Source organism: Euleptes europaea, chromosome 4 (genome assembly GCF_029931775.1).
Source record: "Euleptes europaea isolate rEulEur1 chromosome 4, rEulEur1.hap1, whole genome shotgun sequence".
NCBI lineage: Eukaryota > Metazoa > Chordata > Lepidosauria > Squamata > Sphaerodactylidae > Euleptes > Euleptes europaea.
Window position 1 is genome coordinate 69,853,122 of NC_079315.1, and position 131,807 is coordinate 69,984,928.

At 41.9% G+C, this 131,807-nt stretch overlaps 2 protein-coding genes across 3 annotated transcripts; both read right to left on the reverse strand.

Moving 5' to 3' along the window:
• Positions 1-28,649: 28,649 nt before the first annotated feature.
• Positions 28,650-96,760, reverse strand: COMMD10 (COMM domain containing 10). The gene is made up of 7 exons (XM_056848556.1): positions 96,702-96,760; positions 95,819-95,909; positions 91,338-91,448; positions 88,840-88,995; positions 78,233-78,343; positions 29,550-29,609; positions 28,650-28,871 (listed from the first exon to the last, which is right to left on the reverse strand). Exons 1-7 carry the CDS (start codon positions 96,734-96,736, stop codon positions 28,833-28,835), a joined length of 603 nt encoding a protein of 200 aa, XP_056704534.1. The 5' UTR covers positions 96,737-96,760; the 3' UTR covers positions 28,650-28,832.
• An 8,463-nt stretch (positions 96,761-105,223) lies between these two features.
• ARL14EPL (ADP ribosylation factor like GTPase 14 effector protein like) lies at positions 105,224-113,954 on the reverse strand. Of its 2 annotated transcripts, XM_056848912.1 has the most exons (4): positions 113,898-113,954; positions 109,167-109,211; positions 106,547-106,689; positions 105,224-105,431 (listed from the first exon to the last, which is right to left on the reverse strand). In XM_056848912.1, the coding sequence occupies exons 1-4, from the start codon at positions 113,952-113,954 to the stop codon at positions 105,224-105,226; spliced, it is 453 nt and encodes a 150-aa protein (XP_056704890.1). The 2 variants fall into 2 exon arrangements, with proteins under 2 accessions (XP_056704890.1, XP_056704889.1); XM_056848911.1 differs by lacking the exon at positions 109,167-109,211.
• Positions 113,955-131,807: the final 17,853 nt, after the last annotated feature.

The following is a 131,807-nucleotide window of genomic DNA, read 5'->3' on the forward strand; positions in this document are numbered from 1 at the left end:
CAGAAATAGCACCCAGGATAAGATGTGTGATATATCAGTTGGGCCTGGGACACGTGCTCTGGAAAATAGCTGGGATGAATAGTTACTTATCAAAAGTCAGTGGCTTCAATACAGTGAATTCAATAATTATCTACTTGCTATTTTTCTACTGATTGTTGCCAAGAGCTCCGTTCATAAATAGCATTAGATATTCATAGTAGAGGCCTCTTGAATGGTGTACAAGCCTAATGTATTTTCAAGAGTAAAGAGTAAATCCACTTTTTCCCCTTGAGGAGAAAATGTTCAGTAACATCCTCTGGGTGGATATCCCAAAAGTTTATGCTTTCCTTTTTATTTTTTAAGGAGGTATCTCTATGCCTCTTATGAACTGAAAACATTATGGACTGTTCCTTGGGAATTTGTGGACTCTTCATTATGTTCATATACATGTAATAAGGATAAGAATCTTTCTTTAAAGGGAAGTACATATTTCTGCTCTAACTATCTCTCTCAGTGAGAATAGTGCCGTAATTTAAATACATGAAAGGGTTTGTAACATGCCATGTGAATATGGCTCAGGGTAAAAAAAAATTCTACTTCAGAGATGAACTAAGAAGACCCCAAATATAGGGTATGTACAGATATACATGTTTTGAGTGGCGAGTTCACTGTGAAAATGTAATCAGATTTTGAATTAGATCTGCAACCTTCTCCTCTAGATTGTTCAGGGAAAACCTATTGCTGTTTGAAGTAAAAGAGACTGTTCACAGTGCTGACTGGTTTGTTCTTATGGCAATCAGGAAGATCCCCCTCCCCATTTCATCAGAGGTTCTTTGAAGATTCCATAAACTAATTGAGCTTTAATATATTTGTTTAAAAAAAGTTTGACCAGAGAAATATGCAAAGCAATAAAATAAGTGGACAGCCTGCCTGAAGCATGGTATAGAGAGGAAAAGAGGTAGAGGCAACCAGCATTTTACTCAGTGCTGTGCATGTGTTGTATGAACAGTGAAAGTATGGGAAAGGAATACTGTTCCCCCGACAGCAGAACCGCTTGCATCCAGTTCTGTTTGCAGGCACATCTGTATGCAACATGGTCTTAACTTTGGGGTAATTCTTGTGATGCAAGTTGCGCATAGCTGGCTCCTTTGTGGACTCAGAAAGCCAACAGCAATGGAATCCAAAAGCAAGCACCTCGGGATATATAACATTATAGCAGTATTCAAGTTTCCGTCTACCAGCGAAATCCATATGCTGTGTACTTTGTGAATAACAAGGAAGCAGAAAAATTCATCAGAGGACTTGGCAAACGGGCACCTGAATTTGCAACTTTTACAATGCCTGAAGTCAGTCACGGAACATCACACAACAGGACTCACTAACTGAACTGAGATGTCTTTAAAATCTTATGAACATTTTAAGTAACAATGTAGAAGTTTCTTCTGAATCTTCAGAATTATGTGCACATGAGCAAGAGATTTTTTTTAAGCCTCTAGCAGAAGTTCAGAGAGGAGCCTTAGGCTCTGGGTAAAGGACACATATTGTGGCCTTCAAGGGCCCCCAGGCTCAGTCCTCAGCATCTCCAGTTAAGGAGTCTCAGATTGGATGCGTTTTGGAGAATAATCTTTCACTGCCTGAGACCTAGGGTTGCCAAGTCCCTCTTTGTCACCGGCAGGAGATTTTTGGGGTGGAGCCTGAGGAGGGCAGGGTTTGGGGAGAGGAGGGACTTCAGTGCCAAAGTGGCCATTTTCTCCAGGTGAACTGATCTCTGTCGGCTGGAGATCAGTTGTAATAGCATGAGATCTCCAGCTAGTACCTGGCGGTTGGCAACCCTACTGAGACCCTAGAGAGGCACTGCCAGCCAGAGTCGATAGACTAAGGGTCTGACTCAGTGTAAGGCAGCTTCATATGTTCATATATATGCTGAAATAAAAACAAATGGCACTTTAAAGTAAATGAACAGTGAGAGAAGGGTTGTGGGTACTGCATGTAAAGTTGCCAGCCTCCAGGTGGTGGCTGGAGATCTCCTGCTATTAGAACTGATCTCCAGGCAACAGAGATCAGTTCACCTGGAGAAAATGGCAGCTTTGGCCATTGGACTCTATGGAATTGAAGTCCCTCCCCTCCCCAACCCCCCCTTCTCAGGCTCCACCCCAAAAACCTCCCACCAGTGGAGAAGGACCTGGGAACCCTAACTGCTTTCCCCGTAGCCCAGTTAACCTAGAACTCTCACCAAATCTGTTACCCCTTTTCCCCTCACATATGAATTTATGTTGTGTGTGAAGCAGGTTTCTGCTTCAGTCTTTTGTCTCCTCTGAGGATTCCTCTTTCAGGCTGACAGTAGACAGGGAGAGGGAAAGAGCTGAGGGAAGTTCTTGCTCTCACTTCCTGATTCAATTAAAGTCCCCCGGCATACTGCACAAAAGCTAATGCAATGTCAGAAGCTAACGGTGATTAAGAATGACACATATTGCAGCTACATCACTAAGGCATAAGTACATGTGCGGCAAAGGTGAATTAATAAAATTCTAACAATGATTCCAAAAATAAACCTTTATCCTTTACAGATGCAGCATCACTTAGGAAGGAGAGCAGACACTCAGTTAGGATCTCACTTCTACAACAGGTAGTCCCCACACACAGCAAAAGAGGTGGAAGAACCCTGAGGTGGGAACAGTTCCTCCCTCCCACTGCAGACCCCTCATTCCTCCCTCCTACTCCCAGGGATTCTCTCGCCCCTACAGCTGCATTTTGTTCTTTAGTGAGAAAGGAAGGGATGGGAAGGGAAGGGAAGGGAATTGCATTCTGCTACCAGAACTTTACTGCAGAATCCAAGTCAGTATTTTCTTAGATATTTATTTTATTCTATTTTAATTTTTTTTTGGGGGGGGGGGGACTTCTATCCCACTCCCTATCCCAGCCGGGGCCAGGCTCAGAGCGGCTAACATCCATTAAAAACATCTTACAATAAACATAACGTATACAAAATAGTTTCAGTTCCCATTAAAATCAATTACCTTGCAAATACTGATGAAAGCAACTTTGTGGCTGTGACTTTTCCATCTTAAATATTGTCACTGATCCTGCTTTCTGTTTCACTTAGACTCGTGGTTATCAAACTTTAGTAACCCACGGAGCCCCATGCTGCTTACCAATCTTCTATGGCCCCTAAGTTCTCTTTAAAAAGGCACATACCTATTTATAGGATATAAAGCAAACTGCATGTGCCCTTGTAGGGTTCTAGTTTCTCATGTCATCCAAGCAATACAATTAGAACATTACAAGGTACCCTTTAAAAGCAAGCTTGAGAGAAAATTGTTTTTATTGTATTGTCTGTACATAGCCCACAATGTCAGCTCTCAGGAGGACAGCTGATTCTATAGTGCCACAACTCAAAACATGTTGACCCAAGTTCTAATGAATCTCACCAGCTGATTGGAAAGAACTTTGAATCAGAGACAGCAAAACCAAAAAAAAAAAAAAAAAAAAACCCAACAACTACAACCTTTCCTTATTAATAACTTTTGGCCAGATGCCAGCTAAACAGGGGTGGAAAGGAGCTTGGAAAAGAAATTCAGAGCCACTTGGGGAAAAAAGACCAGCATCACATAAAACCTGAACTTCCAGAATTAAATTGAAAACCTTCATTGGCTATTATTGTTTATGGATGTAGAGCAATCTCATTCAGTGCATAATTATTATTTTTTGGTAAATAAAGTGGAAACCAGTTTTCTACCAGCAGTAACTATGGTCGAAAATGCATGGCCGTTCTGTCCTGCACTTCTCCCACAAATGAAGCAAATCTCCCCTGTCGACACGCATGGCCGTCTCCCGCCAGTGTGTTCAACCCACCAACTACGGGAATTTCCCCTGGTTTTCCCATTCCGGGTATGTCCCGATTTTAACTGCTGCTGCACAGCAACCGAGAGAGCTTGCTGATGTGTGCAAGCTTCCAGGTTGACTCTCTCCCGGCCCTGATAGCAGCAGCAGTGACGGCACCTTTCCGCCCTCCGGACCCAGCGCCCTCTCTCCCCACTGCTCCCGTGCCTCAACCGTCAGAAGCAGATCCTCCACCTGGCTACGGCTTCCCCTCGCCTCAGGGGACAGCAGAATGCCGGCAGGTCCTTCAACCAGTTGCCGTCGCCTCGACCGAAGGATGGCAGAGGCAAGGGGAAGCCAGCACCAGGTCAAGGCAGTGGTGACTGGTTGAAGGACCTGCCACCGCTCCTCCATCCCGAGTGGAGGTGAGAGGAAGTTGCGGCCGGGTGGAGGCTCCTCTGACGGTCAAGGCGTGGGAGCGGGGAAGAGAGAAGGTTCATGCAAGGAAAGTCCTTTGAAGCTACCCTGAAAATTTGAGAATTCTACCTCCAAAAATGCCTTCCCTGGAGCTCATCAAAAAATTCCCATAGAGAAAAGCCTGGGGAAAGCCGAAGCCAAAAAAAGCTGAATACCTATTCAGCTGATTTGGAGATTGGCTATCCAGCTTCAGCTTTATTCCTAGTTTTAATATTCGGGTTAAATTAAACCCGAAAGGGACTGAAAAGGCCTTTTTTGGGGTTTATTTTCAGTTCAGGTTATCGATACGCACAACCCTACCTCTGACCTGTCACTCCCAAATGCTGTCACTCCTGAGATTTCCCTGAGCACGTGCATTCCTGAGCCTGCGCGTTCTTTTGTATTCCACTGTTGCTTCTGTGTTGTCTCATTATTTCTACTGCACTTTTGGCCCCAAAGCTGCTTTTCAGTTTCATTTGGAAAATCCCACTTTGTAACACACAGTGGAAATATTGCGTTATCCTGTGCTCTGCTGCTCCTTAGATGAAACAGATGGAATCAAATTCAATATTTTTTTCTCAGTTCCTTTGTTACAAATAACATTAGACATTTATGAAGCTGTGTCTATTTAAAAGTTTTTTTTTTAAGTTTCAATTTAAATAAGAAAAATGTCACCCAGGATAGCTTAATCTTGTTTGAAAAAACTGCAGTAAAGTCTCCAAATATCTTCAAAAGGTTTATTACATCTTACCTTTCTGAATATATATATAAACCTCTCAAATTAATTCACCAGCACAAGGAGGAAAGTGGAGGCATATCAACAGAATCACTTCCAACACTGCTCACCAACTGAGTCTGTGGGATGAATTTGCTCTTTGGATAATTATTAGTAATTAGCCATGGGATGCTGAGATTGACAATCTAATGGTGCACAGGGACAGTTCTGACATTAACAACAGCACCTTTAAAGGCATTCCACGTTTTTTCTATATTTAGCATGAAACTCTGCAATAGGGATAAAAGGTTTAAAATTTTAAAATGTTTCTGACATTTTAACCATACTTAAATGGGAAGTGTTTTTGACATTGACTGAGTCGAGAAATGATTTATCAGAGGCATTTGTTAAGATTAACTAGTAACCCAGTGCAAGACCACAGTCTGTAGCCTCCAGTCAAATACAGCATTTGTCAGTGACGGAGATGAATGGATCTTGGAACAGCACCTTTCTTGGCATTAAATGTTCCATACAGTTCAGCAAAGTGCTCAATAAATGGAACAAAAGTCAAATACATCCGACCCTTTCTTTAGTCAAGCATGGTTGCTGCAAGCCGGTGATTCCATAAAGAGCTTTACGAAAGATTTATGGCATGTTGTTTATGCAAAGGGAGAACTAAGACTTTCATATTTAAAGATAAAGTTATTATTAAAAGGCAGTACCATGTAAAAGAGAGATCACCTCCAACCATAAGTAGAATAAGCAAAATGGAGTCATTTCTGCCACTTACTAATATTTCTACTGTAAGACCATAAAAACCATCTTGGATCCTTGCTTTCACCTTTTCTACTGTGGAGATGGTCCCCTGCTGCAGAATATATTCCATTGGTGCTAGTGCCTTCCACTCATACAAGCAAGCATCCTTGAAAAGTGCCTCATATCTGAAGGAAGTTCTGTGTAGCACAGGACTGTTTTGCAAAAGAGAAAGAGGGGCACAAAGATAGGCAGTGTCCACACGCTCAGTTTATTCAGGACAGAGGTTCATAACTCTGTACATGAAAAGCTGCTGTGGTAAGTAGTGAAATATGTACACCATTACTTGCATGAGTAAATAGGATCTGCATTGTGCATTCAATTAAGTACTAGGAGAACAGGATCAAGTAGGACTGAGCAGCATCCACCCATCATTTCATATTGTGCTATTGTTACACTGTTCACAACTAGATTATTAGGGTTGCCAACCTCCAGATACTAGCTAAAGATCTCCTGCTATTACAACTGCTCTCCAGTCGATAGAGATCAGTTCACCTGGAGAAAATGGCTGCTTTGGCAATTGGACTCTATGGCTTTGAAGACCCTCCCATCTCCAAACCCCACCCTCCTCAGGCTCCGTCCCAAAAAAACCTCCTGCCAGTAGCGAAGAGGGACCTGGCAACCCTATAGATTATTCTGTGTGGACAAGTCAATTCAGTTATGAAAGTTTGCTATTGTTCAACAATACCACAATATCCAGTGATGTGTGGATGCAGCCAAATACATGTCCTTACAGTTTTCTAAATTGAATCTAATTTGATTTGCAGGGGGGGGAACCAAAAATCAAATTATTGGCATAAATTTAAGGAATAAAGAAGTATGAATGAGACCAAGAGAGATCTTTTTTGTACAAGAAACCCATCAGCTTTTCCCCTTCTTAATGTTTTGCTTTATTTGGATCGCTGAGTAATGGAAGGGATTATAATTGCAATAAGGAATACACTTTCAGTTCCAAGGCACAAGACCAAAGCAGGCAGATTAATTGGTATTCCGCTCTCATGGTGCAGTTTATAAAACATAGATGAATTTGAAAAATAAGCCATTCCTTCAAAGCTTTACCCAGAGATACAATAACGGGGCTCGATTAAAGGACACGGGACTATTAGTCATAGTCTGAGGTCTTGATTAGTGCAATCCTATGTAGAGTAATTCCAGTTTAAACCCAACAATTTTAGTAGACTGAGAGTGGAGGAACTCTGCACATGATTTCACTGTAAATTATGTTATTTTCTGTAGTCAATTCCAGTGATAAAAAGTCTGTCAATTCCACAAAACTGCTCACACAAATGGGTAATTCATGCAAGCTGTGTAATATCTAAGCAGCCAGCTCATGTGAGCTCATCCTTTCCCTTTCATGAATTGAAGATTGGCAAATTGAGATTTTCCAGCTCATGGAAGGGGATTGGCAATCTTGCATGAACTGATTGCTCACCCATTAAACTGCTAATGCAAGAAGTCTGCTTGAGCAAGTTACTGTTGGCAGAAGTTGTGCCACTTTTGTACTGCTGCAACCAACTCATATTTTCATCCCACCCTTACACCAAGGAAATCAGGAAGTATACATAGTTTCCCCTTCCCTCTGGTTGTCCTCAAAACCGGCACTTAAAGTAGGAGAAAAGGAAGCAAAAAATACAGCTTTGTTTCAAATTTGGCTAGGCGCAATTTAGCCTTTGGTCCAGCCACTGTCTTAGATCTATAATGGCAGCATAACCTTTAGCTAACAAGGTTGAATGAGATATTCACACTCCAAAATTGTTACGTTCAATTCCCAAATCAGAACTGAGAATAGACTTCCTAGAAATGAAGTCGAAAACATTCATGAAAGTGGGCCAGTATTGGACATCTCATAACTTTTTAAAAGGTTTGCAGATGTTTTTTTATCATGTAATCATGTACAAGCTTACACACTTCAGGGGCAGAGCAAGCTGAGAAGAGCCCACATCTAGCCATGCAGTGCAAGCGAAAGCAAGGCTCAGGGTCCAAACTGTGTGACTGGTGCACCCAGTGTTCTTCAAGGCTCAGCGGGGATTTGAACGCAGATTCCTCGGTCCTGTTTTGATATCCAAACTACTACACTATGATGAAGCACGCATACGCAAATGTTCTTGACAGGGTGCATACAGTGGCTCTCATTTCCGTATAGTCTACTTTGTCTATCTCTTGACATTTTCTGCAGTGCATCTATCTTAAGGCTCGTCAAATAGTCAGTTCTGAAATGCCCCCATGTAGGCAAAAACCATTGGACTGACATGCAGGAATTCCAAGGCAGTCCAAAGGTTCTTTGAATGCATTTGCACAGCAGCAAAGGCTTCACTGGGAAAGGTGTTTATGCAATAGCTTCATGTGTTGATGCACCCCATTAGCATGCTGCTGGGAAGCTACCACCTTATGTGGATTTGTGACATCACACTAGAAGACTGGGTCTGGCTCATGGCACAGATCTTACACACGGCCTTTAGTAGTGCAGAAGGAGCCCTTTCCTTTTGCTTGAACATACTGGAAAAGTTTCCAAGGATTATGCCACAGCTACTTTGCTCTGACCTGGATTGCCCAGGCTAGCACTATCTCATCAGATCTCAGAAGCTAAGCAGGGTCAGCCATGGCTAGTATTTGGAAGAGAGACCTCCAAGGAAAACCAGAGTTGTGACGCAGAGGCAGGCAATGGCAAACCACCTCTGAACGTCTCATGCCTTAAAAACCCTATGGGGTTGCCATAAGTCAGCTGTGACTTGACGGCACTTATGGGGTTGCCATAAGTCAGCTGTGACTTGACGGCACTTTCCACCACCACCACCACCCCTTTGTACTTAGAAAGGGTCAATCCAGTCGAAAAAAGATTATACAATTGTGATAAGCCTAACTGACATTTCGGGCCCCTTCCCTTTCTGCTTTTGAGTATTTCATTAGAAATAACTCTCTTACTTAGCTATTTCCATTTTCTTTGTGTCCATCTGTCATTTGCAAGAACATTTTATTTACTCATCAATTACATTTGAGACTATCCTTGACATAATTCTATCTTCTTATGTAAGGAAGGCAGAGTCTTCAAGAAGACACAAAGCAGCACAGTTAAGAAGAGCCATTTGGATCTATTTTGATCAACCCAATTCCCTCAGTGTTGGTCACAATGTAAGGCTGCATAGGGGTAATCAATTTGGTAAGCTACAAACCAACAATGCTTTCGAAGGGCCTCTTCTCATGGCATATGATAACCAGTCAAGAACCACCCGACCTAAGTAGTATAGAAAACTCACCTGACCAATTCAGAACAAATAAAAATATCAGGACAATGACGTCATTTGGAAGAGAATAGGATAGCTTCAGATACAGCTGCACTGTTTTGCTTCCTGTTATTGGCAGGGGTCATGTGCCTTGAACCGCTAGGTAACAAGAAATTTAACAAGTGAAGGCATTTCAGGCATGGAGAAGAAGTACTAGAAGAGCATTACATATTGAATTTATGTCCCAGTTTTCAAAGACCACATGATCAGCACTGGGGAAGGAAGATGGCAATGTAGTATTTACAGAGCTACGCTGAGTTTAAAAATTAGGTAACATGGAACTCTATAGCACAGGTCCCATTGTGGTGCCCACTGCCCACTGCCGCTTTTCCTCGTGCATACAAAGTGTTTTTAGAACGTCGGCAGGGCCGGATGGAACTTTTGCTGTGTAGGGCCATTGGAGATCTGATGGGCTGGGCAGAGTTTTAAAAAGATGCTTTAGCAACAGCTGCCACCACAGCACAAGGATCTGCACTGTATTACTGTGTGTGTGTGTGCAAGATTTATTTTTTATTTTTTATTTTATTTATTTATTTTTTAAAATATGTTCATTTTAAATGGCATTCTATTAAACAGCGCTTCTGCCTGAAATGCTAAAGAGTTACTTAGAGCGATGCATAGCCTCACTCTTTAACATCTTGTGCTTGGCTCTGCCTCCTATGCCAGCCATTTCATGGTTGGCCCCACTACCTGCGGCAGCCATTTTGTGGTTGTGCCCATCATCCTGTGTCAGAATTCCAAAGGTGACCACAAGCCTGAAATGTTTTGGGACCACTGCTCTACAGACTATACACCTTGGTTTTATACTGGTCGCATGTTCTCCGTATACAAAAGTTGTAGGTGATATTCCACAGTTCTTCTCTGCTCTGTTTACTTTACAAGCCCTAACTTATTTTATATTCCCAGAGCATCTGAGAGAAAATAGTAAACCTGTTTGTGATGCAGAGAACACAGTTCTTACAACATTCTCATAAAAATATTGTCGAAGGCTTTCATGGTCAGAGTACATTGGTTCTTGTAGGTAATCCGGGCTGTGTGACCGTGAAAAAACCAAGACCACGGTCACACAGCCCGGATAACCTACAAGAACCAATTCTCATAAAAAGACAATCCAAACTGAAGTATGTTTGTTTTATAGCAAGGATCTGAACCCAAATCTCACAGATCCAGGGCTGCATTCCAGACCATACTGGCTTTTTTGTGATATTTTATATACAGCTAGGTATAACAAAGATTGGAAACATTATAGAACTTTAAAAGTATAAACACCATAAGCCAATGTTTAATGAAGCCAATGCATTGTATTTATAGACCTTGGAAAATAAGAATTAGTTCCTCATCTAATTATAAAGATGGGTATTTTGGTAGTAGTGGCCAGCTCTATAGCAACCACATTAATTATAGCTAATGGAGGCATGCTGAGGCAAGCCATGTTTCCCTTGTTCCACAGTATAACACTCAGTTTCCCTCAAACTTCAAGCTAATGTGATCTTCGCTAACAGCTGGTTCCTTAAAAACACAGGGTGTTTATTTTGCTAGATTTTACTCTACTGATCTCCGATTTTGCCTTCTCTAACGTAAGTTGGTACCAGTACTTGGACAGCTATTTCTCCTCTTCCCTCAGAACTCTCTGCGTGGGTTCTTTTTGCAAGTTAATTGCTCTTGCTAAGCAAGAATTGCAATTAATTTTAAAGCAGGAAATACGGGGAGACAAAGGCCACTAGTGTGGACATTTCTGAGGATTCCCAGCATGGAAACAACAATTTTGTCACGTTCTCTTTGAAGTCCAGTTCTCAACATGTTTAATTTAAAACGAATCTCTCTCCTGCTGTGTGGATAGGCAGATTTAAATCTGGAATGAAGAGATGTCACACTGCTCTGTGGTAATAATTGGCAAATTTACCTCAGTTTCTGTTTCTGGACAAAGAACTAGGCATTTAGGGATGTTAATCCAATGAATTGTTATTAAGACATGGCGATTTATTTTTGTTTCCTTTTAAACAGTTATATCTGAAGATAGACATATGTACATAAGAGATGAAAGGAAATATTGTGCCTGCTGTTTGTGCTGCTGACACAGTTCTCAAGAAAAAAAATGCATCTCGTGGTACACAGAGGTATTTTCATCCACATATGTGCTATATTTAGTCATTCTGCTTTAGCGATACAGAAAAGAACAACCGACATTGCCCAAGAGAAGGATAATCAGCAGCAGCAAAAATGAAAGCAGCAATTTTTGAGAATTTGAGAAACGGAGAGGGAAAGTGTCAACCCAGTGTGTTGCAGCAGTGAAAAAGGCAAACTCTATGTTAGGGGTTATTAGGAAAGGGATTGAAAATAAAACGGCCAATATTATCATGCCCCTGTATTATGATGCCCCTTGTTTAGATCAATGGTGCAGCCTCATTTGGAATTCTGGGTACACTTCTGGTCACCATATCTCAAAAAGAACATCACAGAGCTGGAAAAAGTACAGAAGAGGGCCACCAAGATGATTAGGGGGTTTGAACACCTTCCCTCTGAGGACATTCTGAAGTAACTGGGACTTTTAAGAGGTGACTAAAGGGGGACAGGATAGCAGTTTATAAAATTATGCATGGAGAGAAATGGTTGCCAGGTCCCTCTTTGCCACCGGGGGAGGGGGAGATTTTTTGGGGGGAGCCTGAGGAGGGCAGGGTTTGAGGAGAGACTTCAATGCCATAGAGTCCAATTGCCAAAGCAGCCATTTTCTCAGGTGAATTGATCTCTATCGGCTGGAGATCAGTAGTAATAGCAGGAGATCCCCAGCTAGTACCTGGAGGTTGGCAACACTATGGAGTTGACAAAAAGAACTTTTTCTCCCTCTACCACAATACTCAAGGGCGTCCAATGAAGCTGATGAGCAGTAGCTTCAGGATGGACAAAAAGAAATACTTCTTTACACAGCAAGTGATTAAAATGTAGAATTTGCTGCCAGAGAATATAGTGATGGTCACAGGCATAGACAGCTTTAAAAGGGGATTAGACAGCTTTGTGGATATAGGTCTATCAGTGGTTACTAGTCATGGCGAATAAAGGGAACATTCATGTACAGAGGCAGTCAACATCTGAATTCCAGTGCCAGGAAACAACACCAGGGGAAGGCCCTGGCCTCTATGCCCTGTTGTTGGAACTCCAGATAACTGGTTGGTCACTGAGTGAGACAGGATGTTGGAACTAGATGGACCACTGGTCTGATCCAGCAGGACTCTTTTTATGTTCTTAACACTGCAAGTTAACAAAGTTGTTTGATTCAGAGTTAGCCATGTAAGGTATTTTGCATTCTTTCTAACGTAGGGGTCACATTATCCTGCAACCCTGCATGGCCTTGGCCTCTCTTATTTGCGGGAACACCTCTCTCCCTATGCTCTGCCATGACAACTTCGCTCATGTCAGCAGCAGATTTAGCAGGTGCCAACCTGCAAATGGGCAAAATCAACAACTGCCCATACATGTGTTTTCTCCATTGTGGTTCTCCCGTCCGAAGGGGATCAGGAAAGCTCACACTCTCCTGGCTTTCCACAAACTATGCAAAACTGGACTATTCAAGAGGGTTTTTCTGCACAGGTAATAAGGTTGCACTGTACAAAATGGTTTTACAAACTTGCTTGGATAAATGATTAAGGGCTGTGTACAGCTGTGTATAGCTTACTGTAAGTAGGATCCTATTGTGTAATTTTTGTACCGCTTAATGTGTCATGTGAATACTTATGCTATGCTTCAGTCTTTCACTGAAGTGTGGGTCCCTGACTTCACTGACAGTTGTGGAGCCTGAGGGCCCCTCAGGTCCCCGACAGTGCTATATAAATTCTAAGAATTATGTTGTTCTATTTTGCTTACTGGATTGCAGCTATAGTTTATGGGTTAGATCTAGCACAGTGTTTCTGCAGATGCAACTGTTGCAGCTCCCTCAGCAGCCTGAAACGCCTCCTTAAATGCTGTTCTTAAGGGTTCCCTCTACCCCAGGAGCAGGATTTCAGGGGCTATTTCAGGCTGCCATGGTAAGGGGGAGCTGTATCTGTGGAAACACTGGACCGGATCCCACCCAATAACTACTTCAAACTGTACATCTAACTTTTCATTGTTAGTAGAGATACAAATCTATATATTAATATTTCCAGGTGAAGCATACCAGGATTTAGAGCCCAGAGCTCAGAACTATCTTCTGGCAGACTGAATACTATCCCAGGAAGTAATAGAACCGCCTGTTATTTTTCAACACCATCTCTTTTCAGCAGGTAAAATTTTCTGACACGTCAATGCTGGAGTCCTAATTAGTGGTAACTTATTGTCGCCCTGACATGTCAAGTGGAGAACAAAAAGGTAACAGGTTCCAAGCAGGTGAAGTATATAAATATTGTTTTCTTTAATTTGTGAACAGTGATTCCTGCACCCAAAACTTGTTATGAGAAGTCAGACAATAGGGCTTCAAAAGAAAAAACCACACTCTTAGCTAGGCATCCTTGAGCACCCTCTAGTTTGGCTCCCGTTCCGTTTGCTAAGTAAGGACAGGAACCTGACATTTTTGTCAAATGTTCAGCTGTTTTTCAAATACAGTACAATCAGCACTGTGTCACACATGCGTGTCTTCACACAGCCCAGTGAGTTCCGGTTTTCCACTCCCTCACAGGCCTGTTGTTACTGCACATTACTTTCTACCCAACTGAATAAATAAAGAGTGAGCAAATCAGTCAGCCAGTGATTATAAATATTTTTTAAATGAAGGTTTACCATTTGGTGTTCATTTAAGCCTATTATTTGAGGTTATTTCATGCATGCGTGGTTATCCACAGCCTCGTGGGAGGTCTAGTTCCCCTCACATATCATTAAATTACCTGACCATCCATGACCCTGGGGGACAATTAATTTCACCTACAATGCAGATGCAAAGCAAAGCTTCTGCAAGGCAAGTTACTGTGCAGTCATTAAGCTGTTTGATAGCTGTTGAGTTGGACAGAAGTGATCCAGAAAAATCTGAGGCTCAGCTAGTAAGCGATCATGGCCATAGAACATTGTGGCACCTGCTCACTGCAAAGCCCACAGCATCCCTACACTAATCATTGTCAGCAAGGATTTGTGTTTCTCAAATAAAGCTACTAAGCCAAAGCAATCTGTTTTTAATAATCAAAAGGAGAGACTATTTGTGATGTGGGGGCGGGGCTGCTGTATGGAGGGAAATGTCTAGCCAATGCATGCTTATTTTGGGATGTACCTGGAGAGTTATCTCAATTGTAGCCTACAGCAGTAGTAGCCTATTGACTTTTATGTTCCATCCTATTCTAAGGATTTGAGGTAGGCACTTTGAGAAAGTGAAATATTTTAGAAATTAAAACATGTTATCGTACCAAATGAAATGGTCACCCGTTTAAAAACACATGGGGTTGAATCCTAAGGTGCTCTTGCAAGAGCAGAAGTCACTTCCACTCCTTCAAGAGGGAGTTTGCAATGTCAGTGGATTTTCCATTCAAGCCGCAGCTCTCACAATGCATACCAGTCTGTTCTTAAGAGCCCTTCTGACCCTCAGAAGCACTTGGAGGGGGAGACTTAGAAGCCTGGAGAAGGTGAGAAAGCTCCGTTCCAGACAGTTTTGCTTGTGCTTCTTTGGAGCCAACCCAGTGGTGGCATAAAGAGATCCCACGGGTGGTTACTGCTAAAGCACTCAGTGCACAGCATGCTTGCTACAACAGAACACCAATAAAATTACTACTGAATTTCAGAAATAGCCAAGAAACTGCTAATTTGGGGGCCCACCATTAAAGAGGGGCCCTGAAGTGACTTAAGAAGATCCCTGCTGGAGAAGAGCAGTGGTCTATCTAATCCAGAATACTGTTTCATACAGTGTCCTGGAGGGCTGTCTGGTTTACTGGAATATGCTGCAGGTCCAGACACATATAAAGGTTTGGCCCGTGGTGGTGGTGGCAGTAAACAGTCAAGCCTGCCTGCTTAGGTCTGACTGAACCCACCACACCTGCTACATCCATGCAAATCAATGGAGTCTGTGTCTGAAAAGCCTTTTAAAAGACTGCTATTTTCCTTATGCCATTAAAGGTTTTTCAAGTTCAAGTTCAAGACTTCTATTTTAAAAGCCCAGCATTTGACCATGTTTCTTCCCCCATTTCTTCAGCAGGCTGAGTTGAGCCTTGAATGTTTCAGATTACCAAGTGGCTCGTGTTTCTTATCTCAGAAAAACACGTTCTGCAACCATACACCTGCTTATCTCCCTCCTTATAGTCAGGTTTAAATCTGGAGTGTTAAATTTTCCCCATTACAACCATTTCCCAAATTGCCTGCAGAGCTATAGCCAAGTAGTTATTAAAAGTGGGGGTGGGAAGTAGAAGTCCTTTTATTTATTTATTTTTTAAATTGTGCTGTTACTGGGTGGGAAGAAACTAAAGCACACCTTTACTCTGAAAAAACACATGAGTATAGAAACAACTCCTCCTTAAGCAACAGACCTGCTCCATCTGCATTCAGAGCTGCAACCGCTGAGTCAAGGGTTTAAACAGGATTGTACTCCTACTGAAAAAAACAACTAAAGAAATGGCATGGTATTTTATTCCCTGTTGTGATTCACAACAATTATTTAATAGATTACTGAAGTGGGACATATTGGGATTTGAATACAGCACTGCTGCCATAATTTCACCTCCTGAGCTTCGAATGCTAGTGAGCAACATAAGAGCAGACAAAGCAACAGCTTGTCTTTTATACCTGACACATCCATGACACCCACCTGTTTTACAAAGTGAATTTGCCAAAGTGAAATACATTTTGATGGCCAGTACCCACTGCACAATACAGTATAAAATTAACTCCACAATATAACTTGAACACAAGTATGAATGGTTTATGAACATTAGGGCTGGCAGGAAGTTTCATAGAATCATAGAGTTGGAAGGGACCACCAGGGTCATCTAGTCCAACCCCCTGCACAATGCAGGAAACTCACAACTACCTCCGCACACACACACACATACCCAGTGACCAGAAGATGGCCAAGATTCCTTCCTTCTCATCATCTGCCTAAGGTCACAGAATCAGCATTGCTGACAGATGGACTGTTTGATTTAATTTAATTAGTAGATTAGTCAATCAAAGTTAGTCATTGCATTGTTAGTTGTGTATGTGTAAAGTGCTGTCAAGTCTCAGCCCCAGCAAGGGGCTTTCAAGGCAAGTGAGAAGCAGAGATGGTTTGCCATTGCCTTCCTCTGGAATTGTTAATTAATAAGGGCAAATTTTAACTGGCAGATATTCTGAGGTTTTCCAGATCTCAGGATCTAAGGCAGAGAAAAGTTTTTGTCAACACTGCCACCTGAGATTCTTCTGACTGGAGATGGCAGAAATTCTACCTGGGGCTTTCTGCAAACAAAGCATATGCTTTACCACTATGACCCAGTCCTTCCCAGCTGTGCAATCTCAGCATATTTTCCCCAGGGACATCCCCAGGTAAGAGAGGTGTTCTGAGGTTCCATACTTCCCAGACACGCATGTGCCTGATTCAGACTAGAACTATGCCATGCGGCCAGTGGGAGCTTGGACTTTACACACACCCCCATACTTCCAGACCAAAAGAAACATTTAGAGTTGTTTTAAAATCCCTATTTCCTAGAACAGTCATTGAGGCGAACACATAAGCAAAACAAAGAACTTGTGCGATTCTTTTGTCTTGCCCTTAAGGTTCTCAGGCGTGCAGCTTGAGTGGGTATAGGACATTGGGCTGGATCCTAGCAGGAAACAAGGGATATACATTTTGACTGCCAGAAAGGGTATACTGAGGATTGGGGGACACTTATCGATAAAAGCAATACCGGCCAGAGCTCAGTGAGGAGAAATAGCCTCTTCATCTTGTGACGCAAGAAAAGCTGGTAGGATAAAGCCATTGCATCAAAAAAGATAAAAAGGGGCTTTTCCATCACAGCAGGACTGAAGTTTTTTTCCTCTTTGTCCAAGTAGGTTAAGGTAGCATACACAGAATTCCCTTCACCCCACCATTACCCACATATTTAGAGCATACTTTTTTTTTTTAGGTTGGCCATGCTCTGTTGTGTTACTGTAATAGAGAATAAAAAAGGAAGTGTTAAAAGATGACCTAACTATGATGCTTTGCTCTTATTTATTAAAATACAATTTAGTTTGGACTGATATCTTAAATATATATATATTATGTTGAGGTTAACGAAATTAACCAAAGACAGAAATGTCTTTAATTGATTGAGGGATCTTAAGAAAATCAATGTCAAAAAAATAGTTAAATGCCAAGCCAAGGTATGACCAATTTCCTGAGGGCGGCTCTCACTGGCTCCTGTGTTGCTGGAGTACATGTCTGTACTCTGTCGCAAAGGGTTTTTTTAGGACAATTTAAATGATAAATTCAAGGGAAAGCAAAATTGAACACTTCTTACTATTGGTGGCCAACATCAGAGTCTCCTCCCTGTGCAACTACGTGGTACAGAAAACTGGACAGAAGTCAAACAGTTGATTGAACAGCCCAAATAAAATTATCCTTCAGTTTCACTGAAATTCCGAAAGATTTGAAGTATGAATCTGATTTTATCTGCATGAGCCAGTTCATACATAACCATGGGATGTCTGTTATTTATTAAAATATTTATATGACACCCTCTTCAACTGACCGCAGTGGATGAAAGCCTGACTAAGCAGGCTATTTATGCAGAGGGACCCCTGAGCAACGCTCAGGCTCACTGTAACTTTTGCCACAGTGCATCCAATGTAATGAAAATCTGTGCCTGTTTATGTCACTGCATTGTAAATTAAAAAAAAAAACAGGCACAGAGTGAACTACAATTGCAAACCAATCCTGATAATATTAAAACACTACTTACAAATGAACTTGGATTCACAACCAAGTCCAGTTATCCCCCTCCTTCCCGGTATACTCACCAGTGGTTGAATAGCCTCAGGAACCTCCATCCCATTTAATTGTGCAACTTTCATACCTAGGCATTTTTAAAGGTCACGGCCTCCGACTACAGGCTGGCTCATAACTTGAGTATGTATGACAACAGGAAAAAAATATCAGGTCATATTGGGGGAAAAGGTTGTGTTCTTTCACCTGAATTTTCTGTAAGTGCTTCTGAACTGAATTTATTTAAACAAAAGTCTGTTTCTTGAAGTGTGGCCTGTTTTACACTTTATGTATCTGCTCTAACACTTTGAAATTGCGTCCTGCCTTCAGCAGGTTTTACCTGTTTAGACAGAATGTCCATAATTAAGAATTACCATAGCTTCCTCCTGTTTTCACACACCCTGAAATCAGAGGGAAAATGTGGCACAGATTAGAAGGTGGTCACATCCATCAGGATATTGAATCTTCTGACCAAAGCTGCTTTAAAAGGCCTTGTTCATTAAGTCTCATTATCAAATGAAGAAAATGTTTACCCACACGAAGAAAAATGCAGCACAGACACATTGAAGAAAGATTTTTGAAAGTGAATAATTGAATAATAAAATCAAGCAAGCTCTGAACTCCTTTTGCTAAATTTCCATGGAGGTAAACAGTTTTAAAGAACTAATGTAGACTTAAAAATCCCATGGGAAGTCACGCCTTGTTTATAAGGGATAATGAATTCAGTCTTTGGAGACCAGGGAGCCTTCTCCACTTCAGTTCTGTACTGTCAGCTGCATAATCACCTAACAAACTTTGCCTGAAGCCCTGCAATTTCATTTCTTTCCCATTATGAACTGTAAAGGCTGCTAACCTCTTCTGCCAAATACACCCAGGTCAGGAAATGTCAGGTCATACGAACACCATTTCCCACTTGCATCTTTCCTTTAAGTAGTATTGATATTTGATAAAAACGTATCTGAAATAATGCTGATGGATAACACAGGCTTCTCTCCCAGATGTATTTTGCAGACTACTGAAGTGTTAAGGAAAGAAAATGAAACACTTTGTCAATACAAGATGTGCTAAGTAAACCAGCTAGCCAAAGGTGGGGGTGGGAAAGAAGAGCCTTATGCTGAAGCAAACTGACAAGTCTCTTTTAAAGCAGAGACTTCATCAAGTTTTTAAAAAATCGATATCAGGCAGTTTCTTGGGAATATCTCTGGCACCAACCATAGCAAAATGTGCAAAAGCACAGAGGCGCTCTTGGGCAGCTCATAGCACACTATAGCCCTATCTTGTCAGATCTTGGAGGCTAAGCAGGGTTGGTACTTGGATGGGAGACCACCAAGGAAGGCTCTGCAGAGGAAGGCAATGGCAAACCACTTCTGCATCTCACTTTCCTTGAAAGCCCCTTGCTGGGGTCAGTTGCTGGGGATGGCACTTATGTATGTACCAGCCAAATATAAACAAACTTGCCCAAGTTCATTACAGTATCAAGGAGGGGGGTACAATCTGTATGGTCCAATGGTTACAGCATTAGGGATGTACCTGGTTGACTGGAGCTCAAATCTTGGTCAGACACAAATAAACGCACTGCATAGTTCTCAGAGTCCTAGCTAAATCGGGGAAAACTAGATCAGGACAAGGAGAGATTGTGCTGTACTTAAAGGCTGTAAGAAATGCAGTGGGAGTGTACACAAAAATTAATAAATCAGCAGAGACTTTGTTTTCATGATTAAAAGCTGTACTGTGAAGTACTGGATGAAATATCGGAAGCTTAACAGTAAGGGTTATCCAGCAACCCACTTACTGATGCTGAAACTCAAGCTGTGTGCTTAAGCAGCTTGCAAAATTGCCTAGGTATAAATGTAGTGGGAAGTTATATATGATGCAAAAGGTGAAATAAGTAATCTAAGCTTCCCATCCTTGCCTTTCAAACTTATCTCTATCCCTATGAGTGGCAACAGCTCAGATTATCTGATCTACTTTGAACACAAAAAGCCATGTAATACCTTTTAAGACTAACCAAAGCAATTATGACGGATGCTCTTTTTTCCTTTATATAAAGGTCAGAAATATTTGGCACATGAGAGGCTTTTTGAAGTAAAACTGGAAAAGGTTTTATTTGTCTCCTTTCAAGGGAATGCAAAAGTCAGGTTAACAAAGTATCATAAAATGAATGTGGCTTGTAACAGAAAAAAGGGGATGAGGGACTTGTGATGGTTATATACAAGTGATATTTTGTAATTCAAGATGTATCTAAGGTGGTTCACATACAAGTGTGGATACTTCTATTATGCACTGAAATTGATTTCTCTTTGCAGTCACTGCTTTGTTTCATAAACATAAACTTCTCCAAACAGTAGTTCTTGAGTTGGAGGAGTTAGGGACATACACAACTTCCCAGTTTTCTCCTTTAAACTGGCCTGGGATCACTCTTTTCACTAGAGCTATTTCCCGTTAAACACTTAGGGATCACCCTCTCAGTCCTAGAGCTATTTTCCTTTACAACTGGTTGTGAATCCTCCCTGATCCTAAACCAAAGTGTGTTCCTCTCACTACAGAGACGAATCCTCTACAGACAGCTTGCAGCTCATTCAGCTGTCTCCAACCCTGTTCATTTTCTATCTGCCATCCATAAAATTCCATTTGAACTCTAGGTCAATTAAGGGGTCCCATGACCAGGACAACTCCTCAGAATGCAGCTGTTTGTCACAATGGTGTTCAAGATTTAGTGCTACAGAACGTTTGGTCAGACTGGATATCTAAAAGGGTGAGGCAGGTGCCTTTCGCCTGTAACCCACATAGAAGGCCGGGCCACTTTGAATAAATAAAATGGTGCTGGGTAGAGCTGGTATCAGGTTTCTCCTTTGGTTTTATGAGGAAAAGAGTCAATGGCAGCCTCCAATTGAAAATAGAAAAAACAGTGATGTGATGTTATTTTGGTTGGATTTAAAAGGTATTGCATGCCTTTTGTTTTTGGATTTTGCTTGGACAACATGGCTATCTGCTTTGTCTGTTCTGGAAACAACTCAATTTATCTACTAAAGAGTGTGATTCTTCAGCTGGAAGGAAATTACCAAGGGAAAGAATGCTTACAGAACCCAGGTTCTGTAATACTATCCAATTTGGCTTCCCCTGAAACATGAATGCATCATTTAAAAGTAACCCCCAGTATTGTTAACATGACTACCTAACTTTCCTCAGCCTTTTAAGAGATCTGTGTCTTCCTTTTGGTGTTCAGGGAGGTATTTAATCAACTACTTATTATATTTTCAACTGGAAACTGCCTTTGTTTTCTTCCTAGAAGGCCAAAGTTGCAATCCCACCCAGCCCCATTTTATCTCTTCAAGCCTTGCAAAATGCACACAAAAGGCCTTAAGACCCATGGTCTGAAACACCTTTTTTCTTCCCGTCTCTTTTGTTTAACATCCTAGCCTAATGAAGAATTCTGGACAGCATGAAAGCTTTAATATAACCGTATGTTATTTTGACTGGTCTTACTAAAGGTGTTACATGGCTTTGGTTCTGGAATTTTGCTTTAGGCCAATTTGGCTTACTCCAAAAAAAAACTTAAGCCACACATACTCTCAGCCTAACCTACCTCACAGGGTTATTGTGAGGATAAAATAAAGAAGAGGAGAAAGTTGCAATCTGCTCTGGGTCCCCACTGGGGAGAAACATGGGGTATAAATGAAGTAATAATTAAAAGGAATGCAGCCCATGGAACTGTCTTGATATGCTTTTTCATATAGCTGTAATAGGTTGCTTTGACAATGAAATTTTGTAGTACAATTCTTTGTTCTACAAAATTTGAACCATTTTAGGGATAGAGTAGTGTGATGGAGGTTAGGTTCCGCTTCTCCCTAAGAGCAACCAATGGAAGCTGATGGAATGTCAGTGAGAGGGATAGTTGAAAACAGCCATTACTTCAATTGAGAGAGGGTCAGACTAGCCAAGCAAAGCACGGGGCAGAAGAACAGCTTGTACTGAAGAATGTCAGATGCCTAAATAGGGAAATAGTTCAATTGAAAAGAAACTTTGTTCACTCCAATGTTATGTTCAAAACATAAATAAAAGCCAACTCCTTCCTGGTTTAACCCTGTAGGCAGGATGCACATGGTCTCAGGGAAAGATGCACACACACAAGTTGAGATCTTGGCCTATAAATAAATATATATTAGGATATGAGTAAATAGTGGCAGAGTGTGAAAGAAGCAGTGATTGAGCCCCAATCCCCAACAGCTTTGTGCAGTGCGTAAGGGGACTAGGCTACCCTGTCTGAAGGTGTGTCTGTGGGGACCTTGGGTATGAAAGGGTTAGGGCTCTTTACATATTTTAAAAGAGGCAAGATGGGTGGGGAATTTGATCCATCTGTAACCCTGAACCTGTGGGACACCGGTTGTGGGAGGTGGCAGAGACTCCGAATGAGTAAAAAAGAGCATCACGGGTGTGTTACAAACCTTTAAAAAAAAACAAATACAGTTTTCTTTATTTTTCCAGGCATTACTCCTTTTTGCATGTTATCTCCCTTTCTCCTCATCACATTTCTAAATTCCTCCTATCTCTCCCCTATATGACATATGGCAGCAAAATTTAATGGGTCACAACTGTCATTTTAGAAGCTGAGAAGTTCTCCTTTACACTGAGGCTCATTACACAGCTAGCAGATCACAGGCAAGAATTACAAGTGTAGCTTCCTGAAACTTCAAGCCTCAAGGCACCAACTGTCAGTATTTCATAGGTCACAATAACAGTTAACTTCATTTTGATGCTCCCAAAATTTCAAAACTGGAGGCATTCTCCTCTAGTGCTAGCATTAAATTCATTCATTGTTCTTTATCCGCTATTGACAGTGACACGCTTACTGTGCATTTATCTATCATGCCTCTCCTCCAAAGGGCTCTAGATGACATTCATGGAAACTTCCCATTATATCCTTACCACACCCCATGAAGAAAGAAAGATGGAGAGATAAGCAACTTGCTTAAGGCTGCCTAGGGAGGTCCCCAGTGGAGCAGGGATTTGAATCAGCACTTTTTACCAGAGGATAGCAAATCACCAAGTGTACTTGCAGACTTGGACCACTGATGACAGTTCATTTAAAGAAATATATAAAAGGTAAACTTGGACCAGTAAGTGCTACTAATGGCTAAAGTCCAATAAAGGTACACTGAATAGGATCTGAATGCAGTCTCGTCACTTCAGAAAGCTTCTGGTAAAAAGGTGTCTTTCTGGTTAGTGAAATAATCAGAATTTTTAAGCCAAGGAAGCAACCTAAAAAAATTAAGTGAAAGACCAGAGAAAGCAGTTAGGAAGCAACAGCTCTTGTAAGTGATACCAGAGCTGGACTGCCGCCTATTTAAAGGTAAACTATAGGGAAACAATGTGATTGAAATAATGCTTACTTATAACTTCGCCCACCTGGAGGAACAGTTCTCATATTGAATGTGTTTGGCATTTTGTGCATGGTTTGTTAAACAGTGCAATTCAAACCAGGAGAAATAACAAAGAAAATGAGGGTGCGGGAGTACATAGTGGGGTTTTTTTGAGAAAGGCACACAACTTTCCATCAGGTCTAAACCAGAAAAAGACCAGTTGTCTCAATACATGCGCAAAACTTTGAGAAATGGGTAGTATGTTCAACCTTCATTCCCTGTGCCCACTGTTTTATAGATTGAAGGAGACCACATTAATTCCAACCAGAACCTACAAACTTTAGTGTATTTTCCACAAACAAAAACCATGTTTCTTAGATGGTTGATTTCATTAACATTCAGGAATAGAGCCAGCTTTTGTATGCCCAGCAGCACTTTAATAATGATAAAACAGAAGAAATGCTTGACACCTTATGAACGCTGAACACTGGAATAAGTATCACTGATTAATGTCATTTTGGTCCAGTAAGCAATTAATGTGTGCCTCAAGTAGAATAGGCCAACACAACAGAGCTGTGTTCTGCAGTCTCCAGCTACTAGACAACTTCTCAACGCTTGCACTCTAGCTAGGCAGAAAAGAAAGCCTTGTGTTTCAAGCCTTGGTGACCCTTACCTCTCTGAAAGTCAGTCCTTTCAGATTTTAAGTATAATTCTGTTCATAAAGAACACATTTTGCAAGTACAAACAAGCTCCTGTAAGATGATGAATTCTTTCTCCAGTCTCAGTATCTTGATATTAGTATCTTGGCAAACTATTTAGAGGGAATATCAGTTCTGCATGCCTGTGATAACATGGAATTGTCTTCAACTGTATGGTACAAATATTTGGCACCCTTATCATTTTGCACTGAGAAGAATCATATCATTCAGTCAAGGGAATACAGGGTTATATTATCTTGGGTTGATCATGAACTATATACCTCTTAGCAGGAAATTAAAGTCACCGCTATCTTAAGATTTTATACTTGCTGGTACAAAGTGTAAAAGTGCTGTTGATGCCTTTTCAGAGGACGTAACCTGAGCCTTTAACATAAATCACCGAGAAATCTGGAAGTGATTCATTGTTATGTTTCAGCACATGCAGACATTTTGCTTTAGCTCCTTCAGAAATGCCCATATAGCTGTAGGACACAATGTCTGTTCTACTTTTCCCACATTACATTCTAGCCTCTTGTCCATATACAAGCAGCTGATTCATATTTAAGTACTTGAAACTGTAGCCATATTTTTACCATTACATTTGTCTAGACAAGCGTCCTCACATCAGCTCCTAAAAGGGTAAGTTGGTAGGACTGCACCATGTCATCTCTTACAGAAAAAAAGCTGCATATAGAGTAAGAACAAACAAGTAATGGTAAATGTTAGTTGTACACGAGGAGGAGTATCTTTTGCTAGAGAATTCTACTACAGATTTTGCATGAGAGGAAGATATTTTAACTCACCCTTCATATAAAAAGATTACTTGTACATATGAAACAAAGCATGTCAAACCTTAGCCTAATCTTTTCTGACATGTGCAAGATCTCTTCTTACATGAAGGAGATTTATTTAGTTCCTACCCACCCACCCATTCAACCTGAAGTGGTACAGTGTCGCAAACGGTAACTCTCAGAGGAATGTTATGTTGAACAGTCCATCAATAGTTAGAAAGACAGTATCTAAACTAGAATTCTGATCCTGACAAACCGCTGGATGGGAAAGCATCAGCAGATCTTCTGTAAGCTCTACGGAGAAAGACAGGTGGAATTATAGTTGTAAACATGCAGGAAAAATAAGTGAAACTGGGGAAAGGGGCGGGGGAGTGAAGGGAATCAGTCTCGTGATTTTGTCTCCAACGAGCCCAAAGTTGGATTAGTTTTTCAGTTTCCTGGATTTCTTCATACCCATTACAAACCAGAAGAAAAGACACCTAAAAGTCTATTGTTAAATGGATGTGATCATAATCTCCATGGAAAGGCCAGCTTTAGAACCCACATGGACTATGTTTGGGAGTGATAGTTGGTCAGGCAAAAAAGATCAACAGACCTCACCCCACCCAGCTTGTCAAGTTCCCCATTAAAAACAAGAAAAATGAACAGATTAAGATCTTCAACAACATAGCTGAAACCATTTCAGTCTGACAGAGATGCTTTTCACCTCTAAATTCTTCCTGAAATCCATACATCTGCATTTTTATTTTCATAAATCTAAATTACTCCCACACTGCATGGTCTACATGAATAATGATTCCTTTGGTATTTAAGGAACAGGATACAAAGAACAGAATGCCTCAGCAGTAAGCTAACAACATGGCATAGATTCCTTGCCAAGAAACCAAGTACACATTAAATTTCCCAGATTCTTACAAATTTAGAGTAATCTTTTGGCAGTTTATGGCAATGAGTTAGATTAGCAGAATCAATGGTAAAGCAGATTACAGCTATATTCCCTTTAACATGTTTCAGTTAACAATTCTATGTTCACATTTGCAGTCACAACAAACCCAGAGGTTTCTTGCATGTACCTGACTTCCAGTGTGTATACAGACCCTGCACCTGCAAAGATTTCAGCAGAATTCACTATGGCAATGAAGCTGTTCCACATATTCATTTCCCAGTGTCAGGAGGTCTACGGGCTATTCACTATGCTTCAAGAATACCATTTCCACTTAGCATTTTCTGTTTCACAGTGGGAAATGATAAAAGCATAAGTAGATAAGAGGCGCTCTTCTCAATCAGACTAATTGTCCCACTAGTGCAGTATATTTCACACAGTGGCCTCCAGTTGTCGTGGAGGGCCAAGCAGGGCACAGAGGCACTCCCAATGCTGCCTCCTACTCAGATGTTTAACTGCCTCCCTTGTCAGTCACAACTCACTTCTGTCTCTGCCCCTTCTCCTGATATATATAGTGGGAGCTCTGCCCCTCTCCATTAAGCCTGACCATGGCTAGAAACCACTGATGGAGCTTTCTAGCTAATGCCCCATCGAGCCATCTATGCCAGTGACCCATCCGCTGGCAGTGAGTTGTACAATTTATTTACTTGTTGAGTAAAGCAGTACTTCCATCAATTTAATTGAGGGCCCTCAAGTTCTAATATTCCAGAGTAAGGAGAAATACTTCTCCATTCGCTTTCTCCAGCCTTGCAACATTTTATAAACCTCTATTATACCATATTCTTCTAAACTGAAAAGCCCAAGACTCTTTAGCCTTTCTCAGTCTGCCCTTTTCACTGTTGCTGCATACAGAGTCGACATTTTAATCAAGCTATATACTACATTCCCAAGATCTTCCCTTTTTACTCACTTGCTAGTTCAGTCCCTATAAACAGAATCATAGAGTTGGAAGGGCCCACCAGGGTCATCATATGTAGTTGATGACCTACATGTAGTTGATATGTAGTTGAGATTCTACATATTTAGTTAAGATTCTTTACTGAAATGTGCAGCACAGACACTTAGTTACAATGAACTTTTTGCCAGGTTGCTGCCCACTCCTGCCACCAAGAGTCACTCCTGGAGTTCTCCACAATTTGTTTTAGTTTTCACAGTCCTGAGTAATTTGATATAATCTGTAAAGTTGGCTACTATAGTGTTCACCCTCAATTCCAGATTATTTATGGACAAATTAAATATTTCTAAGTCCCCAATACCAATCCTCACAGGATGCCACTGCTCACTCCTCTCTACTGTGAGATTTCCCGGTACTAATACTCTCTGCTTTCTGTTGTCTAAGTGTGTGGCCCTCAGAAGGCAGGGCAACATCACAGGAGGTAAGAGGGACATAATGGGAGCAATGACACAGGTGCAATGCCAGTGTAGTTTATTCAGTTTTGCTGCTTTTTACCCTGAGCTGGGCATGGTTCCAGTAATCCACCCAGCCCCATTTTAGAGTTCTCAAGTTATGCCCCCAACAGGGTCCACAGCAGACCACCCCCTCCTTTCCTTTCCTTCTCTCCCCCACCAAGCTGGCCTTCCTTTCCCTCGCTGCCTCTCCTCTTCCCAATCTGGCAGCCTGTGGTTCTTGTCAGTCACAACTCACTTCTGTCTCTGCCCCTTCTCCTGATATATATAGTGGGAGCTCTGCCCCTCTCCATTAAGCCTGACAATGCTTCTTGCTTCTCAAGTATCCCTCTCCCTCACCAGTTGAGGCTGTGTGGGACCAGAGAGCTGTGAGCATCCGGCTGTGCCCAGAGCCCAGTGGGAGTTGGAGCGAACAAGGAAATCCCTGCCCCTGGTGGCAACAAGACCATTCACAGTGCCACTGCCTGCTTTGCTGGCAGGAGCTGGAGCCCCAGCCCAATGTCTCCACAGGGGTTCCCCTTGTGGGGTTGCATTGCACTGTTCATCTAGGTGTGGGCCTCAGCTGTGGCGGCCTCCTTCCAAGGCTCTTCTCCAAGCAGAGGCACCACCAGGCAAGTAGGGATGCTTGGTTCCAGATGTCACAGCCCGGCCACCAATTGCGCTGTCCCACATGGAATAACCTGTGTGCCTCACTAACATTAACTGCTAAAGTGCTGATATGTTGGCCAGACCATATGATTGAACACATTGCTTGTAATCTTTTTGAACTGTCCCTATATTTTCTTGACCCTATGTGAAGCCAGGTGTCCTCTAATGCTCTTTTGCAATTACTGAGATGTCTGAAATGGCTACAGACTTTGCTGTTCTTTGTAGTCTGAAAGCCTAGAAAAAAATGGGGAGGGGCAGTGGCTCAGTGGTAGAGCATCTGCTTGGCATGCAGAAGGTCCTGGGTTCAATCCCCGTCATCTCCAGTTAAAGGGACTAGGCAAGTAGGTAATGTGAAAGACCTCTGCCTCAGATCCTGGAGAGCCTCTGCGCGTCGGAATAGACAATACTGACTTTGATGGACGCCCCCAAAATCTCCCGCCGGTGGCGAAGAGGGACCTGGCAACCCTACACAGCATGTGTACAGCTTCATGTGTTCAAATGGAAGGTATTGGTTTTAGAAATAAAATTTAAATACTCAGAACAAAATTATCTTTATTTTTTTCACCAGTAAGATATAGTTATCGTAGACAAAGTTTTTCATTAACAAATGCCTTATTGGTTGCCAATTAATACATTTTTCTATTCTTAACACGTTCTATTCTTAACACGTTGATGTTCATTTCGTTCCTCAACATTCTGTAAATTGCTCTCTTCCATGCAATTCCCCACAAAATAAAGCAGCATACATGCATTTCAAAACTGGAAAACAACCCAGTGTCTGCCTTCCCTGCAATGGCTTCAATTATATACACACACAGTAAAACTGTTTTTGAACACTGCAGGGCTAAGAAGGTGAAGCAGTGAATTGGAACATCAGTTCTCGTAAAATTTCCTTTAGCTAATATTACTGGTCAGAGAAGAGATAAGCCATTTACCAAAAGCAATCACCTGAGTACATCCAGCACGCAGTTGGACTATCATTAACAGAAAATACTGAAATGGCAGGAATATGATAAAGAAGTTAATCTTCAAACAGCATCATGTAAGGGAATCCAGCTGTGCTTGTATAGTTTCCAACTACAACAAAAGAAATTATGCAAGATATTCAGAAACATGTACACAGAATAGGAACAATAATCACCAAGATGATGCATAATAAATCTATCCACAGAGCAACAACAGTGCAGTCCTGTGAACACTTTCTTGGGAAGTAAGTCCCACTGAACAGATCTGCTAAGGACTGCTCTATACAAAAATCCCGTCCTTCTGAATGTGTTTTTCCATTAAATTCATCAGAGTCAAATTTTAAAGAAACTGTTCTCTGCAGACTTTAAGATATGTATATAGCTGATCGGCTGCAATTTCCCAGTATATAATACCAAGGTAAAAAAATATTTATTCTGACTAGGTGAGCTCCCTGTTTGCATAAACATGATTTATTTAAAATATTTCTAAAACACATTTCTGCCTTACAATCACTGTCCTTTGGTTTCTTTTGCTATTTAAGAAAAAGTACATTAAGCATTGCCTTTTCAAAATCATTTTAAGAGCAAAACTAAAACCTGTATCTAGTTAGTACTTTATAGGAGACATAATTCAGAAAGGCAGTGCTTTAGGGGATGAAACTATTACATGTTTACAAGGAAAGTTCACAGCAAGAACGACTAGCACCAAAGGATTTGTAATAAAGACTTAATAAAGACAAAAGAAAGGTTATCAAAATGTTAGAAAGTCTGTAAAAATACCAATACAGACCTTTTTATAGAACTCAAACAATTCTTGATGATTGAATTCCACAAACACTTTCTCCATATTCTGTGAAAGAAAAAAAACCAATAAGTTAGATTACGTTATGTAAGGTTATTTGCAATTTCTCTTCATATGTCAAGACTGTTATTGGTACAACACCCTTTAAAGTTTTGATTTTAGTTGTATGAACATACAACAGCAGTAAGATCCCCATGAACTGCTCTAGAACACATTGTCCATGGTACGTTGTCATCTGGAAGTTATTCTCCAAGTTATAAGAACACAGATGCTAGAAAGAAAATGATTTCATTGTCTTTTTTCAAAGGCACATATAAAACACAAGATTATATTTCAACTTTCCTCAGCAGTCCTTTAGAGAACTAGTAAATACCATTTAATGAGACACTGGAGGCATTGTATGTGACTGAATTTCACATAGCCATTAAAGTTGTACACCGGTACAGAACTAATACCTCATATTAATCTAACAGTCAAGGGCTTACTATGTTGAGTTTGCTACAGTCATTTACACAAGCATTCAGCCAATGTTAACAATTAACACAACACCTTCAAAGCAGTGCTTAAACAATTTAAAAAAATAACAATTAAGGCACAGGAGGTAAAACAGATGGCAGGTAATAGACTTCTATGTGAATAAACTTATGTTCTGCCATGCACTATTGTATATATTTTCCATATTTATACCCTACCTGTCTTCAAAATACCTGAAGTCCCTCATGGACTCCTTGCCTAACCAGCAGACCTCCTAACCCCTCTCTCACCAAAATGCAACAACCCCCATCTTTGTCAAATTTGGTTGGATTACTCATCAGAAGTTCCTTAGATTGGGATTTATTCCAAAGGGCCATGATTCAATCCCTGAACTTTACATATTTTGTATAAAAAGATAACCTCCCAGCTCTGGTAACTTGGGCCATCGATCACATTAAGAGTGGGAAGGCATTAAGTGTCATATTTACAAATTAAATAAACTTGTGTGTTTGTTAACCTTGGCCCCTGTGTTCTTATCCACCCATATAGTCTATGGCAAACTCTATAGGATCCAGGGGGAAAGGGTCCTGACTGGTGTCTGCTATGTTCTCTGTTTTCAGGAATCAGTGATCCTGTGTAGAGATATATAAAAATAAAAAAGCATCCACTTGGTTTCACACTATTAAAGTTAAGGGTAGACCTTTTAATAGACAAGAAGGGTGTGGGTTATGGGGTGGCTGAGAACCTTGCATCCAGCAGGATTCATTTTAGGGTGGCTAAACATAACAAGTGAAAGGCTTGGATTAGGGGTTGGGCCAGTAACTCCAGAAACGTTGACTGCGGTGAATTATGTGGTGGTCATTTAACCAGTGTGCCATCTATGATGGATCGTTTCGAGTTCTGCCTTCCAGGAGCCTCAGCCAATGTCATCAATAGAGGAAGGGCAATCAGAGAAGGCAGTCATCAAGGGGGATACTGCAAGAGCAGATCAGAGAACAAGAAAGAGATTTTATGGGGTAATGAAATGTTCAGGGTAAGTACCTCCGCCCCCACCTCAGGGACCACAAGCCCCGTTAAAGGCACACACCAGTAAGCCTTGACATCAGGGAAGTCATCTGTCAGGTCACAGGAGTCAGCCAGCTTGAAGGAACCCAGCTGTCTCATAGTGGCATGCTCAGCAGCAGATGCCAACCCATCCAAGTCCCTGTCAAAGACAACCCCGGTTGTAGGAGCCAAAGGAGCTCTGGCAAAAGGGCAGGGAGAGAAAGCAGCACGGACCTTCTTAAAGGTGGTTGGGTGGGGCAGCCAAACCTTATGGAGACTCTTGGGGTCGCTATAAATTTTAAGTGGCTCTGAAGAGAGGAAAATCAACCCCACCGAGTTCTTCTCCCGCTCCTAAACATAGCAGTGGTTGACCCGTGGTGGTTATGATATAGCCAGATATTCCTTGAGGGAGGCCAGTGGTGGATTAGGATCCCAGTTATTAGGGGATGGTGGAGGTATGGTGGTGGGAGCAGGTGGATTAAGGGAAGGAGTCGGAGATATGGATATGCTCGGACTCCTTCCAAACTGTGGCCCAACTCGAGAAACGACGGTAGGGGGGCTAGGAATAACCCAATCTCCAACACTGTTGTGCAACGTCAGGTCCATTAGCAATAAGACTGTCACCCTGCAAAGTTATTTTACTGCACAGGGGGTGGACCCATTGTGCGTGACCAAGACCTGGGTGCGAGACTACAGATCATGGTAGTGATGGGCTAGTTTCTGCACACTGTTTGATGTTTCACCTATTACTTTCAAAAGAAAAATGTATGGGGTAGGGTTGTTGTTGTTGTTGTTTTTACAAAATTCTTACCATGATACTTCTGAAACAAATAAAAGTGTAGCTTGCCCCCACTATGGAGTTTAACCTATGAAAACCCATATTCTAATAAATATTTCTGCTGTGAAAGATGAATACTGTTATCCTTTGGGGCTTAATACATCTGAAGTTCATAACCATACAGGAATAAAGAATGCATATGTTTATTTAATTGTTTTATTTACATTATTTATAGTCCGTCTTTCTCACTAGGATTTAAGGTGGATTACACAGAGCGAGTTCATACAGTTAACAGGATGGGACACTCAATAAACAATCAAATAGGATTTGGGTTGTAGAACCAACCAGAAATCCAAAAAAAAAAAAAAAAAAAAAAAAAAACCAAGAACTGAAGCAAAGCATAAGTGTTACCATAATACATTACATTATGCAAGATTACATAGTAGGATCCAACTTACAGCGAACTATATACAGTAAAGTAGACCACAGTTGCCAAATTTGTCCAAGTAACTGTGAAGCATTTTATACAGTGCTACCCTACTGCCTTCATAGAAACACTCACTTGAATAATTCCATTTTGTATAGTTGGTGGAAAGCCAGGAAAGTGGGAGCCTTTCTGACCTCTTCAGGCAGACCATTCTACAAGCCGGGGGCCACAACAGAGAAGGCATGTGTACAGGCAGTTGTTGATTCTGCCCATTTGCAAGCTACTGACTGTAGAAGGCCCTGTTCAGATGAGCGAAGCTGTCATGGTGAAGCATAGAGGGAGACAGACTCGCAGACATGAGGGTCAAAGGCCATGAAGGTCTTTGTATGTGACAGCCAATACTTTAAATTGAGCCCAGTAACTAATGGGCAGCCAGTGGAATGTCTGCTGTATGGCAGTAATATGCATCTTCCATCTAGCTCCTGATAATAGCCAAGATGTGACATTCTGCAACAGTGGGAGTTCCCAAACTGATTTTGAGGAGAGACCAATATACAGTGCATTTCACTAGCCTAGATTCGATGTCACTTCGGCATGGATCCAGGTGGCCAGATCAGCTGTATCAAGGTAAGGGGCCATGTTTCGAGCCAGGCTAAGTTAGTAGAAAGCCTTTTTTGCAACTGCATTAACTTGATTCTCCAGCAATAATGTTGGGTCCAGTGTAACCCTAAGGCTTTTAATGGAGTCAGATGAAGAGTCAATTGAAAGTAAAAGTAGGGAGCATAATGTCCTTCAAGACCTCTGCCTTCCCAACCAGCATTACTTCTGTCTTTCCAGTATTTAGTTTCAATTAGTTCATTTTTAGCCATTTAACCACAGCAGCCAGACAGCCATTTAGGACCTCTACCACGTCACCAGGAGATTTGGATAAGGATACACATAGCTGTGTATCATCTGCATATTGATGAAAGCCAACGCAGAGTGTTAAGCTGCAGTACTGCAGTCAAAAGCACTGCTCATGACCTGAGTTCGATCCCAACGGAAGTCGGTTTCAGGTACCCGGCTCAAGGTTGACTCAGCCTTCCATCCTTCCGAGGTTGGTGAAATGAGTACCCAGCTTGCTGGGGGTAAAGGGAAGACGACTGGGGAAGGCACTGGCAAACCACCCCGCAAACAAAGTCTGCCTTGGAAACGTCAGGATGTGACGTCACCCCATGGGTCAGGAATGACCCGGTGCTTGCACAGGGGACCTTTACCTTTTTAACCCCTAAAACTAAAACTACCTAAGGGCTTTACGTAAAGATTGAAGAGCATGGGGGACAGGACTGCGCCCTGTGGTACACCGCAGGATATACCCCACACTTGTCTCCAATGGCAATTCTTTGGGTCTGGCCCATGAGGAATGATTTGAACCAGTCCAAAGTACAACCCTTGATGCCTACTTCTGCCTCCAGGAATCTCTCTGATTATGATAAGTATAACCTTGTAAATCAACATTTATAATAATAATAATGGGTTGTAAAGTCCATTCAATGGCTAAGCCTAACCAAAAAGATTAAATAAGATGCGCACACACACACACACAGTTCTGCTTCACTGGTTATATCAGGAACAGATACATCTTTGATTCAAGAAAGGAAAGGAAAGCAAGAGGTTACAAGAATCAGATTCTACCACTGGCCCAACTATTTTGGAGAGCTGGGGTCTGGCACACTGAACCCCCAAGATGAGCAAACACACTGTCCAATATACACCATTTAAAGAGGATATTAACAGCCATAAAATCAGTGGGGCCAGAATGTCTACCTCAAAGCTTCCTTCTCTTTTCTGCAGAAAAGCCCTCTTTCTAGCAATTTAGGGAAACTTACAAAGAACCAGTAATTTGTATGAGAGACTCGACTTTACTCTGATGGAAGGAACAAAGCAATTCTGGGAACAGGATAGCGAATAAAAAACAGAAGTACTGGAAAGGCGGCTATTTCTGCCATGATTCCCGCTGATCCTCTCTATAAAAAACATAATATGCTAAAAGGGAAGCAAAAGAGTTTTTAAAGCATTCTGTCAGCTCTTAAATGGAGAGAAAGTCATCAAGTGGCTGGGAAGAAAGAAAAAGAACCCACTTTTGAAATAAAGTCTGAGTGTCTCTGCACCTCAGAGTATCACCTGCAGTTTGAACGAAAGCTAACATTCCATTATGAACAGTAAACAAAAACACATATTAGAAAATATTACTGGAAGTTTACTCTTCACGCTAAATAAATATACTTGTCCAATTTGCTTAACCATCCGTCGAAATTTGGCACTGCTTAGGGCACTGCTCTTAAATTGCCAGAAACCGGGCAGTTTCATTCACACCAAGTTAAAGAAAAGCTTCTGTGTATTTCTGAGGATACCTATTACGAAATTACAAACATGTTAGTGAAAAAACAACACGGAATTATCATGACAAAGTATTGCTGAGCCATTTGATAAATACCTCCTTAATATAAATTCTGCTATTTTAAAGTTTATATATGTAGACAGAACGCGAGAAAGAGTATTTACAGTATTTATTTCTGTCACTTTTGTACAAAGTACAAAGAGAGTTTAATACGGTCCAAGACCAGCATAAAAACATACCAGATATACATACGGTACATAACATAACACATATAAAAGTGCATCAAGTGTGAGTCCCTATAACATCTTACAATCTCTCACTCATAAAAGCCGTTAAGCGCTTAATTAAAAAATATTAGATGTTTGGAATTAGTATAAATATAAAATCTCCATATCCTCTTCTGAGAGCATGTTAGAAAGACTAAAAGCTTTGGATCGCCCTGGGAGGTCTGATAATACAGAAAGAATGGCTTCTCGTATCTTGTTGTAGATTTTGCATTCAAACACAACGTGCTCAAGGGTCTCAGTACTCCCATCAGAGCAGGGACATAATCGTCCTGCATATGGTATCTTTTTGTATCTCCCTTCCAAGACGGCTGAAGGGAGTGCGTTACAATGCATCAGGGTGAAGGCCCTCCTGTAGTCTGGACTATCTAAGTGGGAAAGGTAAGACATCGGGACCACTTTGGTAAGAGTGCTGCGATTGTAGCACATGGTTTTGATTCTACTTAGGTCATGCTGTCTTTCCACGTCCAGAACTCTTTGCACGAGAGAGAGAAAATCTTTTTTGCTTAAAGATCCAGAACCTTGACCACTTTTAATACAGTTATATTTGTTATTTACACAGTCAATGTGACAATTTCTATAGCAGATCATGACCTAGTGAGAGAATATATGGTTTCTATAGACCAGGGGTGTCGGACTCATTTGTTATGAGAGCCGGATATGACATAAATGTCACTTGGTTGGGCCGAGCCATGCCTTGCCAGCCAGGATCACAAGCAGGGTGGTGGCTGCCTCAGCTGGTTCGTGGGCTGGATAAGAGCTCTCAAGAGGCCAAATCCAGCCCGCAGGCTGTATGTTTGATGCCCATATTATAGACCATGGCCTACTTAGTGAATTATTCCAGTTGATGATGATTCAAGAGCTTACATCACCCCTAAGCCTGGTATGCATTTTGCATGCTTCATTTAAATCACTAGTTTACCTTTTGACCTTATTGTGACAATTCCTTCTTCACTCCTCTTTTTAGGGAAATGAATATAGAAAAAAAATGATTGAAAGGTAATCACATTTAGATCAAAAGTTAGAAGAATTCTGCTTCTAAACAAAGATTATTTCAGTGCAGATTTCAGAGCCTAAATGGAAGAGACGGCTAAAACGTATCCTTCATGTGAACTTCTGCATGTTAACAATAATTTCAGTCATTTAAACCTGGCATAACTGTGGCAGATGTCAATTAAAGGGGAAAAAACATTTTCAATGAGAAACACTGATATTGCAACCTCAAGTTAATCCTATCTAAGAAAGCAGATGGAGAGACAGGTTGGCTGGTCTCTTTAAAGTATCCATGGATGACAGTGGCATTATATTGCTCTTAATCCAACAGAAGCAGTAGAAATGTTCAGTGTAGTTTTGCTGCTGGAAACTAACTGAAGGCCTTTGATCGAACAATGCAATGTACATGGATTTTACTCACAGTTAAACAGTTAATTGTATTGAGATTTCACAACTTTCATGCCCAAGCTACAATATAATCCTATAAAAATAAATCCACATAAATTGATAGGTAGTTTTAAGATTCTTTCCTCTATCCACTATTTCAGAACTCTGTCCTAAACATTTGAATTAATTCATCTATATGCAATACAAGCAAAACATGTATGAATGCACACTCTAACAAAATAGCTGGTGGTGCCAAGCTGTATAGTCAGGCAGCCTGCCTCACCCTATCGTATGTATGGTCGTTCAAAACTACTTAAGCTGATCTGTACGTCATGGCAGTCCCCTAGTGATCACCTCAACACAGGGTTGCCAGGTCCCTCTTCTAAACCGGTGGGAGATTTTGGGGGAGGGAGCCTGAAGAGGGCGGTGTTTGGGGAGGGGCTTCAATGCCATAGAGTTCAATTGCCAAAGCGGCCATTTTTCTCCAGGTGATCTGATCTCTATCGGCTGGAGATCAGTTGAATTAGCAGATCTCCTGCTACTACCTGGCAGTTGGCAACCCTACCTCAACAGCTCAAGCAGCGTTTGCTTGTAGTCTATGTTCACATAGAGATGCTGTTTGTGTGAACCAGCTTTTCCACGTGGTCATCATACAAAAAGGCCGCTACAATCCTTTCAATGATACTGACCTGGAGACTGAAATGGAGGCATGCAGTGCAGCAGCAAACTGTTGACTGGCATCAAGGGGGGAAAGAAACTGCCAGGAGAAAAGCCTGTCTAACAAAATGGCTGAAAGGAAGGAAGCCCCTTCCTCCTCCTTGCTCAGCTTCTGTGGTGCTGCTGCAGCAACTGAGGGGGGAGATCTTGGCAGGCAGCCTTTTGTGCTTCGCTACCTAGAGGGTCCTGTTCCTCGGTAATACTGAGCGAGACAGAAAAAGAGCCATAATAGATATGGAAGTCACAAAGGGGCTTTTCTATACAGGATGGCAGTTTTCGTTATCAATTATCTGAGCTCATAAAATTTAGGTTTGGAATAATTAGATTGTTTTCTAATTTGAGAAAGACTCATTTTTACACTGTAGCTTCATAGAATTTTTCCATTAAAAATACTGCCTTGGATCCAGAGGCATGCAAGTGACTGCCCAGAAATTGGCTGCATGTCTTGCACAAGCAGAAATGCAAGTGAGGATACAATAAGTTTGACTTAGCTCAAGTGGCTACCATGATCTTTTTAGTGTCCTTCCACTTACACAAGAGCTCTCTAGCATAAGCAGGTATTTTGCGCTGGATCCAACTCACTAATTTGCATTAGCCCTAGATGAGGACATGAACTAGTACGGGGAGAACGCAAACATTTTGTGGACTTCTTTGCCCTTCATCTGCTAAAGAAATCTCACCAAGGGCAAACTGTGCTCATTGAATAATTATTCTCCTTTTGTGCTGGTTTCATACCTGGCACACATTTCTATTTTTGACATTCGTAAACAGACCACACTGAACAAACCGAGTTACCAACTACCTGTCAATCAGAATAGAGAATTTATTAATGGCAGTATCAAAAAAGTGCTTGTGTGCAAATTTGCCACTACAATTTAAAAACTCACTAGAAAAATAAAGCTTAGCCATAGATATCAAATGCATTTATGTGTTAAATTACTTTGGAAAATCATTAAAGGATGGCATTGCTTTGTAACAGGACTTTTTACTGTTAACCAGAAACCCACTGATTAAAACTGAGAAACAAATTCCTGTTCAATGCCTCTTTCATTAGTCATTCCATGAATTACATCTGACAGATTAAAAATATAATTTTTGTTTTCCTGCCTAACCATGCTATAACTGAAATGGTATACACCTTAATCACATTATATTAGCTAGAGATTTGAAAGGAAGGAAAGAAATGAGAAGGCGAAAAGGGAATTCTCTGCCTTCTTCAGTCAAGATCCCTTTGTCTGGTACAGTAACAGTTTAATCACAGGAATTAATCAGCATACCATTACATTACTGCATACACCCTGGAGTATTGAAGTAATTTAGAGCACAAGAGAGAAAATCAGTCAAAAAAAAGTTTCAACAAATGTACACTTCAACAACCTATTATGCTACTATCACACTGCTATCATTCTAGACTTCAAATTCCAAGCAAAAGTGATTTTCACACTTCAAATTACTGCATCAGCTACTTCGTCAAATGAAAGTCACCAATAAGACTAAAAATAAGCTTAGCTCTCTCTATGCCAGCATCCAGCTTCTACACACCTGGAATGTTTTCAGACCAGGCTACAAACCTGTATGCTTTTATTCCTTCATCTGCCCACTATTCCTCCCTGCTGCTTTTTTGGATGTCAACTGAGACTTGGGTTCCTAGATCCAGGTCTTCTCCTGAATATTTGCCTCAGTGCCTCACCTGCCCCCCCTCGCCTCAATGATAATGAGGCTGATCTGACCTCTGAACCTCTGGAATTAGCTGAGTAACCTTCCCCTTGTATTTATACAGGGGAAGGCTTTCTCTGAATTATAATCGGCTTGGTAATGTTGGAAACCCAACAAAATATAGTGGAATGAACGTCAGCAAAGGCAAATATAAAATTATTCCAAATCCTCCATCAAATATACTGATTTAGTGTTTATTTGTATTGAGTTCTCTCTTTTAACATGGTTTAAATGGTTCTCGTTACTCAGCTTTAGGCAGTGGTTCCCAACCTTTTTTTGACCAGGGACCACTAGGACTTTTTTGTTCGGTGCAGGGACCCCAAGGTTCAAAATAAAAATTCCGAGAATTTGAAAATAAACTTTAATCATAACTGTTAGTTAAACATTAAACTTAGAATAATATTTGAATATATTTTTATAAGAGAACTTTTAATTGAAAATATTAATTTATTACGGGTTTATAACTCTGTTTTGCGGACCTTAATTTAGTTCTCGCGGACCCCTGGGGGTCCACGGACCCCCGGTTGGGAACCAGTGCTTTAAGGTAACTGTTTTCATTGTCACCATCCCCATAGCAAAACAGAGAAAGAGCCATTTCACTAGAATGGGTAACAGTTCTTTTATATTTGAAATTTAGAGGGCAGACAAAGCTGAAGCCTAGCAACAGTCTACTGGTGGGACCGCCAGTGTGGTGGAATGATTCCAGTATGGTGTAATAATTAGAGCGTGAGAAATTCAGGCTCAGATCCTCACTTTGCCATGGAAGCTTGCAGGGTGATCTTGGGCCAGTCACACACTCTCAGCCTAACCCACCTTAAAGGGTGGTTGTGAGGATCAAATGGAGTAGAGAAGAATGTTGTACGCCTGAGTCCTCATTGGGGAGCATAGTGGGATATAAGTGAAGTAAATAAACAGTGCCATGGTGGCTCTCAATCTGCCTCTCAGTGAAGATCTAGAAGACAGACAGCCCAACGTTTCTGTAGGCAGGAAAATGAGAAGAGTAATATGGTCACTGCAGGAATACAGATTAATGCCCTTAACCATTCAGCTGCTCCTCACCTGGGGTAAAGGTAGGGGAGAGGATAGAGGAGTTATGGCATAGTGGCACGTAGGCCATGTTGTACTAAGCATCATAACACATTCAAAAAGTCACATTTATGTTTTTAATCCGTTCATGTATAAAATATTCTGTCAACAACCAAAGCACCATTTTAAAAATATACAAAGAAAGTGCACAGGTTAATGTGGGGGAGGGGAGGTTGTAAGGGTGAAGAAGGCTACTTATACAGTTAGGCAACCAACAAACTACATGGTTAACTCTTTGGAACCAAAGGTGCTTCAGTAATCACACAGGTACTTAACTATGTTTTTTTTTTTAAAGCAACAGTGTGGTGTGCATTATGTTAGGGCCACTCTTTCAATAGTGACCTGCATCTGGTTTAGATGATCTAAAATTTGTGAGCTAACCTAATGTGCAGTTTCTTTACTGGCATATTTCATGCACTCCACTTAATGTCACACATTTAGGTAGCTCAGCAGAAAGAAGTCAAGCAGAAAGAAAAAGAAAATTAAAATCCAGCGTGTCTCAGATTAGTCTCTTCAATAACCATTTTTTGTACGTTTCAGAGAGGAGGCCGTGTTGGCCTGCAACAGAACAGCTGGATTCGAGGCCAGTAGTACCTTAAAGACTAACAGGATTTCGGGGGTATAAACTTTTCGAGAGTCAAAGCTCCCTTCATGAGATACAAGTTGGAAACCCCAAACATCGTGTTGGTCTCCAAGGTGCTACTGGACTCAAATCTAACTTTTGGTAATGAACCCTCCCTTTCCCCTGCCCAAGTATGCAAACAAAATCCTGAAAGCACGTAAGAGCCAGTGACAGGGAAAGATTAGTTTCAGGTGTGCATAGTTCAAAAGACTCACCTACACACATAGATGTGGAATATTTATGTACATGTATACATACCTTTATTGGCATAATTACAATACTTATATTTATGTAAAGGCAACATTGCTTTGCCTACAATCCTAGTCTCTGCAGCATGAGGCTATGACTGCTCCGACATGAACTTTCACTGGATGATGTTGAGCATTTGGACTAATTCTTATTTTCTGATTTATAACTCAGAAAAGGAAAATTAGTTGTAATTCTATGCACCAGAACCTTGTTAACTGCAAACTTCCATTCAACACAGCGCATTGAGGTTCTACTAAAACAACCCATCTCGTATAATTCCACAATAGTGTAAATCTGTGTCAACACGACTCAGCTCCAAACAGTTTGCTACAGCAACGTTCTAAATGTTTCCAATGATTCATACTGATGAGGCTGAATTATGTATATTTTTGTTTTGGAAGAGCACCAGAGCCATCCTTTATTCTGTAGGCCAATTTCTCAAAGCCTGTCGTGCCATTTAAGAGACAGCCCCCGTGAGCATCTACACAAATAACATTGCTAAAGCAAATACTGACACTGTTCCCATAACATCCTTATAATGGATTCTGAAGAATGCATACTTTTATTTTAGTAAAAGACACGCAGCCCCACTCACATTAATTCTAGCACTTAGTGTCAATTTTTTGTGAGCATGTTGGAATAACAGGGTCTTTTAATCAAAAGATATACAACAAAAGTCTGGTAAATATTTTTACAACTGTAATAGTGATGAGTGCGTCATAGAAAAAGAAAAAAACTTTCTTGACGTTGGATTTCTAATAGCTATTACAAAATGCAACTTTCAAAATAAGAATCTGAAGGCTAATTGCCCACTGGACCCCAACAAATAACTGAACGCATGCTTGACAACGTTGTTGATAAGACATGATGGCATAGCTTTTGTAGAAGGCATGCTTAAACTGGTTCTTTCCTGCTCTCCCCATTCCCCCAGGGTTCACCGGAGATCTCTAAAACCTGGATGCTGGAGGTTGCAAGAATTACATGAACCATGCAGCCCAGGGGGACTCCAGTGAGGAAGAACCAGACAAAATCATGTTCCCTATCTCTCTTGTATCAGCGCCAATGCTGGAAATTCCACTGACACAAAAGCAGTTCCAGCCTGGTTCCTCTTCCTCACTGCAGCCCATCAGCTGCGTGGCTTTTTGTCCATGTGAATCGTGTGACCTCCAGCATCAATGTTTTGGAGAATGTGCTGGGGGATGGGTGGAAAGAGCTCTTAGGATTCAATGCATAGGAGCCAAGTCTAATTCTATACACACACACAGAAGCGAAAATTTTAAGTAGACGTAACCTTATTCAATTGAACATAATGCCAAATCAATATGTTTAGAATTGTAGTCTAGATATTTAAGTCACAATAAGTAATCATAAATTCACCATCTATCCAGTTGCAGTTTCAGGGACTGTATTTAGCCAATCAATATGCCCTGATCAATAGCCCAGAAGCAAGGGAAAATATGTGCAAGCAGAGTCAATGCAAATCACACAAAAAAAGTTAGTAGAAAGCTGTATAAAGAAAAACAAGTGTTAATTGTTTAGTGATCCTGAATGCTTGCAGCAGAGGAGAAGGTCTATGGAGGCAAGCGCAAAATCAAAAAATTAGAATCAAAGGGCATAAATCATAGCTGCAGGATGAAAAGCTGAGTTCTGGAAAACAGCAAGTCTGGCTCACGGTCATTGTCAGCAAATAACTGAACATGAAATGTAGGTGGCTGCAGTTAGCTAAGAGAACTAATGGAATCCTTGGAAGTTTTCAGGAGACTAATGAGCAGGTGTGCTATCATTTCTACAAATGGAATCAGAAAGGTCATGACCAGAATGAGGTTTCTGGCTGCTATGTTTGCCCTTCAGAATAAATCACTAAAGTCTGGAAAAGTTTTTCAAAAAACTGGTTCTATATCCAGGGAGTCTGGAACCTTCATCCATTCAGCATATCCGAGACCACGATCTATGCATACCAACACATGAAAAATTCTTTCAACCAGCTCTAAAAAAATGAGTACAGGAAGAAAGAAATGCTCTGACCAGGAAGCAGCTATGCTTGAGCTTTTATAATTAAGCCTCCAGACAGTTCTGTGTGTGCTTGTGGTAGGGTTTACTAAGCCGGGCCCTCCAATTTTGAATTGTGCTTACTAGAGCAGCATTTGAAATGCAGGTACCAAGCAGAATCTGTGAAGAACATCTCTCACATGAACTCAACAAAAAGAAAAGTTATATTCTTCTGCAAAGTCCCATTTTTATGGGATTTGCCATTGTTTCAACACTTATTCTGTCCCCTCTTTTGAGATAGATGAAAAATACACCAAGTTGCTTTAACATAATTTTTAAAAAAATAAAAACCACTTAAGCTAATATTTACTCAAGGGTAGCTTTTCTTTCTTAAAAGGCTTCCGTATAAAACTTTAAAAGAAAACACAAAAGGATCTTGGTGGTGAAAAGTTGCCGACTTATAGCAACCGTGTAGGGTTTTCAAGGCAAGAAATGTTACGATAGGCTAAAACATGAGATTGGATGTTCTTTTCAATACCATCTGTAAATAAGTCTGATGTTATACTGCATAACTATGTTAATAGTAAGGTTTGCTGGACACGTGATACAACCGTTTGGGTGGGATTTTCTTCCCTTGTGTGTCCTAACTACAACACTAAAAATAAAACATTAGGAACTTGTGCTGCTGAAACAGCTGAACAGAAAATAAGTGATAGGTGTCCTCAAGCAAAATACTCACTTCTATATAAGAAGGAGGAGGTTAGTTTTTATATGTTGACTTTCTCTACCACTTAAGGAAGAATCAAACCAGCTTACAATCACCTTCCCTTCCCCTCCCCACAACAGATACCCTGTGAGGTAGGTGAGGCTGAGAGAGCTCTAAGAGAGCTGTGACTAGCCCAAGGTCTCCCACCTGGATTCATGTGTAGGAGTGGGGCAACCAACCCAGTTCACCAGATTAGCATCTGCCACTCATGTGGAGGAGTGGGGAATCAAACCTGGTTCTCCAGATTAGAGTCCATTGCTCCAAACCACCACTCTTAACCACTACCCCACGCTGGCTCTCCCCTCAGTGGACACAGCCCTTTCTTTACCTTTTTAGGAAGAAAACATTCCAACCAGTAACTTGTGCACAATACTTCAAGCTTGGAAAGGCAAATTCAGAATCCAAACGTTATTTCAAAACAAACAAAAGAGTCCTACAATCTCACTGAAAGATATATTTCTTTAAAAGACTTTCAATAAATCCATCTGTCCATTCTAAGAAATTTAATTTCAATTAGCAATTACATTGCATAACAATAAGAGGGCTGACTTAATTTAATACCTTTACTATATTGCTCTTGGCAACACGTAGAGACATTATTTTGTAAATTCTATTAAAATGTGTGATGGCTGGGGATACTTTTAAATTGAATTTTTAATCCTTAACCCTTAAATTTAAGGTATTTCACATCCAATGCACATTCTAAATGAAATGAGATAGTAGCAGACTATGTATATTATTATTAATAATAATGGATCTCTCAGCATGGACTCTTACTGAGGCTTATAAGTAGTCTTTTAATATTAGGTCAAATGCTGAAAAAGCAAGTGTACTGCCAGCCTGAACTCTCTTTGGATGCAAGCCCCTTTCAATGTCCCAAAAGTATTTCAAGTTAACTGTGAAGATACCTTTAGGGGCAAATTAATACCATTATTTTGAACATACATGTGTGTAAGTCCTCTAACATGGGCGGGCACTGAAAAAAACAGATGAAAATACTATATGTGCAAATATAATCACCTGTTCTTAATGTATTGTGAACATTACTAAAAAATATCTATACAGCACACACATTGTTCTGAACTATGTAGGAGACTAGTTTACTGCTGACTAAGTCTATGCTCTTCTATGATGTAGAAAAATCCCCGATTCCACTGACCTTTTTCCTATGGCGTACCAGAAGGACCTCCTACATAAAACAGCCTTCACAAATCTAACATTTTTAGCCTCGTGCATCTTTTGGGCAGGTAAACTTGGACAGGCCCTGACCTGGATGGCCCAGGCTAGCCTGATCTTGTCTGATCTCAGAAGCTAAGCAGGGTCAGTCCTGGTTAGTATTTGGATGGGAGACCACCAAGGAAAACCAGGGTTGCTATGCAGAGGAAGGCACTGGCAAACCACCTCTGTTAGTCTCTTGCCATGAAAACCCCCAAAAGGGGTCGCCATAAGTCGGCTGCGACTTGATGGCACTTCACACACACACACAAACTTGGGCAGAATATTGTGTGCCCTTACCCTCCCAGGTGATAAGCATTGCCAGGATGAGAAAAAAAAAATTGGAAGAAGATTCTGTGAAGGGAATTGCTTACCACTGACTGTATATTTAATAGTCAAAAAGGGCAAGAGTCCAGTAGCACCTTAAAGACTAACAAAAATATTTTCTGGTAGGGTATGAGCTTTCGTGAGCCACAGCTCACTTCTTCAGATACCTCTTCAGAAAGCCCCTACCCTACCAGAAAATATTTTTGTTAGTCTTTAAGGTGCTACTGGACTCTTGCCCTTTTTGACTACTGCAAACAGACTAACACGGCTACCCACTGTGATGTATATTTAATGATTGTTATATGGATGCAGATATCAGTGCACAAAATATATGCGCACTGATTACTATTAAGAGTACACGGATTTATTATTTGGCACTTGACACTTTAAAACACACAGAAACAAGAGTTGTAAATCAAGGCCTAGTTCACTCATTCTCAGCTCCACAAATATCAACTACACCCACTCGGGAAGAAAAGTGCACCCATCTTGTATATGATGCAATGTATGGCAAGGACACACTCCATCTTGCCACCTCAACAGGTAACTGGAAAAAACAATAGGAAGCCAAATATGCTTAGAGGCACATAGCACAGAGATCATGTTACATGGTATATATGGTGAGTGCCTCGTGGCATAAATATCAATTCCAGAACTGAGGGTATGTGAGCCACCCCCACAACATATGAAAGGAATGGGCCTGAAGTTCACATGAGCGTCTGCTACAGTTTAACAAACACATAATGAGCTCTGGCTCCTGTTCTGCTCTCTAAGATGATATCTATGTATATGCAACACAGCAAGGTGGGAATGAGATGGCAGAGTGGACAGTACCCTTTTTGGGGAGGAGGAGGGCAGATATTTTTAATGCTCCCCTACACAAAAATAAAACAGAAATCAAATGGCACTCTAGACAAGAGACTGACAACGTGATTTCTGACTCACGAAAGCTTATGGTGGACTAAATTTTGTTAATCTGTAAACTACCATTGGGCTCCTGTTTTATTTTCCCCTACATGAAAGACTTACTGAAAGCACAAAACTAGCACAGTGGAGTGTGGACAACATTTTCTCCATGAAGTGCCGGTTTTGACATGAAAGATCACTAAAGTAAGCATTCCTTATCTGCAACCTGAAGTGGTTTAGTCCAACTTCATTTCAAGACTCCACCGCTTCATTCTTCTGTATATAGTAAAAAGGCCTTAGAAAGGAACTACAGGAGCAAGATAATAGGAGTATGTGTACATCCCATTTGTTAATCTTTAGAAATGTTCCAGTTTCCCAAGCAATAAATGTTACTGCTTTTTGTTAGAAGCTGCAATAAATCAAGAAAACCCCAGGTTTTAATTTGGACATATCTTGAAAAATTGACAATATTTGGGCTTTCTTGCAGGTTTCAGGGGAAATAACTACGGCCCTTTTCAAGCAGCCTTTATAATCCGTTTAAGTAGCCAGTTGCTAACGAATTTTTTTGTCATTGCAGACTCAACCATTTTGGCTCTCACCTGCTAACGGATTTTTAAAATGTTCTCAGACAAAGCCGCTTGTGTCCTGTTGGCATCCCAGGGCTCAGTCACTCTTTATGAAAACTGCTCTCTCCCATTTTCAGTTCTTCCTTGCACTTCTGAATTGCTGCAGTGTGCTGTTTAAAATGTTTGGGGGTACTTTTTCCTGCCTTTTTTTGTGGTGCATTCTTTTTCAGCTTTTTTAAAAAACATTCTAACATTAGCCATACAGCACCACAGCAATCCAATGCATCCGACTGCAGGTGATATAGCACTGGATACACTGGATTGCTATGGTGCTATAGCGCTATAGCACTAATCTTAAAACATTAAAAATAAAGCCAAAAAAGAATATGCTGGGGGGAGAAGCACAACACTGTTTGAAATGGCCAGAGCACTTTAGAGCAGCTCATAGACGGCTTGAACACATGAAGATGCCTTATACTGAACCAGACCCTTGGTCCATCAAAGTCAGTATTGTCTACTCAGACCAGCAGCGGCTCTCCAGAGTCTCAGGTAGTGGTCTTTCACATCACCTACTTGCCCAGTCCCTTTAAGTGGAGATGCCGGGGAATGAACCTGGGACCTTCTGCATGTCAAGCAGATGCTCTGTCACTGAGCCATGGCCCCTTCCCCCTTGAATGAAACACCCGTTTCTGTATTGCTTTACTCGGAATCAGGGCAACAACGGATAACATCTGCTTTAGAAGGTAATCTTCAAGGGGCCTATGCTTTCATTGTACTAAGGGATAGCCTTAGCACACTCTACTTTTCAAGTCAGTGACAATTACTTTATCCCTTAGCCAAAAATATAAACTTCAGATTTGTATAGGAAACCAAACAGGTTTTAAAACTATCTGGTAAAGTCCAGCTGTGAGCTACAGGGGAAAAAAGTGTCATAATATAAGTTATGGTTCTTTTAAACAGATTACCTGTGGTGAACTCATTTGCATGGGGTCATCTCCTGATGACCACGTGTAGAGAAGTGGCCAAATGCACATTATAATTTAACACCCCAGCAGGGATGAACAATATGCAACATCATACATGCTAAAAATATTCTATTAATTGAAGCTTTCCTCTACTGCACTCTGGCACTGAACAAATATTAATCCAGAGCATACCCGCCACATATTTGGCTAATACGTTGGGGGGGAGGGGGGAGACCTAGCCGAACAGCTTGAATAGGAAGCAAAAGAAAAACGGAACAAAAATAGAGACTTAATAGCACTTTAAAAACATTACAATTCGTGACCCTAAACAGAAAGGCAATGAATGTATATGAGAAGATGAACTAACTAATTATTCCGTTTGGATACAAAAGATCATGACAAAAAGATATATAACTAGAAATTCAGTCTCACAGTGAGTGCACACATTACCTAATAACTCTTAGAAAGGACCCCTGCAGTAGATTCTTTTATTTTCCACAGAGGACTTCATAATTATGAACATACGACCACAATTTAAAACTGCATGAGCTCTTGAATAGATCTCAACCCAGCCAAACAATAATTACCTACTGCTTTGATATTGCGGTTTCTGCTGAAAGGTTTATAAAATATAGTAGATGCAAGAGATGGAATTAATAATCTTTTATGGCAACTTCAACAACAGAACTTTTGTTGAGAGAGCTTGAACACAAACTTAACTAGCCCCTGCATATTGTATTAGCGTACACTTCTGTAAAATCACTACAAAACCAAAACTTAAATGTGACAGGTAATTAAAACATTTTATAGTACATAAAGTGAAGTTCTGCTATACGGTACTCTAAGCTAATAAATACACTTCTTCAAGATACCACAGGAAATCTACCAAAAAAGGGGTAGTAAATAAGAATGTCTAACATAAGGATAGGGGATGTGTATTTATATGTATCAGAGCTGATAAAGGACCCCAAAAATACCTTACAGGTTATCCTGATCTTGAAAAAACTACCCCAAAATCAGTTTTTAAAGGATTACCTGGGAACGCTGAATAGCTGCTGTTAAGAGACTATAAAGTTGCCCTTTTCCTGCCTTTGGAGGTTTCTAAAGCAACAGGAGGGAATGGGGTTTAGGCATTTCTGTTAGGCAAACAGGAGAGCACATTAGTGGGAGCTGTGCTGTTATGTTTGCCCAATCAGAGCAGTTATTTCACATGGTTGTTTGGCTTCAAATGTGAAGTCCAACAACCTTCTCCCCCCCCCCCACATAGCAGGTTTCCCAAGGAACAGGAAGGAGGGGGGAAGGACGTCAGGTAGTGGTGGCAAACAGGATTGCACATTAGGGGGAGCAGTGCTCTTTGCCCAATCATACCAATTGTTTCATGGCTGGTTTTGTTTCAAATTCTTCCATGCATGGGCAAAGAGTATAAAAGCAGGCCCTGCAGGCAGCTAGATTCCATCAGAGAGAGAGGTTTCTGGAGTGTGCTGCACTGCTGTTTGGCTTCACCTTAGGGTTGCTAACCTGCAGGTGATGCTGAGATAAATATGCACAAGTACTAACAAAGTATGGCTGAGTAAACAATAGTACAAGGCTCAAACACTCAAATTGAGTGTTTGAGCCTTGTACTATTGTTTACTCAACCTACAGGTGATGGCTGGAGATCCCCCGCTATTACAACTGATCTCCAGGAGACAGAGGTCAGTACATCTGGATAGAATGGCCGCTTTGGAAGGTGGACTTTATGGCACTGTACCCCCTTGAAGGCCCTCTCCTCCCCAAACCCACCCTCCTCAGCATCCACCCCAAAAATCTCCAGGTATTTCCCTATACAGAGCTGGCAACCCTACTCAGCTGCTGCTCTGAGCCTCTGGAGGTCTGCTGCTGCCTGCAAGTCTGCTGTGACTGGAGCTACATTGGAGTCTGCCTGAAGGAGATCATCAATCATCAACTGGTTGAGCAAATTGGTTCATTTTAAAATTATTTGAAGTTTCTTAGTTATCTGTACATTTGTTTGGTGGTGGGTTGTGGGAGGGGGAAGCCAAAGGGGCCTTAATAAGGCCCAAAGGTCTTTTGTTTCATTCTGTTTGGCTCTTTGTTTTTGATGTCGTGTTGCTTGCGTTGTGGTTGAACTTGGCTTTGCAATTTTGGGGGCTTGCATGGGAGGGCTTCTGCTTGGTTTTTTTTAAGCTATTTTATTTGAGGGGGTTCTTACCATTTGTGTGCTTTGCTGGGATTTTTTCCCTTTTCTTTTTTGGGTCTGTTGGTGAGGGGTGCTTTGTTGCTTAGCTTGCTTCCTCTGGGGTTTTTTCCCTTCTCTCTCCCCTTTAGTGTGACTTTCTGCTGGTTTTAATTGTTGAAATCCTTCTGCTTTTGAGTTGTGTAGCAGATTTTGGATCGGTTTATTGTTGCCTTTGTATCCCCTTTAATTTCTACATGGATGGTTTTGGGGGGGGGTTGTTCTTTGGAAGTTTAGTGTTTCTGCTGTGTTGTTTGTGGTTGGTGGAGTAATGTGTTGTGTTCCTGCTGGTTTCAGTTGAGCCATTTAATTGTTGAAATTCTGGTAAGGTTTTAAACAGAGGCTACTGTTAATAAGGGTGTGTTAGGAACTGGTTAAAAAAGTTCAAATTAAATTTCAGCATAGGGCTTGTGTTCAGTGCTATGTAATTAAGGGGAAGCTAGGTTGTTTGTCAAACAATTAGCATAGATTAACTGTAAAAAAAATCTAGTGTCAACACAATTGAAGCCAGGCGGTTTTAGAAAAATAGTGATTTAGGTTGTCCTATACTTCTATTTTTCAAAAGGGAGCTCCTGAATTCTTGAAAAGGAATTAGGTGCTTATTCCAGAATAGCCAGGAAAAGATTAATACAGTTCTTTTGAACTTTTTAGAAAGTTTTCAAATTCCATCTCGGGGATAGTTTCAATTAAACCTTAGTCAGGTTTTAGAATAGAAAGTTACTAGTTCTTAAAAAAACAGAAACTAAAAAAGGAAACCACTGAGGCAAGGGTTTAGGTGCATTAAAAAGAAAAAACCACTTAGTTTTTTGGGGGTGGGTGCTTAAAAGATGTCAGAGTCCATAAGGTTGTAGTGGAGGTAGCTACGTACCTAACTTCCCTCTAGTAGTTAAGAGTTTGGTCCAGGGACAGAATGAGCGGCAGGAAGGGAATGCAGTGGAGCCCTGAGGGAAAGGCAAAGAAGACTAGAGGGTGAAAGGGAGAGGGAGGGCTGTGGTTCCCCCCCACACACCTGTGTGGAGGCCTGCTCCACAGCTGCCTTCCACCACCCCTACCTCAGGCTGTGGTAGTGCAATGAAGAGACTCTGCAAGGCCCACTTCATTGAGGCTGCTGTTGGAGTGCCACCTGCACAGGTGTCTGGAGGTGCTGGCACTGGGCAGGGGTCTGCTGTTCAGGCTGCCCCTCCTCCAGCTTTTGTTGAGACTGAGAAGCGGAAGGAGGAGCAGTCTGAGCTGTCTTTTGGGACAAGAGTGTTCCAGCTTTGGAGTTTACCCCAGGGACCCAGAGAATGCGGGAGGAGCTAGAGGAGAGACTGGGTGCCCAGCCCCTTCTCCATTTCCTCCAGAGTCCAGCAGGTCTTCTGATGAGGAGAAGAGAAGGAGGTGCACCTCAAGGTGCTGCCATCTCAACCCCTTCTCCTTCAGGCATCTCTTTCTGTCCCCCTAGACACAGTGTTTCTGCCACAAGCTCCTCATAAGAGGCAGCTCTAGGGGGGTGCCTGCAGCTGTTAGTCAGTGTGGGTAACCCCACATCTCTGTAGTCTGGAAGCACTTCTAGTGGACAGGGGATCCCTGGTTTGCACAGTGTCAACTGTGTAGGGCCTGGATCAGTTGAGGTAGAGACCTGGTTCATCTCTCGACTACCAGTCTCAGGAATCATCTGAAGAAGCAACACCAGGCAGTGCTTCTTTGGGGGAAGAAAAAGGCTGGGAAGGTGGCCGTGTGGCTGCCAACCAGCCAAGAGGTGCGTAGACCTGTGACCATCTCTGAACAACCTCTTGTAGGGAAGGAACACATATCTGATGGAGATTCTTGGTGAGGTTAATACTAGGGTGCCTGGGGTGGGAAACAGCAGGCATGGAGGATGGTCACTCGCCATATTGATGAGATGGTCACTCTAGAAGGGCATCCCTTTTCAGTAGACAAGACTTCGGATTCCACAGGCTGCTTCAGGATGCCTGTCCATAGTACATACACCTTGCTCACACCATGCTGAACAGGAACCCGTTGCCCTCATTGTATAGGCCTGCAAGGGAGTATGTGAAGGCACTGTTGTCCCACCCTTGTGGGAGAAGTGTGCACTTCACATCCTACACCTGGACCTGCCCTCAGGACCATCTTGTGTACTTCTCACTGACGATGCACTGACAACATTCTGGTCCCCCCCCCCCCCAATCCCCAGGATCATTCTCCAAGAACAGGTAAGATTAAAGAAACGTATGCTTTAATTAAGTTGATGTACTATAATAACAACAAAAATACAGAAGAACTGGAATCTTGCTGGAATTTAACAATTTCAAGGATGAAAAAACACTCCAATGTGCAAATCGCAGAGAGGTAGTGTAATAATCATGCAGATTTTAGATGGAGTATTGCTTTGTTCACTGTTATGGGTATTTTAGTTATATTAGCAGTACGGTTTTAGCTTCTTTTCAAGAATTTGTATTATGAGTATTTTAGTAATGTTATATTTTCATTTTCTTTTGTTATATTCTCATTTTTTTCTTAATAAAGTCTCTTTAAAAAAAAACCTGACAACATTCTGGTGGGGAAATGAGCATTAGGCAAAGTGAGGGCTGCCAGGCCAGCTACCACCAGGCTGTGCTTCATGCTGAGGTTCTCGACGAGGTGCACCCGGCAGATATTTCTGCTGCCATCGGGAAGCAGTTAGCGGGGTAGATAGGCAGGGATATCTCCACGGGTTCATGGTGACCAATGGCGGAGCAATGCCAGGAGCACTGGCACTGGGCCTCAGGTGCATTTACTGTGTGGCCCACCTCCTCCACCTCGTGGTTAAGGATGCCTTGGGTCTGGGTTCGGCAGAGAGCCCCAGGCTGGACGCTGAGACTCGGGATTTCCAGCATCTCCTCCAGAAATGAGAAGTGACTAGTAATGTGACTAACAATGCAACCCTAAGCAGAGCTATACCCTTCTACATCTGTTCTAAGCAGACTCAGAAGGGTGTAGCTCTGCTTAGGATTGCACCATCAATCCTGCAAAAGAAAGAAAATGGGAGAAGATCGACACATAATTAAAATATCTTAATGCTATAGAATTTGAGGTCAAAACATATAATTTTTTAAGGAGGGGGAAAGAGATTATTCTTTAATTCTGATTGCTAATTAGCCAGTAAATAAATTATCTAGTAAAATAACTTACTTTTGAAAAAAAAAGGACTGTTTCCTTAGCATAATGGGAAAACCACTCTTGGAAGTAACTGCTAGAAAAGATGATTACAGGTAGTATTTTATTTGGATGGAGGAATGCCATATGGAGCCAAATTGGAGGGGAAAATGCAGGCTCAGCTGAGCAAAAAGAAAAAAAGATTTTAGGTTTTCCTGTTTAAACACTTTCCTGTTTAAACACCATCTGTTTTGTTTTTGTTTTTCCTGGGTGTGTGACGCTTTTATACATCATTCATTATATTGATTGTTTCTAAAATGGAAAATAGAGCATTTTAGGACATACATCAAGTTTGCATAGGCATAACCAATGCTTTTAAGAACTGGAAATTCACCAAATCAGAGCTTTTACACTGGGCTTGGACTAGCAATTTTGGTCAGTAATGATTATGGGTGCTGTAGAAATCCACTGAAAGCCACCAAGAAAATGCATTCATCCCCATTGTGTTAATTACCTGGAAAAACTGGCAACATTTTTTGAATCATCTTTGGAAGCTAAACCTTGGGTTTCAACATTTACCTTTACATTAAAAATTCTTTATTCTTCAGAGGGATACTATTTGCGTATACTTCAAAAGATGGCTTTCAGAGTTCATGGCAAAAATTAGTTGATAGATTGCAGAGACTGAATTTCTCCTTTGAGGTTTTAAAGCAAATGGAATATCCCTCTGTATGTAACTTGGGTAGATCTAGGCAGTTGCACCTTGACAAATGGAGCACTGGCTGTAGAGTGCATAGTGTACTATCTGGCCCTCCTCATTCCAAGGTTCCTACCAGCTTATTCTAAATTTTTAACTGCCCCCATATATAGAATACTATTTTCCAAGGCCAGATTAAATTCAACTCCTTTGGGGAGGTTAGCAGGCAGGTTTTCAGGGATTCCCTTTTCTGAACGATTTTGTGATTGTAAATCAGAATTTCGACACTATTTGGCATTTTTAAAATTTATTATAAAAAGTATGATCTTGCAAGAGATAAATGGATCACAGTATACATCCAGAAGTGGGAACTTGCCCTAAAGCAAGAGATAGTTGCAAAGCGATTGGCTGATTCTGATCCAAATGTAACCCTCACCGTGGCAAAAATTTTATCTATGGCCTTTAATGAAACTTCCTTTTAACAGTACACCTTAGATTTTGTATTTCTGTATGTCTGGTTATTTCTGTATTACTGAACTTATTGAATTTGTTTTGCTCATGACCTGTTGGTCCGCGAGCATAAAGAACAGAAATAAAGGAATAAAGGCAACATTTTTTTCTACTGACTACTAGATTACTAAGGAGATGCCACTTCTTTTAACAAGCACAGAACTTTTGTTTCTAAAAGCAAGACGCCCCCCTACTCTTTATTATTAATGCTTCTTTTTATTTTAGAAAGAGCTTTCTGGTGCAATGTCACACCATTACCCTCAGCAGCTCTCCACATTCTCAACAGATTTTTACCAGTGCTGCTCCCAGATGTACTTTCAACAGATACGCTGGGGTCTGAACCCTCAATATTCTATAAGCACAAGTGGGGACCCGCGATACTCACAGGGGGAATCCTTCCACCTCTTAGCCTTCTTCTAATCTCACTGCAGCTCCCAGTCACCCCACACACACACACACACACACCCTGGCCACCATGCAGAGCCTGATGCAGCTTCTTTAACACCCCCCCCCCACATTGCCGTTCACAGCAGCAAGCCCGGCACAGTTCCCAATGTGGCTACTGAGGCTTTCCTCACACCACTGCCTCTCTCAGAGGCATGTCTGACACGGCTCCTAGTGGGCCCTTTGAGGCTCTCCCCCCCATCACTGCTGTTGGGCCCAGCCATGATTCCTCCCACCCCCACCAGGTCCAGCAACAGAAAAGGAGGAGGTAACAGCATTGTCTGCACTTGCTCAAATCATATTTTTGTTTTTGAGAGGGTATTTAACCCCCCATTTTATTTTATTTTCATTTCAGGTTTTTCTGCAAACCTGGAAGAAGAAGAAGAGTTGGTTTTTACATGCCGACTTTCTCTACCACTTAAGGCAGAATCAAACCGGCTTACCATCACCTTCCCTTCCACTCCCCACAACAGACACCCTGTGAAGTAGGTGGGGCTGAGAGAGCTCTAACAGAGCTGTAACTTGCCCAACGTCACCCAGCTGGCTTTGTGTGGAGGAGTGAAGAAACAAATCCAGTTCACCAGATTAGCCTCCGCCACTCATGTGGAGGAGTGGGGAATCAAACCCAGTTCTCCAGATCAGAGCCCACCAAGGGGTCCTCCAAGTTTGCAGAAGTATCTGTTTTCTTCCTGTGTGGCCCGGGTCCACAGATTTAGACATACGCAGGAGGGGGCACTCTTTCACTATTGGAATACCTAAGTGGGGACCCACAAGAAACTTGCAGAGAGGGTGCAGCCCCTCCCCCTGCCTTTGCTTCCTTCCCTCTCCCCCCTCTCAAATAATCTCCCTCTTTTTCCTCCTCCCTGACAATCCCCCCACTCTTTCTCCCCTCTTCTGTGTCAATCTTTCCCCCTCTATTTCTCCTCCCCTTCTCTGTCAATATTCTTCCATCTCTCTCCCCCCCGCCTTACCTTCACCTGTTCTTTAGCTGCAGCACTGGTGGCAGGGCCCCCAGCAGCTGGCAGGGACACTGGGAGTTGCTGCATCAGCTGCACAGCAGAGTAATGTGCACATGAAAAGATAATGTTATTGGTTTGGGGGGGGGGTTAAACCCCACAATATATATATATATTACTTTTAAGATTTTTCTACAAATTTGGGGTGTCCCCCAAGTTAAGAAAAATCTCTTTTCTCTCAGTGTGGGCCCAGTCCACAGATTTTGATATCCGCAGATCCGATCACACTTAAGAAATAGAAGATAATGCATGTACTACGTGTGAGCTGTGGTTCATCTCCTTCAAAGGAGAAACAAAGGGTCTATAACTTTTTCTGCCTTTTAAAATAGAAGCTCTTTTTCTCTGTTTCATGCTTATGACACTAAAGCATTCACTGATTAGTCATAATTTTAGGCAAATGATCAGCATCCACAAAGAAATGCTTTAATTCACAACATTTAAAATCATGGCAAACACTGTCACTTGTGAGCCCAAGGTGAAACAAACTGACATCTAGTTTTGAAATTTAGTTAATTAAAATAATTCCAGATAAAAGTGAAAATACTAGAAAGGTATCACCTGATGAGTTAATAGTACATTGTTAAATCCGAAGTGTGCTAATAATGCAATCTAAATAATTCTGATCCCTAGGATCATTCTCCAAGAACAGATAACATGTCAGAAATAAGTGTTTTAAGCTAATTACCTCATTGCTAAATGATCCAAACTCATCTCATTCTCAGAGGATAGTGCTATGTCATGTAGTTGTGGTATACCTCTGAATATACCTCAGCCGCATGAGGTGGTCGTGATCATTACACTGTTCATTACTCAAAAACCACTAGGCAAGTAGACAGAGGCTAAGGGTCAAATTAGACGTGATGAAAGAATTGTGGCATTTATTCACGCATCTTCCAACTCAAAATTAAAAACACAGCACATGAATGAAGGGAACATAACCCTGCCCCTGCTCCATTTAACCTTACAGCATTTCATCCCTTGAGAAATGTAGCAGAGTTTTACCCCCCCATACACTCAGTTCACTGTTAAAAAACATCTGAACTGAATTAGTTAAAATGTAACCACTACCACCCACCCCATCTTCCTTTTATACATGAACTTGTCCTACCTAGTTCGATCCTAAGTTGTTTGAAGGAGGAATTTTAAGAGAGATGGAATGATGGAGATGCTCTGAAAAGGTGCTCTAGGCATAGAGATTTATATTTTAGCCAAAGATACTCTATTGTATAAAGAAACGCTTTTCCTGTTTTGATGGATTTGTCAATTATGAAACAATTAACCAAGACACAAGGAAGGAAAAAAAGCAACACCCAAGACCTCAGCGGGATAGAGCATTCTTGAACTTTGCTCTGACGTTTCCTGTAACATAACAGACATCCGTACCAACTACTATTTCAGTAACCTTTATAGCAGGGGTGGGGAACCTTCTTTCTGCCAAGGGCCATTTGGATATTTATAACATCATTCGCGGGCCATACAAAATTATCAACTTAAAAATTAGTCTGCTATAATTGGTCAAACATTTAGCCAAAAGGCACGACCGGAGATGGCTCCAAGCGTCTGCCACGTAGAGCGACTCTCTCGCTTTTGAGCTCTGCCATCCCCAGCTGGGCCCAAGAGATTCAGGCAGGGCAGCAAACACAAGACGGAGTGAGCGACAAGCCGCTTGGGGCTTGTAGGCAAAGGAGCCCGGTCCAGTAATGCCCCAATCCGGTACTTTCCCACCCTACACGTCTTTTACAGGATTTAGAGGGGAAAGAACCAGAAGGGAGAGGGGGTACTGACCAAGCCCCAAGCAGGCAGCTGCCCAGATGACCCCCCCCCCCGCGCGGGCAGGCAGGCAGGCATCCAACCGGTGGCACACTTACCCACCAGTTGGGGGGAGCCATCCAGCCACACGCCGGAGTTGCTCCTGCTCTGCATGGTCAGGGCCGGATTCTACAGCCAGCTCCTGCTATCTCCGCCTGCAGGGATGAAATGAGGACACAATGGCTAAGAACTCCGCCCCCCGCGCATTGTGGCCCTGCCCCCTTTAACCCCTCCACTATCACCACTTCCGCCCCCAGCCCTCTTGTAGTACAGAGGGAATATGTTTCTCCATGGCCTGGGTGGGAAAGGGTTAACACAGTTTATTGGGTGGTCCTAGCAGCTCCACAGCTAACAGTTCTTCTGCAAGGGGAAAAAAAGGTTCCTTTTCTCAGCAAAACCAACGCACATCTGCCTTGAATAGAGGCTATTCCTGTCTGCAGGAAGGGGCGGATCGCCAGTCTTAGATCCTTCTGAGCTAGAGATCTGCCAGGACCCACAAAGGGCCAGACCAAATCATTTCGCGGGCCTTATACGGCCCCCAGGCCTGACGTTCCCCACCCCTGGATTAGGAAGACTAAAAAAAAACGTATTCATCTTCATATTGTATTTCTTTTTATGTTCTTCTCATCTATTTCTTTTTAAGAAATCCCATATGACCAACCAAACAAAAATTGTACTTCACACCATATACTTTTTTCTGACACTACACAAAATCTGTCTTCCTGTAAGCCCTAGACTGAGCTAAACATTAAACTAATCCAATATAACAATGTATGAAGATCCTAATATCGTTTTCTTGGACACACAGGAAGGCATTTTCCTAATCTCAAAGTAACTGTCTGAAAAATCTTGCATTTTTCATTTCTATCTCAGAGAACCAGATGTACAACTAATGATACTATTTTGCATTTTACTCAAAAACTCCTATAATGCCCAGTATGGGAGGAAATATTTGTGGACAATTTTCTATTTCCCACAAATCACCACTCCACTCAGTCTTTTTGCAGTTTTAAGTATGAAGAAGAAAATCTACATTGCTTCTGTTTTGAAGTTCAGTACATCATTCTCATGTTGGATAATTACTATATGCTCTTTTATTGACAAAACTAAACCCAGCAGAACTGAAATTTCCAAAAACAATTCTGCATATATGAATTGTGGTATGTATAGCTAGTAACCTCTAGTAAGTTACTTATATAAAATTGATCATTATAACTACCTGCTTCTCAAACTTTCCAATCTGGTTGAGTTTCCAAGAACCGTTGAATAAGACAGAAGCCCTCTTTCTCAGTTCTGGGTGCAGGGCATCTTGACATCTATGGGTGCAGGGCATCTTGACATCTATAGATGTCAAGATGCCCTGCAACCCAGAACAGAAGGAGCCGTCACGGTGAGTACACAAGGCTCCGTTCTCTACTACTTATCATCACTGCTGGATGTTTTGCATAAACAAGTAGGAAACCGATAAAACCTCCTGGATAATTTAATGTAATCATTATTCACTCATTTATCATTACAGCCTGATAAAAAAGAGAGCTCTTTAGTCATGTTACCAATAAAAGCTTTTAGAGTGCCTGACAAATGTATGCGTACGTGCCTCTTTCAAGTGACATTTAACTTAATGTCCTAGTTTGGCCCAAATGAACTGGGGTAGAAAAGTATCTTCAGTTTGATAAGTAATTTCGACCAGACACAATGTCGCATTCTGAACAGTATACAAGCATCAATGTCCCTGGTTAGAAAACGCTGGTTTACTTATTTTAGTTCACAGATAAAATGGTCATGGCATCTCTCCTACGTTAACAAAATGCCTTCATGATCACAGCAACAGTGCCAACATCTCTTCTCCAAACCAAACAATGCTGCTGTGCTAAAACAGAATGTTGGCTTAAGAAATTCCCTTTGATATGCTATATCCTGACATTCTATATACCAATTACATTCAGTAATCTAACTATATCTTCTCAAATTATATATCTGCCGGTAAATTGAACTTAGCGGCAGATAAAAAGCTATTTTATACTGCCTTACAAGATCCATAATACACGGCAAGATTCATCTGAAGGATTTAATGAGTAATTTGGAAAGTATTCAGGTTTTCCTTAATAGCTGGATGGAGGATTTTATACACGAATAGTACTAAAACCAGTCGAGGTATCCAGACGTTAAAGCACAATGAATGTCTGAACCACAGAGACAATGAAAAGTGAAAAATGCTGTCTAAATACAACTACATCCTATCTACAAGTGCTAAACAATACATGGTGTTCAGTTACCTTTCCTTTAAACCACTCACAATACTAGCAATTCCCAAGCTCCCCCCCCCCACCTCAATGCACTTATTCAAAAGAGTATCTGATAACTGAGACTACTCTAAACCCAGTCTAACATAGGAGGTGGACATTCAATGACATCAAATCTCCAGCCATTTTTCCAGGGGAGTAAAAGACATATGTTTCAGTTGTCTACAAATTAATACTTTCAGCACAGGGCTGACATGAATTCCATCCTAGTACCACAGGCGCCTCCCAGCTTTTGAAAGGCATGAAGTTTACAGACACTATTATCCCTAATGTACAGTTACCACATGAAAAAAGCAAAAAGGTTAAGGGGTTCCCCTATTTTGTGAGATACTTGGGAAAGAGACGTAAACATTTATGTTGCGTAGACTTGTCACGCTGCAACCTGAGAGTGCAGATGGGTGGGTGGCGGCACAGCAGGCCTAAGCAGACTCTAGTCCGATGGACTGAGTAAGCTGGAGAGAGAGGAAGACATTTGTTGCCACTGGCTTCAATTTAAAAAAAAAACATGGGGTAGGGGACACAATGAATTATGAATCACCTGTATGAGAGACCTGTAACAAATCCCACTAAGCCTTAATACTGGCAATCTAAAAGTCACAATTCTCCTGCCCAAACCAAAAAAGCTTCAAAGGGACACTCCAGCGTGAAAAAACTGAATAAGAATTTATCGAAAGGCCTGATGCAATCTCTTTCCTAGCCCCCAACAGGGCTGAACAAAGATTTGGAGTTTCTGAATGGTTAGAGGTGTTATCTATGTTTATGCTGTTTTATTGAGTATTGATGGGCTTTAATCAACAATGTTTTTTCCCACCTTCTTATTAAACATATTATAGTGAGTTAGGCCATTAGTCTAACAATGTTAGTGTCATCTCTCACCGACAGCAGCTCTCCAGGATTTTAAGCAGAGGTTGTTCACATTACATACCACCTGATTCATTCAGCTGGGGATTGAAACTGGGACTTTCTGCATGCAAAGCAGATGCTTTATCATTGAACCATGGACTCTCCCCCTGAGCCATGGGCCCTTTTTATTGCTTGTTGATTTTAAGTTGTTAGCCACTTTGCACAGGTCTCTGGAAATAAAGTATATACATTTCCTAAATAAATAAAATCCTAGTAAAACCTGGGATTTCTAAACTACTTAACTGCAATGGCTAAGTTAACCTAGTGAAATGGCTAATTACCGCTAGTATAAATGTTCTCTGCACTTCTGATTACATTTTCATTTTACATCATTATGGCTGCAATCCTAAAGGGGAGTGCGAGACTCCTTAGGAGCCGGCGTGACTCTGTGCCAGCGTAAGTGCCCATTTAATCCGTGATAAGGGGCACTTACGCCAACACAGGTGGCATCCATGCCAGTGCTGGGACGCCATACCGCAGCTCAGGGCTTGGGTGCTGCAAGTACCAACACTGGTGTCCTGGGAAGTGTTCCCAGGGCATTCCTGGGATGGAGCTGCCTTTAGGCAGCTTCCTACGCCCTTTTGCCCCGGGAACGTCCACCTGCCACAGCAGCATAGCTATGACACCTCTTTTGGTGTCATAGCCTTGTTGTTTTCAATGGGGGCATTTTTCTTTTTTTATATTTTAAATTCCTTTTATTTTATTTTTGGCAGCCTCTGCAGAGGCAGGTGGCTGCACTGCTCTCAGCCACTGCTCTCAGCCACTGCCCCCCTTTCAGGAATGGACTGTATATTTTAACCATGTACTTTCTGTATCTCATGGTCCACTGACCCTGCTGTTCCTTTTTTCATAACTTCATATATGAGTGTGAGACTAGTGAAGAGCCACTGCGTGCATCTGACAAAGTGGGCTGTACTTTACACTTATTCAGGAATAAAATCTTAGTCTTTAAGAAGCCATTAGACTCCAATTCATTTTTGCCGCAGGGTAATTATCCAGGAGGTTTTATTGGTTGCCTAGTTGTTTATGTAAAACACCCAGCAATGATGGTAAGTAGTAGAGAGAGGGCGTCTGTCTTATTCAATTGTTCTTGGAAACTCAACTGGATCAGAAATGTTGAGAAGCAGGTAGTTATAATGATCAATTTAATAAAACTGACTTACTAGAGATTACTAGTTACACATACCACAATTCATATTTGCAAAATTATTTTCGGAAATTTCAGTTCTTCTGGGTTTAGTTTTGTCAATAAAAGAGCATATAGTAACTATCACCTTTTAAACCATTCTAGTTTTTCCTTCCTTCTTTAAGGAAATTACTTTGCTAAAACATAAGCCAGTGGCTATATCATAAAACAGATTTGACTCATTCAAAATAAGTGAATTCTAACATGATAAACAGAATTCATAGCTGTAAGCAAAAAATAATAATTCAAGCTAACATTTTACCTCATGGCTTTTGGGAGAGGCCCAAGTGATTTTTATTGCCTATAATAAAAACCAAACAACTGCGAAAGATCCATTGGTGTACTTGGCCTCTCTATTTTTAAATTCTTTGCTTCTTCAAACTCAGTTAATTAAACTAAGGAACTTCTAAAATATACACTATGGGCATATCTGAAGTTAATGATGAGGGACAACAGCGGGAGGCTTATAACGGCCTATGACCTTAACTGATGGCGTTCAGTAATTTTACAATGCAACTTTAGTGTTCACAGATGTGCTGATGGCCACTGCCCTGATCATAAGACACTAACGGCGTTATCCTGAGCAGTTACACTCTTCCAAGCCCACGGACTTCAAAATAAATAAATAAATAAAACAACAAAAACAAAAAAGTCTGAATATGATTCTAATCATAATTTGGTATGCAATTAAGAAGCCAGACAGTGGTCCAATAAATGTTCTATTTTTAAAAACTTAATTAAAAAAACAACCAAGTCTATTAATGGGCACTTTATTAAAAGATGCACCGTAAAAGCCGGGCTTAGACCACACACACACACACACAATATATTAATTTCTTTCAGGTTAGCTTCACTCGAAGCTTTAAAATGTAAAGATAATGAAGTTCCCCCTCTTGTCTGGCAAACCAGCACAGCTATTATGAAAACACAGTTTAACTTCAGGAATAAATGCAAATATAATTTTGTTTCCTAATTTTTAAAGCCTTTTTAGATTATACATTAATAATCGTGATCAAACTGAACTGAAACTTACTTTTATATTTTAAAAAAGGCTCTTAACTGAATACAGGCCCAAAAGAACCCTCACGACATTTCTTACCTGGGTGGTCGTTATGACATCATTTAAATTTTTTACAACAGGACCTGTATTTGATTCGATCAGCAGTGCAGAACAATAAACTCCCCAGGGTTGTTAGACTGGACAATAAAGTGCTCCACAGAGAAAAACTGCCTCAACCCATTACATAATCAGCAATCTTACAAGAATGTATTGCTCTAATAGTATATAGACATTGGGTAGACATAATGTTTCATAAGGTTCTCCTTTATGCACACAATTTATATGTTTTACAAATCTTTCCAACTATTTTTTCTGTAATATCTTTCTGAACACCGATCCTCCATGAGGTCATTGTCACTGACAAACAGCTTTTTGATCATGATCATTCAGGGCAAGGAAGACATCCAAGTTGGTTCCAAGGCTTTCTGAAGACCAAGAGCTCTAACGAGATAAAAAGTGCAGCTGTTGTATTAAACCACAAATGATTGCCCCTGAATCATAACTGGATAACCTTCTAAATTTATTTTGAACCATTTACGTAAGTATTTATCCTTTCTTTCATATCCCACCAGAATGGCTTCATAGAATTTTTATGGCAGTTTACAAGAAATCAAATAGAAAAACAATACAATTAAATTTATATACAGCAATTTAAAAAGAATTAGAACGCTAAACACCACACCATAACCCTATTTTTTTCTGCAGTGATAAACCTCTTATTGGCACACATACTCAAGCCAGGTCCCCAAATACCTACCAACGTAAATAAGTTTTTAAAAGGTGTTTAAAAATCAAGCCAGCCTAACAAATCTTTTCTGGAGAGGGGGTACCATAACACAAGTGTCTTATCCTACCACCCATCCAAACTTCAGACAGGTAAGGAATCTGAGATCTTCTTAATGATATCAAGTGAAAGAACATTCAGAACATCTCCTTTCTAATAAAGTAGTAAGCAGCTGGACCCAACAAGTATGGATCAGGGCATCACACAGTACTCCATGTACAAGTGTACTGTTAAGAAAGCTTGTACATAGTACTGCAACAAAAAAGCTGGTTGTAAGAAGGTTATGTGATGGCTCTATCTACCGGTATTCTCATTTATTGGATTATGCAACATTGCTGAGGTTTACAAAAAGGTCATGAGCACAATGTGGCAGAAATCAACATATCTAGGATGATATCACTATCATATCTTATGTAACTGTGACACATGCTGACAGCCACCTTATTTCAAAGCCATTTCCTAGGAAGTTCCAGATGCTGGTAAGGGATTGTACAGCTTGATTTCTTAACCTGAATTGTTCTTTCTGCAGAAACTTATCAAACAAAGACAACAAAGGCAATGACGAACGATGGATAAAGTAGGGGGGAAACTGAAGAGAAGGAACATTCACATACAAAATATGAACAGCTAGAATGTTTTTGTAGCCTAGAGAAGCTAAGAAAGCAGAGGAACTCTGAACACAAGCCCTGTCCCTTCATCATTCATCCATCACTTCCCACCCAAAGGAGAGGAAAAGGTGCCCTGTCTTCATAAGCAACAACAGTAAATGGGAAAAGAGTTAACATGCTCAAATAACAGGTATAAGCTGTGTCTTTAAAACAAAGCACTTGAGTACAGAAAGAACATCTTGAGATGTATTCCCTGGTGGTGCATTTGGGCTGATTTTAACACATTGTGGAGCTGCAGCTGAAAGGGAGAAAGCCCAGCAAAGAGCAACCAAGGGGAGAACTGTAAGCCTCTACAGCTTGCATTTTGTGCTACTGAATGGTATACTCATACACACTTCTCAAGAGACATTCAGTTATCTTTGAGTACTCCACTGTAAAGCCTCTTATCCAAAACTCATTTTGTCAACTTTTATTGTGAATCTTTAAAGAAAGGCTTTTCATGCAATTTTCCAGGAATTTCCAAATTTAGTTAGTTAAAGCATTTTAAGGATTTCTCAGGTCCTTCATAGTTCTTTTGCAATCTAGCTTGTTTAGGCATATCATTTCCATATTTTTAAAAGCTTATTATCCACGCTGTATTCTTCAGAATACTAAAGCACAACACAATACTGCTATAAAAATGTTTGCTCTGTGGTTTTCTGCAGCACAGTCCCATTAGACCAACAAGCCTCAACCCTCTTCTGCTTCTTCACTTTGAATTCATACAAAGTGTGTATGCGTTTTTTGAAACTGCAGCCATTAACCAAAACATGACTGTCAAAACACACGTCTCAAAGACAAGCAGCCGAATGCAAGATAAAAGGTATTGAATATTACCGTTGCCCTGTTATGCTTCCCCCGCCCTAGAAAATACATCATCCTATGAAAGGATAACAATGAGTGTATTAAACACTTGCAAGTATTTAATATCGCGAGGGGTGGCTACGTTAGCCTGCTGCAGCCAAAATAAGAAGGATTCTCATGGCACCTGAAATACAAATGAATTTATTGTGGAATAAGCTTTCATGAACCAGAGCCCACTTCAATAGATCTGACAAAGCAGGCTCAAGAAAGCTTATGCCACAATAAATGTGTTAAGTCTTATGGAGAAATCAGACTCTTACTTTAAATGTTTAACGTTTACTGTTACGTGACGTCTGCCAATAAAACGGACTTTTTATAACAGGCAGATGCGACAGCACAGATTAACATTTCAGTGTCATCCGACAGTGTGGCAGTCCCTTCACAAATCCAGCATGAGCCATCACTACCACAAGCAGTAGTGTGCCTAAACACACTGCGTACAGAGCTTTGTGTGCGCCATCACCAATCATGTGACCACCTCCACTTGTGATAGCAGCATCTCACCACAAGGATGAGTCACAGCTCCCATGCTGGGAAGTGGTTGCGAGAATGGGATGTTCACAGCAAACCTGAGTAGAGTCACCCAATTTTAGATCACTGCTTGCTGTCACTTTGGGGTCAATTAGCCATAGCTTCTGGTTCTAAAGATGCTGAAATAGTAAAAGGTACACAAAACAGATAATTATGATAAAGCAGTATGATCGTGCCCAGTACATAACCACTTGTGTTTCTCCAACTTTTCCCTCTTTATTGCTTCCTGTGCCAGTGCTTTCCCTTTCTCTCTCCTTCTCCAATATGCCAAACAAAGGACAGCTCTCAGGCTCCAAGAGGAAACTTAGAATTTCACCACATGAGGTATTTTTCCCTCCGCTGCATGTTTCCAGCATATGTTCATGTAACAAAAGTAGCGCTCATTCTCCACAGACAAGATGAAACACAGTACGCGCTTCTTATTACACCAAACTGATATCCATCTTGGAGAAATGTGTGAAGCAGTCCTTACATCAAGGACCTTTAAGTTCCTCCTCTCCAAGTACAGAAAAGCACTCACACCAACAGTAGTAACATGAACCAGAAGGGCTTCAGAGAAGAAAACAAAGAAGTAGGAATGATAGCTTGAACATCTTCGTCTTTTCACTGGCATGCAACGCTATACAGCCAACCTTAATCAAAAACCCCAAATCAGCCTTTCCGATTTGTTAAGACAGGAACTATTTCTACTTAACTGCATAGTTTTAGATTCAGCCATTCGTCTGCATTTCTCTTGCAGATAAGAACTGTGATTCTCCAGAGGCAATTAACTCAAGAAGCCCTGGATTTCAGAACACATGCAGATATGCTGGCCCAAGTCCCAAACACTTTTAATTTGTAAGAAAGTCTCATTGAAGCAGTTACACAGATGTGTGGTTAGAGTTGGAGACAGAATGAAATGGATTACAGAAATCAGAAAGCTGGCAACATTTGATGTATTTGTTTCCAAAACATATTCCGTTATATGAATACATTAAATAAATAATGCTGTACTGGATCAATTTAATCCCCTTTCACTTATAAATGTACCTTGGGAACAAACTTGCTGTTACTCAATACTTGTGAAATGGGAACCCCACGGATCAAAAAATACGAGTGTACAAGAATTTAGCAATTGCAGTCATTTAATCTACTCAAAGTGGTGGTGCAATAACCAACGGTACACTGCAGCAACAATATAATACAGTTTGGATAGTTTCAGTTCATGTACTATTCTATGGGATGTTTAAGAACTAAAACTACCAGTTCACATGTGGCCCAGATGTGAAAGCATCACACATGGCAAGAGCAAGCCTCATCTTCCACCACTCATATAGTATCAATTTCCTTGCTATTAAGTTCTAATCTAAGAGTTCTGTCTGGAGTTTGAAGAATTGTGGTGCTCCTGAGTAGCAGGATGAGAACCAGGGACATGGAGGAAATCAGCTTCAGTTCAACAGATGTGAAGGAACAAGCAGGAAGAAAGACCTATATGGAGTAAAGCAGAGTGAGCAAGAGAGGGAGCTTATGTGCATATTATAAATATGGGAGCGGCTGTGGCTCAGTAGTCTCCAGTTAAGAGTACCAGTAAGTGGTGTAAAAGACCTCTGCCTGAGACTCTGGAGAGCTGCTGCTAGACTAAGTAGACAATGCTGACCTTGACAGCCTGATAGTCTGATTCAGTATAAGGCAGCTTCATGTTGTAGAAGATACTGTCAAAACTGAAATTCGGTTTTGCAGCTTCCAGACAACGTATTTTTAAAAAATTATTTCTGTAACTAGCGGTATATTTTCTCACCTCTCTTCTAATAAAATCCCTCAGCCTTTGAGTAAAGCTTTTGTTTCCTGAGCACTTTTGTTTCATCTCTAGAAATATATTCTATGCCATTAGCACATTTAAACTGAAGTTCTTGGGGGAGCACAATTTACATTGGAGAATGCTACCAACTTCAATAAAAATATCCTTATTCATCCATCAGTCACCCCTTCCAGTTCTGCACTTTGTCCTTTATCTGTTACATATGCAAATTTGCAGTTTGCCCACCCTGAAAGTCCAGAGTAACAGCACAAAGAAAATACACAAAACTAACACAAATAGAAAGAGACAGCTCATAATGTGCTTGATGTTCCATACTAAATTTATTGCTTATTCTGCTTTTCTGTTTGAGGACTCAGTCCAATTAGTACCAGATAATCAGCAAGTAGGAAATGCATTTAATTATCTTTGGGATTAAGAAATAGGTGCCATATTCACAATTCCCTTTACTGCACCCCTTCTTTGCACATCTCTATGCTTATGCATTTAACACTTACCTGCCCTCACAGGATCAGTTGTTCCCCACTGATTCTGACCCCCAAAACTATACCTTCACATCCTATGCCTCTACAAGTTAATTTCCTGCATAACCCTGAATAGGTTTGGAGGGGGGGGGGAACCAGTTTAATCGTTTATTCTACGAAAGGGATAATGAAGCTGAAGCATCTCCTGCCTAAGGAGTTAACCCAGAACTAGGAATCCAGGTTAGAGGGCTGCAAAGGAAAGGCGGTACAGGCTCAATTTGCAGTTGAGAAGGAAAAGGCACAAGGAATGGCACTGAAGCCTTAGGGCTGAGCTACAACTCAGTCGTACAGCAAGTGCTTTGCAAGTGTAACGCTCCAGGTTCAACCCGCAGCAACTCCCAGAGGTTGTGAGGTCGAAGACTTCTGAGCAAGAGTAGAAAGGACTGCTGCCTGAGTTCCTGGAGTGCAGCCAGCAGCCAAGCATACAGTGGTGGGTGTGGAGGGCCAGTGGCATGACTTAACATAAGGAAGCTTCATATACTCTTTCCCACCACTTTTTGCCAGTAGTTCCCTTCCTGTTCATCCTTGCAATGCAACATACTAACATTTGGGGGAAGCTGCTGGAGGGAGAAATTGGAACATTAAGCACCATCTACTGCCTTCCTTGCAAAGTATGTCTTTCCATGGGCACTGCACAGCTGTTCAGCAACAGGTTCCCAGATTCAGGACATTTCGCAACCGTAAAGGGCCCATGTGAGGTAGGCAAGGCTGAGAGAGCATGACTGGCCCAAGGCCACGCAGTTCGCTTCGTTTGTAGGAGTGGGGAAACAAATCCAGTTCACCAGATTAGCCTCCGTCGCTCATGTGAAGGAGTGGAGAAACAAACCCGGTTCTCCAGATCAGAGTCCACCGCTCCAAACCACTGCTCTTAACCACTACACCATGCTTACTAAGACCAGAGAATATAAATAAATTTTGAAGTCACTGGAGTATTGTAAGTCAGCAGCCTTAACACGTACACTGAGCTCACAAACAGTAGGTATGCCGAGAGGATGAGATGCACGACCACACTTTCTATAAAAGCAGCTCTCTTCATGCTTCAGCTGAAAAAAACTTCCCCAGAGAATGATTCATTTCTTTGAACATGGGGGAGCAGAGCAAAGGCAACAGGCCAACTCTCCACTCACCCAAGAGCAGATGTTTGGAAACGTCTCTGCCTCCTCCCCTTATACACTGACCGCTGCAGTGGGGTGGAGCCAGTCTTACTGATTCAAGAGCAGGCAAGTTATTTCCCATCCCGTAAGTATTTTAGATTAGCACCAAATTGCATCTATATTTCTACCTATATTTATAGTACAAGCAATCCTATTTTACAAGGTAAAGGATTAATCTTATGTGGCCTACCAAAAAAACCCTTTAATTTTAAAAATATCAATAGGCATGTGCCAGATCTAGGCTCTGTTTTCATTAAAACTATGCTAAGTTTCCCCTGGAAAAAAAACTCTGGTTCTGCTTGCTTCACCCTCCCGTTCATCAAGAATCCTTCCCAAAGAACAAAGCAGCCACCAATGCACTTCATGTCAGATTTCTTAGAATTAAAGAGATTGACATCTCATCTCAAAGCTCAAAGCTCTTAGTCATGCCACCTCAAAGCTTCAGCTGTTTATGCCATATCTCAAAATGTCAAAATAACTCTTCTGGCAATTAGTATGATTTAAGTTTCTGAGCTACATTTGAACTTCCAAAGTTTTGTTTTTGTTTTGTTTTTTGCCATCCCTTTTTTAGATTGACAGATTGAATGGTACTTAGAAGACCTTGATGAAACATCAGGCCTAATAATTAGCACTGAGAATCATTTCCCTTCAAATTAAACACTAAATTATATAAAGAATTTTTTACTAATCATCCCTACCTAGCAGTACACTGTGACTACATATCTTGATTCACCATTTCTAGTTTTTACATTGCCCCTTTCCATTTATATTACCAACTTTTCCTAAATTCTACAGCTCCTGCTCTCCTCTGTGTATGTGAAACAGGGGTATGAGGAATTCACTAGACATCAACAAATGTTTTCAGCAACATCTACTCCAGTCTGCAATTGTTGTTGTATGACACCTTGATTGCTATTTTAAATAGAGGAGGAGGAGAAGTCTTCTACATAAATAGCAAAAGTAAAGCACCCTTACCAGAAGTACATAAACAAAGAGGGTTATTTTTACAAGAAGAGAATCAAATATTCAGTGCCAACCTTCACGATCTACAATATTAAATCTGACTGATTTAAGAGACTTTTGCCCCACCTTTTCATCACATCCAGACTTCTCGGTGGTTTATAAAATCTGCCAGAAAATACAATGTAGTAACACACACATAAAAGCTGCTGGGTGGCAGATGCCATTTTGAGTGTCCTGTCCTCAGGGTCTTCCTGTCACTGTTACTCTGGCTGTTGGTGTTCTCTTGAACTATGGCAGCCAAATCCTTCCCAAAATAAATTGCTACGCTTCTAGACAGTAGTTAACTATTGTCAGTTTCTCTAGGAATGAGGCTTCGTCTTCAATGCTGCCATAACTCTTCCAACTACTCCCTGCTTGGCAACTGCAGTGGCCAAAGAGACACTGAGTGTAGATGTTGTTCTGTGACCAATCCTTGATTGTCAAGGACGTCTTACTCTGGCTAGTTCCAGGAAATTAGTAATCTTTATTAATGGATCCAAGTCCAGGCACAACAGGGGGAGTGCCTGTATGCTGCCTCTCCTCCTTCTGAAAGTAGTTTTTTAAAAAGTATGTTATGTGTGTGAAAGTGCCATCAAGTTGCAGCCGACTTATGGCAATCCCTTATGGGGTTTTCAAGGCAAGAGACTAACAGAGGTGGTTTGCCAGGGCCTTCCTCTGCATAGCAACCATAAGAACATAAGAAAAGCCATGCTGGATCATACCAAGGTCCATCAAGTCCATCAGTCTGTTCACACAGTGGCCAACCAGGTGCCTCTAGGAAGCCCACAAACAAGACAGCTGCAGCAGCATCGTCCATTGGTGGTCTCCCATCCAAATACTAACCAGGGCTGACCCTGATTAACAAGATCAGCTATACCATGCTGCCTTCCCTCCCAAGTTTGTTACAGGTATCTTTTATACACTTCCTATCAACTACAGGTCATCCACAGAGGACACTTACCTCTTTCTTCTAAGCAAAGGGATTTCTGGCTTACCAATGCATATGCCAATATAACTGTTTCCAACAACAGTCAGCAGTTAGAACTAGCAAGCTGGTCATGAATATAAACACTGATGATCCATTATCCCATGGGTCTAAAAGAAAGACTGTCCCAATGCTCCATAAAAGGTGCCCATGATCAAAGCAGCAACCGAATATATCACATCGTGACTTTAACAATTTGCTAACATTTTTGTCACTGATGGTTTAAGAGTGTGTATAAATATGAAATCTACACAGTCATTCACAGTGAAGGATCCCGTTTTCATACTGAAACATATTTCCAGCATGATAAGAAGCTATCCAGTCCTGAAACTGGGGAACCAACCAGACATACTGTGACTCCAACAAAGGGGGCCAGATAGGGGAAGAAAAACAGCTCAGGTTTCAAGAGAAACAAACCCCACTTTGCTAACCTGTTGCCAATTTCAGAATAATTCCCATTTACTTTCTTCTAAAATTATTTTTATTTTTGCAAATTGCAATAGAGAACATAAGATCTTTGATCCAATTAACTTATGTAATTATGGTAGGGAAGGAAGAGAATATGCTAGTGCATCAGCTTTTTGCCACACTGTGACAGGCTACTTAGGACGCAGAATCCTAATATCAGGCTATGCTAACAGAGGACATTTTGAAAAAGTGTGCTTATACAAAAGTCTTATCTACTCATGCCACTCTGTTCCCTTTTTAACCTACAGAATGTTGTCCTCAACACTTGTTAAGAAAAATTGTAGGTGGTCTACAGTGCATAACGGTTTGGTTGCACCAAGCCAGATTACATAGGAGGTGCCACACTGTAAAATACCATTTTTGTTGCACAATACTGTGGACTGGCTCTTACTGGGGCCCGTCCTTACCCTCCCCGCCCCATGCTTTTTACTTCAAGGTGTGTGGGGGAGAGAAAAATAAAATATTGTTCAAGGCCTGCATGAAAAAGTGCATGTAACAGAAAGGAACATCAGTGAGACACAACTTACACGTTTCTTATTTGGTAAACATTTCTTTACTCAGATTAGAAGAGTAGATTCTAAAATTCCATACTGTATAGAAAAAACAACATTGGCCTCCTGAGATAGATGTGGGACAAGGTTTTTATTTGCTTGACTAAATGAAAATAGCTGGCATTTGCAATGAGGTTGGAAAAATGTACCAAATTAGTCATTAAAAGTGGCATAATTAGGCTATAAGAGCTCTGCAGTTTATTAGAAAAGAACAGAAGGTTCTGATGTTATCCAGAAGCACCCGAGATCTAATACTGTCAAAATGACTGGTTCCAACACTGTCAAAATGACTGGTTCCAACAGCCTCAATCTCCCACCAGAAAACACTTGAGAGAAAAATAAGTGAAAGGGCCCATGAATTCTCTGGAAATCCATAATGCATGAAGGTATGACTTGTCTGCCTTTCATGAAACGAAAGAAGAAAGCAAATTTTTAGCTAAGAAGAGAAAGAGAGCACATATACCGAAGATGGTTGGAATTATTTTTCTTGCTGTGCTCTCTTGGCCTGAGGAAACTGTCATCAAGTATGGGGAAGTTAGCAAGTTCAAAACTCTACAGAAAGGCAAGACAGGATTGTTGAGACAAGTTTGTAAACTGCCTGTACAGTTCTCAGAAGTTTATTAAAATAGAGCTCCAAGTTTTAAAAAGAAGAAAATTGAACACAAGTGATATATTCCTATATAAAACTATACACTGAAAACCTGTCCAATTCAACAACAAAATGATTGAAAAAGAAGCTAAAGAAAGTTCACTATCCCTTTACAAACCATTTCAAAGGCAATTCCGTCAACATTTTAATATCCCTTGGTTAAATTAAATACTGCCAACTTATTTGTTATTTACTTCATTTATACTCACCTTTCTCTCCAAAGGGGGACCAAAGCAATTGCCAGAGGTTGCCTCCAGGGGGTGGGGAGTTCTTGCTCCTGGGAACCCTCTAGCATCTCATTTTTGGAGGTCAGCACTGTAGCCTCAATAGAAGGGAGTTAACTTCACTCTGGGTTCCCTCCTCTCCAGCCCTGAGCCCCTCCAGAACCTGCTAGAGAAGACTCTGGCACTTCCGCTTTGGTAAGAGCTGAAGCCTCCTTTGAAAGGCAAGGCTGCTGCTGTGCAGGCCTAGGAGCCCTCAACTCTACTCACAGGAGGTCTGGGTCTTGCATACTCTGAAGACACAGAGGGGACATGCTACTGGCCCTCAAGCCCTTCCCTCAGTTCCTCCCCCTGTTCCACTGGCAGGTGGGCTACCAGGGCAACATGCTCCTGCTGGGGAGTTGTGCCATGCTCCAGAGCTGCCACTTACTTCGAGGCCAGCATCCAGATACCCCTGGACCTTGGCGCCACCACTAGGCAGGGCTCCCACCGTTGAACGCATTGGCCCCTACACATATCCACTCAGGCTGGTGACTACAGGGGAATGTCCCTCACCCTTGGACAGCAGTTTACATCTTTCTCTTCTCCACTTTCAACTTGCAACAACCCTGTGAAGTAGGTTAGGCCCAGTGTGTGGCTGGCCCAAGGTCATCCCAGCAAGCTTCCATGGCAGAGATCTAGTATGATACTCTAATCACTACACATTACTGTCCTTAATCAGCTCTCATGCTACACTGCGATGTGAGACTCTATACACTTACCACTTCTTTGCTGCTGCAAAACTGTCATTTAGATGAAAGAATTTGTGTTGGCGTCTTTTGCAAGTGAAATGAATGCAACTTGAACAAAGTGATGGATTTAATCTTCTGTCAGGTTTCTCCTCGTACAGTAGTGAGGAGGTAACTTACAGTGGAAGACCAACTGTAGTACATTACTAAATTACAATCTAAATAGGCAACATCCAAGAGATACTGGCTTGGATCCAGTGATCCAGTGATATTTTCCACTGAAGGAAGCCCAACCCCATGCAACTTGTGGAGAATAGGGAACCCTCTGGAACAGCATGAGGAGGATTCAGAGGTCTTCAGCAAAATTGTTCTCCCCACATATTCGCAGAAATTTTCTGCTGGATTCTAATCCAGTCAGTTTTATGTTCTCAAGAATTAAAGAGACATTTTAAATAAAACTGTTAGTGAGACCGACAAAATTATTCAGAGGATGAAGATTTCATTTGGATATGTTTTACATGTAGGGATAAAATACAGCAAGCTTTGGCTGTTCAAAATGCAGGAACTTAGAAACAAGCAGCTGGGGATAACGTCTTTGTGAACCCACCATGTGTGTGTGTGTAAAGTGCCGTCAAGTCGCAGCCGACTTATGGCAACACCTCATGGGGTTTTCAAGGCAAGAGACTAACAGAGATGGTTTGCCAGCACCTTCCTCTGCACAGCAACCCTGGTATTCCTTGGTGGTCCCCCATCCAACCTCTAACCAGGGCTGACCCTGCTTAGTTTCCAAGATCTGACAAGATCAGGCTAGCCTGGGACATCCAGGTCAGGATGAGCCCACCATACCAGAAAGTTACTGAGAAAAGGAAGCAACTCCTTGCATGAACTGCCAGGAATCAAGAGAACAAGGCTTACTTACTGGAAAAAAAATGCAAACCACACCTCAGATTTCAAATCCTTTCATACTGTAATATATGACACTGCAGCCTACATTTAGTAGTCTGTTCCTGTCATCCTACCGTGTGAGCAAAGCACAGCAGCGTATTCTCTTTTCTAGTCAGAAGCTACATTAATATTAGTAGGTATTAAAAATTAAGTGTATGCCTCTCTAATTACTTCATTTGCAAACTGCCACTGTTAACAGTTAAATGTTCCAACAAGAGGTAATACCCAGCCATTCCTAGATAAAGTCAAATAGAATGCTGTTTCAAAGATCCATTTACACAGAAATCCATGTCATTTTAGAGCAAAACAATTTTGCATAAAGCTGGGAAATTGAGAGAGAGAGAGACTCATGCTTAACAGTAATATATTTTACAGCAAAAAAAATTAAAAAGGTAAAAAAAAGAGCTAAAAGAAGATCTAAACATAAGACTTAAAGGTTTCTATCACACAGCCCAAACTTATCTCCAATTTGAAATTCTTCCCACAAATAAAGCACCATCTGCAACCAGAATCCAATCCAATTTACCGTAAAATAAATTATCCCTTGTTGTCAAGGTGATTTCATGGTAGCATCCTGGGGAAAGGCAGATTAAACATAGCCCCAAAGAAATGGGAGGGGTATTTTATAATATTTATTTCTATCAGAACAGATTAGAAATGAATTTGCCAAAATCTCTCTCAATTCATCAGGTCACAATCATTGCTAGCTTCAGACAGCCATGTTTCCTCCAGTTAAAACACTTTAATTTAGAATGCACATATCCCCCACACATGAGGCCAACTGGACATCTAGAATGACAGCTCAACTGTTGTAATACTAGAGCATTAATCTTAACCAGTTACGTAGTTTGTTCAGTGCAATTCATTTGTTTCCTTATATCCCCTTCATTTCAAAGCTATAGATCAATACAGGTCAAGTGTTTCAGTTTTACAACAAGACATATTCTAACTCTTCATTTTCAGAGTAACAGATCAGACAACTGCAATTCATCACGCATATGAAGACTACTGTTTCCATCCTCAACCATTCCATGGCAGCATGGTGTTGTGGTTAAGAGCAGTGGACTCTAATCTGGAGAACCGGATTAGAACCCACTCCTCCACATAAGCAGCGGACGCTAATCTGGTGAACTGGGTTGGTTTCCCCACTCCTACACATGAAGCCAGCTGGGTGACCTTGGGCTAGTCACAGCTCTCTTATAGCTCTCTCAACCCCACCTACCTCACAGGGTGTCTGTTGTGGGGAAGGGAAGGTGATTGTAGGCCGGTTTGATTCTTAAGTGTTAGAGAAAGTCAGCATATAAAAACCAACTCTTCTTCTTCTAGTTCTTCAACAGGAAACAACATTCTTACAATGAGGGCCAAACCAGAGAAAAAGCCAAGAGTCCTGTGAACATATCTCTGAATGGGAAGGGGGTTCATTCCAATTGAGGACATGTTGTGAAGGGGGATTAACCTTTTCCACTCTTACATCATTTCCATGGCCTGAAATGGATGGGGAGGACTGCCTTGTGATGTCCCCCTGACACGTGTGGTAAATTTTGTTTCATGGTACGGGAATCTCATTAAGGAAAAAATGCAGGTTCCTACACTGATGCCTGTTTACTGGCCAGTGAGTAAATTGGCAGCTCCGAGGAACCATGTTCCACAAGCCTAGGAAAGTTAGCAATGGCCCCAAAGACCAATGTGAATAAGTGAGGGAGAATAACTGGGAAGAAGGTGCTTGAATTTTTGATAAATTGACACTTAATGAAACTACACTTTCACTCTGCTTCCATTTTTGAACTTTTCAAATATAGCAGCCAACACCCTCCATGCAAAAGCTACCAAAACGATTGTAATCCCAGATTCTGCATCTCAGCTCTCAGCACTTTGTTCCATGGCTATGATCTAGACGACGATGAAAACACAGAGCAACTGAAGCAATGTGCTTCACAAGGGTTCCCATTGCCAAAGAAACAATCTGCTCTTTAAACTAAACAATGCCTTATCTTTTTTTGTAATAGGAAACATTGTGGCAAACAGAACAGACCAAGCTCCAGGCTGCACACATGGTTCTCCTTCATGATCTTCTTTACTTACATCCTGGAACAAGGTTAAAATGGAAATGTATTCCAGTTTGTATATTTTGACTATTGAGGCTTCTTCTCAGGGGTCCAAGCTAAAGGGTCTCCTAGGTGTAAAATCTGTTGGAGTTCCTTAAATTAGTAAAATAGCTTTCCCATTACAAATACATCTCTCACACTAAAATGTTTTTGCATCAATTCAGAGCACTTAACATTTAACAACCAAGCTCTGGTTTGTGATCAAAAACCAATTAGGAAAGACCTAAATAGACAAAACTATTTCTGCGATTAGAGTCGTTAACAAATACTCAGCATCGGTTTCATTTGTATATTGATTTAAAATCATTAAGTGAGTAGACAGAGTTCTGTTTCACCTACTGTTGTATGCAGAATAGAAAGGTAAACACAGGTTCCCACAACTTGCTTCACAATTGGTTCAACAATGTCATGAGAAAAAAATATTCCATGTGCCGGAGAAATGCAGAATACTTGAAAGAGCTTTACTGCCCCCTGGCGAACCAATGCAAACCCATTCAGGTCAATGTTTAAATATTCAAACACAGAACACTAAAGCCGTATTTCTCAAATTGATGCTTTCCCATATGATGACAAATATAGTCCCACAGCTATAACAGAAGAAGGGAATATAATATGGGGAAGCCAGATAAGAAGAAAAAAAGGGGGGGAAATATCTGGATCACGTTTACATACGCTTCTCAAAAAGAAATAATAAATGAAAGAAAGCATTTAGTTCATAAGGGCATATACTTTTATAAAAAGATCTGTATGACCCAATTTTGTTTTAGTTAAGAGGCAAGCTACTGTTTATACATGTTACTCATTGGTATTTGCATACAACAAAGTTTCCAAAATGAGGACATTAAATGTATTGCCAAAGAAATGACTGCACAATTTTGACCAATTGGTTCACATTTTTAAAACCAGGTGAAAACAATGAATAGTGAGGGATTTTCTGCTTAACTGGAGCCTAATGAGGAGCAAGCAAGACTTAAGTATTTGGGCGAGCATTCAACAGTCAGAGTGGAATGGGTACAGGGTAATTATATAAGGTTTTTTGAACTGTAGATAACTGTCATCTGGACAGGATGGGGTAGAAACTGGACTACCTAAAAACTAAGTTTAATAAGCAGGTTCTTTCATTTATTGTCGATGTTGTGACAACAAAACACAAAAACTAACAGAGACCCAACTGATAAAAATCCAGCTGTGCATATGGCTGCATGCCAACAGTTTGACTGGATTGCTGCTACAATTATGGCCACACCTACAGTTTTTATCAGTGACTATATCACCATAATTAAACAAGCCTCATATTTAACGGTTCTGGATCACCTTCCAAGTTTACATGAGGCAAGCAAAAGCTGAATTAAGTAATTTCAGACAAAAATGAGAAACTGGTTGCCATTTAAGGTCCAACTATAAAATTTCAAGAAATCCATTACTTATGTTGCTATAAACGTATATGCCATTTAATGTATATTTTTGGAACCTGAGAACTAGGCAAGCCTGATGATCTACAGCAAAGAAAATTAAATAAAGGACATGGGGGGGGGAACCTTCTTACCTTTGAATCTTGATTGCTCACTCCAAGTTCCAATACAGCTTGAGGAGACTTCTGTTTTGCTTGGGTAGACTGAGCCATCTGAAGGTTAAGCTGCCATCCAACCGTCTCAAGCTATGATACACAAATGCTTATTACAATAAGACATACCAATAAGACAATGCATTTTTCTGTTACAACCACTGCTTAGTGATTGGGGTCAGCAAAAGGCAGCCTGGTAACTGTAGAGGGAATGGTGGTTTCAACAAAATTTCATCATTCTTCCTACCCTCAACTGCCTGTACTTGAGAGGTTTCTCTGTGAAAATGAGACCTTCTTTAACAAATTGATCTGCTCTCCTGGAATATGTTCAGTCATGCCTAACAGTACCACAAAAATAAATGTATAGTACTTTTACTTGTTAGCTAGTTTAGATTCTGCAAGACTGACAGTGTAAAAGGAAAGACGTGCTCTTCCTTGAACTGACCAAAATTCAAGCTCAAAAGCAAAGTTGCAAACTCTACATGATGAATTCAATAGCAACTTAGAAATTTACAGTGGTACTTTGACAGGCACTTTTGAGGAGGGCATCAAAAAACTACTGTTATAATGTTTGCAGAAAACAGATTCTGCCAGGATTTTTCGCAAATAAGGCTGAACTGGTTGTATTCGCTAATATAGCTTTCCTTTTACTACTGTAAAGTATCGGGTGTTGGTAAGCCATGGGCGCAAAGGATAAAAACAGCAGCCAAACATGAGTGAAACCCTGTTTCCACTAGGATATTAGAAATCATTTAGACAAGAACTGCCAAAGGAACCAAGAGGCACTGTACCAGTGCTGCCCCTCATTCACATAATCTGAGATACCACTGGGAGTGTCATATCTGGGCCCTTTCTGCACATAATGATTTGTATAGTGGTGAACTCACGTAGAACAGTCCTCCCACAGGCTTGCATGAAGTATAGTTAAGTTAAAATGGGCACAAACTCAACTTTTTGCCAGATTCACATGAGTGCCTCCCTCCTTCCTCTTCTCCCTTCATGCACAGAGTACAAGAAAGGAAGACGCCAACTCCAGCATGGGATAACCAGAGTTAGTTTCCCCACTCATGCACTAACTGGGTCTATAAGGCAGAGTTATATTTGAGCTTAGAATCCCAGACAGCAGGGACACAGTAAATCTAGTTAGCCTGTGTTCATACGAGGCAGGTAGCTGGAGTTAGTTAGGATTCCTTTGTTGCGCTGTGTAAGAGCACAGAGGAAGGAGGAACACATTCAAGCTCAGCAACAAGCCATGCGTATTTTAACTTAACCCGCGGTTAAGTCTGCCATCTGAATGCAACTTCCCTGTCTACAAGCCAATCTGGTCCTAACAGCCATACAGCTCACAAATCTATTATTATGCAATATCTGAAAGTTGGTTTATTTATAAACACTTTATTTCATATGTGACATTTATTTGTATGTGTGACTTCCACTGGGAAAATCAAACAGGAACACCATATGGTAAACCCATTTAAACACTATACATCAAGATATTTAAAGCCTCAAGCAAAGGGAAAAATGATTCTCAGAAGTTCGGAGATAGAATGAATAAACATCTATTTTAATGCTGAATAATGAACAATATAGTTTCAGTGAATTCATCTACCAGTCATCCGTTAGGCAAGGAATCCTCTAACATATTGGCATTAGAACCTTTGTTTTAAAAGTATAGCTATCTTCTATAGAGTCAAGGATACTATGAATAGTATGGTCATCTGGGGACAGAAACTCACATGCAGGTAGCAGCATCTAAGTCATTTGCTATCAGGACGTTTGTGAACTCAAGTGGGTTTGTATTTTCAGATACAGAATCACCATTGGGACAGTCATTGTGTAGTAACTGAGTATATACTACATGCTGCAACAGCCTTCTGCTAACGCAGTGCCCTAAGCTTCCAAAAATACCCTTGAAGGCATAGGTAGATCAATGACAACTAGCTTCTCAAACAAGCCTCCACAACCTCTTCCTCTTTACAGGAGACAATTGCTCCAAACCACAAAATCTAAACTCTCCTTACATGGGGTGTAAAGACAGAAGCACCATTCTGTGTTCTTGACCAAAGTTTTATTCTCCATTTTGAATGCGAAGTGTCACCTTCAGTAATTTTCCAGAGGCTCAGTTCACAGAGATCTAACAAGTAACACCTGCAGCTTGTTTGGCCAGTAGATAGCCAGCCAAGGACACCCTGCATTCCAGCTTAATTGGATGGTACAATTCATCTGTGAGAAGGATGGGAGGGGGGATGAGTTCACTCCTTCGCTCCTGAGAAGTGGACTGGTCAGAACCAGTCTGAACCATCTAGAGGTTTCTCCCCGTGTGATACTCTGATTGGGAGAGATGGGTCATCTGACCTGAGTTCAGAAATCCATATGTTAGGCCTTATGGTGAAAAATCTCTCTTTTTTGCTTTGCTTCCTTCTCGTTTCGGAACACCAAATCTTCAGCACTTCAGTGTAATGTGTAGACTCTGCAATGCTTTGTGCCCAGCATGTTATGCTGAGACGTGAACCAGCGAGTTAGAACACCTGCGAAGTAACAGTTAGTAAGTATTTCTGATTAGCTACGAGTTTGGGGGTTACCGCACTTGTATTCCCAGTGATGCATTAAGAGTTTGAAAACGTTCTAAAAAATACTGTTCGCACTTTCTATGTATTCCCAGCGATGTATTAAGAGTTTGAAAACATTATAAAAAATACTGTTCGCACTTTGTTTGGCCCCTTTAGCTGTGAAGACGTCTTCCAACCATTTATAAGCCGTGGTATCCAAAAACCCTTTTAAAACGATGTTTTTTACAACATTTTCAAACTCTTAAAACATCACTGGGAATACAAAGTGCGGTAACCCCCTACGTTATTTTAAGCAGTGTGCCTTTAAACTGTAACCTGTGTTTTAATCAGTATCTTTGCACTTCTCTTAATAAAGCCTTTTCAGCTTTTTAAAAGGCGGTGGCTTGAGTTTACTGGCCTGGGCTGGGTTATTCTACAAACAAGGTCTGAGTCCCGGAGGGGGCTCAGTCTTGACACGTGGCATCGACTTTTCACTTATGCTCAGCTGGCCGTCATTTTGGAAGGTCTTCAGCGACACAGGCTTAGCCAAAGTGGCGTTCCCTTCCCTGCTATATCCAACCCATATAATACCCTTGACGCCACTGCATCAGAGAACATGTGCTGTATCACAGTTTCCTTCTGCACTATGCTTTTTTGTGGGCTGATTATTATACCACATTTGTATTGAGAACAAAAATATGGGATACATTTTCAGTTACTTAACATTACAGAACTTCAAAAGTACTGAAGCCATCACACAAACCATACAGCAGGTCAATAGTGTTTGCAAGCAAAGGAAAAATTAAGCAACTTTCTTTTCAAATATTGAATGGTCTTATTTTTCCAGTGCAATTCAAGTAGATTTCCCCCCATTGCCAGCAGCCAGGAATGCTTTAAGAATTTTTGATTAATGTACCATATGCTGCCAGACTGCCTCAGAACGGCTTACCTATTTATTTTATTGAAAGGAAAATTGAATAGAATAGAGTTCATCCTATTTTGACTGCTTAGGGTCCATGATAGATTACCACAATAAAGTGGGACAGACATAGAGACGTGGGTTATTTAAGACATGCTGAGAAACAAGGACACAAACTGGAACCCACCAAATGAGCAAATGTACTTTCTATGTTTTGCTTTTGCAGGGTAATAAACATGCTTTTAACAGGAACATGTTCTAAGGATCGTTTAACAAAGACAATTTTCATGCCTACTAGGCTTACTGTCAGTACACAATTCAAAATAGTTTTCCAGAAGCAGTAGCTACCCGATCGCATTAAAAGAGCGATCAACTGACTTCAACCTTGCAGAGTCTCCTTTTGTTGACTAGAATCTCATGGCAGACAAAAGGATTTTGAATTTGCAAAATAGTGCACATCCACAACTTCATCAATCAAGGTATAACTTATATGTGTTAGGTAATCCTGAGCACACAATCTTGATTCAGTTCAGTTTATTTACAGTCATTTGACAAGCAGATAAACATTGTTAAAATTGATTAATACAGAGCCAGGATTACAATTTTGACACAATCTTGATTATCATTAGCAGCTTTCTGGGTCCAACCAAAATCCACCTGACCCAACATACTTCAGAAAGCAGCTACGGTAGTAAGTAGGGGATCCACTGAGAACTGGCCAATGGTCCAGCAGTGACCCACAGACCTACTTTCTGTTCGAGCCTGCATTAAAGAGTGGCACTGTTCTATCCAAAGGCACAACATAACCTATTCGTAATCTGAACAAATGATACTTGAAAACCAAGCACCTGAAGAAAAGTTTATAAGGGATGATGAATCCTTTCATATAAACTTGTATACATTCACAAAAATCATTAACTGGAGAGCCAAGGTGAGAGATACCTATCCTTTCCTCTCTTTAAAGACCCATCCTACAATCCATTTTCATTGCTGAAGAACACACAACACTTTGTTCCATTTAGGTGAGAAGAAGAGTTGGTTTTTATACCCTGCTTTTCTCTACCTTAAGAAGTCACAAAGTAACTTACAATCATCTTCCCTTCCTTTCCCCACAACAGTCACCTTGTGAGGTAGGTGGGGTTGAGAGAACTGTGACTGGCCCAAGTCAAGCGGGCTGCATGTAGAGGAGTGGGAATCAAACCCGGTTCTCCAGATTAGAGTCCACTGCTCTTAACCACTACACCACGCTGGATCTCAATGTGCCAGTTCTGGAAAAAGTACTTCAACTTAATAGGATAGTTAATGCTGTGAACAACATGGTTCTGGAACTCAGAAAACAAGAGCAGAGGAAAGGGGAGACAGAGAGGGGATGCTTATAGTTTGCAGAAATCTGTGTAAGAACTGGACCCTACTGAAATCACATTTGAGCCATATTTTATGTCTTAAGCTGCTGGAGCCTGCTGGGGTCAGCTCAACCCTCATGAAGTCTAGGCTGCTGCTGAGAGGACACAATTAGAGAGGTACTCATCACTGAAGGAATCCAGGTTCTCACGCTGTTCTGGAACAGACAGATAACCAGGGAAACACCTAGAACTCTGTGATATTTCAATGTGCTCTCACTTTGTATGGGGACACCCACACTCCATGCAGCAGAACTCTTCCACAAAGCCCAAAAGCTTTCTTCTAAAGTATAAATTTCAACCTAGTTTATATAATGTCTCCAAAACACTGAATGAATGCAGTGAGGGCTTCCATTACTTGCTTGCATTACTGAAGAGTCACATTTTACATTAGTTTCTTATTTGCGCTCTGAGTTAGTGAAATTTAAGCTAAAGAATTGATGCATGAAGGATTAGTGTTCCTACATGGCTTTTTAGCTCAAGAGGAAAGGCATATTATGTTATGCATGTAAGATTAACTTAATGTGATATATAACAGTGTTCTAAAACAGACTAAACAGTAGTAAGATCACGATGGGTAGCCATGTTAGTCCGACTGTGTGTGTGTGTGTGTGTGTGTGTGTGTGCGTGCGTGTGTTAAGTGCCATCAAGTCGCAGCTAACTTATGGTGACCCCTTTTTGGGGTTTTCATGGCAAGAGACTAACAGAGGTAATTTGCCAGTGCCTTCCTCTGCACAGCAACCCTGGTATTCCTTGGTGGTCTCCCATCCAAATACTAATCAAGGCCAACCCTGCTTAGCTTCTGAGATCTGATGAGATCAGGCTAGCCTGGGCCATCCAGGTCAGGGCTAGTCTGACTGTAGCAGTAGAAAAGAGCAAGAGTTCAGTAACACCTTAAAGACTAACAAAATTTCTGGCAGGGTATGAGTTTTTGTCAGTCACAACTCAGGTATTTCATGAGCTTCAGGTATTTGAAGAAGTGAGCTGTGACTCAGGAAAGATCATACTCTGCCAGAAATTTTGTTAGTCTTTAAGGTGCTACTGGGCTCTTGCTCTTTTCTACTAAATAGTAGTAAGATAGGCACCCACCCAAAATCAATCATTTTAGCACTGGGAAACAAGTTGAAAGGGGAAGATATGCACCATCAAAAATTAGACAGAGTGGCTGTTAACTTCCATATTGCTTCTGGTAATGCACAATTTTCAAAGCTCTCTGCTGTCAAATGATTCTCATTCTTAGCAAACAGAGGGGGTTACCGCACTCAGCCTTCTAGGGCATTTTTTAAAGCTTGACAACGTTATACAATACATTGTTTCCGATGTGTTCCCTACCGCACTCAAGGGCAGCTGGCTGGGCTAGGAGGGGGGGAGGGCTTCTCGCCGGACTCGCGGGTCCTGCCAGCGCTCCGAGAGGCGCCCGGGAGAAGGGCAGCTGGCTGGGATCGCGTGGCGGGGAGAGCCGGGAGGGTCATTACACGGGGCACATGGGGAAAATGACGTCACTTAAACGGAGCAAACCAATACACCGCTTGTAAAGGGTTTTTGAATACCACGGCCAAAAGACGTCTTCACAGCTGAAGGGGCCAAAGTAAGTGCAAACACCATTTTTTACAACAATTTCGCACTCTTAATAAATTGGTGGGAACACATTGGAAGTGCAAACAGATTTTTTTACAACTTTTCCAAACTCTTGAAACATCGCTGGGAATACCTAGTGCGGTAACGGCCAGACTCTTTCTACGAGAGATTTAGCTCCACAGAACTTGTCTCACTTAAAAGCTTCTTTTAAAAATACCTTCCAAGGTTATTAGCCTGATTATTACTGAACTGAGCACTAAATGTTTCTGCCAAGACATTCAGCTAATATAACAGCACTTTTTGCATTTATGGGACTTTTTGTATGAGACTCATATTGTGCCACACACACATTTTTGAAAGAATGTAGGGAGGATCTGACCGGACCATAGATCTTCTGTAACAAGATTCTATAGCTAAAGGAAGTAATTATGTTTTGTTTTTTTATATTCCCCAGAAGACCAAGGAGGGGCAGGTTATGATGAAATCCAGAACACTGTTGCACTGACTCAATCTTTTTCCAGCAGCCAGCAGAAGACAGCCAAGCTCCAACAGATTCCAGCCATGCCTGCTTGAGCCAGTGGCTGTGTGCAACTGCGAAATTGTTGTATCCGATGTGAACTGTTGCGCAAAGGCTGCCACAAACGGACATGAGCCCCACTTTAAGTGGCTGTAACAGGTCAGATCATTTACAGCAGTTTCAGGGCTTGTCAATTAGCCCCCCGCTGGCATACCACCCCCCACACCTGACTTTGGTTTCTAGTGCCTGCCTGCTTGTGCAGATGGGGCAGAGTTTGTGGACTTCAGCCTTTGAAGGGTTGGATCCTCAGGTGTCCTTGCACAAGACTGAAGCATTTCCATGAAAACTGGGCACGCACACTCCCTTGCCTTAGTGTATTTCCCATTCAACTTACAGTGTGCCACACTGTCGCTCACAGTGCTCCTAAAGATCTCTCGACCTTCAGGAGCAAATTTTTAGGAGATATATGGGTGTATGCAAGAAGGGAGGCAGATGGGCAAGATCTGTTCTGCAATCGGAGATCAACTCATGGTTGTCTAGATCCAACCCATATCTTCCCAGAATGAAAAATATTTTCAGCCTTTTTTGCAACCACTAATATTCTCCTGCTGACACAGTAGTATCACTAACTACTGAAATGAAAAAGGAGCAGTTACAAAGCTAAGGCATGAGAAATATAAATACCTTATTGATCTGCCTTATAACTAACTATCAATCAGGTCCCATTTGTCTCTAGTGATGTCATCACTAGAGCATAACAAAATAAATTCTAATATCCATTTCCATATTAAATCTTGGCACATCTTTGGAGTTACTTCTCTTAGTTCTGCTGCTTTTGGCATTAGCTGTGTTTCTAATCAAGCTGTTAATATGAACACGCTTGCTTTGAGCTTCTTCCAATTAATTTCAGGCCAACTACCAACACAAAGCCCCCCCCCCCAAAAAAAACCTTGTACGGCACACAGAGATTTTAATTTATATTAACCACTGACACAACAGCCATTTGAAGGTAATAACTAATATGTGCACTCAAGGATGTGAATCTTCCTGGATGCAGCTACAAGCTGAGTTGTGAACAGCAAAAATCACAGGGCATATTCCTTCAGGGACTATCAATCCAGGAAGGCAAATGTCTCTAACACACAGAGGGTATGTTTGAAATTCTGTCCGCCTGCCTCAGAACATCCTTCTTAATCGAACAACAAAAAAGGGGGGAAAACTCAACCAAATATCTAGACAAAGCTTCAAAGGCTGAGGTACAAACTATACAATATAACAAAATAATTACATTTACTGCAAGGTGTACACAGTAAAATTGTTAAAAACACAGGGCCTGTGTTTATTGTAAAATTCAATTAAAAAAAAAACAACCAGGGCCTGGAATACAGGATACATATAAAAAACCAATATAAAATTCTTATGCACAGCTTGCTACACAAACAGTGTAAATGACCAATACTTGACCAGAAGCGTTTCAGCCTGAGTAGGCCTTCCTCAGTGGTCATAAATACATAAAGTTATAAAAAACACATCTGGAAATAAACCTTATAAAATAGTTTTATCTAATATTTTGTGTGGCTTGATGTAAATTCTTAACCCAAATTGTGGGTTTCGCCACATGGACAGTTGCTCACACAATCTGATGCATAATGAACAATGCTTCCGGAGGTGTGTACATGAACCTGTGATGAATGAATTGGAACATAAATATTTTATAAGGTTTATTTCCAGATGTGTTTTTTTATCAGTTTATGTATTTATGACCACTGAGGAAGGCCTACTCAGGCCAAAATGAATCTGGTCAAGCATTGGTCATTTACACTGTTTGTGTAGCAGCTGTGCATAAGAATTCTGTCACTGATTTTTATATGTAGCCTGTATTCCAGGCCCTGTGTTTTTAACAATTTTACTGTGTACACCTTTCAATAAATGTAATTGTTATATCGTATAGTTTGTAGTTCATCCTTTTTAATCAACAGCAAGAACCTTTCCTTTGTTAATTCTTCCCCACGGTACCTTTCCAACCTCCCTCCCTTGGCTACCTTCTTCTCTCCCATAAGTCCCATACTCCAAAATTCAAATACATGATACGTATCCTTCCACCAGCCTCCTCCAACCAACATGGCATTTCAGCCACAGAGTTCACCGCATGTTAAGTAAAGACTGGCTGACACTCCCAAGTAGCCCCTAATGAGTATCTAAAGAGCTGGCGAGCTTCTGGCCCCACACATACGCCGAAGTGCTGTTTTGTGTGAACCAGCCCTTGCAATTAGTGTGATGACAGCTCTGCTTTCTCAAGTGGCCACAATCATATAGTCTCCACGGTTTTGCAGGAGATTTTCTCAGGCCAAACAAGCTCCAAGCAGAGTGTGCGTGTTTGAATATTCTCCGCTGAAGACTCTCAGTACACAAACACAACGACTTGGTCAGGAAGAAGGCCAAGCTAAGTTAGCTCTGGACTTTACATCAGAGGCACCACGTGTCAAGAGAGAAGCCATCTTAAAGGAATTCCCCAATTGGTTCCGTTCTCAGATTCTCTGGAGGTGTTAGCCACCTCCCACACTGGCAGCTACTGGGAATGGACACCTTCTCAGGTCTATTAGCTCACACAGTTCCACTGCGAATCCGGTATGGGAGGGGGAAAGTTCCATGGATACTGCCTAATGATTGGATGAGGAGGTCGGGAGGGTACGGCCAGCGTTTTTCTGTAAGTGTAGTTAGAGAAAAGAACCTTTATCCCTTTACCCTTTCCTTCCTACCCCTCCTTGTTGCCAAGAAGATATTTGTATTATGCGCTGGAAACTGTTTGCCTGAAGAACCAACGGTGCCATTTACGACTCCAGTAAGTAAGATAGTTTATGCGTATTTCTTATTTGCTTTGTTAATGAGCAATAAACCAAACACAGTAAGTAAGATAGCTGGTCAGCTTTGTTATTTTTGTGCACTTAACTGTACTAAACTATAAGCCTTGTTTTAACATCTTTTCCTAAATTTCTTCACTAAGGCCTTCTTTTGCTTTATGGTGTGGGTTGCTTGGGGAGTTACTGAGACGAAACCCAGGTAAATTTGGCTACGTTACTGCACCAAGGCAGGGTCAGCCTTGACACCATGCAAAATAAGATTATCTCTAAGTAAACACAACACACTGGACAACATTCTAGACTGCATATTATTCCTATTTTTCAGTTCTGTAGTAACCACATCCACCCTCTACAAATCTGCAAGAGCCTGTCCTCACATAAATAGCTTCATGTCCTTATTTGAACTAGTTAATGCTGCACTCACTTATAAAGGCCAAGAACCTGCTTCATGTGAGATCTGCTGCAGAACCAGCGGGCTCTCTGCAATGCCAAAGATTGCGCTCTTTTTTGTGTGCATAATGTATTAAATTCTCAAAATTAACTGCATGAGCACATACACGTAAGAATTTTTATATTGCTCAACTCCTAATAATAGAACACAACCATTTCATTATTTAAAAGTCATTTTAAACATTTGAACGTTAGCAAATCTGCCTCACATTTACAATATACCATACACCTGCACGTCTCTTCAGTCGCAGAAAAAAACCCTTCAAATGTTGCACTGACTGTTTAATGCCTTACATATGTTTTAATAATTACTACCTTCTGAGGTGACAAAATCCTTTGCCTGAACTTCTCCACTGTGTCTGGCCCTGCGGCAGCCCATGTAGTGGCAAACACTTCTGCTTTATCATGATCCACATGGGAATGCTCCAGTTGCTGCTGCAGAATGGTTGGTTTCAAGTTGTGATACACAGCCTGAGAAAGCAAATACACAAACCCAATTTTGTAAATGCTACTTTAGACAAGCCCCAGAAAAGCACACCAAGAGATTATGAATGCATATTACCCATGGTGCAAACATCAAGGTATTGGCTTAGATCCAGCCAGCTTTTTTGATTAACTGGGCAAATTCCCTTCCTTATTACATCATTCCACATGGTTTTTGTTCATGAAGGTCACATGACCTGCAGCGTAACCTTTTTGGTGGTCAAAGGGGACACCCTCCTCCTGTTTTCACTAGTGAAAAAGCTGGTTTGATCCAAACCATTGCAGCTATATCCAGCACATACCAACCATTACCTCCATATTTGCAATTCCAACGGAAGCCCTAGCTTGGAGAACTGTTTTTCCCCCCTAACATTCAACAACAAACTATGGCACCCAGCCACAATACCCGAACACTAGGTTTCCTTGAGGAAAATGTGTGCAACAGTTGTGCTTAAAATGACTGTCTGGTAAGGCTCTTGAATGCGGCTGGAAGACGCATGATATAGCAACCTTGCTGGAGCTAAGCAAGCCTGGGTCTGGCCAGTGCCTAGAGGGGAGGGGGCTCAAAGGAACAAAACAGATAGCACCATGCCTTCCACAGAAGAAAGGTGGCATATAAATGTAATAAATACATGTATTTGTAGTACTTATACAGCAATTTTCAGTCTTGACTTCCAAAGCAATCAACAATGTAAAAATGAAAACATTCTATAAATACCATAAAACTGAAACAGTACAAACAGTACAAGAACAATACAGTGACAGAGCAATTCTCCACAACAAACAAAATTATAGGCAAAACAGCCCATCTCTCAAAGGCCCGGCCAATAAGAACGCTTTAGTCTGCCTCAAAAAGGAGACAAATGATGGAATGACACATCTCCAAGGAAGAAGTATAACAGAACAAGGTTTTACAAAATGGAATTTTGAATAACTAATGTAACTCCATTTTGTGTTAAGGCACAGACACGATGGACTCATATTGTCTGACTCAGGTGTGTAAAGATTGTTGGAAGAAGTGGTCTAGAAGCATGAAATGAAGCAGGAGAGCGACTCATAGAATTCTCCGAAGACAACAATTTGGTCATTACAAACACATGTTTCAGGCAACTAAACAAACAACTGAATAAATGGAATCACCGGATGGCCAATATAGAAATCAAACATATGACAAAATCAGAAGCAGAAGATAGAGAAGCTCTATTCTCTCTACTAAAACAAGACTAAGAGCTGATGGTTGTGGTACAAACCATTAACTGTTAATACTGAAAATTAGAATAAATCTGAAGAAAAACACCAAACCATTGCCTACATGCAATCTAAATATAATTCCTGAAGAGTTTATAGACAGTGTAAAGAACAGATTTGCATCGCTAAATTCAAGTGAACATGAACCAGAAGAACTATTGGTTGGAACCACAGACATTATCAAGAAACAATGAGCAAAGCCAAAAGAAATGAATAGCCTCGATGGATGTCTGAGGAAACTCTTAAAATTGCTAAAGATGGATGAGAAGTAAAAGGCAACAGAAATAAAATCAGGTCTAAATTAAGCATTCCAGACACTGGCACATAGAGAAAAAGAGAACTATTATAATAACCAGTGTAAAGAAATAGAACAACAAAAAAGGAAGAACAAGAGATTTGTTCCATAAGACCCAAGAAATCAAACGATCTTGATTGGTTGGGCATGCTGAAAGAATCAACATGGAAATACATTAACTGAACAGGACAAAAAAAATATGGGAACAATACAATGAAGAACTATACAGAAGAGATGAAAGGTTGACAGATTCCTTCCAAGATGAATCTTTCAAAGAACCACCTACAGTTTCAGTAAGTGAAGTGAAAGCTGTACTGAGAGCAATTGGGAGAAACAAATCACCAGGAGTAGATGGGATATCAATAGATCTATTCCAAGCCACAGAAACAGAATCCGTCAAAAACTTAACAAGAATATGCCAACAAATATGGAAAACAAAACAATGCCCACAGATTGGAAATGCTCAATCTATGTAGCAATTCCCCCCCGCAAAAAAAGATGTCAAAGACTGCAGCAACTATCAGACCTTCACATTAATTTCTCACGCAAATAAAATGATGCTCAAAATCTTACAACAAAGACTATCATATATGGAACAAGAAATACCAGATGTTCAGGCTAGATTCAGAAAAGAAAGAGGCCTTTTGGTTGTTAACCATTGCCAAAACTAAATGTTGCCAACACTGAGTAAACCCTGAAGAGCATGTTCCAGAAAACCTTTTTCAAAACAAATGTTTCTACTGATTTTGAATATGGGTTGAACTTATGGCAGTTATTAAAAAGATACCTGTTCCAAAATGAATGTTATTGTTTCAAGGACAAGGTGAAGATCCTGTTTTTCCACTGAGAAGGCAATTTGAAGTTTTTCTTCCTCTTCTTCTGTGAAAGTACTTTCCCCCTGAAAGAAAGTTTCATTTAACAAAAACTCAAACAGTTCTCAGTAAAGGTTACGGTTGTCTGCAAATTCCAAAATAGACTTACAGCTTTATTTAAAAATGCAACACAGCATCTTGGATCCAAAAGATCTTGGGCAGACCTTTCACATGAAGAGACGCAAGGCCAAAGGTTGGCCCAGCAAAATATTGTCAATTATTTCACAAAGATTAAAATGCCTTGGCTTATCTGCTGTATTTCCTTTCTTATCAAATGTTGCTTGTTCCTTTTTCTGCAGCAGGCAGGGGCAAAGCAAGCAACACAGCAAAGCTTTTCCTACCAGCCACTTACTGTAACTGTAGGCGTCTCAAACTTGTTGCTGTTGTTTGGTAGTTCTTGTTACTTTACTTTCTGGATTACCTTTCTTTCTTTTTTAAAAAAAGATGTGATTGCAGTCATAGAATCATAGAGTTGGAAGGGACCACCAGGGTCATCTAGTCCAACCCCCTGCACAATGCAGGAAATTCACAACTACCTCCCCCACACACACCCAGTGACCCCTATTCCAGGCCCAGAAGATCTCATGATCTGTTTAAGGTCACAGAATCAGCATTTCTGACAGATGGCCATCTAACCTCTTCTTAAAAAACCTCCAGGGAAGGAGAGCTTACCACCTCCCAAGGAAGCCTGTTCCACTGAGGAACCGCTCTAACTGTTAGAAAATTCTTCCTAATGTCTAGACGGAAACTCAAAGTCCAACGATGGTGTTTCAGAAGAAATGCCAAAGAGCATAATTGTTGGGTAAATCGTTCACACTTATAGAAACCTTACCTAAAATTGTTATTCTTGGAACAGTGAAATTAACTTTATTATAATGAATTATAATATGAACCGTTAACTAATTAGTTTTTGTAATGAGCATACGTGTCTAAACCTGGGGTCACCAATGTAGCGCTCACAGGCTCCATGGTGTATGTCAACAACTTTCTGGTGCCCACCAAATGCCTTTAGAAATCAGCTGCAGCCAGATAGGGCTTTTGCCCAGCTGGGCATTGGATTGGCCATTGGAGATCTGATTGGCTGTGCTGATTTTTACAAATGTTGCTTTGGCAGCAGTTGCCATAAGGATCTTCACTGTGTGAATTAAGATAAGCTGTGCTTGTGCAAGAAAATATTTTAACACAATACATTCATTTAAAAAGGCATTCTGTTGAAGAGAGCTTCTGCCTGAAATGGTGAAGAGTTACTTTTAGAGCTAATGCATAATCTCACTCCCTGACATTTTGCAGTTGGCTCTGTCTCCTGCAGCAGCCATTTTATGCTTATGCCCACCACCATGTATCAGAATTCCAACGGGGCCCACAAGCTCAAAAATGTTGGAGAACCCTGGTCTAAACCGTTAACAATTAAAGCAACGATTGCATTGTTCTAAATAAAGTCAACGCTTCAGAAAAACACTTGGCCAACATGTGACCAGTAATTTGACCATTTTTTGGCCAAAAACATCATCCCCGAACAAAGGTCTCTACACCACCAAACCAGTATTAACAAAACATAAGACAACTTTTGCTTTCCGTCCACTGAACGTAAGTAAAGACCTCCTGGATCATACCAATGATCCATCTGGACCAACATTCTCTTTCACAAAGTTGCCAACTAGATGCCCTGGAGGACTAACCAACAGGGCCCAGAAGCCAAGGCCTTCCCTGAATGTTCCCTCATACTACTGATATTCTTCTTTATAATGTGAAAACTTCCATTAGCCACCAACCAGACTTAGCAGCCAATCCATAGCTCTTTTACAGCAACCTGTGATGTTTGCCATGATTACATCCACTAGCACTAAATTCCAAAATTAAGTTACTTATTGAGTAAAAATGTACTGTCCTGAATTTATTGTTTATCTTCATTGTGCGCCCCTGAATTCCAGCATTATGGGAGAAGAAGAAATAGTTCTGCCATTAAAGGAGAAGAGCCAGGGAAGCCATCTGTTTCCCCATACCTTAACAAAACCTTTTATAGCAAAGTCAAAATTTAAGGAGGAATAAGTGCAAGCACAAAATCTAATTCAAAGGTCTACTTATGTCTGCTTATAATTTTGCAGAACATATAATGTCCACAGTCTAGCACAGTGATGGCGAACCTTTTAGTGACCAAGTGCCCAAACTGCAACCCAAAACCCACTTATTTATCGCAAAGTGCCAACACGGCAATTTGCCCCCGCTGCCCAGCTGGGCGGCGCAGAGTCGGGGGAAGGGGGGGGCTTTGAACTGCTCCACGCAGAGATCTCCTACTATTATTACCTGGAGGTTGGCAACCCTAAGCATATAACAGCCGTGCAATACCCAACAATGTGGGGCTGCTGCTCCGCTGTATCCAAGTATAGCACACCCTCAAGTTAGTGTGTGCCCTAGAATTGCACTTAAAACGCCATGGTAGGGTTACCAACCTCCAGGTGGCAAGTCTAGGAAATAAATGGAAAAGAACACCTATGCTGCAAAAATGTGTGTCACAACCCAAGATACAGCACAAGGCTCTACTGCTTACAGCAACTGTGAACACAAGTATAAATACCAAAAAAGCGTGCACTTGTTTCAAATAGTATTGTTTAGTAACAATATACACTTTTCAGTACATGAATTACAATGGCAATAAATATTCCTATGTCAATATAATATTATTACAATACAAAGCCACAATACATGAACAACTTAGAATTAAATAGAACAGCTATAGTAAATGTGTCTTCATCCCATGCAAGTGTATTAAAGTCTCCCAACAGAATTAATCCAGCAATAGCAGCCTAAGATGGTAACAGGCATACACAAAAAGCAATAAGCACAATTAAATAAGCAATATCAGCCAAGATAGTTGAATAACAAGCATGCACAAGAAGCAGTAAGCACAAAGTTAGAAGGAGGGGGGGGGAAGGGAAACAGGAGCTCCCTTTCTGTGCTTGCAAGTAATGAGCCAAACGGTTCTGTAGATGTTAAATCCTCTCTGTGACGAACACACTGAAGCCTGTGTCAGTCTAGGGGCGGTGGGAAGGCAGCAAGGTCTCAATGGAAATTAATAATGAGGGAACACTTACTAGTCCTTCTGAATTAAAAAAATAAATGTGAGTGTTCTGTGCACGCTGTAGACGCGCGCTCCGTTTCGCCTGCTGTGGAGCAGGGAGAAGGAAGTATGTGATGACGTCAGCTACAGGACGAAGAGATCTCCCGCAAAGTAATTTGCAATGAGACAATAGCTAGCAAAGCTGCGGCTGGCAATAAAGATTGTAAAGTTAATGATGACAATTAAGCTGAAAAGGGGAGAAGGCACCTTCAAAGGAAGGTAGAAACGCCTGGAGGAAGCAGCTACTCATCCGAAGGCAGCCTGCCAGTAAAGATGAATAACAATCCCGGTGTGGCCGGGAGCCCCAGGAGTCCGGGGAAGGAGGGGCTTTGAACTGCTCCTGACAGCGCTGAGTAGTTCAAAGCTCCCGCGGCCCAGCTGGGCGGCGCAGAGTCCGGGGAAGGAGGGGCTTTGAACTGCTCGGGGCAGCACGGAGCAGTTCAAAGCCCCGCCGAGCTGGGCGGTCCGGAGTCGGGGGAAGGGGGGGGGGCTTCTTGACTTACCAGCGCGTGCCCACAGACAGGGCTCCGCGTGCCAAGTCCGGCACGCGTGCCATAGGTTCGCCAACACGGGTCTAGCACAAAGTTAAGAATGCTTAAGACCATTCATTGACTTTGATGTTACAGTACTGAAATTTCAAAATTAAGAACCATCATAAAACTCTGACACTAGGCAGTGACATTTTTGCCACTACTGTATTTTGATGTGGATAAAAGGTTTAGCTATTTAATTTCTATCTGCTATTCGCTAGGGATACCACCAACATCCAGGTGGGAGCTGGAATTCTTTGTTCCATAAAGAGCTTCCTATTTCTTGATTCTGCCACAAAATCACAAGGATTCAACCCAAATCCTACACACCTCTTTGTTCATCCTCTACCTGAACACGTCTCCATAACTCAATTTGCCAAGCAGGTAAACCACAGAGTTGTATGCATCAATTTGTATCTGTTTAGTAGAGCCTGGGCCCTGGTTAGTATTTGGATGGGAGACCACCAAGGAATACCAGGGTTGCTGTGCAGAGGAAGGCACTGGCAAACCACCTCTGTTAGTCTCTTGCCATGAAAACCCTAAAAGGGGTCGCCATAAGTCGGCTGCGACTTGACGGCACTTCACACACACACACACAGTAGAGCCTGGAGAATTTTAGCATAGAAATGATTTAAAATAGCATCACTACATTCTCTGGTTGGGTCACTAGACACTAATAAGTCTTCAAAACAAGTTTACCTATAATTAGTGCAACATTCTTAATCAAAAAGAGAGATTCTATACAAACCTTTAAATGAAGCTTCTGAAGGATGCGGGAGAGCAGTCGAGAGAACTTGCCAGTGTCTATGGTGTTGATGAAAGACACTGCATTTCTGACACTGGAAAAGGACAGTTTCAAAGTGGAGACAGGGCAGAAATCGACAAACCTCTCTATGCACTGCTAGTCCTTTAAAAGAAAAGAGCTCAAACCTGCATACAATAGATTTGTTTTTTTTGGGGGGGGGGTGTCTTTTAGTCCGCACTTTAATACCAGTAACCAAAACACCAGGCAGTGGCATTTTTGCCCCTACTGTATTTTGGTGTGGATAAAGGGTTTAGCGATTTAATTTCTATCCGCTATTCACTAGGGGTGCCACCAACATCCAGATGGGAGCTGGAGCTCTCCCAGAACTACAGCTAATCTCCAGAACACAGACATCGGTTCCCCTGAAAGAAAAGGCAGCTTTGGAGGGCGAACCCAACGGCATCACAGCTCTGCTGAACTCCCCTCTCCACCCCGAACTCTGCACGCAACTCTCCAGCAGCTTCCCAAATTGGAGTGGGCAACCCTATCTGAAAAAAGACCTGGATGCTTTACTGAGGGGCCCCTTGCTAGCAGAGGTGCAGATTCGCTAACCCATAGCTGCTGGTAGGAGAGGCCTGCTTCTCCTGCTTGACACTCCTCGTTTTTATTACTTCTTGCTGAGAACAGGCATTAAAAAAACAGGCCCCGGGGCTCATATCCTCGGCGAACAATGTACTCTTAGGTGACAATTGAGCAGGGGCGCTCTACACGGAGGCTGATCACGACTCCTCACGTACAAGCGAGAGATGAAACAGCCGCGACCGCAATTTTGACGCGCCTGAGTCTGCTCCACGAAGAAAGGGCAACGGAGCTCGACCTGCCCTACCTGCCGGTATCCGGAATAACGATGGGCGCCGCCATTTTGACGGCTGTCAATCACCCTCTCCCCGCTAACTCCCATAGGCGGGAGGAGAAAGCTCTGCCCCTGAAGAGCTAAGAACCAATCCCAGATCAGGGGGCGGGGCCTCCCCGCCCCCTGATCTGGGATTGGTTCTTAGCTCTTCAGGGGCAGAGCTTTCTCCTCCCGCCTATGGGAGTTAGCGGGGAGAGGGTGATTGACAGCCGTCAAAATGGGATTGGTTCTGGGATTGGTTCTTAGCTCTTCAGGGGCAGCTCTTCACGTGACCGGCTTGCCCGGGCTTTCGGTTTGAACTTAAAGCGTGCTTTTTTATTTATTTATTGTTATTTTTTTGCCTGCGCTGTCTTCCACTAAGACGAAAACAACAGCCATCAGCAGAAATGACAGAAGGGGGCCTAATTTCCACTACAGCAACACGAGTACCGTGCAAAAGGGTGGGTGTCGTCTCGATGTACCTCTGCAAATCAAAACGAACTGGAGTCTTGTGGCAGCTAAACGACTAAAGCCTTTTTATCGTGGCATTTGCTACCATGCCGCTTGCGTGACTCACTCAGGACTCGCTGCTTGCTACTTTTCGACAGCAACTCCCTCACAGAAGCTGGTGTTGTGTAATGATTAGATTTTCAGACTAGGATCTGGGAGACCCAGTTTCTAATCCCCTCTCTGCCGTGGAAACTTGCTGGGTGACCTTGGGCCAGTTATTCTTGGCCTATGTACCTCACAGGATTGTTGTGTGGATAAAACAGAGGAGAAGAACGATATGAACTGCTTTGGTTCCCGATTGTGGAGAAAGGCGGGGTATAAATGAAGTAAATAAATAATAAATATAGTTGAAAATGGGGGCAGATAAAAGGTAGGTTGGATGGTGGGTGAGAAGAAGAGAAGGAAGTAGGGAAAGGTGAGGATGTGGGTATTGTCAGGAGAGGAGCCAAAAAGGAAAAAGTGGGGGGGATACAGGGGGAGAATGGGTGCCCCCTGCAAGTTTTTGCAGGTTTCCCATGCTGCAAGTAGGCCCAGCCTAGTGGCAAATTGGACCATAGTTTTCTTGGGTAAAGGCTAACAAGGAAAGAAAGCTGAAGACAGGAGGGCAGAAAAAGGTAGGTTGGCTGGTGGATGGGAATGGGGTTGACATCTCTGGGTTGGGAAATTCCTAGAGATTTTTGGGGTGAAGTCTGGGGAGGGCAGGGTTTGGGGAGGGGAGGGACCATAATGTCATAGAGTACACCTTCCAAAGCAGCCATTTTCTCCAGGGAAACTGATCTCTGTCACCTGGAGATCAGTTGTAATTCCAGGAGATTTCCAGCGACCACCTGGAGGTTGGCAACCCTCAACGGGAAAGAGAGAAGGAAGCAGGAAAGAGGGAGAGGCTGTGGGGGCTTTCAGGAAAGGGAAAGAGAAAATAGTGGGGGAGGGGAAAATGAGATGCCCTCCACAAGTCCTTGCAGGCTCCTTGCTTATTGTACAATATCACTTGTAGAACGTATGTTCACAAAGACAAACGGAGGAGAGAGTTAAAGAGGAAATATCAAAAAGAACAAAAACTTTTTTGCCACTGGCAGAACAGAAACAGACGAATCTTCCTGTGGAGGGTACCAGAGTTTGAGTGCTATGACCAAGAAGGCCCTTTCTCAGGTTGCCACCTGTCTAGCTTCAGATGGCAGAGGCACCTGAAGCAAGGCCTCTAAAGATGGGAGTGATCGGATAGGTTCATGTGGGAATAGGTGGTCCTTAAGGTACGCTGGCCCCCAACCAGACAGGGCATTTAAGATCAATACCATCACCTTGAATTGGGGCTGGAAGCAAATTGGGAGCCACTGGAGGTGGAACAAGACTGGAGTGGTACAGCCCTAATAACCCACTCGTCAACATTTTGGCCATAGAATTCAGTACCAACTGTCGCTTCCAGAAACTCTTCAAGGGCAGCCCCATGCGGAGCTATGAAGACAGAGACCCTGTCTCAGTACCAGTAGAGTGACTGCTCAGCTCTGGGTTAGGCTAGTGAACTCAAAACAGGCCTAGCTCATTTCATTCCCATAACACCAGCTGTAGCTTGTACCACAACAGGCTTGGCTATCAAGGTCACCAGCTCATACCACTCTTAATAAACTGAGGAAAAACATCTGTGTGAAGATGGGAGGGGTGAGATATCTCCTCTGAGAGCCTTATTCTGGTTTAGACCGATTTACACCATCTGAAGACTCCTGAATGTCCATCCTAATTGGGAGTTCAGGGTCACCTGTCCCAGGGTCACTTTCCCATAAGTTCAACTATGCCTACTAGTAACTATGCTTCCTTCTTTAGTTGATTCCCAGCGTGTTACTTTGTCGCTTTGAAGAACATCTTTAGCCTTTAAGATCCAGCTTATAATGTAGCATCTTAGTATTATGTAGCAGCTAGATTTATTATTTTATTATTGCAGTTGTCTGTTGACTATGTAACTTGTATTTTTATCTTTTTCTTGAACTTTTCTATCAATAAAGCTTTTTAAGCTACACTGTTGAGCTCGCTGGCCTAACCCAGAGCTGTGCAGTCACTCTACTGGTACTGAGACAGGGTCTCTGTCTTAATATGGTGACAGCATGGTAGATCAGGTCCAGTTTACTCAAGAGTAACTTATATGTCAATGGCAACAGCAGTGGTTTGTTATTTTGTAAGGAATGGGAGAACTGCAGCAGTCTCATTTAGGCATTACCAGGGCATGCACCACAGGGTTAGGATCTGTTATAAGAAATGTATTTAATGTATTAATTTGATGCGGTATTATCATACTTAGAGGCTTCCCAGAACGACTGCGTGGAGATCTGAGAGGGTATTGTAGGGTACAGGTTCTTCTTTAGTATCATTTATTGTACTTACAAATTCTTAGCTAAATTACCTCTTATTCAAGAAATATTAGCAACCATTTTTCCAATACCACTCCCAAGGCTCTTTGGTAAGAGCTGACCTAAATGCCCCCTTCTGCCTCGATAATTCCGCAGGGCTAACTTTCCAATGCATACAGTCTCTTTTGAAAGTAACATTTTGGGGTTTGGGCATAATTCTATACTGCTTCCAACTGAGATGATTTCTCATCCTTCAGGAAATAAATTGTGGCGTTTGATAGACGAAAGTGTGTATACACTTTCCTTACCTCCGTAAGAACTCTTTTGAGGTATTGCCAACACTGGTTGGGAAATTCCTGGAGGCTTGGAGGTGGATCTTGGAGAAGGTGGGGTTTAGGAAAGGGAGAGATCTCAGCAAGGGGTATAATGCCACAGAGTCCACTCTCCAAAGCAGAATTTTCTCCAGGGGAACTGATCTCTGTTGTTTTGAGATACCACCAGGTTAGCAACCCTAGGTATCAGACTAAAATTAAACATTTAAGACCCTTCAAAGGACCTAGGCTCATTTTTAAAACTAAAGTTCCTTTTTGATCCCACAGCTCTAGTGTATGCTTGCCTAAGAATCTAGACTTCAGTGCCGTCTTTGTTACACGGTTACATGAGATATTATACAGACCTAGACAGAAGGTATCTGGATCATATCTTGAGATATTTATCATAGCTGTGTTCCAAATTCATCTGATTTTGAGACTAGGAGTCCTTAATCAAATCTCTGCACTGACTTGGAAATACTGCTTATGTTCCATTTTGTATTGTTAAATAGGGCTACTTAGGACAGAAAAAGTAGTCTGGAGAGAGTTCAAAGGCTATGATTTGTGCATTGTCTGACATACTTGTAGTCTTAACAGGGAGAGACTGGTGAACATTAACTGTGAAGCTATCCCTTCAGCAGACAGTGACGTATACAGTCATGGAAAAGGGCAGACTCATTTTTCATCAAACAACTCAGTTGGACCAGTTGGCATTTTGCCCAAAATACATCAGAATCAATCTCTGAAACCTAAAGGAATGTCTTAATGGTCAGAATCTGGGACTGAAACACTCAGACTTTCCGGAGCCTTAGATCTTTCAGAGATGGCACTCCTCTTTTAAAGCAATGCATATATGTTATCATGTTATGGTTATGATCAGGCCAGTTCTGCTACGGTTACTGTGCAAGCACCAGAGTACTCTTGGGGCTCCCAAATGTTTTAGAAAGGGGTCCATTGATTTGCAGATAAATATTAATACAGACAAATCCTTTATGTCTTAATGTACCTTAATTAATTACTGGAGGGTCCTGTGAATTGTCTGAGTTTAGGAAGAGGGAGAGACTGGTTTCTCCGTGATTCAGCTTTTAGTTTTCCACTTAATCTGATAAGATCAAGGTGGATCCTAGCCCTGTCCCTTCTCTACCAATTCACACAATCATGTACTATAGTTTTTCTAGAGATTGCCAGAACAAGTTCAGGATCTTCCAGCATGATCTTACACAAAAAGCACCAGTGTGATGAAGTGATGTGTTGCCTTTGAATAATCCAATATGAGGCTCACTTATATTTGTTTGTCACTGTCTTTCAACCGTAGGCTGTAAGACATGCTGCTTAATCCTATGCGTGTGTAATCAGAAGTAAGTTCTATTGTGTTCTATGGGACCTATTTCTGTGTAAATATGCAGAGAACTGCAGCTTAACAGTATAATGCAGGATTTCATAACCCCACAGGGAAATACTAGAATATAACTGTAACCAATGAAGAAACAAGACTGCCACAGGGAACATGTGCGGATAACTCCAATTTGAAGACACATCCTATACCACTTTCTGACAGACGCTTGAAAGCCTTCTCTCCTTGCTCCACCTGTTGTGGAAGAAAGTATATAAAAACTCTTTGCATCCCTTTCTACATTGTGTTCTGTGACATGAGCAAAGCTATCTGTATCATTCAGCGAAGTCACAAACCGTCTTAAGGTCTACAATGGTTTACAAGACTTGACTTTTTTTTTAAGGCTTTATTTCTTTAACTATTTTTAGTAGCATTTAAGACCTGATTGTACCTTCAGATAATAGGATAGAATGTTGACTAAGATGGAAGTGTGCTCAATAACATCACCTGAGAACTTGCTAGTTGGCATCTCGGTAGTTCTTTTCAGGTAGCCTGTCTCCCATTAAAAGCTGATGAGAGGGAAAAAATAAATGAACAAGTAGGCTTTCCAGATAGAAACTGAATGGTATAGCAGCTCTATTTTTCTCTGTTCCCTTAGAGAGAACTGAAAGGGTCAAGGCCACCTAGCCAATTTTGTGGGGGTCAATTGGAGTCAAGAGAGAAACAACCAGGCAATAATGTGTTCGAGAGAAGAGGGGGAACACAAGTGCCTTTCTTCACATGCAATACAATGTTTAGCTATTTACCATTTTAAACTGACATTATTAAGTATAAACATGCAACTATATATGTGCATTGGTAAACTGTGAATAAAAGTAAACAATACGCAAGGTGAGATTAATTGGAATGAAGGATGAAATATGTAAACTTTCCTCTTCACAGTGTATATCTCTGAATGTTTATGTTGGTCTAAATGTTCATGTCATTTTGGTTACAAGTAGGGTAACCGGCAAGTCCGAGGAAAATATCTAGAAGCTTAATGTGGGGAAAGGGGCAGCTGAGGTTTTTCATGGTTTTGAGGTAAATAACATCCAATTCCGTCTCTATTAAAGGGACAGAATTTTTTTCCTTCAGGAAGCTGGCAACCTCAGAGGGTTCTACTGTATGAATTAAACAGATAAACAAAATGTTTATTTTGCAATGGAGTACAGCAATTACCTGGTTACACTGAAAATTATGTGTAGCCTTATTGGATGTCTCATACCCCACAAGGATTCTAGTATCCATCCACCACAAAGCATGAAATAATTGTAATATCACAGCTGCATCTAAGGAATAAGTGAGCCATTTTTGGAAAAAAAAAATACCATCACTTTTATCAAAGCTGGTAGTAGCCCTTTTAATAAAAATCACCTGAATATCTCCATTTTTATAGTATGTTTTCTGTTTAACCGAGACACTGTAAAACTCTAGAATGTCACCTAACTACCTGTTGCTTCCATGCACTCAAAATCTGGTCTTTCTACTATAAAAATGCTAGATGCTTGACTTAGTCTATGTCTAACTTAGCTTTGTAGGACTTAAATGTGCACTTCCATAGCACCTCATTCTGTACATACAATAACAGAAGGAATCAATTTTCAAGTTGTGCAGCTGCCTCTCTGGGAACAAGAAGAAGCTTTCATTGATGCTGTATTCCTTGTTTCTCTTTTCTCGTTTTTATTTTAAGAGCCCCTTTTTTCATTGTAATTTAAGATTGAGGGTTTTAGGACACAGACTTTCTTTACATGTGAGCAACAACAGACATAATAATTTATACGAGACGATTATAGAAGAAAGCAAGAAATAACAAGCTCATGAAAGGAACTTCTGAATTTTCTTGAATTTACTTCTGTTGGTTTGGAGTTGCTTTATTCCAAAGGCAGCCCAATCATTCCACTAAAAAGATTTAATTCCACCTTCCCTTTCTCCTAAGACTTAACAGAAGGGAAACATTAGATAAATCGCAGCAAAATCCTAAACACATTCACTTAGAAGTAAGTACCTGACCTGGATAGTCCCAGGCTAGCCTGATCTCGTCAGATCTAAGCAGGGTTGGCCCTGGTTAGTATTTGGATGGGCAGCCTCCAAAGAACACCAGAGGTGGAGGCAGGCAATGGCAAACCACCTCCGAATGTCTCTTGCCTTGAAAAGCCAACAAGGTCGTCATAAGTCAGCTGTGATTTGACAGGACAAAAAAAAGTCCAATTTAAATCAACAGGGCTTATTCTCTAGTAAGTACGGTTAGGACCCCAGCCTTAAGCCCTAATTTTGAATGCCTAAGAGCCCATTCTTGAAAGGGGGGTTAGGTGACGCCCAGAGGCGATGCAGCTGCGCCACCTCTAGAGCAGCTTGCTGCTAGTGCAGCAAGCTGAAAAAAAGAATTTTAAAGGATTTTGGGGGGAAACCAAAAATTGGGTGTAACTGGACGCTTGCAAAATGGTGCGTTTTCAGGCCAAAAGGGTTTAGGAAGCTGCCTAAAGGTAGCTCTGCCCCTGGGAACCCCCCCGCCCCCAGGATGCCAGCATAGGGAGATACACTGGGAAAATGCTGACAGAAAGCAGCGCCAGCACTCAAGCTCTGCGCTGCTGCCAGCGTCCAGGGGGGCTGCGTAAGTTGCCCCACACCAGCGTCCGTGCTAGTTTGCATGGTGCAAGTCACGCTGCTATGCAGCTCTGCCCCCCTTTCAGGAATGGGCTGTTAGGATACTATTATGTCAGTGTAATGGCAAGATATGCCAGTGTAGCTTTAAAACACACTGGCCTATCTGGTGATATGACGGTGCCAAGGCATGCCAGTGCTGGAGTAGTGTAACCCAGATGGCAGGGGGGAGACCATGCTTATAAGGTTGCCAACTTTGGGTTGGGAAATTCCTGGAGAGGGATCTCAGTGGGGTATAATGCCATAGAATCCACCCTTCAAAGCAGTGATGTTCTCTAGGACAACTGATTTCTGTCATCTGGCGATTACCTGTAATTCTGGGAGTACTCCAGGCCTCACCTGGAGGAGATCCCTTGTAATTCTGGGAGCACTCTAGACCTCACCTGGAGGTTGGCAATCATATTCATAAACATGATGATTGTTGGTGTCATGGCCCCAGACTCCTTCACGTCCAAGGAAGAATCAGAACAATTAGCAGTCTCTCTGGAGACAGATGATGAGAAAGAGCTGATGGAAACAACAAAGCCGACAGAGGGGTTGCAGGTCCCCTCGGAAGAATGTTCTCCGGAGGAAGAAGAACAAAGACGGAAGAAGATTAGGCAGCTAATGAGCGACAGACGCAGGTCAGCAGGCCTCCAAGCGAGGTGGCGAGAGTTAACAGCTGCAGAGGAGGATGACAGTGATTAATTGCCACACCCGCCTCGTTCTGGAAACCGGCCTGATTTATGGAACAGGAAGACAGACGGGGTTTGTGGAAGCAACTTACTGATCTCTGGCATCAGACACTCCAGATTACCCTGCCTGCTTTTGACTTCGGCCTGGACTTAGAACTACGGACTGCCTTGCTAGTGACCTTGAACACGGACTGCCTGCTCAACGACACTATTGCCTCGCTCCTGATAAGTACTCCCCCGGCTAGACTGGACTTGACTTGTGCTTTCCCCGCTATCTCTTCCACCCGGTGCAGCCAGCCAGCTACAAAAGCAGCAGCAGCTTCAGTTTCCTCCCCCTCAGCGACCTGCCACATGCTTCCTCAGCTCTCTCTGCACCATGCTATAGCTGCAGCCCTGCCTGCCTGGCCAATAATTGGCCTGCTACTAAGAAATAAGCCTTGGTGTTTTTGTCAGTGGTCCAGTTTGTAATTTACTATTTAAAAATTTATTTAGTATACATTTATTTTCTTTTTAAATTTATTCTGTAGAAATGACAGAAAACCTTTGGGAAAAACAAGCTGAACAATATATTTATTTATGGATTTTTTTGGAAGCATTTTTTTGAAGCACAAAGGGAAGCACAAAACAAAACAAAATACAGCTAGTTGGCTCAAAATGGAAATCTAATAATTTGCCCAGCCTCTATTTGAATCTGATCATAAACCCATTTTCTGTTACAGCGACACTCTGCCCCACACTTGGTGGAATTGCATTTCGGGCAGGGGTAGAAGCAGCCCAAGCAGTTTTTCTCCAGGCAGTCACACAAATCTGCCTTGTTGGAAAGCAGCCGGCCTTGTTTGTCGTATTTCTTCACAGTTCTGTAAAAGACCAAACAGAATCACAGTGAACACTTTGCTAGATTCGGAGACGCAAAAGCAGAGACATGAATGCAAAGGGTCAGGGCTTCCTGCTGACCCTTTTGCAATGTGCTGAAAAAAGAACTTTCTGAACCTCAGCTGAAGGCAATTTCCCCTCCCGTTTTTTTTCAAGTGGCAGGTTTGGTGCTTAAGCATATGTTTATTTAGGACCATAGAATTTTTTTGCATAGATAAAAGTTGCATGTGACCTTACTGATATGTTTGCCTCCTATTAAGATGTGCAGCCAGTTTTCGGTTAGGGAAGCAATGTTTATTAGCACATTTTTATCTTGCCCTTGCTCATGGATGCATACCTTGGTCTCTCCTCCTCCTTTTTATCCTCACAACAACCCAGAGTGGTAGGTTAGACTGAGAGAGGGGAAGTGGCCCAAGGTCACTCAATTTAATGGCACAGTGAGGATGTAAACCAGGTCTTTCAGCTCCTAGTCTGACACTTTAACCCTGGGGTCCCCAATCTCTAGGAGTCTTTGGAAATCGGACACAGGGTGGTGGGTGCAACCACAAAATGGCTGCTACAGGAGGCAGAGTCTCACTCTTAATACTACCTGAATAGAATATAAGCATGCAATATATTGGGGATGAACAATGGAAGCTGTTAATGTTCTACATATAGACTTCATATAGTAGCATAAGTCTAGCTATTGCCCACTGACTTAAAGCCTAACCATCTGCCTATTTCTTCAGAAGAAGAAATATGTTACAGTGTTCACATGTTACAGTGAATGCACGTACAACCTGCAGGTACATGAGTACACCTGTTTGTGAGAAAAAGGCAATGTGTGTTCACTTTACAAATGAAACAGGAACCAGTACCTGGATAAATGTTGGGTACAAATAGCACATTGAGTGTTGGACATAACAATAGAATCAATGCAATAAAAGGAAAAATCAATTGTCCACTATACACAGATTGTATGAGCATTCACTGTGAAAGTTTTCTATGAGTTATTTGGGACTCCACAGAAGTGAGCACAAGACTGAAGTCTTAGATTATCACTGTCTGCCATCATGACATCCAATTTAAGATCTTGAATATCTTAAATGCACCAACTTACTTCTTTGTATTATTAAAGCAATCCTGGTTTATCATTGACATGCAAGCTTTCTTCTGCTGTTCCCGAGTTTCAGGGTTGAAATCTGCTAGAAGTGGTCCTGGATTTTGAAACGCCAGACATTTCAGCTGCCTTTCTATTTGTTGCTATGAGCAAAGAAGTAAGTGACTATAGGTGATACGATGACCTCTGTTGAATTGAGTTATTAATAATCATTACTATTAATATATGAACTTATAACAACCTTACCTCGACAGCAGTTGCTGCTAAAACATTTCACCCTCTCTTTCCTTTTAAACCAACCTTGCTTGAGGATTAGCTAGTTGGAGGATGTTGCATCACAAATATCAATGCTAGCAAATATCAATGCTAGTCTTTGATAACTGTGTATAAGTTACTCCAAGGGCATGAGAAGTATTGGGGGAAGGTCTGTAAGTATTTACTGTTATACCATCTACCAGAGTTAAGATCAGGACAGGTGAGAAGCCTCAAGAAAGATCTCTGTAGAGAACAAGCTGGAGCTCTCCTACTCTGGATGGAAGAGGTTTGACCTCCACCTCCCCCTCCCCCTCCAAAAAGAAAAACAAGGAAGGAACAGAGATGTCTTTCTTTTTCACAGGCAGGGGCTGGTCCCAACCCACTCATATCTTCCAGCCATCCCCACAACCTGCCTGTGTGCTTGTTCCAAGCATTCCTTTCCCGAGAGGTGCTGGTGGTTTACTGGCTGCCATTTGGCTGCTGGGAGCACAGAGGGAGCAAGGAAAGGAGGAGGAGGAGAGCCAGCAAAGGATGCCACTGGAGACCCCAAACAAAGAAGAACTATGAGTTCTCTCTTGTTGTCTTTCCAGAGACCATGTACAGTTTCCCCTACTATACACAACTGTCCCCTCCCTTCTCTGTTTTGACAGTTTCACTAGACAGCAGGGAAGGTGAAAATAATGGAAAGGTAATTCCAAAAGGCAGGGCTGCAAATTAATGCATTAACCATCCCGGCTACCAACCACTCCACTGCAACAGATGAGATAATTGTGCTAATCAGCTCACACCATAAGCATTTATGTTGCACTTGAGGAGGAACTTAAAACAAGATCACAATAGGATCACACTTTTTTAAAAATACAGCATGGTGACAAGAAATAAAGAAATGCAAGTGTTCAGGATTAACATCATCTAGATTTTCAGGAATGAGAATGATCACATTTCATAAAGAAAAAAGGCTAACTCCTTTTTCAGTTAGCCTTTTTTCTTTATAAAATGTGTTCATTCTCTTTTTTTAAAACAATTTTTTAATTATTTTCAGAATATATAAACACATATCAACAATAATAAAAATCATTAAATTGAAAAATAAAAAAGGCTAACTGAAAAAGGCTAAAATAAAAAGTAGTCTTTTTATTTTTCAATTTAATGATTTTTATTATTGAAAAATAATTTTTATTGAAAAATAAAAAAGGCTAACTGAAAAAGGCTAAAATAAAAAGTAGTCTTTTTTATTTTTCAATTTAATGATTTTTATTATTGTTGATATGTGTGTTTATATATTCTGAAAATAATAAAAAAATTGTTAAAAAAGAGAATGAACACATTTCATAAAGAAAAAAGGCTAACTGAAAAAGGCTAATTTTGGAAGAAAAGGGGCTAATTTTGAAGTACTTTAAGGACTAATGATGTGTTACATTGTCCTTACATCCTCCTTGGGTCCACAAAAGGACTTTGATCAGATGTGCCTTGTGAGTTCTGTGCATAAAACACAATTCCCAGGTGTGTGGGCACTCAATTCAGATTGGGACTACTGTGCATGGGGAGAAGGGGTTTAAGACCCCCCCCCATGCTGTTCTTCCAACCTGAAACGGCTCCAAGGGGGTGCTATTTGTCCTGTGGGAGAAACCTATAAGTACCTCATTAGTACCCATGGATCCCTCAGTGGATGAAGCAGCACTTCCCTGGTGCTGTTTCACATAGGAAAACAGCATGGGGACAAGGAGACTTAAGCCCTTTCTCCCTCTGTCCCACAGTTCTAGTCTGAACTGGATCCCCACACTCATAACTGACTTTCAAGCATGGAATTTGCAAGGTACGTCTAATCAAAAGCAATTATGGCAGACCTGGGGAGGACATGAGGATAATGTAACATATAGCTAGGCCCTTCATTTAGCATAACATCCTGCTGAAAAAGTAGTATTTAATTTGGATGATTTTGTGGTCCAAGAGAAACTCACACTGTTCAGTCCTTGCAAACTGTTCCAAACATTCTCAGGATGGGGAACCAGGCAATCAACAACTTCTGTGATAGCAGAGGATCATGCTTCAGGTGCTACAGTCACAAGGACTGCTGCAGATCACAGACACAATCCATCAGGAAGGTCTTCAAACAAGCCTTGTTGAAATTAATGGGAGATGAATGCTAGTGCATTCGCTCAGTCCCAACTCATTTATATTAAACTTGTGCTTCTACATTTGAGATTGCCCAGCTGACAGATTAGGTTTCTCCCCATCAGGATTTTCAAGACAGGTTGCATGGACAGAAGTAGTAGCATAGCATAGACTGGCCTTCTACAACCTACGGTGGAAGAGGAAATACTCAAACTCTGCTACTCTCAGCTCACTGTGTCAATACTCTTACCATTTTCTTTTTCCAATGGTCCACATGGCTTGGTAACTGAAGAATCTGAGGGCAAGGAAAAGGCATAGGGGGAAAAATCATTGATGCAAAGGAATAAAATATGCAGAGGACTCCAGCAAAGCATTAAGACGACAGAGGGAGCCAAAGCCAACACATTAATCACTAGGGAAAATATTTTAAGGTAATTGAGTTAAGGTTTTTTGGAAGCTAGCGGGGGCTGCATCTGGACTACTAATGGACTAAGATAATGAACTGCTGGCAGACTGGCCTTTATGCACACAATTTAAAAGCACAGAGTTGAAGAGACTCTGAAATGCTACATTTTTCTATTATTCCAAGTCCTCCATATTACTTGGCAGACTCCCCCATATTCATTGGCAGACTGAAGCTGCTTGACATCTGTCATCTACATTCTGTGTAGTTTCTGATAATTTCTATGTAGAAACCAAGAATATGAAATACAAAATATGGAATCCTGGGGTGGGGTGTGAGGGAAGAGACAAAAGAAGTTGAGGAATGATTAAGTCTAAGTTTGAAATTCAGCTCCCAAAAGATAATATTGGATTTCAACCATAAAATACAGTCCTGATAAAATGCTTGCAAAATAAAAACAAATAATGAAGAGCACAATAGAGAAGAAGAAAAAAGCCAAACATTTAAAAAATCAGTAGAATAAGACAGACGTAAATCAACTGTGGAAGGGATGGAGAGTTGTTAGATGTCCTGCTTACATTTGAAAGCACTGCTCTCAAACTACTACTTGTTCCTAACATCAGTTTAAGAGGGATAGTAATACATTACAATCAGCATGACAAGTGCATGTCAAAATTGCTCCAGATGGTGACTATTATTGTGTGCATAGCCATTCACTGGCACTAGTGCAGAACAAGGATCGGTAAAGTTTCATTGCACCACCGTAAATCTCTCTTTCCCCACATTTGTGGTAACATGGTAAAAACCTTGTCTTGGTGATGCATTTTGAAGCTTCTTCACAAAATTGTAAACACATCACTGTGTAATAACAGCTACCACATGGAATGGTTTAAAGCAGGACCACATACTGGCTGTACTGTGTAGACCACCCCTTTTAAGTGTTAATTAAGAATGCAAACTGCATGACAATGCCGGCACATGCAGAAGTGTTCTTCCATGTTAAATTTTGTAATCTGTTGCTATTCTTTGTTGAGTCAGAGCTTTAAGATAACCTTTGGTATGTATATTCATCAGTGATGCATATAAAGTGTTAGCTAGGCTCAATGATACTGTGACAAGCCTTTTTTTACCTACTGAGGGGACACACACAGACTCCTAAGATTTTTGGGATCTAGGTTCATTTTGAACTATAAACCTTCTCCTCAGTTTCCAAGTGTTCTACAGGTAGCGAGTGTGTAGGCTTTGGGTTCGCTGCTGTGAGGTAAGTTTTGTGGTGTACAAGGAGATTATTGAGATCACTGTGGCTGGATTAATATATAAACAACTAAGAAGATTTATTTATTTACAGGTTGGTTTTAAAGGAAAAAATCAGCAGCACAGGTCTCCAGATGGACTAAGTAAAAACCTGGCTGAGGCAAAAAAAAAATTAAGCTGGTTATGATTTCAGAGAGTAATTAGACTTTTCTACAATGCTTTCAGGCGCAAACAGGCTTTTAATGACTAGCCGCTAAGTTGGATCCTCTCTCACACACAGGAGTCCGTCCACACCAGCCTGCCCTTTCCCCAAAGTCAGACTAAATGGTAAAAGGTCTGCTCATCACCAGAGACCAGGCCTAACAATCAAGCACTCTCTTCTCTCCCAGAGATAGAGCTAAACTGCTCTGCCACACTACCAAGCCGAGCTACCCTTCACTCTGTCTGCTCTTTTTCATGAGCTAGACCTGAGCTGTCACTGCTCTCTCCCTGAGGCAGAACTCAACTCCTCCTTCTCCTGTGTCCCCTCCAACATCTCATCCCCCTTCTCGAAGGTCTTTGGATGCTGGAGAAACACTCCTCAGTTGAGAGGCTGATTTTTCCTTCAGGGGCAGGATGGCCTCCTGTCCCTTGCATATATGCTCTGTCACAACCACAAACTTCAGCACCAGCATATAATGACCTGTAATGCTTCACATTGTGTGTAAAAGAGGTGATTAAACCATGACTATGCAGCAACCGCCATAGTATTCTACCTACTGGGCTTGCCAATCTCCAGTTGATGGCTGGAGATCGGCTGGATTACAACTGATCTCCAGATGACAAAGATCAGTTCCCCTGGAGAAAATGGTTGCTTTGCAAGGGGGACTGTATGGCATTATACCCCGCTGAAGTCCCTCCCCTCCTCAAACCCTGTCTTCCCCAAAATCTGCCCCCAAAATCTCCAGAAATTTCCAAACCCATAGCTGGCAACCCTACTACCTGCTCATGTTGCATTTTCAAAACACAGCATGGTCTTACACAAACCATGTACCTGTACTGCAGTATTACATGCATCTAAATAAACCACTTTTTGTCTCATCTATAGCATATGCAAAACTGGACTTTGTGTACACATCAATGCAGTTACCCATCCTCTGCCCCCATTACTTTGTGACGTATTGATCCTAAAATGTTTATAAATTTGCAATTGTATATATTTCAGTTAATACAATACTTTCTCCCTGTATCTGAACTTGTGGCAGTATACATTGGACGTGGGATACCAAGCTGTTCAAAGACATTCACGTCTTAACAACATATCTGAAGAAGTGAGCTGTGGCTCACGAAAGCTCATACCCTGCCAGAAAATATTTTTGTTAGTCTTTAAGGTGCTACTGGACTCCTGCTCTTTTCTACTTAACAACATATATGCATGAAGGATTCCTGCACTCCCCATTTTTGCTTTAAGGTTCAAACTAGATGCTATGTGTGACACATGATTGCCACTGGGACTTACAGCCAGACTGCAGCTGCGAGTTTCCTGTGAGAATTCAATTCTGAAGTGATGCAGGGGTCTGATATGGATCAGGACTGTGGTGTGGGGAGAGGACTTCAGCCTTCTCCTGTGCCATTTTCACAAACCAAAATGGCCCCAAGAAGCGCTATTTGCCCCACTGGGGATGGCGGCATGTGCTTTGTGAGCAGCCTCACAATAGGGTAAATAATACCTCTGTGATTGTTTCAGCTCAGGAAATAGCACAGGTGGAAGGCTGACATCCTCCTCCCACCCACACCACAGTTCTGATATAAATTGGGCCCCTGTGGTGATTCAGAATTAAGTTCCCACAGGGAACTTGCAGCTGCCTGCTAGCTGCAAAATCCTGTGTGATTGTATGTTATATATAATGCCCAGTTCAGGCCTAAACTGGAAGCCCTGAAAGTTACGAAGGAAGAAACTGGCCGTTTATGCATAGCTGTTTCCCTCGCAGGCACTCCCCCTCCCCCACGATTACTTCAGGGCTTCATTTTGATTATGCATGCATTTTCCGACCTTCAGAGGTCGCCCCACTCTCCCCATGCATTTTCCCCTGCGTTTTTTGGGTGCTGTTTAGCCAGCATCCACAAAATGTGGGCAAAACATGCAGAAATGTGCAGGGAAAGCAAGGCGACCTCTGACAGTCGGAAAATGCATGCAGAATCAAAACAAAGCCCCGAAGTAGTCGGGGGGGGGGGGACCACGAGGGAAATAGCCATGCATAAAAGGCCACTGCCTTATACCATGTCAGTAGTCCATCCAGCCGAACACTGGGTACTTAGAGGTCCTTCACAGCTCTGCGTCAGTACTCTAAGCAGCCATAACCAAACCCAGAGCTGGTATGTGCTTCAGACCTGGGTTCTTGTGGTCTATCAGTGAACTGTGCAGTGGATCCAGCAGAAGATACTACTCTGCTGACCAGGCAAGGGCAGAAAGCCAAACTCTTGAAAAGTATACCAAGTATTGTCAATTCAGTGTAACACAATCCTATCCTATCAACACATACAGTCCTTGGTATCTTACTAGGTGGTTCTGTGTTTGATACACAATTCAAGCATGGGAGTGCCTAATTTATTATTTTATTTAATTCAACTTTTACGCCAAGCAAGGCTCAGGGCGGCTTCCAATGGTTAAAATGTACAAGTGGAGATGGTACAATTTGTACCTGGGACCAGGTATCCACAAATTATGGTTGGTCTTAGTTGAGAACTTTAAGATAATTACTGGACTAATGGGACGTTACATTACCTAGTTGGACCTTACATTAAATGGCGCCAATTAGATTTTACTGTCAGAGAATGCTGTTTTTTAAATTGGAATTGAAATTATTTTTTTATACTATGTGTGGATATTGTATGATGTTTTAATGGATGTTAGCCGCTCTGAGCCTGGCCTTGGGCCAGGATAGAGAGCGGGATATAAGTCTAATAAATAAATAAACAAGCAAACAAACCTGTGTTAAAAGGAAAACAATTATTTCTTCTTAAAAGAATTAAACTTGCTATTTTCAGTGCTTGCTTTCTTCAGCCTGTTTTAATGAACACCCAACATGACTTCTACTGTTAAACTGAGTAAATATGCACATGATCAGACAACCGGTACCTGACTTCTGAGTTTTAAAAGGCTTTTTAGTAGAAATCAGCAGCAATTCTGATTTCAGTTTTTAGAAAGGAACTCTCTATTCTTATTTTGTCTGCTATGTGGCTCAAAAGCAGGGGCAATATTTGTAATACATGAAACAATTCCAAGACCCAGCTTCTAGTTTCTAGGAAACAGGAATAAACATTGAGTCTACCCAGAAGCCATACCTGTTGTTTCTGCTCCAGAGTACTTTCCTTAGTGTAAGTGTTACTTGTTTCTGCCATTTCCTGTGGTGCAGACTTGCCATCTTCAGTACTGATTCCTCCCAAAGTATCTCCCATTTCCAAAACAAGCAAACAAACCCTGAAATGGAAAAAATACTCAGGTATTTATTATTGTTCTCTCCTGCTTTTCTACAATTGTCTCCTCTAGCTGTTATAGAAGGAGGTTAATATACGGTACCATTTGGAAGGTCTGAGACACTGTATGTATGGATATGTACGTATACGTTGAGTTTTAAACTTCTTTTCTGTTAATAAATTTAAAAAACACGCACAATTGTCTCCCAAAGCAACTTCCATCAATCAAGAGCTCCCTTTGTCCTAAGGCTTACCAACAAAAATATCAAATCACGAAAGAAAAGGGGATCAGAGAAAGAAAAATGTAGTGGCAAGATATGTAGGAAAATCTGGGTCCTGTCACACCCCAGTGGATAACACTGAGCCTAGTAAAAAATGAAGAGTCAGTAGCTGCACTGCAAATGAATTGAACGATTTATTGAGGCACAATACACCAATTAGTTGAAATGATGAGGAGCACAGGGACAGAGGAAAAAGATCATAAGGCAGATGGCTACTTATCAATAACATTTAGCTTCATCCTTCCACTATTTGACTGTTCTAATCTCAAGCCAACTAAACTGAGCCAAGGCCTTGTACATTACTCTACATTTCAAAGCAATTTCACAGCTACCACTTTACCCAGAGATTTAATGGTTTGGGTTATCAGTAATTCTCCAAAACAGAGCTAACAAAGGAAAAGGAAGGGGTGAAGAAATAATAAGATTGAGAAGAGAAGGAAGGAAGGAGAAACTGCTATATTTATCCTGATCTGCAATCAGATAAGAACCTTTCAATTCACTCCAGTGCATTGGGCCTTGTTATCTTGGTATGGCTGTACCTAGGGTTGCCAACTGCCAGACAGTAGCAGGAGATCTCCTGCTAATACAACTGATCTCCAGCCGATAGAGATCAGATCATCTGGAGAAAAATGGTCACTTTGGCAACTGAACTCTATGGCATTGAAGTCCCTCCCCTCCCCAAACCCCACCCTCCTCAGGCTCCGCCCCAAAAATCTCCCGCCAGTTGAGAAGAGGGACCTGGCAACCCTAGCTGTACCATAGCTGTTTTTCCTAAGAAATGTCATCTTAATCTCTTTATCAGTCAAGCCAGGTTCCCATACAGCGCTCTGTAGCTTTCATAGCATCTCTGAACAATCAAAGTTAGAGTCAAACTTTGCCACACATTAAATTTTTCTTTATTCATACCTTTTGTATGTTGCTTTTCTACCCAAAGCAGCTCAAAAAGGAATACCAAAATACAATTTACTAAACGATACTCCGGTTTCTCTTTGGAACATATAAAGATTACTAATTTACTAAATGATACAACAAATGCAAACAAAACAAACACATCCTGAGCTGACTCTGATCAACAAGGTTGCCTAACATAAGCCTCAGACTATGGGCTAAGACACTTTAGCTGTTGCCCTTTAGTTTGCACTTCTGGCCATGCCTAGATTTTAATACTTGGGAGGAGAGAAAACTCAGTTGCTGTTAGTTTATACCCAGCAAAATCTTCCTCACTCCCCCTCTCCAGGAATGTCTCTGTCCCCACCCAGGCTTTAATACTTACAAGGAAAGGAGAGTAAACAGCCCAGGTAGAACTCAACTGCTGCCTGTGACGTAACTCCTCGTTTTAAATAATTTTTAAAATGTTGTTCTCACACAACAACCCTCGCTATCTTTGTTGAGACTTATAACTTGCTATGACACCATTGCCACTAATTATGGCGGATTGCTTATTTTCTATAAAAGGTCAGAAATATATGGCCCTCGAGAGGCGTTTTGAAGTAGAACTTAAAAATGATTTTATTTGACTTTTAAATCCCCCCAAAAGAGACAGATTAGCAAAGCTTCATAACAGGAATGCAGATTGTAACAGAATGTTGTGGAATTTTAAAGGACTGAGACTCGGCCTTGTTGTCTTTTGGATGGCAGCAACCCCAGGCTACTTGCTACCATCCGTAGGGTAGCCAGGTCCCCCCTTGCCATCAGCAGGAGCTTCGGTGGGGGGGGAGAGCAATTTGTGAGCACACAGTGTGCACACACAATAATGTCCCTTCCGGGATAAACCCAGAAGCGACAGGGACGCTCTAGCACATCCCTCAAAAAAAACTCAATGGAAACAATAGTTTTTTGGAGGAGCATCCCTGTTGAACCTGGAAGTGATAGGGATACTCTAGCATATTTCTCCAAAAACTCTATGGTTTCCTCAGGACATTATTGTACCACGCCACACACTTGTGGGGATTGTCCCTGGCTTTAGCTGGCCTGTTTTCCCTGCTGTCCAGCTGAGGGGCAGCGGGCAGGCCTGTTAATTGGCAGGCAATAGCCCGCCATTAACAAGCACCTGGCAAACCTAACCATCCAACTTGCATGACTCACCCAGGCCCAGCTGCTTGCTACTGTTCAATAGAAGCCATCCTATGAAAGCCAGTGTGGTGTAATGGTTAGAGCGTCATACTAGTTTGTGAGACCCACGCTGAAATCACCAGTCAGCCATGGATGCTCACTAGGTGACTTTGGGCCAGTCACCTATGTTCAGCCATTTCTACCTCATGGAGTAGTTGTGAGAATAAAAAGGAAGAGAGTAGAATTATGTAAGCTGCATTGGTGCCCGCTATGGAGAAAAGCAGGGCACAAATGACGTAAATAAAAAATAAATATAGCTGAAGATGGGAGGCAGAGAAATGGTAGGTTGGTGAATGGCTGAGAAAGAGAGAAGGAGGCAGGGAAAGGGGAAAGGATTTTGGGGTTTCCAGGAACAGTGGAAAAGGAAATTGCGCATGGAGGGGAGATACAGAAGACATGGCCCTACTATGCAAGTGGGCCTGGCCCAGCAGCCATAGGTTTCTCATGCAGAAACTGCCAGGAGGGTAAGGAGGGAAAGCTGAAGATGGGGGGCAGATAAAGGTAGGTTGGCTGGTAAGTGGAAAGGAGAGAAGGAAGCAGGAGAATGGGAGAGGCTATGGGGGCTTTCAGGAAGACATAGTGGGGAAGGGGGAAATGAGATTCCCCCACAAGACCTGCAGATTCCCTGCTTTTATTAGTCTAATAAGAGAAATAATGGGCAATTTATTACTCTTTAATTCTATACTATTCCCCAAATCTGGGGCCTGACAGAGGCTTTGCTAATGACAATCCATAGTCATATTGGGATTAGGGATTAGGTTCCCCCTACCAAAGTTTTAGAAGTTTTACATATGACTCATCCTGTTCAGGAGAGTGTATACATAGAACACTTTCCTACAAGGCAGAGATGACAAATAACAGCACTGCTATACCATCTCCATGTGACATTACTATTTGTTCTTCCTATCTATAGTAACTGAAAAGTATTCCAAAAAGGCTAAAAAATGCAGCAAGAAAGTGTTTTAGCTGATTATGCAGAAAGGTGCAAAATTAATTTGGAATATCAAACAGGTTAATGTTGTCATTTGGTTTTTTTTGGTGGTGGGGGGGTTGTGCTGTCAAGCCACAGCTGACTTATTGTTCCCTGTAGGGTTTTTAAAGCAAGAGACATATGACCCTGGTATTCCTTGGAGGTCACCCATCCAAATACTAACCCTAACCTGCTTAGCTTCTGAGATCTGGCGAGATCTGGGGCTATCCAGGTCAGGGCTGTCATTTGTGAACACAGTGAAATGTAATATGCAGTTAAACTTGTGTGCCATTAGATGTCAGTACTGCTCTATCAAGGTACAAGCATAGTATTACTCATTTCACAAATGCCCAGAAGAATTCATATTCTTCTTTTTACCACTCATAAAACAAACTTGTAATCTGGTTTATCAGTGGAATACAGTCACAAAAATAGTGCGGGAGTTCAAATTTGGCTGGGTATTTGATTCCCACATAAAGCGTGGAACATTTCCTTCCAGCGTCTTTAAGCAAAAGGTCTCAGTCATGTCTGAGAAGTTTTTCAATAATTAACACTCTTTTCCTCTCTGTTAGAGGGTTTGAAGGCCTCCGCAGCTTTGGAGCAAAGTGCCCTCTTCCCAGAAAGTCACTTTGATGGGCCTTCAGTCGTGTAGCCCAGCTCAGGTTTACCACCTTGTTAAGAACTGGGCTCCAGTCTTCACAGTGGCACATTTTTAAAATGTCAGTGAAGCTGTTATGTGACTTTTAATCATTGTTCTGAGGCTTTCAAAGCACACAAACCAGAAATCAAAATGAAATTACATGTAGGATAACTGGAACTCCCCAAGTACACAACAAAATATCATTCTGTTCATTTTTTTTAAAGGGACTCATCTACACACCCCAGAACAGACGGCTCATGCTCACGGCCTTTGGAATATTAAGAACAGTTGAGAACCCACTGGAGGGGGGGAAGGGGGGGAGACATAAGTCTGCCCAAGCCATTAAAGCTTACAATATCCTGAAGGGAAATATTTGGGTTAGACATTAATATTTTTAAATTATTTATTCCCCCCCTTGTAATTCCATGCAGGTTTCAAATCAGTTCATTCTAATAGGCAAGACAATCAAGCTTGCTATCACAATGGGGTCACCCACAGACAAGGTAGGGGAGCATCCTAGGGGTAAAGAAAAATATTAGTTTGTAAATTAAAAAAATGAAGACAAAACTCAAAATGAGGACTGGGCATGCTCCAGCAGGCATGGAATGCTAACGGCACTTGAGCGTTGGTTTAACTGTTTATTATTTCGATTTCTAACCTACTCTTCCCAGCCAAAGCCAGGTTCAGGGCAGATAACAACATTAAAATCAATATACAAATTATAATACTTCTAAAACATTTTTTATAACAATACAATTCTCAACAGTCTAAAATATAATCTAAAACATCAGATGGTGCTAAAACACAGTAACCCACAGACAAGCCCCCTCTTAGCTCATAAACAAAATACAGATAAGGAGGGGGTAAGGGAGGTCCAAACAGGGAGGAGGCTGAAAATCAAATTTGGCTGGGTACTTGATTCCCATGTAAACAGGGGAACATTTCCTTCCAGCGCCTTTAAGCAAAAGGTCTCAATCCTGTCTGATAGGTTTTTCAATAATAATGTTGAAGTGTTATTAATCTAAATTAGAAATCCTACAGTTAATATATTCCTAGCAATCCTCTTCAGATCTTGAAAAGGGGGTAGGAAATGTGCAGCTTAGCTCTGCCACCCTCCCCGAAGTAGCTATGGGTGAAGTGTCAACAAGGAAGGTTTTCTTTGAACTGGTTTAAAGAGGAAAGCCCTGAGCGGCCTATGAGTCATGCTCACAATTAGCGCGATGTCATGTGGATGCTCCCATTTAATTTAGGGGTTATCTGTATTCCACATGGGGAGGGGGGGAATCCCCATGTGGAAGCAGCTTAAACCAGAACTGGCAATGAAGGAGGCTGTGTTGGCTGTTGGTACAGGGTAGGGCTGCCAGCCCTTGTTGTCTGCTGCCACTCCAAGCAAAAGTGGAAGAAAAAGAAACATTTCAGTAAACCATAGAGTAAACCAATAAAACTATAGAGTTTATGGTGATTTCTACAACCCAACATCACTTCTGGGTTTTCCCTGGAAGACATCACAGCGCACACAACGCCATGCCCCCATGTCGCTGACCCTGAAGCTCCTGATATTTGCCAGGCATCACCTGACAACCCTGAGGAACTTTACAGGCACAAGACCTGGAGCTCAAAATGGACTGCAGCCTCCACTGTCCTTTGGCTTGTTTACCCTGAACCTAGAACAAGTAAAAATATTTTCACAGAAGTCTTCCATCTTTGTTTTGTCTTAGCAACACTTAAGGAAACATGAATATTGTTTACTTGAGAGGTTCACTGCAGTGAGCTTGTTCAAATGCCATTCTTTTAAACAACAGATGTGACTCAAATCTAATACTATGTACAGTCCTTGTAGTTGCAGAGATCCATATAAACATAATGGAGAGAGGGAAGAAAATGATTTGAATTTTCCTTTAAATGACAGATGGGGTTTTTTTTGTTTTGTTTGTAGAGCATTTGCCTATTTGTGCCCCATTAATTTTAAAAGACATTAGATGTAGGAGACAGGAATTATACAGCCTGAAACAGGCTTTTAAGAGAATATTTAAACCAAATATTTAAAAACTTAGGAGTCAGCATAGAATAGTGGTTAAGAGTGGCGGACTCTAATCTAGAGAACCAGGTTCGATTCCACACTCCTCCACATGAAGCTTGCCGGGTGACCTTCGCCCAGTCACAGTTCTCTCAGAATTCTCTCAGCCCATCCAGAGGCAGACAATGGCAAACCGCCTCTGAACATCTCTTGCCTTGAAAACCCGGTCGCCATAAATCAGCTGTGACTTGACAGTACACACACAAACATTTAAAAACTGTGCAAACAAAGATACACTGCTTCCACAAGATCTATTTTTGTGCACAGTAGCTTATTACAGGAGGTGATTTCTTTGGTAAGGTTTAAAAATTGTTTTTTTCCCAGCAAGCTTCTGGCAACAAAATTTGGACTTAGTATTTCTATTGGTGCTGAATTTATACCCTTTTCAGTCTTTGCTTACTGGGCATTGCCAAGGTCCCTGAATAGCAACTTAATATTTATGTTCTTTGAAGACTGATGGTTTTGGTGTAGTTCTTATTCTATCAACATTTATTTTATTGAGGGCATTGCATTTATTTATTTATTCGTTTGTTTATTTATTCGTTTGTTTATGCCACCTCATACATAGAAGAGGTGGGACATCATTTTTGAAAATTTAAAAGATGAGCAGGGTTGGGAAGTGGGGGCAGGGCACTGTGCATCTTGTCACAAATGGTGCCATGACTACCAGCCAGTGGGCACCTTTCGTATCTACACACTATATTACAAGCACTACCTCAACTCCAATGGTGATGCTAATAAAAAGAACTGAAGTACTGGACATACAACTAGGCTTGCCAACTAGGCATGAAAAATTCATGGAGATTTGGGGGGGGTGCAACCTGGGAAAGGCAAAGTTTGGGGAGGAGAGAGTCAGTGGGGATGAGATGCCATAGCATTCGCCCTCTGAAGACGTCATTTCTTCCAGGGGAGGAAATCTCTGTAGTTTGGAAATCAGTTGTAATTCTGGGAGAACTCCAGGCCCCACCTGGAAGTTGGCAGCTACCAGGCGGGGGTGGGGAAGTCCTCTCCCTCAACGGGGTGTTGTGAACCTCCTCCATTCCATGAAAAGTTTCTGCTGCCCATTTCTACATATCAAGCCTGTACTTTTTTTTCCCCAGGGCTGTTGTCAATCTTATTGACTACCATAGGGAGATGATGACATGACTCCCTTGGAATTAGTGTATCATGCGACATTGAAACTTGCCAGGAGAACGTAATGAGTGTTTAGTCATTGAGACACAGCCTGAACCTCTTAAAAAAAAAAGAAGTCTTGGGTCAGTTCTGCTTAAAGTCCGTTCTACTTAGAAGTAAGTCGCATTTTATTCAACGGGGCTTACTCCTAGGAAAGCGTGTTTCAGAATTAAAGCCTTCTCAAAGGCAAATTAGTTTTTTTTTCTGTTCCTGCTCAGGAACTCACAAGTCACCTCACAGGAGCTGAGCTGACACAACCCCTTTGAGATTCACCACAAACTTGAGCCCTGCAGCCTCTCTCGCTTCCCTCCGTCGGGGAATTTCGTATTAATCTCAGCCCTGCAGCCTCCCTTCTTTGCTTCCACTTTCTGTTCCCGGGCTCAGCGGGACAGTAGAGAGCTGCGAGCCGCCAGCGCGCCCCTCTGCGTCTGCAGCGCCCCCTTCAGGTGCGGAGGAGATAATGGTGCAGATCAACTTCGGCTTTTGGGAATCCTCGCCCTTCAATTGTTCCCGATGGGTTCCGGCACCTCCGCCCACCATGGTTTTCTGCCGGGCATCTCCCCCTTTGACACCCCCTCCCCTCCACAGACTCCCGCCTCGCCGCATCAGTTTGCAAGGTCAAGGACTACACCCGTCCTCTTCCAAAACGGGAAGACTAAACAGCACACTTTGCATATTTGCAAAATCTCACACATGAACACATGAAGGTGCCTTATACCGAATCTGACCCTCGGTCCATCAAAGTCAGTATTGTCTACTCAGACCGGCAGCGGCTCTCCAGGGTCTCAGGCTGAGGTCTTTCCCATCACCTGCTCTCGCCTAGTCCCTTTAACTGGGGATGCCGGGGATTGCACCTGGGACCTTCTGCGTGCCAAGCAGATGCTCCACCACCGAGCCACAGCCTCTCCCCCAAAAGTCCGGATCAAAATAGCAACCTGCGCAGGGACGTCGGATGTTGTGAGCACGCCCTATCGCGAGTTGGTTGCTGAAGTTGGTTATTGGGGTGGGGGGGAGAGAGACTAGCCATGTCGCCCTCGAAACCACACGCAGCCGTCTGTAGTCGGGGTGGGGCGGAGAGAGGAAAGCAGTACTCGCCAATAAAAACGAAACTGTACCAGAACGTATAGCGGCTCCTTATTGGTTTCCATTCTGGTGTTCACTGAATATTAGCTGGTTTTCGTGGTAGAAAACGCGGTGTGTTTTAAAACTCCTTTTTGAAATTCAGAATGCGAATGAGTTCCTTAGTAGAAAAGAGCCAGAGTCCAGCAGCACCTTCAAGACTAACAAGAATATTTTCTGGTAGGGTATGAGCTTTCATGAGCCACAGCTCACTTCTTCCGATAGCTCCTACCCTGCCAGAAAATATTCTTGTTAGTCTTGAAGGTGCTGCTGGACTCTTGCTCTTTTCTACTACTGCAGACAGACTAACACGGCGACCCACTGGGAATAAGTTCCTTCGTTTGCATACGCGGGGGAAAGTCACTTACATTTCTTCCCAGTACTGTCACTATCCGGTGCTTCGAAGCAGCTCTTGGGAGGTGCTTCCTAACCGGCAGTGGGTGGTGCCGCCTTATTTTCACCCCTGTTTTTCAGACATCAGTGTCCTTAAAGGAAGACGTTTGGTACAGAGAGGCTGTTACCGCACTTGTATTCCCAGCGTTATATTAAGAGTTTGAAAACGTTTTAAAAACATACTGTTCGCACTTTCTATGTATTTCCCACCGATGTATTAAGAGTTTGACAACGTTATAAAAAATGCTGTTCGCACTTGGTTTGGCCCCTTTAGCTGTGAAGACGGTTTCCAACCATTTATAAGCGGTAGTATCCCCAAACCCTTTTAAAGCGGTGTTTTTTATAACGTTTTCAAACTCTTAATACATCGCTGGGAATACAAAGTGCGGTAACCCCCATAGATAAGACATTGCTTATCCTGCCCTGAAGGTGGCCTGCATTGTTCTCTGCTGTAGCCTGACAACACAACTGTAAGTAGGGATGCCAACCTCCAGGTGGGGCCTGGAGATCTCCTGGAATTACAACTCGTCTCCAGACTACAGAGATCAGTTCCCCCTGGAGGAAATGGCTGCTTTGGAGGCGTGGCCTTTGTGCCATTATACCCCACTGAGTTCCCTCCCCTCTCCAAATCCTGCCCTCCCCAGGCTGCACCCCAAATCGCCAGGAAATCCCTCCATTTGAAATATGCTTGGCTGTGCATCTTCAAAGAAACGCGTTGCATCAGTAGCAGCTGCCGCCACAGGGCAAGGATCTTCACTGCATGAGGAAGTAAGCTGTTGGTATGCAGACACTTTGTGGCTGTGCCCACCGCCCTGTTTCAGAATTTCAAAGGTGCCTGTAGGCTTAAAAAGGCTGGGGACCTCTGTCCTGGTTTGTCTACACAGGAAGATTCAGTTAATTATTGATTCCGTGGACCAGTAGTGCAATATCCAAAAATTTGCAGGTGCAGTATAAGACTGGGCTAACATATTTCATATCACATCTGTTTCCTGAATCCCACCACAAATATGAAACAAACTTAATGCAGCCTTGAGCCTTAAAAACCCTTTGTCTCCACACATAGCTTTCTGTATCTTGGAATACAACAAGAACGCATCATATCTGCAGGATTGCCTCTTTTCCCATGTTCCTCTACAGCAACTTTGCTCATCTTTTCAGGGCCTTCTATGGGTGCCACCCTGCAAATGGGCAAGATCAACTGCCCTTTGTAGACACACATACTTTGTGGTGGCCTCCACATTGTGGAATGGTCTAAGAAATTCAGGAAGCCTCCCACTAGAGTTGCCAACCTCCTGGTGGGGCCTGAAGAACTAGAATTACAATTAATCTCCAGACTACAAAGATCAGTTCCCCTGGATAAAATGGTTGCTTTGGAGAGAAGACTCTGCCATTATACCCCAGTTGGCTCCCCAGGATCTACCCCCATATCTCCAGGTATTTCCCAACACAAATCAACAACCATAGTTTCCGTGCTTATTCTGCAAACTATGTAAAAACTAAGTCGTCCAGGAGAGCTTTTCTATAAAGGTAATAGGGATGCAGTGTAACAGAATAATCCAGGAAAATGCTTTATAAAGGGGCAGGGACTGCAAACTGTTCCACTGTATTATCTGTTTGCTGCACATAGTACCCTGTTTTTGCTGTATTTTGTTCTAATGATGTAATACAATTTTTCTACATTGTATCTCCATTCTGTATCATGTCTAATAAACTACATTTATTCAGATTTCCGTAATCCTAGTCCTAGTGCATTGTTTATTAGATGTCACATCATGTAAATTGAAACAATTAATATGATAAAATCCATTACACGGTGCAGTCTCAGTGAGAAAGGCAGACTATATGGGAAATAAAAGATAAGGTGTGCAGAATCACATGGATAACTGTCAGTCCCAAGAGCTCTGCTGGCAGTACACTTACAGCTCATTCCTGAGATTAGGGGCCGAATGGGTTCAGGAGGCAGGAAAGGGCTTGCACCACTGAATGCCACTTGCTCCGTCTAAACTGGCACCGGTGCTGGTGGCAGAGGAGTTAGGCCGGCATAATGGGACGGCGGCCCGCACCGTAGTAGGTGCAGCTGCACAACAGTACCAGAACGGCTCTGGGGCCCCCGCCATCGTAAAAGGGGCATCCCTGGGGGTATTCCCAGCAGCAGTCCCATTCTGAAGGGCTTTCAGCCAAGGAACGTCCACTTTTTGCAGCATAAAGTTAAGCCAGGTATTTACCTGGCGCAGCCCATTGAGTCCCATGCAATCGGCTTCCCAAGGGGAAAGCTCACCTCATCGTGGCCCCTCCCACTGTTCCCTGGCGGCTCTGGAATCCAACCAAGTGACTGGCCAATCAGGCCACCCCGGAAACGGCTGCACCCCCATGGAGGCGCCCCCTGGCTTGACGGGTAATCCCCCATGAGCTCAAGCCTCACCTCTGACAGGTAAGGGTCGGACAGCTCCCCGAGGTACGGACTTAGAGCTTTCTCCCAGCCAGATTCTCTTGCAGGTCTGATAGAGGTGCCTTCCCAGAATCGGGGGACTTGGGGGCTACATCGAGGGTTAGATGACAGCCTCATCCAACCCTCTCTCAGCTGTCATGCCCTCCCCACCTGGGCCGGGACAGTGCCGAGGAAGCTGATGTCACCCCTGAAACGTGGACTCATTTCCCACCAGCCACTCATTCCTGCCACGACGCTGTCCTTTGCATCCCTGGAGCCAGCCTGTGGAGCTTGTCAGGGAGACAATGATGACAGCCCTGGGGGTTGTTGGAGGTGGTCAAACGTGCCCTGACCGAGATGAGCCTGCAGGAGACCGTGAGTCTGGGTCCACAAACCGAGCTTCTGTTGTCGTTGCAGGTCAACAGTCTCACCTTGGAGCAGGCTCCACGCCACAACTTCTCCCTCGACCCGCTGGTTGCACCAGGACAGACCCCACTTTCCAGACATGGCTGGAACAGTCCAGATGCCTGAGGGTCTCGTGCCCATGCCACTCCTGGAGTAGACACCAGTCCTATGGGTTTACTGGTGCACCACAACCCCACGCTGTAGACGATCGTGTCCTCAACATGGCAAGGACCGCAGTCTCTGGAGACCCACCGATACAGCCCTGTGCCCTGGTCCATTTTGCGGCTCTTGGAGAGGCAGCCTGCCAGTATGGCCATCATAACCCCAACATTGCCTCCCCAGCCATCAACCCAATGCCAGAACCACCTGTGTAAGATGATGCCTTGGCAGCAACCAGTCGGCCAGGCTGAGACAGATGGGCTCTCCATGGACTCAACCTCAACTGCGACATTGAGGGCCCACTTGGCAGTCCCACCACGCAGCCCTGTCTCCCGCCATGGCTGCCCCCCTTAATAAATCTCACTGCTCCTCTGCTATACGCCTTGTCTCTATGGGTGGGGGCTGAGAAGTTGGAGGCTGGAGAGGCACGGAGCTGCACCCTTGAAACATTGGGCCTTGCACGGAGGCTTGCAGAACCGGCAGTGTGGGGCTACGACGTTCTGTCCTGCTGAGCCGCCTCTGGCTGTCTTGGCAGCGTGTCACCTACCAGCAGCCTGACGGCATTCCACAGCAACCGGCAGGATTAGATGGAAGGTCTCACAAAACCCTGCCCCTGGCCACCAGCCCTGGGCCAGACCCAGTCACCAGCCCTGGGCCAGACCCAGCAACCCTTGCGGAAATTTGCATGTTAGCCAGAACAGTCGTCCCCGCAGGCCCCCCTCCATGCCCCCCGTGGGGGCTCCCCCCAGGGACACGCGGCCATGCCAGGGGGCGTCCCAGTGATGAGCCCGATGCTAACCCGCACCCACACCCCACAACCCTGCTGTCGCCCTCAAGCTTTGGGGGGGGGGGTGGCTGGTGAGTCAAGGGCACATAGTGGCTTGGGGCGAGTGGCCCAGAGAGGCTGCCACCCCACCCACTGAGACCACCCCCTTCCAGCCTCCGTCCTGGCCAGCCCTGAGAGAACTCCAGTCTGGAGCCTGCAGCCCACATCCTCCACTGGCCTCCATCAGCCCGCCCTCTCCCGTGAAACTCTCTGGAGTCGGGCAGGGCAAATGGCTGTCTGTCCATGCCCACAACCACCGTCCAAACACACACTCCTCCCCACCTTGCCAGTGGCCAACCTGTTTGCCTCCCCACCCTCCCACGGCCCTACCCCCATCACCCTAGCACTCCCACGCCGTCCTGCGCCACCTGTTTATTTGGTGCTTTTTTGCAATTTTCCTTGTCATTCCATGCTGCACCAACTTAGGAGGCGGCCCCGCTGCGCTGTTGCTCCGCCACGCTCGCCCCCAGCATGGCTCCCTGCCCCTCAGGAATGAGCTGTTGTAAAGGAAGACTACTTCTATAAATTAAAAGATTTACATTGCAATGGTAGGGACGTTTTCATAGGAGAAAGCCTTATTAAATAAAATGGGACTTATTTCTTAGACTTTCTTAGGATTGCTCCCATCAGTAGTTTCGTGAGATCTAAGGAAAATAATAGCCCATGACCTTACACATGATATAAAGGAAAAACTTGGTGAAATGTAATTATCTAAAATGTAATCAAGAACATTTCAGAGACCATGCACTAGTAACGCTAAACTAGTTAACAGTTGTAAATTTAAAAGGTTTTGTTGACTGATGGTTTTGCTGCAGGGAGATTGGTTTTAATTATCTGTTCTGTACTATTTTATTCATTTATTGTTTTATGTTTATATTACTGGAATATTTTTCACTTTTTTAATTGTTCTACAGCAGATATTTAGAGGTGTGTGATAAATAAGCTGAATATAAATAAACTCTACAGTTCTCTTTCTTGCTATCGAATGAGCAGGAAAAAACTCTGCCTTCCTTCTGCATGTATTTGCAATACTGGTAACTATTTTTATCATAAGAGGTTGGTACTTTGTTCTTTCACTTCTCCTTCCCTCCCTGTCACTTGTCTCTCCCTCCCTGTCATTCTTAAGTTCCTAGTTTGCTAATGATAACTTCTTTTGTGCATTCTGTTAATTAAAACTGGACACACTGAAGAAAATTATCAGTAAGAGCTGTTTTAAAATTACAATACTACTTTGTAATTACCGAGGTTGCAGAGAGGTGACATCACTAGTCATCCTACCCCCAAAAGACCGAAACCAAAGCCTGAGTATCAAAACAATGTTCCCTAGATAACTAATCTATGGCAAAATCAAGTAAACGAATCTTCCAGTCTTTTTTATCTAGTCACTTATTGTACTTAGTACACAACACACAAGCCAGTTTCAGTCCGTTGCAGAGATAACAAATAACTTTAACCCAGTAGAAGACTGCTGTTGGAAAGATAATTGCTTACAATAACTGTTCCAATAAATTTTGGAGAGTCTTTTGAAGATTATAAGATTCCGCATCTGACGTTTATAAGATGCTCAGTCCCTTTATTGATGGTATATTCTTTACTGTGTTATTTTGGCATTTTCAGTTATTTACCAAGCAAGTCACAAGACATTGTTCAGAAAGTTGATTACCTATCTCCTTTGCCTTCAAAACCTCTGAAATACTTCTCACTGTACTCTCTTCTTCATTAGCAGAGGGAAATAACATTGCAATGTGAATTTCTTTTACTTTCTCACAAGTTTCACAGTACATCTGTAGTGTCTGGTTAATTTTATTTTTTTTAATTGAAGAGCTGTTAGTCCAGCTACTAAAATTGCAGTAACACTAGATTTAAGACTTAAACAACTTCAGCAAGTTATTACTCTGTCCCAAGGATTGCCATCCATTGATAACTCATTCCTGTATCAAAGGATGCAATGTCTATGTGTTCAATTGCCCCATCAGGGCAAACTGTATGTGTTTCCACCACTTCTTTTCCACAGATGATGAAACATAATTTCCCCCCTAAAATCACAACAGAAATCTGTGTGATAAGAATAGTCACATACATAGGTACAATTTTCTACTGTTATTTTAATTAGAGATTCTAAAGTATAATTTACCTGATGTAAGTACTATGCAGCAAATGCTTCAAAAGCAAAATTGTACCTCACGTGGACATTCACTCAGTGCAGATGCAACAGACAGCAAGGTGATCTGTAATGATCTGTAAACTTGCAGATGGTATCTTAGCAGTGATGCTACTTGTTGTTCACAAATGTAATTGGACACAAAGGGCCATGTGACTTCGCCCAATTAATGTTAGTGCACCTGTGACATACCTTAATCAGATAGTTTATAACAACAGAAAAAAAACGATCCTTTAAGACTGCAGCTTTCTAACCTTTTTTGTGACTACCCTATAGATATATATACTAGGAAAAATAACACAGTGGGGCTGCTTCTTACTTAATAGTATGCTACTTAAAGCACATATGCAGCTCCAGTCTATTTCAACAGGGGCTGATATCCAAAGACCGTATCTGCAACTGCACCTCCACTCAGTATGGGCAAAAGTAACCTGAATTCATATTACCTGTTGTTATATGATTCCTCAGCATAGCCTTAATGACAACCTCAGGAAAAATGGATCTGGGCAGAAGATGGGTTCCTTGCATTCAGCCATGGCACCTCGTTGTGCCTAAGGGGTGGCTGGGTCAAGGACAAGCTGGGAGAGAGCTTGACCCTGGGCATCTTGCACCCTTAGGTAGGCCAGTCTTATCTTTGCAGTCTCAGCTGGCATTTGATGCTGGAAGGCTGTGGGCCATGGGTGCCATGCTGAACCTGGGGGCAAGATGTATTCCCTTGGATTTGCTCAGGCCTTACTTAAGAGGCAGGCCCTTGGTATTCCTCCTCCTGGACCTTCAGTCAGCCCTATTGTCTGACCCTAATTTACATGGTTCTCTTATCTAATTACTTGCTTTGTTGTGGGCTGTACAGCAGTTGAAACAGCTAATGGGTCTAGGAAGGAATTTTATGCTGCCACTAATAGGCTTTCAATGTACAGGGGTTTTTGGATCCCCCAAATTGCACTGTGGGAATTGCACATAATGGGGTGCTTCCTGATGATTTTTGATGTTTCCTGGTTATAACAGTCATGAGACATCTGAGTTGTGAGGACTGAGGGTGAGGACTGCAGTCAAGGCTCAGGTCACTATAAGTTGGGTGCGACATAACAGCACTTTACACACACACATCAACTTACACTCCAGTTCTAAAGTCCCGAACAGCAGATTTATTTTTCACAGCATACCCCTGATAAATTGCAAGCTACTTTCTAAAATACCTTTGACTTTTAAAGATACTTGTAGGTTGACATATGGACTACCATTTATGGATGCAGTAAACATATCCCACTATATATATGAAAACTTTCGGTCTAACCAGGCAACCCTTGGTGCAAACTAGCTTTATGAGAAACCCATTTATGGTGTCAATGGTAGCAGTGTCTTTGACAGACGAGGAACCACACATGGAAGCTGCCTGGCAGTTCCTTCCTCTGCATTACACCCCATATCCCATTTCTTAAGGAAAGAGCTTGCTTTCAGCCCCTTGCTGGAGCCATGAACCCCCCACCCCCACCCTGATTTTTGAGTACCAGTCAGTTTGGGCCTTCTTGCCTCCTCTTCAGCCTTATAGAGGAGCAGTGTTTGCCCCCCCCCCATAAGAACCTTGCCTGGAGCTCTTATGTAGGCTGGTAACTGGCCCCAACAGGAGCCTATCCTCAGGTCACCACATGAGCAGCTATTCCCCCTTACTTTTCTGTTTGTTTTTTTTCTTTCCTTTTTTCCTTTCTTCAGAGCCACAACTGACGCCACAACAGAGCCACAACATCCCAATGATGTTCTGAGGGGTAAACTGGAGCACTACAGACTAGACTCTAGGAGTTAGGTGGATAGGGAACTGGTTGGAGAACCGCCCACAAAGAGTAGTTGTCAATGGCATTTCATCTGACGGGAGGGAGGTGTCCAGTGGGGCACCACAGGGCTCGGTTCTGGGCCTGTCTATCTGTGAAAACAACAAGAACGGAACACTTGACAAAGGGATGTGTTGTGTGTGTAGGCTTGATGAAAAGAGAATAAGAGGGTACAAAGATGAATGTAAACAATGAGATGACAATTAAAAGTTGACTCAGGCCATTCTGTGGTCACCTTGACTTTGATTAGACACACTGGTGGTTTGCTGAATCCCTAGTAATGCACAAAGAATGTTTATTAATTAAATACAGATTGCGATAGTTTATAGTACAGAGATAATTCCTGAGGTTTGGCTTAGTTAGTCGAAATTAGAATAAATACTACAGAGTCGTATGGCTGTCATATGGAGGATGGTGCCGAGTTCTTTTCTGTTGCCCCAGAAGTTCATACCAGAAACCACAGGCTGAAATTAAATCAAGAGTTTCCATCTAGACATTAGGAAGAATTTTCTAACAGAGCGGTTCCTCAGTGAAACAGGCTTCCTTGGGAGGTGGTAAGCTCTTCTTCCCTTGAGGTTTTAAAGAAGAGGTTAGATGGCCATCTGTCAGCAATACTGATTCTATAACCTTAGGCAGATGATGAGAGGGAAGGCATCTTGGCCATCTTCTTGGCCAAGTAGGGGTCACTGGGGGTTTGGGGGGGGGGGAGGTAGTTATAAATTTCCTGCATTGTGCAGGGGGTTGGACTAGATTACCCTGGTGGTCCCTTCCAACTCTATGATTCTAACACTCACCCACATACTTGGGTCCTGCACCGTCTGGCTGAATTCACATCTCTCTCTGTTTATATATAAAACAAGAATCTTGCAAAGACATCAGAAGTACTGTGCTCTATCTTCCAAAATAAAACTGACCATGTAAAGGTTGTCCTAAATTTCCATTTGCTCAAGAATGGGGCAGAACAACACAATGCTATTTAAATGCCCAACACCACCATTACTAAGGAGAATCATAGAGGAAAATCAGAAAATATATTCAAAATATATTTTCTTATCTAAATTACTTTGGAAAACATTTACACATTTTGGCAATTTCAATTACAAATATTTACACATTGTGGCTTTTTCAATTACAGAACACTTGTTAATTTAAAAGAGAACATTTTATAAACACAAGAAAGGAAAAGTGGTCACATACAACCTGTGTAA

Coding starts and splice junctions, on each gene's coding strand:
- COMMD10 (XM_056848556.1), bottom strand. CDS start 96,736: ATGGCGGCGCCCATCGTTATTCCGGATACCGGCAG. Junction 88,996..91,337: donor TAACATTCATTTTGGAACAG/GTATCTTTTTAA, acceptor TTGCTTTCTCAG/GCTGTGTATCACAACTTGAA. Junction 78,344..88,839: donor GGATTTTGTCACCTCAGAAG/GTAGTAATTATT, acceptor TGTGTATCATAG/CTTGAGACGGTTGGATGGCA.
- ARL14EPL (XM_056848912.1), bottom strand. CDS start 113,954: ATGGCAGAAACAAGTAACACTTACACTAAGGAAAGTACTCTGGAGCAG. Junction 106,690..109,166: donor ACCATTGGAAAAAGAAAATG/GTAAGAGTATTG, acceptor CTTTGCTCATAG/CAACAAATAGAAAGGCAGCT. Junction 105,432..106,546: donor TGCTTTAATAATACAAAGAA/GTAAGTTGGTGC, acceptor GGTCTTTTACAG/AACTGTGAAGAAATACGACA.